Source organism: Coregonus lavaretus (assembly GCF_964263955.1).
Source record: "Coregonus lavaretus genome assembly, chromosome: 11".
Taxonomy (NCBI): domain Eukaryota; kingdom Metazoa; phylum Chordata; class Actinopteri; order Salmoniformes; family Salmonidae; genus Coregonus; species Coregonus lavaretus.
Window position 1 is genome coordinate 27,112,971 of NC_139998.1, and position 144,179 is coordinate 27,257,149.

The window sequence follows — 144,179 nt, forward strand, 5'->3', positions numbered from 1 at the left end:
CCGTTTAGTGAGCATGAATGCTGCTAGAGAGGGTGCTGCTACGGTCTGCAGACACAGTCGCACACAAACAGGGAGCAGTCCCCAGGAATTGATTAGTTGGCCTTGGAAGGGGGAAGGGGTGAGAAGTGAAGGGGGTTTGGGGACAAGCCCTTACTGGGTGAATGTAGGTTGTTTACATACATACACACACCTTGTACTGGGCTTCCAACTCCATTAAGCAAAGAAGTCTGAGCAGGGGCGTGGAGGGAGGGGGCAGCCTGCTACATGTTAACCAGAGGGAGGGGAGGGGGACTCCTTTTAGCCACACCTCCAGAGTGCAGTCAGCTACAGAAGCTAGCTGCCATGATGATAGCACACAGACACACAGGAGATACAGACGAGCCATGGACACACATGCACTTCTCTCTCACACACAAACACTTTCTCTCTTTATAAACACAAACGTCTGAAGTTATAAAAGTCTTCATGACAGACAGACTACCACATCTGTCTCCAGCAGCCATTACTCCTGTCCTCCACTCTCCTCCACCTCCATCCCTCCTCCATTCTCCATCCCCTTGTCAGCCTCCTCCTGATAATCACAGCAGAGAGAGCGCAAGAGAGATATTAATACAGTTTAGTTCAATGTTCAGAGGTGCTTTTGCTTTATAGACGGGTTGGCTGACAACAGGCATCGTTATGATTCTGAATGGTCAGATAGCTAGTAACAATGACAAGAAGCTGCCATGTGAGGAATCGGAGGAGGCTTGTTATTGATACCATGTCTTGTTTTTAGGTGTTTTGACTGATGCCATGTCTATGCTAATATGGCTAAAACAACAAAATGTATTTGAGAGACAAGTGCTCATAATGCAAATGTATTTATGTTTTCAATAAACATTTGGACTAAATATAGGTTTACATGTTGTCAATAGTCTAAGCCAACCCAGTCTGTTTTGCCCCATAGTTGCGCATAGTAAAAAAAACTGCAGTACCAATCTTGCCCTGCACGTCATGGGTATCCTCCCTTCTAGCTCAAGAAGCCCACAAGACAAATCATGAAGACATCGCAGGCACACTCCTCCGGATGAGAAGGAAAGCGTGGGTGGTAAGAGGCCGGAAACTAGCTCAAAAGATCGTTGATAACTGTGTGACATGCAGGAAACTTAAGGCCCGGAGATGCCAACAGATCATGAGTGACCTTCCATCAGAGAGAATAACACCAGCCAATCCCTTTGAGTACACCACAGTGGACTTATTTGGACCTTATCAAGTGAAGGATGAGGTGAGAAAGAAGGTGAAACTTAAGGTGTGGGGAATTGTCTTTTGCTGCATGGTGTCAAGGGCTATGCACACAGACCTTGTCAGCGACCAGTCAGCTGAAGGCTTCCTGTTAGCCTACCAAAGATTTACGGCACTGAGAGGGCATCCAAGGAAATTGTGGTCGGATCCTGGAAAAAACTTTGTCGGAGCCAGACCTGCCCTCAGAGAACGCCTTGAGAGGTCAGTACAGGCTTGCCAGAGTTATTGACGTTAACACTGACAAAAAGGGAATTGTGAGGGATGTATATCTCCGATCCTTCCCCAGCTACCCAGTCGCAACTGTGAAGCCCACTAAAAAGATGGAAAACCATTCAATCAAGATACCAGCAAAAGTTCTTCACAGGGATGTCAGACGGATAGTTGTCTTGCTTCCAGTTGAAGAGCAGCAGCAACAGGATCAAAAATAGAGTAACTGAATCCAACACATCACAGTTCTGTGTGACCTCCTTGGGTTGAAGAACCAGGAGGTCAAGTGGGAGGTGTTGTGTCAATTCCTGACTACAAGCTATACCGAGCACTCAAGCCTGAATCCATCCAGGGTGCTCAAAGCACTCCCAACCTGCAGGGGGCAACCATGCAACCGGAGCTGTTGAAACCAACCACCAGGAAGTGCTCTGGGGACCATATTATCCTGCGCACCCACAAGCAGTGCATGTGCATGGCATCGAAATGTTTGGTAAAAGCTTACTTGGCTCTCACTCATTCCTGAGAAGAGATACCAATGACCACAGCTCCTGATCATCCAAAGACGCAACTGGTAGGACAGAATGTGTTGTGAATTCATGCTTCTATATGCCCTTTTGGTTTGGTTGTAACATACAATGCAATTATTAATTAAATTAAATAGTGAAGACTTCATTATGTGAAAGTAGAACTTGACAGTAACCTTACTATAATCATGTGTATTGTTAAATGTTTAATTAGGATATTGATATTTAATTATTAACTTGCAATGATCCTATGTTAATCTAAATGATGAAATGATTGTTTGGTTAGGTTTGAGGATTCAGTAACATTAGTTTATGCTTATTTTTGAGAAATTGGAATTGAGAGTTATTTGTAACTAATCCATGGGGTTTTGTTTGTGTGTTTTGAAGGTTATCAACCTATTCTGTTCTATCTTTATGACAATAAAAAATCATAAAGTGAACAGTTTTGAGTTGTCCTTTGCGTTCATCAAGGATAAAGCCGTTTTCAAGTTTGGGCAGAGCTGTGGTCAGCCAGAAATCACGCAGAACTTGACAGTTGATAACCAGCGTGGCAGTGAAGACGAGGATCAAAGGGCTGAAGTCAAGCTGTCGACGCAAAGGAAGAATTGCCTGTAAAACTCTACACCATGGCCAAGGAAACTTTTGGGAAAACAGTCAAGCAACTGAAGCAAGAGCGGACCTTAGCCAAATCTGCTTTCACCAGACAAGCGAACTACCTGAGTAAAGCTGCAGCTGGTATGATTAAGCATGAACTACAAGAGGAGTTCAGCAAGCTCAGTTCCCTGGCTAGAAGTGTCGGTGATTCAAATGATGACTACGCGGCTGGCCTACTGGCTGAAGCGGGAACTAAGGGAGATGAAGAGGTCAAGCTCGACAAGGACCAGCAGGCTGATCTTGAAAGGACGATTGAAGAGTGCGACATGAAATTGGAGGAAATCCGAGAGGCAGTCCAATTCAACCTCTGGCCAAGATACGGTAAAGAGGAGGTAGACTTTGCAATCCAAGAAGCGGAGAAAGCCTGTGACAGAGCCAAAGAAACCCCCGTCACTGCTATTAACAGGGACGGCTATGAACTACAGCTGGAAAGAGCGAGGAAGCTAATCCATGATGCAAGTGAAAGCCTGAAAGACTGGGAAAAATGGGTCCCACACGATGAGACTGCAGATCTGAAAGGCAGAGTAAAAGATCTGAGAATATTCGGCAGTAACCTCGAGGCCAAAAGAACAGAATTCCTCATCGCACAGAGAATTGCAGAAGAGGACAGAAGACCGACAGAGCTTCAACCAAGAGCAGTCCCACAACCAGTGGTGAGAATAAAACCAACCAGTCTACCTAAATTCACTGGGCTTAGGAGGAATTTCCACAGATGGAGGAAAGACTGGGAGAGCCTGCAAAAGCAGGGAGAGCCGACTGGTTCAGTGGAGGTGAAGAAGTTTCAACTTCTTGACAGTGTGGACGAGAGAATATGTAGAGACCTGCGCCTGTCATCATATAACAGTGCTGAAGACATGTTTAGAGTACTCCAAAACCGGTATGGAAACAAGCCAACAATTGCTTTGGAGATAATTGAGGACCTGGAGAGGATCCCTCCTTTAAAGTCACACCAACCAAGGAAGGTTATTGACCTGATTCAAGCTGTGGAAAAGGCCCTGAATGACCTCACGGAGCTCGAAAGCAGTGGAGCCATAAAGAATCCCCTTGTCATCAGATCCATAGAGAGCAAGCTGCCGGATAACATGAAGAGGGACTGGCTGACATTCATGGTCAACCCAAGAAATGGAGTCACACCTGACAATCACTTCGACAGCCTTCTAAGATTTTTAAAAACACAAGAGGACATACTGGAGAAACTAGACCAGTTGGGTGTAGGTGAAAACCCTGAAAAGAAAGCTACGTACCCGGAGAAGCGGTATGCTTCCACAAGGTCCACGAGAAGGGGAGGATGCGTTGTGTGTGGAGATGAAAAGCACCGTGAGAAGATTTTCTTTTGTAAGCAGTTCAAAGAACTAAAGCCTAGTGAGAAGCTGAATGCTGTCGAAAGACTGGGAGCATGCAGAAGATGCCTCAGATGTCATGGAGAGGATGAGGAATGTACGGACACTTACCTTTGCAGAAACAGAGACTGCAAAAGAGGAAGCTCCTCAGATCACCATTTCTTTCTCTGCCTTAAAGGAGGGGCTAAGAGGAAAGAATACGTGAAAGTGGAAAAACCCAGCACCAGGAGGCAAACATTCACAGAGGAGCAAGAGAGATTAATACGTGAGCTCACCCCGGACATGGCAGAAAAATTCAGGAATGCTTTCACCAACATGGCAAAATCACACTGCACTGGAGGAAGCCTTCCTGGGGTAATGGACTCAAGCACACGTGAATTACCAGTTATTCTTATGCTTCTCGAAGTAACTACTAACGCAGGGCAGAAAATTGGAACTCTCATTGACTTAGCATCAGACACCAACTACATCACTCACACAGCCGCCAGGAGACTGAAGCTTCGAAGTGAAAGGATCACACTAGTCGTCCATGGAGTTGGAGGCATGGCCATGAAGGTGAAGACCAAAAGATACTTACTCAAGGTGAGAGTCAAGACACCAAGAGGCACGGAGAAAGCTCATGAGCTGATCTGTTATGGGTTGGATGAGATTGCAAAAGTTCACAGAGCAATCAAAGCACAACACCTCAAGAAGTTCTTCCCCGATACCAACCTGGAAGACCTTCACAGACCAGAACATGTTGAGCTTCTCATAAGCCACCGGGAAGGAAGACTTGCTCCACAGAGAGTAAAGGTAGTAGGAGATCTTGTCCTGTGGGAGAGCCCTTTAGGAAAGACCGTTGGAGGAGCACATCCAGACCTCTGTGAAGTAGTGGACATGGCCCTGCACAATTCTGAAACTCATTTTGCACGATCTATGAGAATCACAGCAGTAAAGTATCAAGAAATTGCTGAGATGCAAGAATCTAGAGCTGAAACTAAAACCACTGTTATTGGCAAAGAGTTCTTGGACTGGTGGAAGTGGGACAGCATTGGTGCGGCCTGTGAACCCATGTGTGGAGGATGTCGTTGTGGTAACTGTCAACCAGGAGGCAAAGACATGACTCTTAGTGAAGAAAGAGAGCTTGAGATAATCAGGCAAGGTCTCAGTTACGTGGAGTCAGATGTGCATAGTCAGGAGCCTCACTGGGACACAAAATACCCTTGGATTGAAGATCCAAGTTCCCTGCCCAACAACAGAAGCGCAGTGGAAGCCACGTTTCTGAGGACGGAGAAACAACTCAAGAGAGAACCAGATTGGCGTGCAGCATACACAACTCAGGTTCATGAGATGGTGGAAAGGAAGGCAGCAAAGAAACTCACTAGAAAGACCATTGCCGACTGGAAAGGTCCAGTATGGTACGTCAGTCACTTGCACCAAACCCACACTCTATAACTACACCTGTCCGACTGGTATGGAACAGCAGCCAGAGGTTTAGAGGAAGCAGCATGAATGACCTTCTTCTGAAAGGGCCTGATGTACTTAATCCTATTCGAGCGGTACTGCTAAGGTTCAGGAGAGGAATCCATGCTGCTCTCGGCGACATCAAAAAGATGTACAATTCTGTGTGGCTCGAAGACCTGGAGATGCACCTCCATAGATTCCTCTGGAGAGACGGTGATGATGGGGACATTGAGGAATATGCCATCACCAGGGTCAACATGGGCGATCGACCAGCAGGGTGTATCGCACAACTAGCCATGAGAGAAACAGCGAAGTTGCCCATGTTCACACATCTGAAAGAGGAACGGAGGGTCCTTGAAGAGGATTCCTACGTAGATGACATCCTGACATCCCATAATGACCTGGAAAAGCTAGACGGAACCACCAAAAAAGTCGAAGAAATCCTAAAGGCAGGTGGATTCTTCCTCAAGCCGTGGGTCCGATCAGGCCAAAGTGGGAGGCAAACATCTACATCAGAACATCCAACATCATCAGATGAAGTCTTCATCCTCCCCAACCAAGTGAGAGAAGGAGACAACAGAGCCCTTGGAGTTGGTTATTTAGTCGAATCAGACAAACTGTACCTCATGACCTCGATAAACTTCTCAAAGAGACAAAAGAAGATGAGGATCAGTCAAGATCTCGTTGGAGAGGAAGTGAGAATGAAAACTCCAAACCCACTGACCAGAAGGCAACTGCTTAGCCAAGTAGCTAGTTTGTATGACCCAATAGGCCTTGCAACACCTGCCAAACAGAAAGGAGCCATTTTAGTCAGAAAAGCATTCCAAGAAACTGGAGGCAAAGCTCTAACAAGAGACACATGGGACACACCTCTGTCTGAGAAACTTAGAGGAGAAGCAATCCACCTGTTTGAGGAATACACACGCCTCAACCAAATTACCTTCCATAGAAGCCTGACTCCAGTCAAAAGGATTGGGGAACCCTGGGGAATAACATTCTCAGATGGGAGCGACCAGAGTTATGGAGCAGTGGCATACTTCAGGTGGGAGACCGAGCAAGGCATCCTGGTCCGACTTGTTGAGTCCAAAGCCAAGCTTACACCACTTGACCAAAAGGGAGAACCAGTGAAGGCTGAAGTCTGTGGTGCTGTGTTCGCTGCAAGACTCAGGAAATACATTGAAAAGCACAGTCGGATGCAAGTAGGACGTTGGATCCATCTGTTAGATAGTCAAACTGTGCTGGGTGCAATCCAAAGGGACAGTTATGGGTACCAGACCTTTTTTGCAAACAGAGTGGGAGAGATCCAGAAGTCCACATCAGTTGAGGACTGGAGATGGATTCCAGGTGAGCAAAACATTGCTGACCTCGTGACAAGAGGAGCAACCCCAGAGGACCTCAAAGAGAACTCTGTGTGGCAGAACGGCCCAGAGTTTCTGAAACGACCTGTAGAGGATTGGCCGACAAAGTCAGCCAAAGAAGTCGCTGCAGATGCCAAAGAAGGCATAAACAAGCTCCAAAGGAAATGTTTTACAGCAGCACTGACCCGAGCGCAGGTGGGGAAAAAAATCCAACATGCTCCACGTATACCAATATCTCCAACCTCTGACAAAGGTAAAGACCTGCAAAGCAGCCCTAATGGAAGAGGGCACCAAATCCAAGTCCAAAGACCACCTTCTGGTTATTCAGTGGGGAATATCCTTAACATCAGCAAGTTCAGCAGTTTAACCAGGTTGACAAGAGTCATTGCCTGGGTGTGGAGAGCTGCCACAAGGTGGAAAGAAATGCTAGCCAAGACCACCACCACAAGCAAGCCAAAGAAAAAGGAAATCCCTTCAGCTCTTGAGATCAAGTCCAGAATCAAGAAAGCTACACTTACCATCATGGAGTGTGAAGATGCACTCAGGGATCTCTTCCTTGCAGCCCAAAAGGATGTAACCTGGCCAGACACCACACTCAGCAGGCGTGCTGTGGTCAAAGAGGAAAACACTGGACTCTTGCTCTGTGGAGGAAGATTCCAAATCTTTAATGAAGAAAAAACTGCAGTACCAATCTTGCCCTGCACGTCATGGGTATCCTCCCTTCTAGCTCAAGAAGCCCACAAGACAAATCATGAAGACATCGCAGGCACACTCCTCCGGATGAGAAGGAAAGCGTGGGTGGTAAGAGGCCGGAAACTAGCTCAAAAGATCGTTGATAACTGTGTGACATGCAGGAAACTTAAGGCCCGGAGATGCCAACAGATCATGAGTGACCTTCCATCAGAGAGAATAACACCAGCCAATCCCTTTGAGTACACCACAGTGGACTTATTTGGACCTTATCAAGTGAAGGATGAGGTGAGAAAGAAGGTGAAACTTAAGGTGTGGGGAATTGTCTTTTGCTGCATGGTGTCAAGGGCTATGCACACAGACCTTGTCAGCGACCAGTCAGCTGAAGGCTTCCTGTTAGCCTACCAAAGATTTACGGCACTGAGAGGGCATCCAAGGAAATTGTGGTCGGATCCTGGAAAAAACTTTGTCGGAGCCAGACCTGCCCTCAGAGAACGCCTTGAGAGGTCAGTACAAGCTTGCCAGAGTTATTGACGTTAACACTGACAAAAAGGGAATTGTGAGGGATGTATATCTCCGATCCTTCCCCAGCTACCCAGTCGCAACTGTGAAGCCCACTAAAAAGATGGAAAACCATTCAATCAAGATACCAGCAACAGTTCTTCACAGGGATGTCAGACGGATAGTTGTCTTGCTTCCAGTTGAAGAGCAGCAGCAACAGGATCAAAAATAGAGTAACTGAATCCAACACATCACAGTTCTGTGTGACCTCCTTGGGTTGAAGAACCAGGAGGTCAAGTGGGAGGTGTTGTGTCAATTCCTGACTACAAGCTATACCGAGCACTCAAGCCTGAATCCATCCAGGGTGCTCAAAGCACTCCCAACCTGCAGGGGGCAACCATGCAACCGGAGCTGTTGAAACCAACCACCAGGAAGTGCTCTGGGGACCATATTATCCTGCGCACCCACAAGCAGTGCATGTGCATGGCATCGAAATGTTTGGTAAAAGCTTACTTGGCTCTCACTCATTCCTGAGAAGAGATACCAATGACCACAGCTCCTGATCATCCAAAGACGCAACTGGTAGGACAGAATGTGTTGTGAATTCATGCTTCTATATGCCCTTTTGGTTTGGTTGTAACATACAATGCAATTATTAATTAAATTAAATAGTGAAGACTTCATTATGTGAAAGTAGAACTTGACAGTAACCTTACTATAATCATGTGTATTGTTAAATGTTTAATTAGGATATTGATATTTAATTATTAACTTGCAATGATCCTATGTTAATCTAAATGATGAAATTATTGTTTGGTTAGGTTTGAGGATTCAGTAACATTAGTTTATGCTTATTTTTGAGAAATTGGAATTGAGAGTTATTTGTAACTAATCCATGGGGTTTTGTTTGTGTGTTTTGAAGGTTATCAACCTATTCTGTTCTATCTTTATGACAATAAAAAATCATAAAGTGAACAGTTTTGAGTTGTCCTTTGCGTTCATCAAGGATAAAGCCGTTTTCAAGTTTGGGCAGAGCTGTGGTCAGCCAGAAATCACGCAGAACTTGACATTCTGGTTAGAGCCAGTTTGTGCTGTTCTGTGAAGGGAGTAGAACACAGCGTTGTACGAGATCTTCAGTTTATTGGCAATTTCTCGCATGGAATAGCCTTCATTTCTCAGAACAAGAATAGACTGACGAGTTTCAGAAGAAAGTTCTTTGTTTCTGGACATTTTGATTCTGTAATTGAACCCACAATTGCTGATGCTCCAGATACTAATCTCAAGAAGGCCAGTTTTATTGCTTCTTTAATCAGCACAACAGTTTTCAGCTGTGCTAACATAATTGCAAAAGGGTTTTTTAATGATAAATTAGCCTTTTAAAATGATCAACTTGGATTAGCAAACATAACGTGCGATTGGAACACAGGACTGATAGTTAGATATTCCAATAAAAATCAGCGATTCACAATTTTACAGAGTTACAGTTCATATAAGGAAATCAGTCAATTGAAATAAATTCATTAGGACCTAATCTATGGATTTCAAAAATATAAACACAACATGCCTGTTTAGCTTTTTACATACATTTTCCTATATCTGGCTACTCTGACTAGGTTGTAGATATACTGTACCATACAAGCTCTCAGACTGCTAACTGATGTCTATTTAAAGTTTACACTAAGGAAGCCTTATGAAGACAGTTTAGAGTTGTGAGTGCAATTATATTTTTGTGAAAATTGGTTATTCATCTATCTGGATACTCTGGCTAGGCTGTAGATATACCATACATACTCAGAAATTGTGAAAATGTATTATTCATAAAGATAACTGTTTTCCTCCAACTGTATACTCTAATGAGCTTGTATGGTATATACACTGAGTATATAAAGCATTAAGAACAGCTGCTCTTTCCATGACAGACTGACCAGGAGAGCAGAATATGCATTTCTGATTTAAGTTGGCCAAAGAAAGTTGTATTGTACAAAACGTGGATACACAAAAACAAGAGTTTGAGTCATTTCTGTTTATTAGATCCTTCAGTCGGAGAACCAACCATAATGCTCCAATCAGACAGACCCCCCCACCAACACACATTTGACACCCCAAACCCCACCCACTGACGATCTCACTCCCTAGCTGCGCCGCCCTGTTCCAACACACCTGATTCTACAAACCAACTGCTCCACAGGACTGTGATTAGCTGAATCAGGTATGATTCTAGAGCCAGATCTGCTAGATAGGGATGCTGTATGTAAGTCTGCATCTCAAATGACACCGATTATCTATATAGTGCACTACTTTATAGCAGCCTCCTTAGGTTAGACACAGGGCACTGGTCAAAAAGTAGGGCATAGTGTAATTTGGGATGCAGCCATAGACTACAGTAAGACTATATATATATATATATATATGTAATCTGACGGAGCTTTATACTGGTTGAGTTTGACCAGGAGAAGCTGCTAGTTCATATCAGCTGCTACACACACTTTCCAGTTGTGAAGTAAATCATCATCCCATTAAGAACAGTAAAGACAGAAATCATAAACCCAGGCTAACAGTGTTTGAGAAGCAGAGAGCAACCGTTTAGTGAGCATGAATGCTGCTAGAGAGGGTGCTGCTACGGTCTGCAGACACAGTCGCACACAAACAGGGAGCAGTCCCCAGGAATTGATTAGTTGGCCTTGGAAGGGGGAAGGGGTGAGAAGTGAAGGGGGTTTGGGGACAAGCCCTTACTGGGTGAATGTAGGTTGTTTACATACATACACACACCTTGTACTGGGCTTCCAACTCCATTAAGCAAAGAAGTCTGAGCAGGGGCGTGGAGGGAGGGGGCAGCCTGCTACATGTTAACCAGAGGGAGGGGAGGGGGACTCCTTTTAGCCACACCTCCAGAGTGCAGTCAGCTACAGAAGCTAGCTGCCATGATGATAGCACACAGACACACAGGAGATACAGACGAGCCATGGACACACATGCACTTCTCTCTCACACACAAACACTTTCTCTCTTTATAAACACAAACGTCTGAAGTTATAAAAGTCTTCATGACAGACAGACTACCACATCTGTCTCCAGCAGCCATTACTCCTGTCCTCCACTCTCCTCCACCTCCATCCCTCCTCCATTCTCCATCCCCTTGTCAGCCTCCTCCTGATAATCACAGCAGAGAGAGCGCAAGAGAGATATTAATACAGTTTAGTTCAATGTTCAGAGGTGCTTTTGCTTTATAGACGGGTTGGCTGACAACAGGCATCGTTATGATTCTGAATGGTCAGATAGCTAGCAACAATGACAAGAAGCTGCCATGTGAGGAATCGGAGGAGGCTTGTTATTGATACCATGTCTTGTTTTTAGGTGTTTTGACTGATGCCATGTCTATGCTAATATGGCTAAAACAACAAAATGTATTTGAGAGACAAGTGCTCATAATGCAAATGTATTTATGTTTTCAATAAACATTTGGACTAAATATAGGTTTACATGTTGTCAACAGTCTAAGCCAACCCAGTCTGTTTTGCCCCATAGTTGCGCATAGTGTTGTCACGGTACCAGAATTTTGAATTCAATACCAGGTTTAGTATCACAACACTCGATACCATCCTGACACTCAAAACCAAAACGATACCACGGCAATAAACAAGGCATATTAGCCAAAGCCACAGAATGGCACTTGATCCAGACAGATAAACTCAGCTATTCAATCATTGGGCATCTTTTGAGTTCATTATTACATGTGCATTTATTTTACATCAACATGTTTCAGAGACAGCCATGTACAGTGCATTCGGAAAGTATTCAGACCCTTTGACTTTTTCCACTTTGTTACGTTACAGCCTTAATCTAAAATGTATTAAATGTATTTTTCCCCTCAATCAACACACAATACCCCATTAAATGACAAAACAAAAACAGGGTTTTTAAATATTTTTTGGCAAATTAATAAAAAAATGAAACATTTACATAAGTATTCAGACCCTTTACTCAGTACTTTGTTGAAGTACCTTTGGCAGCGATTACAGCCTCGAATCTTCTTGGGTATGACGCTACAAAAGCTTGGCACACCTGTATTTGGAGAGTTTCTCCCATTCTTCTCTGCAGATCCTCAAGCTCTGTCAGGTTGGATGAGGCGCTTCGCTGCACAGCTATTTTCAGGTCTCTCCAGAAATGTTAGATCGGGTTCAAGTCCGGGCTCCGGCTGGGCCACTCAAGGACATTCAGAGACTTGTCCCGAAACCACTCCTGCGTTGTCTTGGCTGTGTGCTTAGGGTCATTATCCTGTTGGAAGGTGAACCTTTGCCCCAGTCTGAGGTCCTGAGCGCTCTGGAGCAGGTTTTCTTCAAGGATCTCTGTACTTCGCTCCGTTCATCTTTCCCTGGATCCTGACTAGTCTCCCAGTCCCTGCCGCCGAAAAACATCCCCACAGCATGATGCTTCTACCACCATACTTCACCGTAGGGATGGTGCCAGGTTTCCTCCAGACGTGACGCTTGGCATTCTGGTCAAAGAGTTCAATCTTAGTTTAATCAGACCAGAGAATCTTGTTTCTCATGGTCTGAGAGACCTTTAGGTGCCTTTTGGCAAACTCCAAGCGGGCTGTCATGTGCCTTTTACTGAGGAGTGGCTTCCGTCTGGCCGCTCTACCATGAAGGCCTGATTGGTGGAGTGCTGCAGAGATGGTTGTCCTTCTGGATGGTTCTCCCATCTCCACAGAGGAACTCAGTTTGGCCAGGCGGCCAGCTCTAGGAAGAGTGTTGGTGGTTTAAACTTATTCCATTTAAGAATGATGTAGGCCATTGGGGATGGAAATTCTTTGAAATTACTCATGAGAGCAAATACTACGATTTTTTGGTTCCCACAGAGGGTCAGGATCTTAAGACATGAATGATTTTATTAAAATGTTTGTTCATAAAAAATAAATGATTTCCCCTCCTCCCACATGGATTACAGACAAGAGGCTAGGTGCGTTCTGACTGTCTTAGTGTGCGGATAAACATGACCATCACTCTCATAAAACTTAAATGAAACATCACTCCTTATGTTTTTTCTCAGCCCAAAACGCTCAATCCCATTTCTACTGTCAAACAGGTTTTGAAAAGGCTTCTTCCACATCTTTTGGTCCATGTCTGTTTTTCACTCAGTGAAGTGCTACTATCCCCTTGGACTACAGGTTATTGCCGTCATAAGGTGTCCGTCTGTCTGTTGGCTGGACAGTTTCTACCGTTTAGGACCTTTGTGGGTAAAGGTAAAGGTGGGGTATAGCAGCAGCAGTTCCTCTGAAGTCCAGTATCTGCTGGAAGGACACCTGGTGGTACGAGAGGATGAGTGTGGCCAGCCAGCCTGTTGTGCCTCCCCCTCTCCCTCCCTCCCTCCATTTCTCTCTCTCCATCTGCGGGACTCTTAAGGCTCCTGTGCGGACTGTCTCGGCTCGTGCCCTCCCAAAGCTGGCTGTGGTGATTTAAGACACGGTGTGTATGTGTGTATTTGTTTGTGGCCTCTGCCCCACTTCACTGTCCATCCGTCTGCCCTTGGCTCCCCTCCTGGGCAGCGACCACCACCCCCCTCAGTATGTCTCTGAGTCTGAGTCGTTGAGTTCCTCATCCTTGTAGAAGCCTCCATCGTGGTCGCGGTGGCCGATGTTGTTGAAGCTGCAGTAGGAGCTGTGCTCGCTGCGCAGCACGGGCAGGCTGTCGAAGGTCACACTCTTGGAGGGGCTGGTGGTGTAGTGGTTAATGGCACTGAAGGACAGGCTGGGCGCCGGGTTGCAGGGGGACACGGGCATCATGGTGGCCAGGATCAGCGCCAGGCAGTCCGCCACGTCTTTGTTGGGGGCGCATGCCAAGGCAGGCGTGTAACCTGAGGGGTTCAAACAGAACAGCAGAGGGTCACTTCTGGAGCATCACCGTTTACTACAACACTTTTGGTGAAAAACATGAAATAACAGCAGGCTAGGAGATACAAAGTTAAGACAATAACCAAACAGTGGACTAGAGAGAAACATTTGTGGACACATGGAGAAGAGAAGTACAGAAGAAAACGGTGTTAGCGTTATGGATCTTACCATTCTCATCGACTGCTAACACGCTAGCACCCTTCACTAGTAGCTCCTGAACCACCACCGTCAGAACATTTCTGGCTGCAACGTGTAACGGCCTGAGGAGAAAGTACCGTCAGATTAGCCAGCAGCAAATGAGGATACCTCCCAAATGCCAGACTATTCCCTATATAGTGCACTTCTTCTAATTATAATTATAATATGTAATTATAATTAAAAATGTAATATAATATATAATAATAATATGCCATTTAGCAGACGCTTTTATCCAAAGCGACTTACAGTCATGCGTGCATACATTTTTTTGTGTATGGGTGGTCCCGGGGATCGAACCCACTACCTTGGCGTTACAAGCGCCGTGCTCTACCAGCTGAGCTACAGAGGACCAATTCTTCTGGCCCAATTAATACAGCTGAACCATACGTACGTCTGTAAGGCTGCGTTAGTCGAGTTGATGAGGTTCCTGTCTGTAATCTTCTCCAATATCAACAAAGCACTGGTTTCATGCCCCTTTAAAAACCAGAGTCAAACATGTCAGACCAAAATGTAAACCAGAGAGAGCCAACTGTTCAGATGAACGTCATCTTCATGTGGGGATGCTCACCTTACTGCAGGCCAGATGAAGAGCAGTGTTCTTGACTGCATCCTGCAGGGTGAGCTCTGCTTTGGCACTGCTCACCAACAGCTCTGACACAGACAGAGAAACATAAAGAAACTCAATTAGGAAATTAAGCGACTTATTAAAATGTAAAACAGACATGTTGAACTTAAGCCGGCTGGGCGAGGCAAAGCGGAGGAGAGGGGGCTGCGTACCGACAGCGTTGGATTGTCCGTTCTCAGCAGCCATCATGAGGGAGGTCTTCCCGGAGGCATCGGGGGAGTTGACCTGGGCGTTGTGGCCTAGCAGCAGCTGAAGACACTCCACGTGGTCCGTGAAAGCCGCCGCATGCAGGGGGGTCCTGGAGAGAGAGGAAACTTATTTCACCGATATCATGTAGGACTGTTATAAACAAGTTTGTTCAATTAACCCTGTTTATACCATAGAAATATAAAATCACTAATAGATGTATTAAAAGTAATCTACAATCCCTCATCCAACCCCAGAGGTCATTTTATTCCCCAGACAACATTATTCTCCAGAAGAAAAGGACTTTGTCATGTGCTGTAGTTACCGGTTCTTGGTGTCAGTGGCGTGGACAATGGCCGGCCCCAGAGTGTCAATCAGCATCTCTACAGCCCCCTCGTTGTCATTGATCACAGCACAGTGGAGGGGGCTGAACGAGTTGCCCTCGGTCTTGTGGAAAACCTCCTGTTCCAGCAGCACCTCTACACACGTGTCATGGCCTAGTGGAAGATTGATTCATACAGGAAAAAGATGACGTCGCTGCAGACCACAACAATACTCTCAGAGAAAGCTACACATCTGACAATGGTGAAGTCACAAAAGATGTTTTAGCTACAACATATGCTATGTCAATCCCTGACAAAGTCCTGTTTCAGTGTAAGGTCCTCCACTGAGAGTCATAACCCCTAATTCTGTTGTAGTCTTGTTCATTCCCCCACATGGCTCCGTCCACACCAATCGAATGCTTTTCAAGCCACAAGAGGGAGTGAATGAGTGTACACTTCATGGAGGAGAGAACAGAGCTACAGTCCAGTTAGTCAGTACGTACCGTTGTATGGCCTGCCTAATTCAGGGACATGTTTACGGTGCTGAAGAGAGAAAATCAGAAAATATCTAGTGTTCCGTTAGTCCAGTACGTACCGTTGTAGCAGGCCCAGTGTAGTGGCGTGTAGCCCTGGTTGTCTGTGATGACGGGGAGGGTCTCCACTGACTGGGCGGCGTGTAGGAGCCCCCCCGGCACCCCGATGTGTCCGGATGCCGCCGCCAGGTGGACAGGGGTCCGCCCCTTACAGTCCCGAACCAGGAAGCTGGCGCTGTGCTGCAGCAGGGCCTCCACACACTCCTCATGACCCGTCACCGCCTGGGAGGAAGGGCGGGGAGACAAGAATGGATTTGAAATAACTAATAATCAATGATATAATAATGAATCATCAATTATTACAAATGATGTCTGGAGGCAGGTCCCCCTACAGGGATGAATACACCACTACCCATGGACAACTACTTTTCTGAAGATAATATGTATATTTGAGCCTCCCCATCTCTTTCTGTGTGTGAGCGTATACAGCCAGCTCTCCTCCTCACCCCTCTGTGTAGCGCTGTTCTGCCCCACTTGTCTTTGGCTTCTACGCTGGCTCCCTTGTTGAGCAGTGAGTACACACAGTCTGTGTGTCCGCTCAGCACCGACAGCATCAGAGGGGTTCTGATACACAAGACAACAAGGTCATATTACAAACTGGTAATAACCAGGCTGAGTCCCAAATGGCAACCTATTCCCTATATGGTACACTACTTTTGACCCAAGCCCATAGGGTTCTGGTTTAAAGTAGTGCACCAAGTAGGGCATAGGGTGCCATTTGGGACGTAAACCTAGTGTCAAAATCTCTTTATTTCAGGAATTGTATCCAAAACCCAATTGACTTACTGTCCATTCCCGTCTTGAACGTCCACTGCACTCTGGAGGTCAGCATTTCCAATCAGCAAACGCAAACACTCAGAATCACCGTTGGTAGCTAGAGGAGGATAAACAGAGAGGATATAAGAATGTGAGATGATTGACCGTTGGTAGCTAGAGGAGGATAAACAGAGAGGATATAAGAATGTGAGATGATTGACCGTTGGTAGCTAGAGGAGGCTAAACAGAGAGGATATGAGCTGATTGCTGGACGACTATTACCTTCACATGAACAGACAGATTTCTAGAACAGTGGTATTGGTAGATGACATCCTCATGATGTTAACACAGCAGATAATAAAACATTTTGGGGCTGAGGCCCTCGAAGCCTGTCACCTGCTAGCTGTGTACCTGGCTCTGGATAGAAGTCCCCCTGTGCACTGATCTAGGATCAGCTTACCCTCCCCAGATCCTCAGCAATAATGACAAAAAATGACCTTAGATCAGTGTGTAGTGGGCATTTTCACACTATGCTATATAATATCCCTAGAGTGGACATTGGCATCCTAGCAACATGACCAAACAAATGTCCATCTTGGTAAGGAAAACTTTTGAATTACAGAATCTCTAGGTCTTACGTGATATCCTATGCGTACCTGCAGCGTGGATGGGGGTCCTCTTCAGGGTGAAGTCTTTAACCAGGATGGAGGCTCCCTGGTTGATGAGGACGTCAACACACTCCACATGGCCTTTAAAGGCAGCCAGGTCCAGAGGGGTGCGCCCCTGGCTGTTCCTCACGTCTAGATCCAGCAGAGACTGAACCAGGACCTCCATAGCATGGTGGTGGCCGTGGTACGCCTGAATGGAAACAAACACACAGTCTGAAGCAAAGTCCAGTGGTATGCCTGAACAGATATACACTCCTAATATAATAAATGTCCTATAGTAGACCAGTGGTATGCCAGAACAGATATACTACACTCCTAATATAATCAATGTCCTATAGTAGACCAGTGGTATGCCAGAACAGATATACACTCCTAATATAATCAATGTCCTATAGTAGACCAGTGGTATGCCTGAACAGATATACACTCCTAATATAATCAATGTCCTATAGTAGACCAGTGGTACGCCTGAACAGAAATACACTCTTAATATAATCAATGTGCTATAGTAGACCAGTGGTGCGCCTGAACAGAAACAGTCCTAGACCTCTAAAGTAGACCAGTGTCTCTCAAATCGGGTGCCCATTTTTTCTCCCACCCAGCATCAACATCGAAGGTCCCTGCCAAGCGTGAGATTTAGAAACAAACACACTACTACTCCTCTGTTGGAGGTTGATTAACTCAAATGGCAAAATAAGGAAATCATCCTCATCATCACCGTGTCAAAATATGCATGTATTTTACACTAATCAGGAACAGATAGGAACATGGTGTGTGAGTGTCTGGACAATCAACTTTTCGTGGAAAAACAACACCATGCCTGCATCCCAGATAGCACCCTATTTCCCATGTAGTGCAGTACTTTTGATCTGGGCCCATAAGGTTCTGGTCAAAAGTAGTGCACTAAATAGGGAATAGGGTGCCATTAGTCATGTGGCGAGACCCCTACAGGAGCAGGTAGGCTTTACTCACAGCTAAGTGTAGGGGGCTGATGGGAGCTCTGACATCAGAGTCGTTCAGGATGTCTGTCCCTGAGGTTTCCATTAGCTGGGGAAAGACAAGGACGGGCCAGTTTAGACTTGTAACATATTTACTTTGAAGGTTAGTCTAGTAGCATGTTTCATGTTGTAAATCTCAGTGACCAGCCCCTGCAGACATACTTTGGTGTTGCATTCGTATCTTAAACAAGCTAGTGTGAGGAAAAGTAACCAACTGGTACTTACCACATCTAAAGGTGTTTCACTTGCAATCTGGAAAAAGAACATCAAGAGTGACGATGCGGCCACGACAAACATGCAACCACACCTTAAAACCTACTGAATATCAACGTCTGTCCCAAATGGCACCCTATTCCCTATATAGTGCATTACTTTTGACCAGAGCCCTATGGGCCCTACATCCATTTGGGACGCAGACAAAATGGTCTGTGAATGCAGGGCGTCTAGTCCCCTGTGGTTCTGACTCACCAGCTCCAGACAGAGGCGGTGTCCGTACGCAGACGCGTAATGGACTGCGTTGTAGCCCTGATTGTCCCTGATCCCTGGGTTAGCGTAGTTTCGCAGCAAATATTCCAGACACCTAGAGGTCCGAGGTCAAGAGTTCACTAATCATTATACCAACATCAAGACAGACAGATAAGCAAGCAGAGACACTTTCCCAAAGGAGACGTGGCCAAGCTTTCACACTGCAGATTTAACACTAGTATGTATTCAAACACGGCCAACAACATACTCTAGACTACAGTGAAATGTGAAAGGTCATGGCACCACAACATACTCTCCAGACTACAGTGAAATGTGAAAGGTCATGGCACCACAACATACTATCCAGACTACAGTGAAATGTGAAAGGTCATGGCACCACAACACACACAACAGTAAGAGAGGTGTGAGACGTACTTTCCGTCTGTGTCGGAGGCAGCAGCGTAGTGGAGCGGGGTGCAACCCCTTTTATCCAGATCGTTCACACTGGCCCCAGACCCCACCAAGGCAAACAGACACTGGTAGTTACAATTGGCTGCCGCATAATGCAGAGGACTCCTAGAAGAACGCACAGAAACCATTCAACATCAACAACAGAAACAGCTTATTGGAGCTGTAAAACATTTACATTTTACATTTACGTCATTTAGCAGACACTCTTATCCAGTGCGACTTACAGGAGCAATCAGGGTTAAGTGCCTTGCTGCAGTGCACATAGACAAATTTTTCACCTAGTCAGCTAGGGGATTTGAACCAGCAACCTTTCGGTTACTGACCCAACGCTCTTAACCGCTAGGCTACCTGCCGCCCAATATTTTCCATAATAATTCCTATATGCCCCTATACTATATTCCCCATTATCATAAAGATCACATATGAAAGTTATTTGATGCCACAGACAGACCTTCCGAAGCTGTCCTTTCTGTTGAAGTCTGCCCCTGTGTTGAGCAGCAAATTCAGACAGTCCAGGTTCCTGGTAACAAGATATCAAGTTCAGAAAGGCCCTCGTACATCTGAGCTATCAGGTGGATGGTAACAAGATATCAAGTTCAGAAAGGCTCTCGTACATCTGAGCTATCAGGTGGATGGTAACAAGATATCAAGTTCAGAAAGGCCCTTTCACATCTGAGCTATCAGGTGGATGGTAACAATGAGAACCTTAAAGAAAAGAGAAACCCGTACACTGCTCTTGCTAGTATCACTGTTTTTATAATGCTAATAAAAGCAATAATAAAAAGTGATACTAGCAAGAGCAGTTTGCAGGTTTCTCTTCTCTTTCAAGAAGATATAAAGACAATTTAGACCAGAGCGCAAGTCAATACCACCATGGCATGGAACCACATTATACAGAAATGATACCGCACTAATGATCTATACGATTTTTTAATACTGCTAAACAATGTGAAATGTAAGAGTGTGAATATGTGTTTGTTCTTTCTGGTGGCTTTCCAGTTCATGAACTAAATATTCCTTGGTGTAAAGCCTGGACCAGTCCACTCACCCAACAGCTGCTGCAGCATGTAAACAGGTCCTTCCAAAGTCGTCAGGGGTGTCTATATCAAAGCCTGATGAGAGGAGCTTCCGACAGCAGTCAGAGAACCCACTGAGAGCAGACAGGTGGAGGGGGAACATCCCATGGACGCCTCGCCTGCAACACATTTTTACATTTTAGACTTTAAGCAGACACTCTTATCCAGAGCGACTTACAGTTGATTCAGCTAAGATTGGAAACAGCACCACATCACAGTCCTCATTAAACCCCACAGCAGATCAACACATCAGCATGCTGCAATGCCCTGTCTATCAACCCCCCACACACCACAATGTGTTGAGCATAGTCTCCAAGCGGGAATTCGGTCAATGACAGAATTGCAGATGCATGTTGCATTATTGCTGGAAACTGTGTGTGTTCTCACTTGGATGTGTCAGCTCCGTTCGTGATGAGTGTATTGATGAGTAACTCATGGCCGTAGCGAGCAGAGATGTGCAGAGGTGTGTTTCCATTCTTATCTTCACAGTCGATCTCAGCACCTACAGAACACACACACACACACACACACACACACACACACAGACACACACACACAGACACACACACACAGACACACACACACACACACACACATACACACACACAGACACACACACACGTCAACCACTTGACCCTAGAGGCCTCATGAAGCTTCATGTTCAACCACATTGCAAGTAACATTGCTCTGTGCCAGTGAATCATGGTTTGAAGACAAAAGACAATGCTGAAGAGCCTACTGGTTCATATATATTCAGTTGAGAGCATTCACAGCGACTCACCATTCTGGATGATGGCTTGAGATCTGGAGAAGCGTCCGTGGATGGCCGTCATGTGGAGGGGGGTCTTTCCATCTTTACTCTGCAGATAGAAAGACAAAGATGGTTCACACGGCAGTCTGTGCTGCTGACCACAGGCAAAATCAAACACGTATTGGAGGAGCGCTTGATTGCATTTAGTTTGCATTGTTAGGCCTATTCCATTGGTATTTGAATGTAGACCAGGGCCAAATACTAAGCCATGTGCTGCGTCAGTTTGTGCGTCCCAAATGGCACCCTATTCCCTTCATAGTGAACTACTTTTTGAACCAAAGTAGTGTACTTATAAAGGGAACAGGGTGCCATTTGGGACACAGGCAGTGTCATCACGGCTCCTTGCTCTATGGGCCCCTGGTCAAAAGTAGTGCACTACATAGGGAATAGGGTGTTATTTAGTTCAGACACAGTGTTGGTCATCCGGTCTCCTCACCTTGATGTTGACGAGGGCCCCGTTGCCCACCAGCAGCTCCAGGCAGAGCGCCCCATGGCGCGAGGCGGCCGTGAAGTGGAGTGGGGCGAAACCCTTCTCGTACACCTGGTTCACGTTGGCGCCACACTCGATCAGCTCATTCACCACCACATCCTGCCCGTTGTAGCATGCCACGTGGAGGGGGGTGTTACCGTACCCATTGGGCTAATTTATCTGGAGGGAGCAAGGGAGGGAAAAGAGTGGAGAGAGAGAGAGAGGGAGGGGGGGGGGGAGAAAACAATCCATTCCTGATCAGGTCACTTGGTTCTGAAAACCCCCTGGTCCAACCTCTCTCTCTTCATAACTTGGTTATGAAAACCCCCTGGTCCAACCTCTCTCTCTTCATTACTTGGTTATGAAAACCCCCTGGTCCAACCTCTCTCTCTTCATTACTTGGTTATGAAAAACCCCTGGTCCAACCTCTCTCTCTTCATTACTTGGTAAGAAAAACCCCTGGTCCAACCTCTCTCTCGTCATTACTTGGTTATGAAAACCCCCTGGTCCAACCTCTCTCTCTTCATTACTTGGTTATGAAAACCCCCTGGTCCAACCTCTCTCTCTTCATTACTTGGTTATGAAAACCCCCTGGTCCAACCTCTCTCTCTTCATTACTTGGTTATGAAAAACCCCTGGTCCAACCTCTCTCTCTTCATTACTTGGTTATGAAAACCCCCTGGTCCAACCTCTCTCTCTTCATTACTTGGTTATGAAAACCCCCTGGTCCAACCTCTCTCTCTTCATTACTTGGTTATGAAAACCCCCTGGTCCAAATCACTGGCTCTAACCTCTCTCTCTTCATTACTATTATGAAAACCCCCTACACATTTGAATGCGTGTTGACTCACATCCACACCAAGGTCCAGGAGGTACTTGACCACACTGATCATTCCACTGGAGGCTGCAGAGTGGAGAGGGGTGTAGGCCTTCTTGTCTTTACAGGACACCTCTGATCCATGAGAGGCCAGCAGTTTCACCACCTCAATGTGCCCTATGGTAGAGAGAGCGGGGGAGGGATAAATAGAGAGAGAGAGAGAGAGAGAGAGAGAGAGAGAGAGAGAGAGAGAGAGAGAGAGAGAGAGAGAGAGAGAGAGAGAGAGAGAGAGAGAGAGAGAGAGAGAGAGAGAGAGAGAGAGAGAGAGAGAGAGAGAGAGAGAGAGAGAGAGAGAGAGAGAGAGAGAGAGAGAGAGAGAGAGAGAGAGAGAGAGAGAGAGAGAGAGAGAGAGAGAGAGAGAGAGAGAGAGAGAGAGAGAGAGGGGAGGGAGATAGTAAGGGGGTTAAGAGAGAAACAGAGATACAAACACAGAGAGATAGGCAGAGAGAGGGAGAGATAGATTAGTTTACAGTGGTACACAGCACCATAAGCAACACCTACATCATGTTAGTACAACTGAAAACATCTAATCAACCTACTTGGTACATGATTCTGACATAATACCACACTAGACGTGGCTCATACAGCTGAGCTGTGAGACTAACACACAGTCCATTCATTCATTCATTCATTGGTATAAAGGACATTAGTCAGAATGTAAATGATGTGGTAAACTCATCACCCATGTAAGCAGCCCAGTGGATTGCTCTGCGATCCTTCTTGTCAAAGGCATTAATGTTGGCTCCTCTGGAGAGAAGCAGCCTCACCATCTAACAGGGAGAGGAGAGAGAAACAAAACACAGGTTGAGGAAAACTAAACAGCAAAATCCGCTAAATCTGGCTTCAAAGCCTTCCCTTTAAAATTATATATTTTGTATTCACAATGAATGAAAGATAACATGTAAAGACATGGTACATTTCTCCCCTTTTAGTCCCCCTTTGACCTCCCCCTCCCCCCAGAATGCCTCCAAACACATTTAAAAAGAAAGGGAAAGTAATTGAGTTACATGTCAGAAAACAAAACAAAAGTATACAACAACGTTACTTCAATTCAAGCAAAAATGTAATAGCCTAACAATTTCAGGTGATTAAGTGATTTTATAGGCCTATATAGCAGTAATCTCAAGGTGGGGCCAAGAGTACTAATCTGGAGGAAGTGTTTGGAGCTGTTCAAAATAGGATATCATCGGGTCCCAGGAGGAATAAAATGAGTTGGTTGACCCTCGAATGGTAACTTCATTTTTTCTCATTTTAGGAACAGCTTCAGATCTTTGAGCCAAAGAGAGGCTAAGGGAGGATTGATAGATTTCCGATCCAATAAAATCCTTCTGCGGGCTAACAGGGAGGCAAAGGCAATGGCATCTAGCTGTCTATTGGTCAGAGAAGGATTGTTGTTTGGTACTCCAAAAATAGCCATTTCTGCACTAGGCTGCAACTTTATTTCAAATGCTTCAGAAAGGGTTTTAAATAGGGGACAAATAATCTGCCAGACGGGGACAGGACCAGAACATGTGGGTCAAGTCCACCAAGGAGCTTTTACACCTGTCACATGTACCATCAATATTTGGGTAGAATTTGGACAATCTGGCCTTACTGAAATGGATACGGTAAAGTACCTTAAACTGTATAAGGCTGAGCCGGGCACAAGAGGAGCTTCCATTTACCCTCAGTAAGGCATTTCACACTCAGATCGGATTTTATTCAAAGCCTCCTCTGAACAAACTCAAGCATACAACTAGGGCTGTGATGGTCATGGAACTTCAGGTGTCGGTGATTGGCGTGTCTTATGTACGTGGTCATCGACAAAACTGACAGCTGACAGGGGGGCGGGACGGACATTAGCAAAGGAAAACATTAGCGCGTTTAGGCCCGTCTTGCTCTCAAGTTTGGGGAAGCTAATTTTCTCCATGAAAAATATCAAGCATTCCATGCATCATCACATTTGCAAACTTATGTAAAATAGCTGACTATTCCTAATGTGAATAGTACATTGGATAGTCATAATTTAGGCTAATAATATAACTCAATCACAGGCTGTTCAATGCAGCGGGTGGTGGAGTAGGTTTCTTTTCACTGGAAAAATGTGGCCTTTTATTATTTTAAAATCACGCAATTCTACTACACTTTATATGACTAGAGAGATTAGCAGAATATTTTTCAACACGACTTTCAAGTGGCACTGACCCAGTGATAAAGACAGTTGTCAAAGTTGCGTCAATTCAAATCTGGTATTAGGAACAAAAGAGGTCAACACGACTTCTAAGATATACTAGTTATTTTAATTAATGCAAAACCTTCAATGGTAAATATGATGTTTCGTATATACGGGCTCTTTGAAATACCTCGCAGGGCACTTCAGAGAACTAATCCATTGTTCTAAGTTCTTGCTCAAATACTCTGACAGAGAGAGTTTCCCACCTCTCTGCTGGCCAATCAGAGTAGAGACTTGCGCGTGGTTTAGACTTACTCAGCCTATCCGTTGGCGCACCAGCTGTTCCCCGCCTCTTCTGTTACCAGGCATACGTTTATCATAACAACCTGTCATAGTGAGAAGAGCCAGCTCCCTTAGACACCATTCCTACGTCCAAGGAAGGTTCACAGATCACAAAGAACCAGTATTGTCTAGTGTTTGGAGACACAAATCCTTATCTCATTTTACCCCCTAAAACAGCTATTCACATCAATCACAGCTTGCCAGGTGACACAACCTACATTAGCACAGTCCAGAATGCATTCTTTCTAAGTTAGTCATCCCATCAATTATGAGAATAATAAATCTCTCACAATCCCCCTTTTCACACCTACTAGGGTGTGATTCAAAAAATAAGAAAACACAGGGTGTCATTCATTATAATACAATACAAACAAAAATAATCACACTATTATTAATAGGCTATGATAATACTAAAAAATAAAAACCCTCAGTCCATCTACACCCAACTTGCAAATTGTTACCAGTCATCAAAGAACTTCAAACCATGAAACACAGGATTAATAGAACACAAAACATAAGACTATTAAAACATAAAACACAAACAGAGAAGTAAATTTTGACTCCCTTTTGACACCCTCTAGGGTGTGATTCCAAAAATGTGAAAGGGAAAATTTAGGATTCCTTCTGTTGACACCATTTATCCAAATAACAGTTTGAACAGAATATAAACAACCCTGAGTATAACAGGATATGGAAATTAAATCACATCACAAAATGTTAATAAACGAAAAATAATAATTTTAACCCTCTATTTCTCCCCTTCACCTAACATATACTGAGTTGGCTACCAGCCACCCAGGAATCCTTTACCTTCACCTCAGGAGGAATAAACAATCACAGTGGTTAGTAAAAACACAAGGTAATAAATGAGCAAGAACTGAAAATAAATGCGTGTATATATTTTACTAGGCAAACCATGGATCATCCAACTTCGTCTCAGAGTCAGTGGCAGAGTCACCCGCATCATCCTGGGCCGGCAACAACGGCATCATCCCTGACTCCTGCACCACTCCTACCACTGACTTCCTGAGACAGGGAATGATGCAAGCAGCACAACACATCAACAACAAAAACACAATTACTAGGGTCAGAAATCCAGTAACCACCATAGAAGAATACTTACCGAACCAGTCACTTAACCAGGAGAACAGCCCACCACTCCCCACTCCAGCCATGCTCTTCATTTCTGCCGACAACTTATCCAGGCCAACTAGGGCCTTTGTGATGCTCCCGTCAGGGCTAGTATTGTTAGGAATAAACGTACAGCACTGTTCCCCAAACATCTTACACACACCCCCTTGGTTAGCAAGCAACATGTCAAGTGCCCACTCCCGAGTGGCGCAGTGGTCTAAGGCACTGCATCGCAATGCTAGCTGTGCCACTAGAGATCCTGGTTCAAATCCAGGCTCTGTCGTAGCCGGCCGCGACCGGGAGACCCATGGGGCGGCGCGCAATTGGCCCAGCGTCGTCCAGGGTAGGGGAGGGAATGGCCGGCAGGGATGTAGCTCAGTTGATAGAGCATGGCGTTTGCAACGCCAGGGTTGTGGGTTCGATTCCCACAGGGGGTATAAAAAAAGAACAAAAAGAACAAAAAAAAGTATAATAATAATGTGACTAAACTGTAAGTCGCTCTGGATAAGAGCGTCTGCTAAATGACTTAAATGTATATGTAAATGTAAGTGCTAGTCTATTTTGCCTAGCCACCCTAGAGGTGGCCTCTAATTGTTCGGACATTCCAGTCAGGGCAGTGCGTGTGTAGTTAACAAATCGCTTTTGGTTATAATAGATGTAATTTATCCAAGATCGCTGTTTAGCAGCATCTATGGCAGGTCCTATGATTGGCAACAAATGCCACAATCCATCGTTCCTGTTGAGTGCCTGGAACTGTAATGGTACTCCCACAGGCACCCCCAACAGGTTAGAGTGGATCTCCTCTCCTGCTGACCATGGGGCACTACGTCTCCCCCGCCTCATTCTCTCTCTGTCTGGGGCTAGCTGGGCGATGCCCAAAAGTTGGTCTGAGGAAACATCAATAATGGTCAGAGGTACAATCAAACTGGCTAATGCACACGTGCCCTGCCAGTCCCCCTTTAGAATCGGGGTTAGTTTTCTATTTGGTCCACAGATCCGCCACACATCAGCCACCCCATTTGTCTGGGTTTTACCCTCTACTGGCCAAGTGCTGTTCATAGTTACATTTACAGCACAGTCCCTTGGTGGTAGCCTACCATAGTTAACACCCTTACCTGTTCCAGTAATGCAACTGTAATTACCTCCATAAGCCTGAACTCCCGCAGGTGCCTTTTGTGGGGGAACCTCAGGGAAAATCAAACTTAGGGCTTTGCACAGGGTGGTGTTTGGCAGTGAATGGTAGAACTCTTCCAATATGCACTGCCATCCTTCCCCTTCTCCTAAAGCGAATGGGTGGGTTGCCAACCCAGGTCTTGCATGCCCACAGATAACACAATTCGGCCTGACCAGTGTCCTAGCCGTATACCTCATGTATGCCAACCACATATTTTATTTCCCTTCATAGCCAGTTTCTGTCCCCAATTGGTCGCTGTCCGTTATATCCCTAACATTAATCACCTGAACGGGGTTTGGTACCTTAGTGGATTGAAGCTGAGCTGGTCCTGGAGTGGTGATGTGGTTCAACTGGGTCTGTCTCTCCCCAGCTGCAGGTTTGGGTGTGACCACGATGGTGAACATACCCATGGTGTCTGGTCCGGATCGTACTGCTGCTAAGGTGTACACACCTGCGTCTGTAAGTTTAATGTCTTGGATGGTTAGTAGGATTTCATCGCCTTTACATGCACCCCCTTTTGACCCCTGCACACCCCTTATCATTGAAAACCTAGCTGCTTTAGAAGCATCTCCTAATACATATGGATTGCCTCTACGCCATTCCCAGAAGGTGCCAACATTTGTAATCATAAAGTCCCAATATGGACACCATTTTCCCTCACACAGATAAGTACCTCTCTTTAACACATGGGGATACATTTTGTTACACTTTTCCTTCTGGTTCCAATTGCAACCAGTGTCCCCAATTCCACTAGCCCTATTCCTCCATGACCAGATCTTACATGGTTCTAGGGACATCACTTGAGATTCCCCTTCCTGTAAGGTAATGACTATATTATGATACTGACTGGAAGTCACTGTTCCCCATAGGGCCAGCCCCGCTACTAACCATAACATCCTCCCCTTCTGCAGCCAAGTCCTGTTGTACTTGATCTAGAGTTCTTCCTGGAACTATATCTTTGGCACAATGTGTTCTGTGGTACCACACGTCCTTCTTACTCGTGTTTACCCTCAGCGAGTGACTTGATACCTCTTTCACCTGAAAGGGCCCTTCCCACCTTGGCTCCGTCCACTTCCTGGAATGCACCTTCACTCTCACCCAATCTCCCACCAGGATGTCTCTGTTCTCGTCCGTGGTTTCAACAGCAGGAGTGCGCACTTCCACCACCTGTTTAGACAATCTTTCAACAAGAGAAATTAGTGCCTGCATGTAGTCTGTGTATCTGATTTTTGCAATATCTAGCCTAGGCATACTAAGATTGTCTGCTGGTGGCCCTGGCTTTCTGCGTCCTGTCATAAGCTCATGTGGAGTCAAGTGGGTATCAGACCCAGGTGAATTTCTCATTGACATTAGAGCAAGGGGTAGGGCATCTACCCATTTCAGTTTAGTTCCGGCCATGATTTTGGCCATTTGTTAGCTCTTTCTACGAGTCCCTGCGATTGGGGGTGGTATACTGACCCAAACTTGTGGGTGATTCCTAGGGCCTGCTCTACCTCCCTTAGGTGTTTATTCTTGAAATGGGTACCGTTGTCGGAACGGACCATTCGCGGGACCCCGAATCTTGGAATGAGGTCTCGCCTCAGCCACTTAATCACGGCCTTTGCGTCTTCTCTTGCTGTGGGGATGGCTTCCACCCATCTGGTGAATCTGTCCACCATTACTAACAGGTACCTTTTTCCTTCCACTTTGTTGTCCTGTCCCATGTCCGTGAAATCTATGCAAATGTCTTGAAATGGTGCATCAGGTATTGGGAAGCTGCCTATCACTGCTCCAAGTGACACTTTGTTGTTGTATTGTTTGCACACTTCACAGCTCTCTGATGTCTCTCTTGCCATGTCCAACATGTGTGGATGCCACCATGCTTTCTCAACTGATTTTGCGACACTTTTCCATCCTCCATGAGCCTTCTCATGCTCTTCCCTTAAGATTGATCTGAGGAGTTTTGCAGGTCCCACTGTTTTTCCTGTGTGAGATCTCCAAATCCCATGATGGTCTTGCCTTGCTCCCTGTCTGCTCCATACGTTCTGTTCGTAGGCGCCTGCTGCTTCTTGCAACTGTCTTACTGTGTCTGTCGTCAACTCCTCCTGTCCTTGAGTGGCTCGTTGCACCATCAAGCATCTTTTGCTGCTTGATCAGCCCGATCATTTCCTTCACGCACTCTGGTGCTTTCTCTGCTGTGATCTTTGCACTTCATTATTGCCACTCGTTTGGGAAGCTGGATTGCATCAATTAACGTCTGTACTTCAATCTTGTGGTTGATGGGCTCATTTGAGCTGGTCACAAATCCTCTCCTCATCCACTGTGGTCCATCAATGTGTGCAATCCCATGTGCATAGGCAGAGTCTGTGTAGATGTCCACATTCTTTCCTTCACTTAGTTGTAGAGCTCTCCTCAACGCCCTAAGTTCAGCTAGCTGTGCTGAAGCATCATTGGGACCAAGTTTCTCTGCTTCCATTACTTCATGTCCTCCTTCTGTGTCTTGTTTCACCACTGCATAGGCAGCAGTGTTTCCTTCCTTTGGGTCCTTTGACTTGTAGCAGCATCCATCAGTGAACAGGGTGATTTTGTTCCCCTCCAAGGGTGAGTTTTGCAGGTCCATTCGGACTTTGATCTGTTTGGCTGCTCTATCCTCACAGACATGTGGTTCTCCAAGACCCATACCATCGGTCATATTGGTTGCTGTTTTCACATATGTAATGTGCTTTGCAGTGATGGCCTTTGTTATGCTGGATTTTCTTTTACTGGACAGTGTGAAAAGTTTGGAGCCTATAAAAGCGGTCACCCCATGATCTGTATTGATTTCAAGTGGATGTCTCATCACAATGTGGGCTGTTTTACCTATAGCTTTTGCAATGGCAGCCATGTGTCTGGCACAGTCAGTCTGTCCTGTTTCAATGTTGTCCAGTTTCGCGCTGTAGTAGTGTAACACTCTTCTTTCCCCCTTTTGTTTCTGATACAGGATGGAATGTACATAACCATCCTGCTCAGAAACATCCAAACAGAATGGCGTGGTGTAATCGGGTAAGGACAGTGCTTCAGCCTGTGCCAGTGTCTGTTTGAGTTGGATTAAAGCTGCCTCTGCCTCCGGAGTCCACTTAAGGACTGCTGTGAGGTTTCTGTTTCCTGCTTCTCTCAAGATTGCCCGCAGTGGTTCCACCTTAAGGCAGTATTCTGGCACGTGCGTTCTGCTATATACAGTAAGGCCAAGAAATGACAAAAGGTGTTGTACAGTAGTAGGTTTGGGATGTTCCAAGATGGAGGTCCTCTGAGCCACAGACACAGCTTGTCCCTTCCCTGACAGCACTCTTCCCAGGAACTGGACACTTCTCCGACAGCACTGCACTTTCTCTTTCTTTACCTTGTATCCCTTTTTTGCCACCAACAGGAGAAGGGACTTGGTGGCCTGCAAACAAGACTCAGCAGTGGGTGCTGCCAACAGAAGATCATCAATGTATTGGAGTAGCGTCACCCCCTCAGGTAATGTTAGTTCTTCCAAGTGGCTCTTCAGGATAGCGTTGAAGATTCCCGGGGAATCACCGTAGCCTTGTGGATGTCGGGAATACGTAAATTGCTGCCCTCTATAGGTAAATGCAAAAAGTGGCTGGGACTCTGGATGTAATGGGATGCAGAAAAATGCATTGGCGAGATCCACAACTGTAAACCAATCTTGGGTGGGTGAAATGTTCTGTAGGGCCAGATATGGGTCTGGTACAGGTCGAACATCTGGTACAGTTACTTCGTTGATTGGTCTGAAGTCCTGCACCATCCTCCATTTCCCAGTGTCACCTTTCTTCACTGGAAGGATGGGTGTATTCCACGCAGAACAGGTTGGATATATAACCTGACCTTTTTGGAGTCCTGATATCGTAGGCTCAATTCCCCTCGTCTTCTCTTCACTGAGAGGGTATTGAGATTTGTGAACTGGGATAGTGAGTTCACTTTCTTCTCGAATGGAGACAACCACTGATTCTACATCAACCAGCCCCACATCTTCAGCACTTGTTGTCCACAGTTCCTCTGGTAGTTGATTGAAAATGTTAGGAGTATCCGGATGATCAGTCATCTCCCTGCCATGGTAACGTGATCTCTTCACAACCTCTGGTTTTGACACATCATCCACATTAAGTTTAATTCTCCATACTTGATTTCCCTCAAGGAATGCGCTTTCCACGTTGTAACAAGAGGTTTTGTTCCACCGTAGGCATCTTGCTGCCTTTACCGCTGGTCCCAGAGATCTTGCCTCATATCCAAATCCCACGAGAAGGGTAACATGCGGCACAGAATCACTAGGAAGAGCAAACCATTTGTCTGTGAGTACCACGTCTCCATCCATGACCATGCAGCTGGTAGCCACTCCTTCTTTGAGTATGTACATATAATTGCTGGTCACAATCGGGCGCCTATCGTCCATTTCCTCCTCCCAGGCTTCATCATATGCTTCATCCAAGTCCCTAGTATAGTTCATTATCATGTGCAGAGGGTCCTCAGGTGGATAGTATGCATTTAAGGTCTGTATCCAGGCCTTCCATAGTTGGAACTCTCTGCATACTCGGAGAGCATCAGGGTCAGTATCCATGAGCTTCAGCCAGTAAACATATGCTTCCTCCTCATCTTCCTCGTTTAGGTGTGTTCCCACATATAGCATGTGAGGGGGGTCGGAGAGTTTTTTCATGATTACTGGCATGAGATCATCTATGGGCGTGATGGATGCATGTAGACCCTCCTGCTTACAATAGATACTACATCCCAGTTTGGAAAGCAGGTCCCTCCCCATGAGCCCCATTGAGCATTCCGGGTTGTATAGAAACTGATGGGTAACCTGTTGGTCATCCCATACAACCTCCAATGGAACTGTGTATGGCTTTCTCATAATAGCCCCAGAAACCCCAGAGAAAGATTGTGTTTTGGTAGTGAGTTGATATGTTGCTTGTACAGAAGACCATGTACATCCTGTATCAATCAGCATATTATGTTGTCTTCCTCCAATCAAACATGTCACTACCGGCTCTGAACCTGGTGGGAAAGTGTAAATGTTGGTGGTGGGATCCTTATGGGTTTCTGGGCAGCTTCATTGGTAATTGTGTTCATCACCCAGCCATGACATGCTGGGCAGGAAGGCAGCGTTAGGCACTGCTGGGTCTTGTTTTCGGTTCTGCTGTTGTGGTGGTTGGTGCTGCTGGACTGGCATTCCTCCTCCTTGCCAGTTTCCCCATCCTTGCTGGTATCTCGGTGCTTGTCTTCTGGACTGTCCCATGTAACCCCTCCCTCTTTGTTGTCCCTGTCTTGGGAGATAACAGTGTCTTGCCAGGTGGCCATGCATCCCACAGTTAAAACACCCTTGGTCAGCGTATCTAGGGGTGTATCCCTGTTGTCGTGGTGGTATATAGGGTTGCTGGTATGCGGGTGCACCATATCCAGGAGGACCAGAAGGTGCCATCATTCCCGTCATTGCCTGTATTACAGCAGTAACTGCAGCAGTAGTATCATTTCCGGGTGCAGAAGTGGTAGGATTAGATGTTGGGGTACTGGTTACCACCATTTGTTTTCCCGGCTTGTCCTCTGTCAGTTGCTTCTTCAGAACCTTTTTCTGAAGTTGTTTGAGTTCATCCTCTTCCTTTCACTTACCCTCTCTCCATCGTTCCACATGGTGTTGTGCTATCTCGGTAAATTCCGGAATAGATTTTGCGGTGATTGCCACAACTTTTTCACATTCAGCTCGAGCCTGATCCGGGAGTCCCCCCAAGCAGTTTGTCAGGAAGAGGTGCTTCATGGTGTCTTTTCCTGGTTCTTCATTCCATGCTTGCCTCCAGAGGCACTTAGCCCTCTTCATGTATGCTGGTATGGTTTCATCGTCATTCAATATCAGAGTTCTCATCAGTTCGGGTCTGGCCTGGGTAGGATACTTCCTCCTTATGACATCCCATACGTCACTGCGGTGGGGGTCAAATCTTGTAGCCGACCCCACTTGCCCTCTCAGTCCCCCAGAGGTCATTATCTCTTTGCATTCCTGGTCACCCATACACCTGTTCATTACAGTAACCATATCACCTATGGTGAGTTCATCCGCTGCGGTGAGACTCTCAAAAGACTTCACCCATCTGTGTCCAGATTCTTCAGGTTGGGGGAGACTGTCCACCTGGGTCTGTATGTCTCTGTGGGACCATGGCTTGTAAACTGAGGCCCCCCCTGGGGTCTCCCTCAACGGGTACTGCCCCCCTTTGTGTCCTTCTCTGGACTGGGCCCTGGCTCGGGTATGGTATGCGGGTCCATCATTGTTGTCCCATATGTCTCCATCAAAAGCTCCACATATGAGTTTTTGTTGTTTCCCTCTTTCCTCCTCACTCTCTTCCCCGTCTCTGAGGTCAATACAGTGTCCCCTTACTGGTGAGCGTTCACTTTCACTTCTGTTTTTGTTCGCTTTGAGCACCATCTTTAACTTGTGCAATTGTGCTTCCTGGTGTCGTACTTCCTCTTTTATCATCTTCAACTCTTCCAGTCGTTCTTCATCTCTCTGTCTCTCAAGTCTCTCCCTCCTTTCCCCTTCTTCAGCATCCTTGTTTCGTTGCCACTCCCGCTGGGCTAGACCACCCCTTACGTTTCCTCCAGTTAGGCTCATTCTCTCTTCCTTCTCACTCTCACCGTCACCGTCAACACTCCCTCCTCCTTCTGTTCCGCATCTGTTCCCCGTCTCTCCCTCAATTCTACTCAGTTCAAACACTCCTTTTTCTAGCGCTCTTGCAGTTTTTAGAAGTACATCCACTTCTCCCCTTCTGTCAGTCATATCGCTCTTTCTGACCCACATTCCTTCTTCCCCCTCATCTGTCCTTTGTTGATAGTGGACTTTTCCCGCTATATCCAGAACCGGAGCCATTGTTTTTGGGTGGTCGTTATATGGTGGTGGCGCTGTTGGTAAGGGTGGATATAAACGGGTCCTTTCCTTCTGTCCTGTTTTCTCCGCACACAGTTTCTTCAATTTTCCAAGCATTGCTAGGCCAATCCGCTCCTTTAGCTTTGCTTTCTCCATTGCGTCTTTAATTTTGCCACTGCGGGGCTCTCCTTCATTTTTCCATTCGCCTTCTGCCTTCTGGGTTTTCCGTTTCAACGTCTCCAGTATTCTCCCTGGTTCGCCTTCTACAGGCACTCCATCGGGGAACAGTATACAACCATCGTCTATCCATTCCCTATAGAGTTTCTCTCCTCGCCTGCTCCATTCCTTTCCATCTTTTCCTCCGTTTGTTTCAAGTGTGGATTTTAGAGCCTTCAATATTCTTTCCGCTTCTCCGCTGGTAGTCATGTTTTTTTTCGTTTTAATTTGTAATATTCGTCCGTTATTTAGTTATTTAAAGTACATCTATCTATTATTCCCACCTAATTAGTTAAACTCGGCGCCAGGTTATTTCAGCCTTAATTATTTGAAAGCAGTATTCTTACAGTGCCACACATCAAATGGTAAATCAAAACAAATTAACCAAAGTGTTTCAATTATTTAACCAATGGTTGTTATGTCAAATCAAGCGCCACACATCAAATGGTAAATCAAACGAATAAACCCAAGTGTTTCAATTATTTAACCAATGGTTGATACGTCAAATTAAACGCCACACATCAAATGGTAAATTGAACGAATAAACCCAAGTGTTTCAATTATTTAACCAATGGTTGTTATATCAAATCAAGCGCCACACATCAAATGGTAAATCAAACGAATAAACCCAAGTGTTTCAATTATTTAACCAATGGTTGATACGTCAAATTAAACGCCACACATCAAATGGTAAATCGAACGAATAAACCCAAGTGTTTCAATTATTTAACCAATGGTTGTTATATCAAATCAAGCGCCACACCATATCACTTCAATTTACTTATTTAAAACCAGTATTATGCTATGTCAAACATCAAATGTTATATTTCAAATATATCAGTTCAAACGTTTTAGTTCAGTCACACTCATTCATCACTTTTCATTTCATGTTTTCGATTGTCACTGACGGGTTATATGGTTTGAGTAACCACAAATCCAACATTTATTCCCAAATTATACCGTTTGGACAGCCACAGACGTCTTTTGATTCCCAATTTGTTTTCTATCAAGGTATACAGGTTTATCATTCACACTCTCATGCATACGACAACACTCGCACTGTCTAACTTTTTATAGTACCTCCTATGGGTGTCTTTTGTTAACGTTTGCACAATTTAAACCTTATTTCCTAATTGTAATTCTCATTATTTACTGTTTTAAAATATTCTTTGTATTCACAGCCAAAAATGGTACACAGTTAAACGTAGTATACAGTTATCACACAGCAAAAATAGTACACAGTTATCGCACTCACTCACAATACACAGTCATAATCCTATCACACAGTCAAATATGTCACACAGTCATAAATGACACACTTATATTCCACACACAATCTATTTGGGCACACAGCCGCGTCTATTTTATTCAAAACACTGTGCTGAACCTAGCCGCAACCCTTAGTTACGGACCTTGCCAGTCACCAGTGTTATCTAAAATGTACCGAACCCAGCCATATCCTTAAAGTTATGGACCTTGCCGGTGTAATTCTTCGAACCTAGTCGTACTGTCGTAGTTACGAACCTTGCCGATAGCAATTACTTAAATCAATTATTCCCTATATCTCCGAACCTTAGCCGTATTGTCGCAATTACGGACCTTGCCGGTAGATGTCAGTATTGTCTCCTGAACCTAGCCGTATCCATAGTTACGGACCTTGCCGGTAGAACCAATACTCTCTGGTACCATGGTTTAACATCACATTTACCAAAGGTTTGCATGTCACAATATTGTGCTTATCTACTCATAATAGTTTCATAATTTAGTTCACTTACATCAGACAGTTGTTTCACAAAATTAATTTGGATAAAGCCAATGTGCAGATCTTTAGTTATTTATTTAACAATAGGTATCTGCTTACCTTTGTAGTGGTCCAGACTTTTTGTGAAACACACAGTCCAATGAAAGAGGTGACCAAATGGGCCGGACAACACGCAGCGAAGTCCCTTCTACCAGATGACGTCGGAAGTCACCAATTGTCAAAGTTGCGTCAATTCAAATCTGGTATTAGGAACAAAAGAGGTCAACACGACTTCTAAGATATACTAGTTATTTTAATTAATGCAAAAACCTTCAATGGTAAATATGATGTTTCGTATATACGGGCTCTTTGAAATACCTCGCAGAGCACTTCAGAGAACTAATCCATTGTTCTAGGTTCTTGCTCAAATACTCTGACAGAGAGAGTTTCCCACCTCTCTGCTGGCCAATCAGAGTAGAGACTTGAGCGTGGTTTAGACTTACTCAGCCTATCCGTTGGCGCACCGGCTGTTCCCCGCCTCTTCTGTTACCAGGCATACGTTTATCATAACAACCTGTCATAGTGAGAAGAGCCAGCTCCCTTAGACACCATTCCTACGTCCAAGGAAGGTTCACAGATCACAAAGAACCAGTATTGTCTAGTGTTTGGAGACACAAATCCTTATCTCATTTTACCCCCTAAAACAGCTCTTCACATCAATCACAGCTTGCCAGGTGACACAACCTACATTAGCACAGTCCAGAATGCATTCTTTCTAAGTTAGTCTTCCCATCAATTATGAGAATAATACATCTCTCACACAGTGAATATGCACACTCACCAGGGATATAGCCGATGCCAATAATACTGTTCCCTCAATTAAGTTGAGGATTTTGATCATTAAAAAGACATTAGTATTTTCATCTTCTTCTCTTTGAAGCAATAAGCCAATTGCTTTCCAAACTGTTTTCCCTCCATTGTATTTTGAAAAATTGCGATATGCCTGGTTGAGCCTCTCTTTCACTGACATTCACAACTCAACAGTCATCTATTTGGAAGCCTATTCGCCGCACCCGCTGCCTTCCGACAGGCTACGCGATTTAAAACAATCCAGAAGAAGCTAATGATCATGCTTTCTGGTATAGTATACACACGTAACATGTAGGATTCCCAGAATATGTTCTATATTCTCATTATTAACTCATTATAATCAGTGGTTTAATTAGAGTATGATTGGCTAAATAAAACAATGGGCCTATGGTAATGCAACATTAAGTGATTCAAGGAAACTAGCCTATTTTGTTTGTTTATTTGCTCGGGCATCTGAATTACAATTATTCATGAACAATAATTTTGCATAGCTTATTATTTTAACATTGAATAGCCTATAAATGGTTATTACAGCTTAGTTATTAAAACTTAATTTCTCACAAGAATGAGGTTGTGAATTGGGAGGTTCAGCTCGGTCTGGGCCTTACTAGGTCCCTCTTTTAAATCGCCAGCTCTGCTACAAAGTGCCCACCAGAGTTCTACATAGGCCTAGAACACGGCCTGTGCTCTAGCTTCACATTGATGGTGACAGCGAGATGGAGATTGTGGCCAAAGCAATTTAGCCAAGGCCAGTTCAGTTGCCTCACTTCAGCCACAATGTTGGCCCTGTTGTCTGTGGCGATACAGGACATTAGATTTTCGTCAAGGGCCCAGTCAAGGAATTCCGAACGCAGGGCTTCGGAGAGTTTGTCGGCTGTGTGGTATTCCGGAATGTAGGTTGTTTCCAAACAGTTGGATTTCAGTGTCCAGTCTTTCGTCAGATAGTGCACTGTTAGGTTCATGTAAGGAGTCATATTTACACTTGACCACATGTCCGTATTCAGTGCAAAAATAAACAAATCTACGTCCTTTAGCTCTGTCTGAACCTCCCCCTTCACCTTGTTGAACAAGGTAGGGACCGCTGTTTGAGACAAATACTTTCTCCCCGGTAACTCGTATAGTCTGTCAAATTTCCAGAGCATTTATTTGAAGGCGGGTTTCTCCACCGTTCGTAAAGGCACCATTCCTATGACTAAATAACGAGTTACAGTGTCTGGCAGTGCTCGCCACTTATCGGTGTCCCGTTTGTGGTGCTGGAATTCTTAGTAGGTAGCCTATGGGTTTTGCGCATATTCTGCAAACAGGCTGGCCAAGTCATCTGGTTCTCCATCGTCGTTAGGTGTGAAACTGAAATGTGCCCAAACAGGTTGTTATGGGGTTTTTTTTGCAATGAGAGCCATCTTTTTCACCTCACTCCTCTGATCTACTGTAACAATGAAAAAGGTCAGAGGTGAAGGTCAGAGGTCAGAGGCTACCCACCCACCCCCAGCCTGTAGGCTATAGATCTAGAGGTACTATAGTTACCCCTGGTCCCCACTTTTCACCTCACCCCCCCCCCCCCCTCTTCAATTAACCTGAATTGACCTTCAAAGATTCTCTCCTATTCGCGCATAGAGCAGATTTGGTGATTGCGGTGCATCAAAAGATAGTCCATCTATTAAACTGTCTATATCTCCTCCAACTAAGTCAGCAAAACAATACCATATAATCAATAGTTAACACTCCCGCTATGGATAAAGTATATCTACATTAAAATAAAGGTGATAAAACATTTTATGGAGAGAAAATCACCCTTCTTTTTGGTTTTGACGGTTATTTTATTTTCATGGCGTTCTTCATCCAAAACCGTCAATGTCACGGTTATCCAATTACGGTCACAGCCCTACATACAACCATTGTAAGTAATCGGATGCACAGTAAGCTCAACGTGGGGATAGGACAGGTATAAAGTGTAGACTACAGTGTGTAATCATGTCCATGCTAATTGCTAACCTCCTGGTGTCCACTGAAGGCTGCATGGTGCAGCGCCGTGCGCCCGGCCCGGTCTGACACGTTCACGTTGCTGAGGAGAGGGACCAGGGCCTCGGCACAGCGGACTGCCTTATTGGCCACAGCGATGTGGAGCGGCGTTTGCCAGTTCTTGTCCCTGGCGTAGAGTGTTTCAATAACACCTGGACAGCCTCCTACAGGAACACAGTTCGAATCATGTTCAACTTTGTTTAAAGTGCATTTAAAAATCACAACACACTTAACAGTCAAACACATATGCACAGGAGTGTGTGTGAGGGCTGACAGTATAAGTACACATACCTCACTGCAGGAAGCCACGGCCCGGTGCAGAGGAGTGAGCCACTTGTTGTCTTTGGCATTTACTCTGGCTCCTGGGACACAGACAGAAAAACAGGTGACAGACCGACAGGGGGACAGACCGACAAGGGGACAGACCGACAGGGGACAGACTGACAGGGGACAGACTGACAGGGGACAGACCGACAGGGGACAGAGACTATAGGGTTAGTTAGGCCACTGGGGTTGATGAGGCAACATCCTTTAAAATTGCTGGAGTACAGAAAGGATATGTCCAAAACAACACCCTATTACCTTTATAGCTCACTACTTCTGACCAGGGCCCAGGTCAAAAGTAGTGCACTATGTAGGGAATAGGGTGCCTGCAGTATGTAGCCTAGTTGCAGTATGTAGCCTAGTTACAGTATGTAGCCTAGTTGCAGTATGTAGCCTAGTTGCAGTATGTAGCCTAGTTGCAGTATGTAGCCTAGTTGCAGGATGTAGCCTAGTTGCAGTATGTAGCCTAGTTGCAGTATGTAGCCTAGTTGCAGGATGTAGCCTAGTTGCAGTATGTAGCCTAGTTGCAGTATGTAGCCTAGTTGCAGGATGTAGCCTAGTTGCAGTATGTAGCCTAGTTGCAGGATGTAGCCTAGTTGCAGGATGTAGCCTAGTTGCAGTATGTAGCCTAGTTGCAGTATGTAGCCTAGTTGCAGTATGTAGCCTAGTTGCAGTATGTAGCCTAGTTGCAGTATGTAGCCTAGTTGCCGTATGTAGCCTAGTTGCAGTATGTAGCCTAGTTGCAGTATGTAGCCTAGTTGCAGGATGTAGCCTAGTTGCAGGATGTAGCCTAGTTGCAGTATGTAGCCTAGTTGCAGTATGTAGCCTAGTTGCAGTATGTAGCCTAGTTGCAGTATGTAGCCTAGTTGCAGTATGTAGCCTAGTTGCAGTATGTAGCCTAGTTGCAGTATGTAGCCTAGTTGCAGTATGTAGCCTAGTTACAGTATGTAGCCTAGTTGCAGTATGTAGCCTAGTTGCAGTATGTAGCCTAGTTGCAGTATGTAGCCTAGTTGCAGTATGTAGCCTAGTTGCAGTATGTAGCCTAGTTGCCGTATGTAGCCTAGTTGCAGTATGTAGCCTAGTTGCAGTATGTAGCCTAGTTGCAGTATGTAGCCTAGTTGCAGTATGTAGCCTAGTTGCAGTATGTAGCCTAGTTGCAGTATGTAGCCTAGTTGCCGTATGTAGCCTAGTTGCAGTATGTAGCCTAGTTGCAGTATGTAGCCTAGTTGCAGGATGTAGCCTAGTTGCAGGATGTAGCCTAGTTGCAGTATGTAGCCTAGTTACAGTATGTAGCCTAGTTGCAGTATGTAGCCTAGTTGCCGTATGTAGCCTAGTTGCAGTATGTAGCCTAGTTACAGTATGTAGCCTAGTTACAGTATGTAGCCTAGTTACAGTATGTAGCCTAGTTACAGTATGTAGCCTAGTTGCAGTATGTAGCCTAGTTGCAGTATAGGCTAGTTAGAGCCATAAATATTCAGCTGCCAGCTGAATTATCCAAGCCATAAGAATGTATTGCTAAACTAGTACGATTTAAAATCAAATGTATTCCTGTATCCATACTAGCTGAATATGAAATGGCTATAACACTTCTTTGCTCTTCCCTACAGGACAATGAGAAGCGGACACCGTTGCAGGCAGCTGCCTATCTGTTGGACCTGTAGCCGAAAGGTGGCCGGTTCGAATCCCAGGCCGGGTGCTGGAAAAATAGGAGGGAATTGACCGGACGGGATCATACATGCCTATGACAAGACTCAGAATATATCTGTACCATAATGTCTTCTACCTGTTGGATTTAAGAGCAATACTACATCTGTACCATAATGTATTCTACCTGTTGGATTTAAGTCAAGTTATTTCACAGATGACAAAGAGTCAGTAATACAGACACACAGGCAGAATCTAATTTGCTTAGGTCACAGGTCACAGGTCACAGACGGACACTCCAACACACCTTTGTCATTGTTGCGTTAGCAACCATCTTCTCTTTCAACGTGGTCCACCATTCTGTATCAGCTGGATACTTCCAGCCATCTTTGTGAACGTACTCCAGGAGCTGAACGTAAAGATGAGGAGTAGAAACGAAACAAACTGAATCGAGTACAGATGTAGGATCTTAATTTGATCACCTTGTTGCAGGAGAACTTTCCTGCAATGCAGGACATTTAAAACGTGTAGTGTATTTGAGGTTTAAAAAGGCTTCTGAAGTTTGTACTCTTAGAAATGTCAGACTTCATTTTCCCTATCGACCCTTACATAAATGTCCATTAATTATAATCCATATAATAATTCACATAGCTGTACTGCAGGACAATCAATGCTTGTTTCTTTAAAAAATAATATTGTTGAGTCTGGCACCAAGGAGGACCACAACATCAGACTGGAGCAGAGCTCTGCAGTCCCCACCAAGACCATAGAACCAGGAGGATAGGAAGAGGAGGAGGAGGAGGAAGAGGAGAAGGAGGATAGAAAGAGAGGAGGAGGAGGAAGAGAGGAGGAGGAGGAGGATAGGAAGAGAGGAGGAGGAGGAGGAGGAGGAGGAGGAGGAGGAGGAGGATAGGAAGAGAGGAGGAGGAGGAGGAGGATAGGAAGAGAGGAGGATGATAGGAAGAGAGGAGGAGGAGGAGGATAGGAAGAGAGGAGGATAGGAAGAGAGGAGGAGGATAGGAAGAGAGGATGAGGAAGAGGAGGATAGGAAGAGAGGAGGAGGAGGATAGGAAGAGAGGAGGAGGAGGAGGATAGAAAGAGAGGAGGAGGAGAGCAGGGAAAATAACACAATCAGATAGAACAAAACAAAATGTAATGAAAAGAGGCTAGTTATAGGAGTAGTGTAGTTGTTTGATTGACACCAGTTTACATTGACATGACCTGGCCAGGAGAGACTAGTTATAGATAGGGATTTCAGGAATTTCCTGGTCTGTTCAAATGGTCAGGGAAATTATTGGTCCTACTTATACAGTCAATGGTCTGTACATGAATATGATGCCAGCTGAGAGAAGGAGAGGCTGACCTGGAGCGGGCAGCAGCAACACAGTTGGGGTGATCGTCAGGCAGCACCCCTTTACCCATGGGGGTGGGCAGGAAGGGCAGGTCACACCCCTCCACCAGCTCCCTCAGAGCCCCCTCTGCTCTTCCATGGGCTGCACCTGCAGAGGGACACAGACAGAGGGCACTGCCACATGGATTTCAACAGACTGGCCTTCACAACTGGGATGCATTCAGCTGAGCAAAACGTTGTGCAACGTTCAGATAGAAATATAGCATGTAGAACGAACGTGCCTCTCGGACAGGTACAATGAGAAATCATGTCAACAACATTTGTCGACTGAACGTGGCCCTGTTTTCGACTGAACCGTGGTACATTTACATTTTATTCATTTAGCAGACGCTCTTATCCAGAGCGACTTACATGAGCAATTAGGGTTAAGTGCCTTACTCAAGGGCACATCAACAGATTTTTCACCTAGTCGGCTCGGGGATTAGAACCAGCGACCATTCGGTTACTGGCACAACGCTCTTAACCACTAAGCTACCTGCCGCCCCGGCTGTGGTACAGTGCTATATGTGTTACAGTGCGTCTCAGCTGGCTATTGATCTCTCCTGGACAGACGCACGTAACATAACTGGAAGTAGCGTCTGTCAACAGAATGGGATGTGACAACTTTGTTCCGGTACGCTGATTTTTCACCACTAATCATTTGGACAAATCACGATTTCGCAGGTACTCGCATCTTTTCAATTTCAGAACGGGAGGGGACATTTGGCCCATAAATTTGCCTGAAACTTGCAGAGTTTCCGTTTAGGGGGGTGGAAACTTCGCAAGTGGCGTTAGTATCGTTCTCTTAACATCTCCCCAGACCTTAACCAAGTATCTGACGCAATTATGCAAGATTTTAGTTCTGTTTCCCCCAGATTATCTGGCTATTAAAAAAGCAATGCCTACCTTTGCCAATGATGAGTAAAGGCCGTTTGGCTCCTTTCAGGACCGCCAGTGCTTCTGTGATCGCCATATGGTCAGCCATACTCACAGGAGGAGGTGGACTACAGGGCACCTCTCTGACAAAGGAAATAATAAATAATAGGTCAAACATTAAACATGTTACCTAGCAACTTTATTGCATATGTAAATAAATCATGAAGGTCTATCGAGGCTTATTGCTATTCTCTGATGAGAATATTTTGATATAGTGCTATATTTTCTAAGTAATTTAATTTCTGGTTCACTTCAGACGTTAAAAGGTATAACAAAATAAAATAAAAATGACTACGGTGATGTGAATTCAGAGGTATACATATTCAACTGTAACACATTAGTATACATTTTAAATGGATGAAAGACAGTGATGGCCACTAACCTGGCCTGCTGTTCCATTTAGCATTGACCATGTCCCCAGATATGTCTACGTATACAGAACCTGGACGTCCATACATGCTAGTGCGTGCTGCCTTAGACAGACCAAACACCCTTCCATTCAGATCAATTAAGGCTGTGCTGTGCTTCAGTTAAGGTACCTTGCTAAGCTGGAAAATTAGAGGTCAGAAAACAGACAATTGCAGGTGATACCAAATGATATGAAGAGGACTACACAGAGGGAGTCAGAGTAGACTGTATACCTTCTCTACCACTGAGGAGATCATATCCAGACTGCTAGACCTAGCAGAGAACTTACTGTACAATATGCATGCCTCCACCTGACAGAGAAAGAGGACCACAAATAACAAATTATTTCCTCTTTCAGCAATTAAACTGCTAGGGCCAGTTTCCCAGACAGAGATTCTCTATTGAGTTTGCTTTTTAGGCCATGACTAGGCTTAATCTGTGTCCCGGGAAACCACCCCCTAATGTTCAAAAGTCAGAAATATCATGGTTGAATCGGTACCTGTGGAAACTCTTGAAACGCCCCAGTGGTCTCTTGGTTTTGATCGGAGGAGCCTCCAATAACAATCACAGGCCTACAGAGAGAGAGGTATCACACAATGACATCAACTGACAATCTGAGATAGTTTGGAGTCCTCATATCATTTTTTGCAGTGTGCGGATAGCATCCCTTCTTTTGAAAGGACCACTGAACATGAGTAGTAGGGTCTTCTGTTTGTGGAGTTCTAGCATACCAGCAGTTCATGTTAGCGTTGGCCATTCCACCAAGTGCATGGATGAGTCCCGGTCCAGACACAACCAGACACGCACCTGGATTGGAGAGGAACAGACAGACAGAGGGAAAGACAGGAAGACAGGCAGACAGATACACAAAGGGTCAGACAGACAGGCAGACATAATTAGCAATGCAAAAAAGCTATGAAACTGACCCTCACACACTACAGGCTCCTGTAGTCTATGTAAGGGTAGTTAATATCACATGATTTGGGGAGAGCTGGTTTAGTAATAAAAAGGTGGCTTATGGCTTGTTCATTGCGCATTCCCACATACTTGATTCCTGAGGCTTGAGCTGCCATAGCTACTTCAATGACTGGAACACCAACTATTCCAAACATATATTCTACATTCTGTAGAGAGATACATGTAGATACAGTATATTTACATTTTTTAAACATTTTTAGTCATTTAGCAGATGCTCTTATCCAGAGCGACTTACAGTTAGTGAGTGCATACATTTTCATACTGAATTGTATATGAATTGTTACAATGTAGTTTAGATTTTCTTTGCATTGACACACACATTGGCATGCATCAACAAGGGTGTTAACATATACTATTCCACATAAACATCTAAATGTTTTTCTACAACAATATTAATAGTTAGCTATACCAGTGCAATGACCTATGGCACACTTTCACAACTCGTTGTGCTACATTCTCACTGCCAAGGACATGATCAGCGACTAATATATTCTTAGCAACACGGTTACACAGTATAACACTGTTTTATATAAATTGCACACACTTCACCTGAGCTTTTAGTGCCTCTGCAATGAGCTGAACCCCAGTCACATCTTCCATTATTATTGTCGAGAAATCTGTTCAAAGTGCAAACGAGGTCAGCAATGATTTCTTGGACTTGTTGTTCAGTAGCTTATACATTTTTTTATTTTATTTTTTATTTCACCGTTATTTAAGCAGGTAAGCCAGTTGAGAACAAGTTCTCATTTACAACTGCGACCTGGCCAAGATAAAGCAAAGCAGTGCGATAAAAACAGCAACACAGAGTTACATATGGGGTAAAAAAACATAAAGTCAAAAAAAATACAACAGAAAATATATATACAGTGTGTGCAAATGTATATATATATAGTTATGGAGGTAAGGCAATAAATAGGCTATAGTGCAAAATAATTACAATTAGTATTAACACTGGAATACTAGATGTGCAAGAGATTATGTGCAAATAGAGATACTGGGGTGCAAAAGAGCTAAATAAATAACAATATAGGGATGAGGTAGTTGGGTGGGCTAATTTCAGATGGGCTGTGTACAGGTGCAGTGATCGGTAAGGTGCTCTGACAACTGATGCTTAAAGTTAGTGAGGGAGATAAGAGTCTCCAGCTTCAGAGATTTTTGCAATTCGTTCCAGTCATTGGCAGCAGAGAACTGGAAGGAATGGCGGCCAAAGGAGGTGTTGGCTTTAGGGATGACCAGTGAGATATACCTGCTGGAGCGCAGACTACGGGTGGGTGCGGCTATGGTGACCAATGAGCTAAGATAAGGCGGGCATTTGCCTAGCAGTGATTTATAGATGGCCTGGAGCCAGTGGGTTTGATGACGAACATGTAGTTAGGACCAGCCAACAAGAGCGTACAGGTCACAGTGGTGGGTAGTGTATGGGGCTTTGGAGACAAAACGGATGGCACTGTGATAGACTACATCCAATTTGCTGAGTAGAGTGTTGGAGGCTATTTTGTAAATTACATCGCCGAAGTCAAGGATCGGTAGGATAGTCAGTTTTACGAGGGCATGTTTGGCAGCATGAGTGAAGGAGGCTTTGTTGCATAATAGGAAACCGATTCTAGATTTAACTTTGGATTGGAGATTCTTAATGTGAGTCTGGAAGGAGAGTTTACAGTCTAACCAGACACCTAGGTATTTGTAGTTGTCCACATACTCTAGGTCAGACCCGCCGAGAGTAGTGATTCTAGTCGGGTGGGCGGGTGCCAGCAGCGTTCGATTGAAGAGCATGCATTTAGTTTTACTAGTGTTTAAGAGCAGTTGGAGGCTCCTGAAGGAGTGTTGTATGGCATTGAAGCTCGTTTGGAGGTTTGTTAACACAAACACATCTAAATCATGTTTATATCTCTTGCAAATCATTCGTTTTTGTCTGCTTTCCAGCATGCATTACATGAGTAGCTACAAGCGATAGATATTTTGATAGCCACTTACTCCACAAAGTTACAATTTGAGTGACAGGACTTCTTCTGGCACTACTGCTCCTGTCAAAAGTATTACACATTAATACCACTTCCGGGTTCACGGCCAATCACATGAGCCGTGCTTCTTCTTCGTCTTCTTTTTCTTCTTCAGTGGGGTTTATAGGCAGTTGGCATCCAACGTTATGGTTCATTACTGCCCCCTACTGTACAAAAAGTGTGGACATGAGCCGTGCAATAGCAGACATGAATATTTAATAAACTAGTAGCATTTTTCTTTTTTCCTTTGCAAGAAATACATAATAAGCCCTCATTATGTGTTTATAACTGCACTTAACTTAACACTTAACTCACTTAAGTCATTATGAGTGTATGACAGTATGAAAAAAAAAATGTATGCACTCACTAACTGTAAGTCGCTCTGGATAAGAGCTTCTGCTAAATGACTAAAATGTAAAATGTAAATGACTTGAGTGTATGCATTATAGATATAGGCTTCATAGAAAGTGTTACAAATGTTCTCCTGTCATCTTATAGGAGATCCATTCATGGATTTAGTTATGGCTTGAGAATGTGACTGGTCTACGGAGTTCTCCTTTATGTCTGTCTTTATATGTGACAACAACTTTTCTGTATTATGTGTATTTCCACAATCAATAATCATAAACGGTACTTCACTATGAATACTTTTGACTATGTGGTTTGAAGTACTTTACCGTTATCTTGCACATACATGAAGACTACTATAGACAGAAATCAATGCAGTAATGTTTTATTAAATAAAGGCTCTGATTAAAATATCATATTAATAAAATCAGGCATTTGGCTAATTCTTCTTCCCAGAAGCTCCTCTGAATGGTTTGGAGATGGCTCTGGAGAGAGCGTGTAACACCCTGACTATGAGTGGGCGTTTACGGGACTGGGACTCCTGGGGAGCAGGGGCCGGTGTGGTTGTCAGGTCCTCCTTGGGTGGGGAAGTGGATGGAGCCTCTGGAACCTCACACTCAGCATCTGTCATAAGAACATTTCATAATCAGAAAATGAATGTGTGTGTTTGTGTCTGTCCGTCTGCCTGCCTGCCTGTCCGTCTGCCTGCCTGCCTGTACGTCTGCCTGCCTGCCTGCCTGCCTGCCTGCCTGCCTGCCTGCCTGCCTGTCTGTCTGTCTGTCTGTCTGTCTGTCTGTCTGTCTGTCTGTCTGTCTGTCTGTCTGTCTGTCTGCCTGCCTGCCTGTCTGTCTGTCTGTCTGTCTGTCTGCCTGCCAGCCTGTCCGTCTGCCTGCCTGCCTGCCCGTCTGCCTGTCCGTCTGCCTTTCCGTCTGTCTGCCTGCCTGTCCGTCTGCCTGTCCATCTGCCTGTCTGTCTGCATGTCTGTCCGTCGGTCTGCCTGTATCTGTTGTCACTGTTTTAACAAGCTTGTCATAGGGTGATACATCAATATGACATTATCGATGCTTATCACTTACCCTGTGAAATATGAGTCTCTCTGAGACGTTTGGTAGGCAGCGCATCCTGTTCCGGGTGTCTCTTCGGTTCCCCTTTTGTCTTGAACAGCTGTTGACAAAACACATCAGGACAACTGAGCCTGTGTAAAATACAGAGTGTGCATCCTAAAAGGCAACCTATTCGCTACGTAAGGCACTACTTTTGACAAGGGCCCAGAGAGCTCTGGTAAAAAGTAGTGTACAATATAGGGAATAGGGTGCCATTTGGGACATAGCCATTGACTCTCTCCCATGTGTATTAGGATTGCATTACAGCGTCCTCACTCAACCTCCTAAAGACAATGACAACAGTATTGTTCTAATGCTGAGAGACAATAGGGGTGTAGTGAATCTGTAGGGTAAATTTCAGCCCTGCCTTACAGAGGTAATCTCAAAACACAGAGCACCCTACCTTAATCATGATCTTTGGAAACTTATGCATTTTCGGTAGGAAACGCCACTTCCTGTTCTTCTTAGTCTCTTCCCCTCTGGCAGAGGGAAGGCGGGCCATGCCGTCAGCCTTTACATCAGCCGGGCTAAGGCTCCTGGCAGGGAATTCCTCAGTAGCATTAAGGTCAGCTACAACACCATGAGTGATGTCACTTGTGGCATTGCTGGTGTCTGAGTGAGAAGAGCACGCTAGTGTGACCGACCTGTGTACAATAACTGGGAGAAGAGGACGCAGCCATTGAAGTCAGTCACTGCATCCCAAATGGCATTCTCTTCACTTTATAGTGCACTACTTTTGACCAGGGCCCATAGGGTCTGGTCAAAAGTAGTGCACTAAATATGGAAGAAGGTGCCATTTTGGACACAACCAGCGAATTTTACATCATAAAACGCAATGTATTGAGCATGTTACAATTAAGTCCTATGCAGATGAAAAGAGGTACTTTCACTTACCATCCTCCATTGCAGACTTGGACACATAAGTCAGGCTGTCCATCACCATGTCTGTCATCAACTTGATGACCTGATCCAAAACCATTTCAGCCGAGGGTGGCATAGGCCTTCCCATACACTGCCCCAGGAGTCTCCTAACAGAAGTCTGGGCAAAGTTGTAAATGAGCTCTGAGGCATCATCCTTTGACAGCTTCCTCAGGGCTGGTTTAGGCAGCGCTGGTTGAGAGAGGCTTCTGTGGCCAACCATGGATTGAAGCTGGCGGTTTATGGTTATCTCCTGAATGAGACCATGGACCTTTGCGATCAGGTTGCCAGACGCACCTTGAAGGGCTTCAACTGACAGGAGCCTATCCAGATTTTCTTCTGCTGAAGTCATCTCTGGGTCGTCCGTCTTCATTGTGTCCATTATAGTTTTCACTATGATATTGGTGTCAGATATGTTTATTTCTTGTTGGCTCACAAGCGTTGACCGTGAACCTGTCTCGTCCATTGCGATAGAGGTATGGGATTCTGTCCTTGTGATCTCATCGGCAGCGCTCATGTCAGGCAACTGGTCCAGGCTCTCCAGTACAGAGTCTAACATGTTAGTGGCTATCAGACACTCCTCACTTGCAATCTGCCCAACAGATGAACTCTCAGAGTTGGCCACTCTACACTTGATCACATTTAGGATCAAGCTGAGCGTCTTCTTTGCAGTTTTGCTAAAGCCTTCTTGGCTGACTGCCACTGTTACGTCTTTTAGAGCCACAAGAGGTTTGCAACTTTCACTCAATCCACTGCCGTGGAGAGGAGAGGCTCTCTTCAAACTGTTGTTACTCACAACTGACATACTCCTGGTGGGCAGAGTGACATCCTCACTGCATGTGTCAATTACATGGTGGTCTGTTGAAGAGCCACTCGAAGACACAAGGGCTTTAGACCTTTTAGCCAAACAGACTTTTGACAAAGGCTTCTCACTTCTCACAGACGGAGGGCGGCTCCTGTCCTCAACAAGAGCAGTGTCAGCGGACTTAGAGCGTCTGAGTGTCTCCACAGGGGTGGAGTCCAGCACATATTTGGCTGTGGTGACTGACACTGGTGGAAAAGAGAAAAATATGTTCAGTCTATCCTTTACTCTGTGGTACATGGTTTGAGCAGCATCCAATAAGTTGTCAAAGACAACTCTGGGTTTGAGCTGGGACTCCAGCGTTTTCTCTCCTAGTGGGAAGGAGTCTGCGTCGTCCACAGTGTACTGGGATACACTTTCAAGGTCTTGCATGATAATATTTACTATATCTTCGGCTGTAGAAACCGCATGGTGTGAGAAGGTGGTGCTAGGCATGCTCTGTAGCAAAGAATGGCTGGCTTTGCTAGCAGCTCTGAGAATGGTCTCACTCACAATGTGTTTGGCCTTAGCTCGGAACTCAGCACTGTGAAAGCTCTGGATGGAAATGTTAGAGGTTCTGCTGGCTGCACTAAGAGATCGCGTGAGTGTGGCAATCTCGGCTGACGTCACGTCACTCGAAATGGTGAGGTCCTCCAATTTCAAAATGATCGAGTCCAACTTCTGGTTGAAGTCGAAGGATGAATTTGACGTGCTCTCCCCAACGGAAGCGGAGCAGTCTTCCTTTGAAGTGTCCACCCTCAGCACCGAGATCACCTGTTTGATTACCCCTTTAGTGCAGGTGTCGAGGGTGAGCTGGTGGGCTGAGGCTGAGAACTTAGAAGGGGTCTTACTGTCGGTCTTCTGTACAGGAGATTCCTCCACAGTGGCCTCAGTTACAAGTAGTCCAGTTGCAGAGAGCTCGATTTGCACAGGAGTATTTTTTCCCTCAGTGAGATGGTGGGAGGTGAACAGCTTCCTTAGTTTGTCCAGGGTTTTGGTATAAATCATCTGGGAACCTGAACTCACTTCCACCCAGAACATTTTGCGACCTGATTTCGTACGCATGGAGACCTCAGATACCTCATGCAGGTCGGAAATAATTCCACCAAAGAGATCAGAGGATGCCTCCTCAATATTCTCTGAGGAAACATGGACAGATAGGATTTCCGACAGTTTCCCACAAGAGTCGGTTCTATCCAGCGCAGCAGTATATGTCACAGCTGCATCCTGAATGACCTGAATGATGCATTGCTCAGCTTTGACAATATACTCCTCCACTGGTTGACCATGGAGGATGTCAACTTTATCAGCAGGGAGCTCCTTCTGAATACTCACATTCTCCTCTGATGGACATGGGTTGTTGAAGACAATGCTCTCAGTGACCATCTTAGAGGAGGCGAGAGATGAGTCGAGAAGCAGAGATCTGTATATTGTCGAGGTGGACATCTCTGGGTGCTTTATCACAGCAGCCTCCTCCAAAATGTCCGACGGGCCCTGGAGGATGTCAGAGATATCCATGTCCTCAATGGTCTCTACCAGAGACGATAGTAGGTCTCTGGCTGCCAGGTTGGTAGGTCTCTGGTTCTCGAGCTCTGTTTTGATTGCTTGACAGGCAGTTGCCAGAGCAACAGCAGAGCGAGAACACAACTGCTTCAAGGTGGAGTCAGAAAAAGATGATGACAGATCTGTCATGGACATGGTGGAGAGTTGACTCTCAGAGACAAACGGGCTGAGTTTGACAGACACCTGTCTGACCAAGTCCCCAGCAAGAGCTCTCATATCTATTGCTCCACTAGCTGAGTTGTGGGAGCAGGCACTCTGTGGCCTTGACGGGTTCCTGTTATCCAAAAATCCTGTTATCCAGAAAACCTCAAGTACAAGATCCACAACATCGGATGACACTTCTGTCATTCTGTTGTCGGACAGAAATGTACTTGGATGAATGGTGCCTGCATTCACAGTCCAGTCGCAAATGGAGTTGTTGGACTGACTCTGGACTAGTGGAACTAGACAGGTTTCACTTGGACCTTGGCCAAAGAGCTCTGCCATTTTGAGCAGAACTGATCTTAAGACCTTCGACTTGGAAATGTTCAGCAGTGGGTCGTTGTTGGACAGTCTGGTGGATGGTCTGCTAGCCGATCTGTGAACCACTAGGCTTTGTATTTCTGCCGAAATGGCAGTTAGAAAATAGGTCAAGGGGCTGGTCGCTCTCCTCTCATTTCCTCCGTTGGCTTTAGCCTTGATGATGCTATCTATGATGATGACTATGACCTGTCCAGCCAGAGGACCCAAAATGGCCTCAAGCTCCCTCTCTAAATCAAGGGGAGACTTGTGGCCGAGCGCAATATGCTCTATGGCATGGGAATACATCTTAGAAGTCGCCATACTTAGCATCTCTTGGGCAAACTGTTGACTTGCTGAGATACTTCCAGTCAGCAGAACTAGAGTTCCCTGACTGACACTTCGCATTAGCTCAGCAAATCTGGAGTTGAGAAGGTTTATAACCAACTCGACAATACCCATCATAAACTTGCCGTCCGTTGACATTTTGCTAGGTCTGTATTTCTCCTGTCTACTCCGTTTGGGCGGCGGTACGATGTCACTCTGCAACTGGCCGCTCTGGACCATGTCGAAGACAGAGTCCCCAGAGATGCCAAACACAGATCTCAGTGGTGCTGAGTGTGGTCTGTGTCTCATCTCTCTATCGCCACACTCAGGTGAGGAGACATATCGCTCTTTGTCCTCACTCAGCAAAGAGGTCAAACACCTGCAGAATGCACAACAGAAATTAATAGTACATGGTAACAAAATAAAAAAATATGATCCAAGAATTTGGGACACAAACTCAACCTTGTTATTGTTATTCAAAGGAAGCATTGTGAACCATCTCAAACCACACTCAGTCCAAACATTAACATTTAGAGTAAACTTTTTAGAGTGGTTGTGTAGTATCTAAGTAGTATTTCTCACTAAGTGGATCTGGAATGGATATTTGTACCTATAACAGGAAAGACCTGCAAAAAGAGGAGGGGATAGAGCTAGGTATCTGTGAGAGGAGGGGATAGGGGTAGATACCTGTGAGAGGAGGGGATAGGGCTAGGTACCTGTGAGAGGAGGGGATAGGGCTAGGTACCTGTGAGAGGAGGGAATAGGGCTAGGCACCTGTGAGAGGAGGGGAGAGGGCTAGGTACCTGTGAGAGGAGGGGATAGGGCTAGGTACCTGTGAGAGGCATGGATAGGGCTAGGTACCTGTGAGAGGAGGGGATAGGGGTAGGTACCTGTGAGAGGCATGGATAGGGCTAGGTACCTGTGAGAGGCATGGATAGGGGTAGGTACCTGTGATAGGAGGGGATTGGGCTAGGCACCTGTGAGAGGAGGGGAGAGGGCTAGGTACCTGTGAGAGGAGGGGATAGGGCTAGGTACCTGTGAGAGGCATGGATAGGGCTAGGTACCTGTGAGAGGAGGGGATTGGGCTAGGCAACTGTGAGAGGAGGGGATAGGGCTAGGTACCTGTGAGAGGAGGGGATAGGGCTAGGTACCTGTGAGAGGAGGGGATAGGGCTAGGTACCTGTGAGAGGAGTGGATAGGGCTAGGTACCTGTGAGAGGAGGGGATAGGGGTAGGTACCTGTGAGAGGATGGGATAGGGCTAGGTACCTGTGAGAGGAGGGGATAGGGCTAGGTACCTGTGAGAGGAGGGGATAGGGGTAGGTACCTGTGAGAGGAAGGGATAGGGCTAGGTACCTGTGAGAGGAGTGGATAGGGCTAGGTACCTGTGAGAGGAGGGGATAGGGCTAGGTACCTGTGAGAGGAGGGGAAAGGCGTGGGAGTGCGTGTGCTGCAGGCGGTTCTGGCGCTGGTGCACCTGCTGGGTCCTCCACTACAGCTGAATCTGACGCTGCGGCCAAGAGAGGTCACCTCTCCTGCCTCATTACTTCCTGATCCAGAAGAGCTTGGCGAATCAGAGAGCTCTATCTGCATGGTGAGGTCAAGGGCGGGAACAACCACAGTGGATGTAGACTCCATCACCCATGCTACAATATCCATGCACTTGGCACTAAACTCATGTCTGCTCATCTGCAATGTTAAAAGACCATACAGAGTTAGTTTGTTAAAGGGGCTGCACTGATATAAAACGTAGAACCATTTACTCAAGCTAGTCAATTAAAGCAGTGGTTCAGGATTAAAGGTCCTGCAGGATTTCCACAAATGAATGTTTGGTCCATTTTACCAACATTAACTACTTTAGAGGTGACTATAACTCACCCCGGCACGCATATTCTCACTCAGCAGATTCCAATGGCTGAAAAGTAAATAAATGCAAGTACACAATGAACTACATGACAATACCTCTATTATCTTAGACTACGTTATGGATGGACATTACCTCTATTATTTTAGATTACGTTATGGATGGACATTACCTCTATTATTTTAGATTACGTTATGGATGGACATTACATCTATTATTTTAGATTACGTTATGGATGGACATTACCTCTATTATCTTAGATTACGTTATGGATGGACATTACCTCTATTATCTTAGACTACGTTATGGATGGACCTCTATGGAACTAGGCCACACCCAGACATCCCTGATTGGTTATTTGGTCCGTTGAGTCCTTTGTATTGGCCCGAGACTATGGGAGACTCTCAATCTCCTCGCCTCCTTCTCAAAACCCATTGGATGAGAAGGTCAGAAGGGCGGGACCTCTGGCTTTCTCATCCAATGGGTTTTGAGAAGAGAGGACACGAGGAGTATGCAATTGAGATAGGGAACATATCTAGGGGATGCATGGGGAAGCCAAAGAGCAACTTACTCATCCTTCATGTCCTGCACAAAGGTGTGTAGGTCTGGGTAGCTTCTCTTTCCCCTGCTGAGGGTGAGGCTGGTCTGGGAAGTTTCATCCTTGTGGGTCACGGTAGTGAAGGTCACCACTGCAGCCTGATGGCGACAACAGAAAGCTGAGTTAGGCTGGAATTCAATTTTGCGTCATTAAAACACAAAATATCTCAATGAAATGTCATACATGTAATAGAAAAATACATCATACCTCCTGTGACTGAGATGGGATGGCAACAGCCTCGTCCAACTCACTCATTCCTTCAACCTCCTGCGACTGAGATGGGATGGCCACAGCCTCGTCCAACTCACTCTCTCCTTCAACCTCCTGCGACTGAGATGGGATGGCAACAGCCTCGTCCAACTCACTCTCTCCTTCAACCTCCTGCGACTGAGATGGGATGGCAACAGCCTCGTCCAACTCACTCATTCCTTCAACCTCCTGCGACTGAGATGGGATGGCCACAGCCTCGTCCAACTCACTCTCTCCTTCAACCTCCTGCGACTGAGATGGGATGGCAACAGCCTCGTCCAACTCACTCTCTCCTTCAACCTCCTGCGACTGAGATGGGATGGCAACAGCCTCGTCCAAATCACTCTCTCCTTCAACCTCCTGCGACTGAGATGGGATGGCAACAGCCTCGTCCAACTCACTCTCTCCTTCAACCTCCTGCGACTGAGATGGGATGGCAACAGCCTCGTCCAACTCACTCTCTCCTTCAACCTCCTGCAACTGAGATGGGATGGCAACAGCCTCGTCCAACTCGCTCTCTCCTTCAACCTCCTGCGACTGAGATGGGATGGCAACAGCCTCGTCCAACTCACCCTCTCCTTCATCCTCCTGCGACTCAGATGGGATGGCAACAGCCTCGTCCAACTCACTCTCTCCTTCAACCTCCTGCGACTGAGATGGGATGGCAACAGCCTCGTCCAACTCACTCTCTTCTTCAACCTCCTGTGACTGAGTTGGGGTATCTGTGTCTAGAACAGCCTCGTACAACTTGGTCAGTCTCTCAGCCTCTCTGTGATCTTTATGGGATCTAGATAGAGAAAAAGGAATCTCTCTTAGGTCACTGCTATAATGTGAGTGTGAGGATGTGTAATTATAGAATTAGAATCATAGAATTAGAATGAATCATTCTAGAATTAGAATAGAATCACTCAAATTCTATGGCTCCAATACTCTTGAGATGACTCGGCCTATCCAGAGCCAAATATTTAGAGAATTCTGCCAACTTTTAAAAGGACTCCATGTAAGCGCCTTGGAGCCTTTCATTTATCCTTTCATTATAAGTAAATTATAATTATAGATGTTCAGTTACATAGCATTGTTTGAAATGTCAACATTGCCCATGGGGAGCCAGCTGTCATATGGATATCTACTGTGTCATGTAATGTATACATAAACTCAGCAAAAAAAGAAAACGTCCCTTTTTCAGGATCTTTCAAAGATAATTCGTAAAAATCCAAATAACTTCACAGATCTTCATTGTAAAGGGTTTAAACACTGTTTCCCATGCTAGTCCCCTGTAGCTCAGTTGGTAGAGCATGGCGCTTGCAACGCCAGGGTTGTGGGTTTGTTTCCCACGGGGGGCCAGTATGAAAATGTATGCACTCACTAACTGTAAGTCGCTCTGGATAAGAGCGTCTGCTAAATGACTAAAATGTAAAATGTTGTTCAATGAACCATAAACAATGAATGAACATGCACCTGTGGAACGGTCATTAAGACACTAACAGCTTACAGACGGTAGTTATGAAAACTTAGGACCCTAAAGAGGCCTTTCTACTGACTCTGAAAAACACCAAAAGAAAAATGCCCAGGGCCCTGCTCATCTGCGTGAACGTGCCTTAGGCATGCTGCAAGGAGGCATGAGGACTGCAGATGTGGCCAGGGCAATAAATTGCAATGTCCGTACTGTGAGACGCCTAAGACAGAGCTACAGGGAGACAGGACGGACAGCTGATCATCCTCGCAGTGGCAGACCACGTGTAACAACATCTGCACAGGATCGGAACATACGAACATCACACCTGCGGGACAGGTACAGGATGGCGACAACAACTGCCCGAGTTACACCAGGAACGCACAATCCCTCCATCAGTGCTCAGAATGTCCGTAATAGGCTGAGAGAGGCTGGACTGAGGGCTTGTAGGCCTGTTGTAAGGCAAGTCCTCACCAGACATCACCGGCAACAACGTCGCCTATGGGCACAAACACACCGTCGCTGGACCAGACAGGACTGGCAAAAAAGTGCTCTTCACTGACGAGTCGCGGTTTTGTCTCACCAGGGGTGATGGTCGGATTCGTGTTTATCGTCGAAGGAATGAGCGATACACCAAGGCCTGTACTCTGGAGCGGGATCGATTTGGAGGTGGATGGTCCGTCATGGTCTTGGGCGGTGTGTCACAGCATCATCGGACTGAGCTTGTTGTCATTGCAGGAAATCTCAACGCTGTGCGTTACAGGGAAGACATCCTCCTCCCTCATGTGGTACCCTTCCTGCAGGCTCATCCTGACATGACCCTCCAGCATGACAATGCCACCAGCCATACTGCTCGTCCTGTGCGTGATTTCCTGCAAGACAGGAATGTCAGTGTTCTGCCATGAAGAGCCTGGATCTGTTGGATCGGAGGGTGAGGGCTAGGGCCATTCCCCCCAGAAATGTCTGGGAACTTGCAGGTGCCTTGGTGGAAGAGGGGGTAACATCTCACAGCAAGAACTGGCAAATCTGGTGCAGTCCATGAGGAGGAGATGCACTGCAGTACTTTAATGCAGCTGGTGGCCACACCAGATACTGTTACTTTTGATTTTGACCCCCCCCCCCCTTTGTTCTGTTAGTCACACGTCTGTGGAACTTGTTCAGTTTATGTCTCAGTTGTTGAATCTTGTTATGTTCATACAAATATTTACACGTTAAGTTTGCTGAAAATAAACGCAGTTGACAGGGAGAGGACGTTTCTTTTTTTGCTGAGTTTATATCTCAATGTCCCAACTCTCTAAATACATGGCTCTGGGCCTACCTCTCCATAGGCGGTGACCTTTGACCTACTACTGAATCTGTATCTGTAGGCCTATGTGATCCTGTAACCAGTCACAAATGTGTCATTAGTGTAAATCACTTACCTGACTTCCTTCATAACATCAGCTTCATTGATGGGGTCATCCAGGTCTATGAGGGTGAGGTCATTCCCACTGACCTCTGACCTCTGAAAGACAGCACAAAGTCATGTTTAGATGTCACCTACTGTGTCGCCTTTTGCCGTGTTCAAAACAACTGGGAAATCTCTGACTTCCGACTTCAGTGCGTTCAAGACAACTGGGAAATAGGAAAAAAAAACAAGCTCCGACTGGGAAAAATCGTTTTGAACAGTCATCCAACTCGGAATTCCAAGTCGGAAGCAGCGCGGCTTGGCGGGTCATGTTTTGGAGGACGCCTGACTCGACCTTCACCTCTCCAGAGCCCGCTGGGGAGTTGCAGCGATGAGACAAGATCGTAACAAGATCGTAACTACCAATTGGATATCACGAAAAATTGGGGAGAAAAAGGGGGTAAAATTACCACCACAAAATGTAAAAAGGAATTCCAAGTCGGAAACTCTGGCATCTTTCTAGAGCTCCGACTTTCCGACCTGAAGTTCACGGACGTCATGATTTGACCTAGTTATTTTTTTCGAGTTCCCAGTTGCCTTGAGAGCACCATTAACCCAACTCTCATTGTCACATCATAATGCATCATATTCAGAGAAATAGAATCACCAGAACATCATATCAGGTGTACAGTTCAGTTTACCAGTCAAATTGCCAAGGTCAGAGGCTCTATCCTTTCTAGTGATTCTATTTCTATGGTCACATAATAATGCATCATTTCTATGCTTGTGTCCGAAATAGCACCCTAGTTCCAATATAGTGCACTTCTTTTGGCTGGAGCCCTATAGAGTCCCACAGTCATAATACCCATAAAACCTAGTGGTCTGGCAGCCTCTGGAACTGCCGTTCTGCAGCCAACAAGGCAGAGTTAATCTCAGCCTATGCTACCCTCCAGTCCCTCGACTTCTTGGCGCTGACGGAAACATGGATTACCACAGAAAACGCTACTCCTACTGCTCTTTCCTCGTCTAACCATGTGTTCTCGCATACCCCAAGAGCATCTGGTCGGCGCGGCGGTGGCACAGGAATCCTCATCTCTCCAAAGTGGACATTCTCTCTTTTTCCCCTGACCCATCTGTCTATCTCCTCATTTGAATTCCATGCTGTCACAGTCACTAGCCCATTCAAGCTTAACATCCTTGTCATTTATCGCTCTCCAGGTTCTCTTGGAGAGTTCATCAATTAGCTTGACGCCTTGATAAGTTCCTTTCCTGAGGATGGCTCACCCCTCACAGTTCTGGGTGACTTTAACCTCCCTACGTCTCTGCCTTTGACTAATTTCTCTCTGCCTCCTTCTTTCCACTCCTTTCCTCTTTTGACCTCACCCTCTCACCGTCCCCCCCTACTCACAAGGCAGGCAATACGCTTGACCTCAACTTTACTAGATGCTGTTCTTCTACTAATCTCACTGCAACTCCCCTCCAAGTCTCCGACCACTACTTTGTATCCTTTTCTCTCTCGCTCTCCTCCAACACTACTCACTCTGCCCCTACTCAGATGGTAATGTGCCATCACAACCTTCGCTCTCTCTCTCCCGCTACTCTCTCCTCTTCCATCCTATCATCTCTTCCCTCTGCTAAATCCTTCTCCCTCCGATCTCCTGATTCTGCCTCCTCAACCCTCCTCTCCTCCCTTTCTGCATCTTTTGACTCTCAATGTCCCCTATCCTCCCGGCCGGCTCGGTCCTCCCCTCCTGCTCCGTGGCTTGACGACTCATTGCGAGCTCACAGAAGAGGGCTCCGGGCAGCCGAGCGGAAATGGAGGAAAACTAGACTCCCTGCGGACCTGTCATCTTTTCACTCCCTCCTCTCTGCATTCTCTTCCTCTGTTTCCGCTGCTAAAGCCACTTTCTACCACTCTAAATTTCAAGCCTATGCCTCTAACCCTAGGAAGCTCTTTGCCACCTTCTCCTCCCTGCTGAATCCTCCTCCTCCCCCTCCCTTCTCCCTCTCTGTGGATGACTTCGTCAACCATTTTGAAAAGAAGGTTGACGACATCCGATCCTCATTTATTAAGTGAAATGACACCGCTCACACTGCCCTACCCTATGCTTTGACTTTTTTCTCCCCTCTCTCTCCAGATGAAATCTTGCGACTTGTGACGGCCGGCCGCCCAACAACCTGCCCGCTTGACCCTATCCCCTCCTCTCTTCTCCAGACCATTTCCGGAGACCTTCTCCCTTACCTCACCTCGCTCATCAACTCATCCTTGACCGCTGGCCATGTCCCTTCCGTCTTCAAGAGAGCGAGAGTTGCACCCCTCCTCAAAAAACCTACACTCGATCCCTCCGATGTCAACAACTACAGACAAGTAAGTATCCCTTCTTTCTTTTCTCTCCAAATCTCTTGAGCGTGCCGTCTCTAGCCAACTCTCCTGCTATCTCTCTCAGAATGACATTCTTGATCCAAACCAGTCAGGTTTCAAGACTGGTCATTCAACTGAGACTGCTCTTCTCTGTGTCATGGAGGCTCTCCGCACTGCTAAAGCTAACTCTCTCTCCTCTGCTCTTATCCTTCTAGACCTATCCGCTGCCTTTGATACTGTGAACCATCAAATCCTCCTCTCCACCCTCTTCGAGTTGGGCATCTCCGGCGCTGCTCACTCTTGGATTGCGTCCTACCTGACAGGTTGCTCCTACCAGGTAGCGTGGCGAGAATCTGTCTCCGCACCACGTGCTCTCACCACTGGTGTCCCCCAGGGCTCAGTTCTAGGCCCTCTCCTATTCTCTCTATACACCAAGTCACTTGGCTCTGTCATATCCTCACATGGTCTTTCCTATCATTGCTACGCAGACGACACACAATTAATTTTCTCCTTTCCCCCTTCTGATAACCAGGTGGCGAATCGCATCTCTGCATGTCTGGCAGACATATCAATGTGGATGTCGGATCACCACCTCAAACTGAACCTCTGCAAGACGGAGCTGCTCTTCATCCCTGGGAAGGACTGCCCGTTCCATGATCTCGCCATCACGGTTGACAACTCCATTGTGTCCTCCTCCCAGAGTGCAAAGAGCCTTGGCGTGACCCTGGACAACACCCTGTCATTCTCTGCTAACATCAAAATGGTGACCCGATCCTGCAGGTTCATGCTCTACAACATTTGCAGAGTACGACCCTACCTTACACAGAAAGCGGCACAGTTCCTAATCCAGGCACATGTCATCTCCCGTCTGGATTACTGCAACTCGCTGTTGGCTGGGCTCCCTGCCTGTGCCATTAAACCCCTACAACTTATCCAGAACGCAGCAGCCCGTCTGGTGTTCGACCTTCCCAAGTTCTCTCATGTCACCCCGCTCAGTTGAGGCTCGCATCTACTACAAGACCATGGTGCTTGCCTACGGAGCTGTGAGGGGAACGGCACCTCCTTACCTTCAGGCTCTGATCAGACCCTACACCCAAACGAGGGCACTACGTTCATTTACCTCTGGCCTGCTAGCTCCCCTACCTCTACAGAAGCACAGTTCCCGCTCAGCCCAGTCAAGGCTATTTGCTGCTCTGGCACCCCAATGGTGGAACAAGCTCCCCCACGACGCCAGGACAGCGGAGTCACTGACCGCCTTCCGGAGACACTTGAAACCCTACCTCTTTAAGGAATACCTGGAATAGTATAAAGTAATCCTTCTACCCCCCCTCCCCCCCATAAAAAAAAAAGAAGAAAAAGAAGTGGTTGTCCCACTGGCTATCATAAGTTGAATGCACCAATTTGTAAGTCGCTCTGGATAAGAGCATCTGCTAAATGATATAAATGTAAAATGTAAATATACTGATAAAAGTCAACTTGTCCGAGAGAGATTTACATGGTTACAAAAACGTCACGCCAGGGTAAGCCTACACGAAATACAGCCCTTATTTTATGTGTTTCTAAAATCGCCTATGGGAAAAATGAATGGTGGAAAAACGATTGAAACCATTTCCCTGTTTGACCGCTAGGTTTTATGGGTATTATCACACCTCCACTGTGGGACTCTATAGAGGGGTTGGTTGTTAAGCAACAAAACTGGCATGCAACTATGGGGCAAAATAGACAGGGTTTGACTTAGACTGTTGACAACATGTAAACTATATTTAGTCTCTAAATGTTTAATGCAAACATAAATACATTTGAACAATGAACTCGTCTCAAATACATTGTTACAGTTGTTGTTGGTTAGCTAGGTAGCGAATTTTAGTCATTCCATAGACATGATATCAGTCAAAACACCTCAAAACAAGACATGGTATCAATAACACCATACAACGAGCTGAAACATGCTATAGAGCTACATGGCAGCTTGTTGTTAGCTGAGGTTCAGAATCATAACAAGATACACGACTTCCGGCCATCGATGCGCGAGCATCATTTTCGTGACGTCAGCCAACCCTTCTATGGCTCCTGGTCAAAAGTAGTACACTAGCCTACATAGGGAATAGGGTGCCATTTTGGACGAATTTATGAAGGTGCTGTCATAACCTTTGACCCCCATTTGACCCTACTGTACCTTTAGCCAACTCTCATGACTCCCCGGCCATAGACTTTCTAGTTTGATATTACAGCATGAATAGCACATTATTTCATTTGTTAAACAATATTTAATCCACAGTAATTAATATAATTGAAGATTTAAAAATAAATAACATGCCTACCTTGAACTCTTTATTCTCCATCTTCTTGCTAATTCAGCACATTTCCTTGCCAAAATGAACGCGCATCCAGAGCGAAAACAAACGCAATCCTCCAGCACTAGCGAGGATCAGACTGAACTGCTCCAGCGGTTTTTGATCAATTTCAACGTTTATCAGTGATGACGTAACAATGACCTGTACAAATTTGACGCACTTTCGATCTCGTGCTGATGCAACACTCTGTGTTATTGAAAGCTCACGTATGGAAATCCTGCGAGTTGTAAACAAATTTAGGCTATTGTTGCCCTTAAAACTGTAATGTTGAGGACGCCATGAAAAATAAAATACATAACCCACACCGTTAGGCCAAGGTACATGCAATATTCATCACTTTGCCAATAGACTTCTTGTTCCTTGTTGTATGTAGCCTTTATTTTGGGATTAGCACCACTGTCACCTAGAAATTGATACTGCGGTTGTCACATAAAACAGATAACCCATAGTTCATTATTAAATAACATAACTCATTTATTTATTTTATTACTCATAAAATATACAGCAATCTTCAGATACTGAAAGAATTCATGGGAGTTTCGAATTCAGTCACTATTTCATATGTACATGCTAGTTTCATCCTTTTAAAGAAAAAAAAGGACACGAAAAAACCTGTGAACCTCCTGTTCCTGATTTGACGAACATAGCATATGTATTGTACATATTTCCAGTTAAAATGATTTTCAAAAAGAGACAAAAACGGGGGTTTGAACAAGCAATCACATAAAAGGATTGAGTGGTTTCATTTTTTTTGAAGAAGTTAAAGCAAGCAAAACCTGTCAAAATACATTGATTATAAGACCAAGACAAATAATATATATATATTTTTTTCAACAGAAGAAAATCTAAATACTGCTGTCCTACCATTGGTTTACAGTGTTTCTCCTCTCCAAGGGAGGCATGTTTTCTGCCTCATATGCCTCGGAATAGTATCAGTGCTTTTCACAAACGTTGTAGTACTTAGTGTGCATCATTGTTTTCGCTCATACAGCTGCCTCTACTCTCCTAACCTCCCCTCAGTAACTAAAGAAGGCACAAAATGATGACATAAATATCACAAGAAAGAATACATGAATTAATAATTTACTTTCTAAAATATTTTCTAGAGGGCAAAGGACAGGTAGGTTTAATAACGCAAATGTAAAAAGTCCTGTCGCTCACATACAAATGCAAAATCTAAATGGCACCCTATTCTTTATAGAGTACACTACTTTTGACCAGAACCCTATGGCCCTGGTCAAAAGTAGTGTACTATAAAGGCAATATGGTGCCATTGGGGATGGAAATTCTTTGAAATTACTCATGAGAGCAAATACTACGATTTTTTGGTTCCCACAGAGGGTCAGGAGCTTAAGACATGAATGATTTTATTAAAATGTTTGTTCATAAAAAATAAATGATTTCCCCTCCTCCCACATGGATTACAGACAAGAGGCTAGGTGCGTTCTGACTGTCTTAGTGTGCGGATAAACATGACCATCACTCTCATAAAACTTAAATGAAACATCACTCCTTCTGTTTTTTCTTAGCCCAAAACGCTCAATCCCATTTCTACTGTCAAAACAGGTTTTTGAAAAGGCTTCTTCCACATCTTTTGGTCCATGTCTGTTCTTCACTCAGTGAAGTGCTACTATCCCCTTGGATTACAGGTTATTGCCGTCATAAGGTGTCCATCTGTCTGTTGGCTGGACAGTTTCTACCGTTTAGGACCTTTGTGGGTAAAGGTAAAGGTGGGCTATAGCAGCAGCAGTTCCTCTGAAGTCCAGTATCTGCTGGAAGGACACCTGGTGGTATGAGAGGATGAGTGTGGCCAGCCAGCCTGTTGTGCCTCCCCCTCTCCCTCCCTCCATTTCTCTCTCTCCATCTGCGGGACTCTTTTGGCTCCTGTGCGGACTGTCTCGGCTCGTGCCCTCCCAAAGCTGGCTGTGGTGATTTAAGACACGGTGTGTATGTGTGTATTTGTTTGTGGCCTCTGCCCCACTTCACTGTCCATCCGTCTGCCCTTGGCTCCCCTCCAGGGCAGCGACCACCACCCCCCTCAGTATGTCTCTGAGTCTGAGTCGTTGAGTTCCTCATCCTTGTAGAAGCCTCCATCGTGGTCGCGGTGGCCGATGTTGTTGAAGCTGCAGTAGGAGCTGTGCTCGCTGCGCAGCACGGGCAGGCTGTCGAAGGTCACACTCTTGGAGGGGCTGGTGGTGTAGTGGTTAATGGCACTGAAGGACAGGCTGGGCGCCGGGTTGCAGGGGGACACGGGCATCATGGTGGCCAGGATCAGTGCCAGGCAGTCCGCCACGTCTTTGTTGGGGGCGCAGGCCAAGGCAGGCGTGTAACCTGAGGGGTTCAAACAGAACAGCAGAGGGTCACTTCAGGAGCATCACCGTTTACTACAACACTTTTGGTGAAAAACATGAAATAACAGCAGGCTAGGAGATACAAAGTTAAGACAATAACCAAACAGTGGACTAGTGAGAAACATTTGTGGACACATTGAGAAGAGAAGTACAGAAGAAAACGGTGTTAGCGTTATGGATCTTACCATTCTCATCGACTGCTAGCACGCTAGCACCCTTCACTAGTAGCTCCTGAACCACCACCGTCAGACCATTTCTGGCTGCAACGTGTAACGGCCTGAGGAGAAAGTACCGTCAGATTAGCCAGCAGCAAATGAGGATACCTCCCAAATGCCAGACTATTCCCTATATAGTGCACTTCTTCTAATTCTTCTGGCCCAATTAATACAGCTGAATTTTAACCTGAGAGAACCAACTGTTCAGATGAACGTCATCTTCATGTGGGGATGCTCACCTTACTGCAGGCCAGATGAAGAGCAGTGTTCTTGACTGCATCCTGCAGGGTGAGCTCTGCTTTGGCACTGCTCACCAACAGCTCTGACACAGACAGAGAAACATAAAGAAACTCAATTAGGAAATTAAGCGACTTATTAAAATGTAAAACAGACATGTTGAACTTAAGCCGGCTGGGCGAGGCAAAGCGGAGGAGAGGGGGCTGCGTACCGACAGCGTTGGTTTGTCCGTTCTCAGCAGCCATCATGAGGGAGGTCTTCCCGGAGGCATCGGGGGAGTTGACCTGGGCGTTGTGGCCTAGCAGCAGCTGAAGACACGCCACGTGGTCTGTGAAAGCCGCCGCATGCAGGGGGGTCCTGGAGAGAGAGGAAACTTATTTCACCGATATCATGTAGGACTGTTATAAACAAGTTTGTTCAATTACCCTGTTTATACCATAGAAATATAAAATCACTAATAGATGTATTAAAAGTAATCTATAATCCCTCATCCAACCCCAGAGGTCATTTTATTCCCCAGACAACATTATTCTCCAGAAGAAAAGGACTTTGTCATGTGCTGTAGTTACCGGTTCTTGGTGTCAGTGGCGTTGACAATGGCCGGCCCCAGAGTGTCAATCAGCATCTCTGCAGCCCCCTCGTTGTCATTGATCACAGCACAGTGGAGGGGGCTGAACGAGTTGCCCTCGGTCTTGTGGAAAACCTCCTGTTCCAGCAGCACCTCTACACACGTGTCATGGCCTAGTGGAAGATTGATTCATACAGGAAAAAGATGACGTCGCTGCAGACCACAACAATACTCTCAGAGAAAGCTACACATCTGACAATGGTGAAGTCACAAAATATGTTTTAGCTACAACATATGCTATGTCAATCCCTGACAAAGTCCTGTTTCAGTGTAAGGTCCTCCACTGAGAGTCATAACCCCTAATTCTGTTGTAGTCTTGTTCATTCCCCCACATGGCTCCGTCCACACCAATCGAATGCTTTTCAAGCCACAAGAGGGAGTGAATGAGTGTACACTTCATGGAGGAGAGAACAGAGCTACAGTCCAGTTAGTCAGTACGTACCTTTGTATGGCCTGCCTAATTCAGGGACATGTTTACAGTGCTGAAGAGAGAAAATCAGAAAATATCTAGTGTTCCGTTAGTCCAGTACGTACCGTTGTAGCAGGCCCAGTGTAGTGGCGTGTAGCCCTGGTTGTCTGTGATGACGGGGAGGGTCTCCACTGACTGGGCGGCGTGTAGGAGCCCTCCCAGCACCCCGATGTGTCCGGATGCCGCCGCCAGGTGGACAGGGGTCCGCCCCTTACAGTCCCGAACCAGGAAGCTGGCGCTGTGCTGCAGCAGGGCCTCCACACACTCCTCATGACCCGTCACCGCCTGGGAGGAAGGGCGGGGAGACAAGAATGGATTTGAATAACTAATAATCAATGATATAATAATGAATCATCAATTATTACAAATGATGTCTGGAGGCAGGTCCCCCTACATGGATGAATACACCACTACCCATGGACAACTACTTTTCTGAAGATAATATGTATATTTGAGCCTCCCCGTCTATTTCTGTGTGTGAGCGTATACAGCCAGCTCTCCTCCTCACCCCTCTGTGTAGCGCTGTTCTGCCCCACTTGTCTTTGGCTTCTACGCTGGCTCCCTTGTTTAGCAGTGAGTACACACAGTCTGTGTGTCCGCTCAGCACCGACAGCATCAGAGGGGTTCTGATACACAAGACAACAAGGTCATATTACAAACTGGTAATAACCAGGCTGAGTCCCAAATGGCAACCTATTCCCTATATGGTACACTACTTTTGACCCAAACCCATAGGGTTCTGGTTTAAAGTAGTGCACCAAGTAGGGCATAGGGTGCCATTTGGGACGTAGACCTAGTGTCAAAATCTCTTCATTTCAGGAATTGTATCCAAAACCCAATTGACTTACTGTCCATTCCCGTCTTGAACGTCCACTGCACTCTGGAGGTCAGCATTTCCAATCAGCAAACGCAAACACTCCGAATGACCGTTGGTAGCTAGAGGAGGATAAACAGAGAGGATATAAGAATGTGAGATGATTGACCGTTGGTAGCTAGAGGAGGATAAACAGAGAGGATATAAGAATGTGAGATGATTGACCGTTGGTAGCTAGAGGAGGCTAAACAGAGAGGATATGAGCTGATTGCTGGACGACTATTACCTTCACATGAACAGACAGATTTCTAGAACAGTGGTATTGGTAGATGACATCCTCATGATGTTAACACAGCAGATAATAAAACATTTTGGGGCTGAGGCCCTCGAAGCCTGTCACCTGCTAGCTGTGTACCTGGCTCTGGATAGAAGTCCCCCTGTGCACTGATCTAGGATCAGCTTACCCTCCCCAGACCCTCAGCAATAATGACAAAAAATTACCTTAGATCAGTGTGTAGTGGGCATTTTCACACTATACTATATAATATCCCTAGAGTGGACATTGGCGTCCTAGCAACATGACCAAACAAATGTCCATCTTGGTAAGGAAAACTTTTGAATTGCAGAATCTCTAGGTCTTACGTGATATCCTATGCGTACCTGCAGCGTGGATGGGGGTCCTCTTCAGGGTGAAGTCTTTAACCAGGATGGAGGCTCCCTGGTTGATGAGGACGTCAACACACTCCACATGGCCTTTAAAGGCAGCCAGGTCCAGAGGGGTGCGCCCCTGGCTGTTCCTCACGTCTAGATCCAGCAGAGACTGAACCAGGACCTCCATAGCATGGTGGTGGCCGTGGTACGCCTGAATGGAAACAAACACACAGTCTGAAGCAAAGTCCAGTGGTATGCCTGAACAGAAATACACTCTTAATATAATCAATGTCCTATAGTAGACCAGTGGTATGCCTGAACAGAAATAGTCCTAGACCCCTAAAGTAGACCAGTGTCTCTCAAATCGGGTGCCCATTTTTCTCCCGCTCAGCATCAACATCGAAGGTCCCTGTCAAGCGTGAGATTTAGAAACAAACACTCTACTATTGGTCAGAGAAGGATTGTTGTTTGGTACTCCAAAAATAGCCATTTCTGCACTAGGCTGCAACTTTATATCAAATGCTTCAAAAAGGGTTTTAAATAGTGGACAAATAATCTGCCAGATGGGGACAGGACCAGAACATGTGGGTCAAGTCCGCCAAAGAGCTTTTACACCTGTCACATGTACCATCAATATTTGGGTAGAATTTGGACAATCTAGCCTTACTGAAATGGATACGGTAAAGTACCTTAAACTGTATAGAATCTCTGGTCTGATGAAACCAAGATTGAACTCTTTGGCCTGAATGCCAAGCGTCACATCTGGAGGAAACCTGGCACCATTCCTACGGTGAAGCATGGTGGTGGCAGCATCATAGTGTGGGGATGTTTTTAAGCGGCAGGGACTGGAAGACTAGTCAGGATCGAGGGAAAGCTGAACGGAGCAAAGTACAGAGAGATCCTTGATGAAAACCTGCTCCAGAGCGCTCAGGGCCTCAGACTGGGGCAAAGGTTCACCTCCCAACAGGACAGTGACCCTATGCACACAGCCAAGACAACGCAGGAGTGGCTTCGGGACAAGTCTCTGAATGTCCTTGAGTGGCTCAGCCAGAGGCCGGACTTGAACCAAATCGAACATCTCTGGAGACCTGAAAATAGCTGTGCAGTGATGCTCTTCATCCAACCTGACAGAGCTTGAAAGCTTCTGCAGAGAAGAATGGGAGAAACTCCCCAAATAGAGGTGTGCCAAGCTTGTAGCGTCATACCCAAGAAGACTCGATGCTGTAATCGCTGCCAAAGGTGCTTCAACAAAGTACTGAGTTTATTTTTAATACATTTGAAAAAAAATCTAAAAACCTGTTTTTGCTTTGTTATTATAGGGTATTGTGTGTAGATTAATGAGGGAAAAACAATTGAATACATTTTAGAATAAGGCCGTAACGTAACAAAATGTGGAAAAAGTCAAGGGGTCTGAATACTTTACGAATGCACTGTATATATATTACACTAATTTCTCAGCTTGAGACCCCCCATTCTCCGCTTGAGGCATAATAAAAAAATCCCCATGCAAATCTTTCTTTAACTAGAGACTTGTTTCTCATGGTCTGAGAGTCCTTTAGGTGTGTTTTGGCAAACTCCAAGTGGGCTGTCATGTGCCTTTTACTGAGGAGTGGCTTCCGTCTGGCCACTCTACCATAAAGGCCCGATTGGTGGAGTGCTGCATAGATGGTTGTCCTTCTGGAAGGTTCTCCCATCTCCACAGAGGAACTCTGGAGCTCTGTCAGAGTGACCATCCTGACCAAAAACCTTATCCCCCGATTGCTCAGTTTGACCAGGCAGCCAGCTCTAGGAAGAGTCTTGGTGGTTCCAAACTTCTTCCATTTAAGAATGATGGAGGCCACTGTGTTCTTGGGGACCTTCAATGCTGCATACATTTTTTGGTAGCCTTCCCCAGATCTGTGCCTCGACACAATCCTGTCTCGGAGCTCTACGGACAATTCCTTCGACCTCATGGCTTGGTTTTTGCTCTGACATGCATTGTCAACTGTGGGACCTTATATAGACAGGTGTGTGCCTTTCCAAATCATGACCAATCAATTTAATTTACCACAGGTGGACTGTTGTAGAAACATCTCAAGGATGATCAATGGAAACAGGATGCACCTAAGCTCAATTTCGAATCTCATAGCAAACGGTCTGAATACTTATGTAAATAAGGTTTTTTTAAATATACATTTGCTAAAAATTGTAAAAACCTGTTTTCGCTTTGTCATTATGGGGTATTGTGTGAAGATTGATGAGAATTTTTATTTATTTCATCAATTTTAAAATACGGCTGTAACATAACAAAATGTGGAAAAAGTCAAGGGCCCTGAATACTTTCCGAATGCACTGTAGATCTAGATCTGGTTCAGATCGCTTGGTTATAGAAGAGGGTGGTAGGTTTGAGCCCTGCATGGGCCACTAATACATACTGATTATATGTATTAAAGAGAAAAGTCTGCCACATGACCAGATAATTACTATCTGAAGGAAGAGACATCACACACAGAGGCCAGACCCGGCCAATACATAGCATCAGGTTTATATACGTAATTGATCCTAACCCCTCCCTGTACTCCATCCCCAGTGATTGATTGACAGGTCTGAAACCCTACCAACGCTGTCTCTCACAAAGTGACTGAGTGACAGGCCAAGCTGGGATGAGATGTGATTTTAGTTGTGGCCAGAGGGGTATACTATGAAGGAAGGATGGTAGGTCTACTCAGGGTTTTCTAAAGCTAGCCAGCTTCAGTTAGCTTCACATTCCATCAGGCTTCATCCATATTATGATGGTGGATATTGCTCCCCCGCCTGTATGGAGGTAAAATAGTGACTTAATTATACAAGCATGTAAAGTATGATTTGCACATGTAAAATATGAGTTGCAGCTGTATACTGAGTTTTGTAGGTGCAGAAAATATTTTCAAACATGTAACTTCTTTTGAGAATAAATGCAACAACACTTGCAAGCGAATAACGTGATATGTGAATAAATACAACAACACTTGTAAACATGTAAGTTGATATATTAATAAATTCAATAAGATTTGCAAGCATGCAACTACATTTCAGAATGAATGCAACTAATTTACTAAACTTGCAACTGGTGAATTTTCTTCTGTGAATCAAAACTACATCTGTGCGCTCAGAGTTCTGGCACTAATTTTGCAACTAACCTGTGGCATAAGTTTTGCAGTTGTAAAAAAAAATGTTTTGCAAGCAAGCAGCACAGAAAAACACGAGCTCTGGTGTACAGGGCTTTTTATTCCGACCAATCAGGTGAGTTGTTGTCATTCCTCAAATCAAATAAAATAAAATAAAATTTTATTGGCCACATGCGCTGAATAAAACAGGTGCAGACATTACAGTAAAATGCTTACTTACAGCCCTTAACCAACAGTGCATTTATTTTGTAATAAAAAAGTAAAATAAAACAACAACAAAAAAGTGTTGAGAAAAAAGTAAAATAAAATAACAGTAGGGAGACTATATATACAGGGGCGTACCGGTGCAGAGTCAATGTGCGGGAGCACCGGCTAGTTGAGGTAGTTGAAGTAATATGTACATGTGGGTAGAGTTAAAGTGACTATGCATAAATAATTAACAGAGTAGCAGCAGCGTAAAAAGATGGGGTGGGGGTTGGGGTGGGGGTGGGGGGTTAGAAGCTGTTGAGAAGTCTTTTGGACCTAGACTTGGCACTCCGGTACCGCTTGCCGTGCGGTAGCAGAGAGAACAGTCTATGACTAGGGTGGCTGGAGTCTTTGACAATTTTGAGGGCCTTCCTCTGACACCGCCTGGTATAGAGGTCCTGGATGGCAGGAAGCTTGGCCCCAGTGATGTACTGGGCCGTACGCCCTACCCTCTGTAGTGCCTTGCGGTTGGAGGCCGAGCAGTTGCCATACCAGGCAGTGATGCAACCAGTCAGGATGCTCTCGATGGTGCAGCTGTATAATATTTTGAGGATCTGAGGATCTGAGGACCCATGCCAAATCTTTTCAGTCTCCTGAGGGGGAATAGGCTTTGTTGTGCCCTCTTCACGACTGTCTTGGTGTGTTTGGACCATGATAGTTTGTTGGTGATGTGAATACCAAGGAACTTGAAGCTCTCAACCTGTTCCACTACAGCCCCGTCGATGAGAATGGGGGCGTGCTCAGTCCTCTTTTTTTTCCTGTAGTCCACAATCATCTCCTTTGTCTTGGTCACGTTGAGGGAGAGGTTGTTATCCTGGCACCACACGGCCAGGTCTCTGACCTCCTCCCTATAGGCTGTCTCATCGTTGTCGGTGCTCAGGCCTACCACTGTTGTGTCGTCGGCAAACTTAATGATGTTGTTGGAGTCGTGCCTTAATGATGTTGTTGGAGTCGTGCCACAATATCCTCGGGTACCCCGTAGTGCCGGAACACATGGGTGAATAGCGCTTCGGCGGTCTGCAGGGCAGTAGGAAGGCCCGGCATAGGGAGCAAACGACAGGCCTTAGAAAACCGGTCCACAACGACCAGTATAGTGGTATTCCCCTGTGAAGGAAGAAGGTCAGTGATGAAATCCACCGAGAGGTGAGACCATGGTCGTTGTGGAACGGGCAGGGGTAGTAACTTACCCCTAGGCAGATGTCTAGGCGCCTTACACTGGGCGCACACCGAGCAGGAGGAAACATCTCACATCCCTCGCCAACGTGGGCCACCAGTATTTAGCACTAAGGCAGTGCACTGTCCGGCCGATACCAGGGTGTCCAGAAGAGGGTGACGTGTGAGCCCAATAGATCAATCGATCCCGAACCTCGAGCGGAACGTACCTCCGACCCTCCGGGCATTGAGGTGGACTAGGGTCGGTGCGTAACGCCCGCTCGAGTTCAGCATCGACCTCCCACACTACCGGTGCCACCAGACAAGACTCCGGCAGTATGGGAGTGGGCTCCACGGACCTCTCCTCCGTGTCATACCGCTGAGACAGTGCGTCTGCCTTACCGTTCTGTGACCCAGGGATGTACGTGATTTTAAATGTGAACCGGGTCAAAAACATATTCCACCGCGCCTGGCGAGGGTTCAGTCTCCTCGCTGCCCGGATGTACTCCAGGTTACGGTGGTCCGTCAAAATGAGGAAAGGGTGTTGAGCCCCCTCAAGCCAGTGCCTCCACACCTTTAGGGCCTGTACCACGGCTAACAGCTCCCTGTCCCCTACGTCATAGTTTCGCTCCGCCGGACTGAGCCTCTTGGAATAGAAAGCACAGGGGCGGAGCTTAGGTGGCGTGCCGGACCGTTGCGAGAGCACGGCTCCTATACCGGCCTCTGACGCGTCCACCTCTACCTGAAATGGTAAAGAGGGATCCGGATGCGCCAGCACCGGAGCCGAGGTAAACAGGTCCTTCAGCCTCCCAAACGCCCTGTCCGCCTCGGCTGACCACTGCAGACGCACCGGACCCCTCTTCAAAAGAGACGTTATGGGAGCTGCCACCTGTCCAAAACCCCGGATAAACCTCCGGTAGTAATTCGCAAACCCCAAAAACTGCTGCACCTCCTTCACAGTGGTTGGCGTTTGCCAATTACGCACGGCTGACACCCGGTCTACCTCCATCTTCACCCCTGACGCAGACAACTGATAACCCAAAAAGGAGACCGACTCCTGGAAAAACAGACACTTCTCTGCCTTGACATACAGGTCGTGCTCCAACAGCCTCCGCAACACTCGGCGCACCAGGGCCACATGCTCGACTCGGGTAGGCGAGTACACGAGAATGTCATCTATGTACACGACCACCCCCTGCCCCTGCATGTCCCTGAAGATCTCATCCACGAATGATTGGAAAACTGAAGGAGCGTTCATCAACCCGTATGGCATGACAAGATACTTGTAATGGCCCGAGGTGGTACTAAAGGCTGTCTTCCATTCATCGCCCCCCCCTAATGCGCACCAAGTTGTACGCGCTCCTGAGATCTAATTTAGTGAAGAAACGCGCCCCGTGCAATGACTCTGTCATGGTCGCAATCAGCGGGAGTGGATAACTGTACTTCACCGTGATCTGATTGAGACCACGGTAATCTATGCACGGGCGTAACCCACCATCCTTTTTCTTCACAATAAAGAAACTCGAGGACGCAGGGGAAGTGGAGGGCCGTATGTATCCTTGTCTCAGAGATTCGTCTATGTAAGTCTCCATAACTCTCTTCTCCTCCTGAGACAGAGGATACACATGGCTCCGTGGGAGCGCAGCTCCTGCCTGGAGGTCTATCGCACAATCTCCCTGCCTATGGGGAGGCAACTGCGTCGCCCTCGACTTACTGAACACAATAGCCAAATCCCCATACTCAGGGGGAACGTGCAATGCGGGCACCTGGTTTGGACTCTCCACCGAGGTAGCCCCTACGGAAACGCCTAAACATCGACCCACACACTGGGTAGACCACTCCATCAGAGCCCTCTCCTGCCACGAAATAGATGGGTTATGGGTACTCAACCAGGGCATGCCCAGCACCACCGGATACGCAGGCGAGTCGATCAGAAATAGCTGGATCATCTCCTGATGACCCCCCTGCGCACACATCCTAAGTTGCGCCGTGACCTCCCTGATCAAGCCCGCACCCAACGGACGGCTATCTAGGGCATGAACGGGGAAGGGGACGTCAACAGGGAGAAGGGGAATCCCTAAGGCTAAACAAAATTTCTTATCAACAAAATTCCCAGCCGCGCCTGAATCTACCAGCGCCTTATGCTGGGAATGAGGTGCTACCTGTGGAAAACGCACAGGTATACAGAAGTGTGCAACAGAGAGCTCTGGGTGAGTGGGGCGCCTACTCACCTGGAAGGACTCCCCAGTGCGGGACCTGTCGTCCTCTCCCCTAGGAGGCCATCCCCAGCACCTAGCCGCGGTGTGTCCTCCCCGACCACAGTTGGTGCAGGAGATGGACCCCCTCGTAATCCGACCCCTCCTCTCTCTAGCGCCAGCGCCCCCGAGCTCCATGGGGCACGGCTCGGAGGCGCTGGAGGGTGAAATGGACGGACCCCCCTCGGGACGTCCGCGGGTAGCTAGCAGGGTATCCAGCCTGATGGACATGTCGACCAACTGGTCGAACGAGAGGCTGGTGTCCCTACAGGCCAGCTCCCTACGGACGTCCTCACGTAGACTACAGCGGTAGTGATCGATGAGGGCCCGCTCATTCCACCCTGCATCCGCCGCTAGAGTACAGAATTCCAAGGCGAACTCCTGGGCACTCCTCTTCCCCTTCCGGAGGCAGAACAGACGCTCCCCCGCCGCTTTCCCCTCCGGGGGATGGTCAAACACCGCCCTGAAGCGGCGGGAGAACTCGTCGTACGTGATGGTGGTAGCGTCTATTCTCCTCCACTCTGCGTTGACCCATTCCAACGCCTTGCCGGAAAGGCAGGAGATCAGGGCGGACACGCTCTCGTGTCCCGAGGGCGCCGGGTGCACGGTGGCCAGGTAAAGCTCCACCTGGAGAAGGAATCCCTGACACCCGGCAGCGGTCCCATCGTAGGCCCTCGGGAGCGAGAGTCGAACTCCTCTGGGTTCCGGAGCGGGAATGGGCTGACTTGCCGATGGTGAGGGCAGGGAAGATGGCGGTGGAGGTGTCCCTCGGGTCTCCCAGCGTCGGATGGTGGTGATCACCTCCTGCAGGGCGGACCCCATCCGCAGGATCTGGTCATTCTGCTCGCGGACCCTGTCCTCCAACGTCTCCTGTGCTGCTGCGGCTCCTGCTGATTCCATTCGAGCTGGTGTGTGATTCTGTCAATGATGCTGTAGGTGGGTGTGGTGGTGGAATCAGGCGCAGGACGCAGAAGTACAGTCCAAAGACTTTAGTGAAATATCCACAAGAGAAACGCACAAAATAGCCCGAAGGCGAAACGCCGCACGCAGGCGAAAACAAAAAGGGCGCACTACACAGGTGCGACAAAACACTCCAAACAATGGAGAACAGCTCAACCGAGCAAACAGTAATACGTCCAGCAAAACGCACGACAGAGAAAACAATCACACACAACACCTGACAAACACAACGAGAACTTATAGGACACTAATGACACTAAACGATAACAGGTGTACAATACAGACCAGACCAAACGAACATAGAAACATACAACGGTGGCAGCTAGTATTCCGGAGACGACGAACGCCGAAGCCTGCCCGAGCAAGGAAGAGAGGCAGCCTCGGCCGAAACCGTGACAAGCTGCTTTTCCTGAAAAGGTCTATCTGATATACTGTAGCTAGCTAGTTGTTGTTCTAGTGTCAGTTAAATGTTGCAGCCACAACATCATGATCATGTAGTCATGCATCTGCAGACCAGAGAGGAGGAGAAAAGCCTGCTTTGGGTGAGCTAGCTAGAACAACATCAACTAGCTAGCTATAATATCAGATAAACATTTTCTGGAAAAGGATGGATAGAGCTAGCTATCAGTAGTCATTTTATTATTTGAAACCACCACATGCACATAATCTGTATCTGTGTTACATTTAATATGATGTTTTAATCTATTTGTACTGTATTGCTATCTGTCTCAAGTTGTACAAATCATCAGCATAAATTCTGTTTGAATTTTCAGGTTTCTCATTCAAATAATGTTGTGCCTCTCTTTCAGATCTGCCAAGCACACCTCTGCCTCTGCTAGCCACACAACCACTGCCTCAGATTGGTTGGGTAAGCTCCTTCCTGGCTGGCCCTGTCCAGGGGTGACATTGGACAGGGCCACAGTGTCTCCCAACCACCCTGTCTCAGCCCCCAGTAATTATTATGCTAGGGTCAACTTGTCTTATCTGGACATGTATTCACAAAGCTTCTTAGAGTAGGAGTGCTGATCTAGTATCAGTTTTTACTTTTAGATTGTAATGAATCAAATTATATTGACTGGTGGGACCTGACACTATATCTCCCCTCCCTGAGGATCTGAGCCCCTGGTGGTACTGCCGTTCCGACTGCAGCTGTGGACCCCCTGCTGATCAAGCCAGGTAGTCACTGTGCTTCTACCTCTGCATTGCTTGCTCTTTTGGGTTTTAGGCTGGGTATCTGTAAAGCTCTTTCTGACTGTTGATCAGGGCTGTCCTGATTAACATGAGACAATAGTCATGCATTTGTAACAAGAACAGTTAGTGTAGTTTGGGGGTTGTAGATCCTTATTTTGCAAATTAGTTGATCTGGAGTGGACTATATTTGAATTAAAATTATTTGCTAGGATGACTAAAACCCATCATAACCCATGACTACCATCCACATGCAATCCACCACCACTTTTCTAATTAATATTCCTCAATCTATTGTAAATGGAACAACAACATTTTCTATGTATTCATGATTAATATTCCCTTTTGTCAGTAACATATTCTACACCTCATAGCAACATGCTTGACTGAAAAAGTCTTTAAACATGTCTTTAGACTTTATGTATGGAGGTTATGGGGGTGACGCTGTCGCCCATCCGATGTAATATTATGCTAATTTGTCAAAGTTATCTATTAGGAAGATGGTGCTGTTCAGAATGACATGTTCATGACTGTTGATGTTCACAGGACTCTCCTAATGCTATGTTGAACGAGCACCACGGACAAATGATGGGAAAGAAAACCAACAGCTTCTCTCTACATCACCTACACAAATCAAATGAAATGTTATTTGCCACATGCGCCGAATACAACAGGTGTAGACATTACAGTGAAATGCTTACTCACAAGCCCTTAACCAACAATGCAGTTTTTAAGAAAATAAAAAAAGAAGCAAAGTCAAAAAAAGCAAAGTAAAAAAAATAAAAATTAAAGAGCAGCAGTAAAATAAAATAACAGTAGGGAGGTTATATACAGGGGGGTACCGGTGCAGAGTCAATGTACGGGGGCACCGGTTAGTCAAGGTAATTTAGGTAATATGTACAGTGAGGGGGAAAAAAATATTTGATCCCCTGCTGATTTTGTACGTTTGCCCACTGACAAAGACATGATCAGTCTATAATTTTAATGGTAGGTTTATTTGAACAGTGAGAGACAGAATAACAACAAAAAAATTCAGAAAAACGCATCTAAAAAATGTTATGAATTGATTTGCATTTTAATGAGGAAAATAAGTATTTGACCCCTCTGCAAAACATGACCTAGTACTTGGTGGCAAAACCCTTGTTGGCAATCACAGAGGTCAGATGTTTCTTGTAGTTGGCCACCAGGTTTGCACACATCTCAGGAGGGATTTTGTCCCACTCCTCTTTGCAGATCTTCTCCAAGTCATTAAGGTTTCGAGGCTGACGTTTGGCAACTCAAACCTTCAGCTCCCTCCACAGATGTTCTATGGGATTAAGGTCTGGAGACTGGCTAGGCCACTCCAGGACCTTAATGTGCTTCTTCTTGAGCCACTCCTTTGTTGCCTTGGCCGTGTGTTTTGGGTCATTGTCATGCTGGAATACCCATCCACGACCCATTTTCAATGCCCTGGCTGAGGGAAGGAGGTTCTCACCCAAGATTTGACGGTACATGGCCCCGTCCATCGTCCCTTTGATGCGGTGAAGTTGTCCTGGCCGAGGGAGATTGACAGTTATTTTGTGTTTCTTCCATTTGCGAATAATCGCACCAACTGTCAATGCAAATAGTCTGGGTAGCCATGATTAGCTGTTCAGGAGTCTTATGGCTTGGGGGTAGAACCTGTGTTTCTTAAATATATATTCAGTCGCAAATCACTTGGATTATTTTATGTTGCCTTTTTAAATGTTTGCTAAAATGATGTGTTGTTACTTTGTAGATGCTGAAACAGTCTCATTCGTTTTGGGCTAGACTATGATCTGTAAATGTCTACTACCCTTTTACAAAATGTTAGTGAAATTAGCACTCGTCAACCTCAGATGTGCATTAGGTATTCATGTAAAGTGGACTTGGGTGTTGAAAAATGAAACGTATAAAACTTAATTGACCAGAAGAGATAGCTAACAAACATAATTGAATGGTAAGAATCATCACAGATACCCTTCTAAAGTGTTGTGTGATGTTTATTGTTGAATATGTAATATAATGAAAAATGTTTTATATATGCTTCAAACTACAGATTTAAGGGCATTGAAGTGGAAAACATAATGGCATAAAAAGGCAAAAAGCAATAAAGAGGAGAAAATACATTTACAATGGTTATCTCTGTATTAGTATTACTCACATCAGCCCATTAAAACATATACATTTAGCTAGAGCAGAGAGGACTTAGAGCATGTGGCTTTGCACCTCACAGATGTTTCATCTCCACACTGGGATGATTTTAACAATGCACTGCCACACAGGCCTCATTCCACTCAGGTAGGAGGGTACCAGAAATAAATGAGTAAAAACACAAAACTAATGAAAGAGCACACAGGGCCACAGCACTTCAGGAGCACACAGACACCAAACATATCCATGGCATCAATATTTTCAACTGGCTCGGCTCGCTATTACAGCACCACCAATTTCCATTTATTAAAGGTGGATACAATTCTTATTGAGCGAGGTGGCTGGAAACAGACAAATCTGCCAAAGTATGCAAAAAGCTCTAGCACTGTGTTTGTTAAAGTGAAAATCAGGAGATATTCCATTTGTTTGAGCTCTGCAAAAACCTGTTACAGAGTCTAGCCTTGCGTAGTGTGGCACTGTCGTTGACACCCTTGTGAAGAGGAAGAATATGAGCACCATGATCATGGTGAAGTAGAGGATGGTAGTGGCCGCACTGATGAACTGCAGCTTGGAGAAGAAGTAGTGCAAGTCGTAGACAAACAGGTAGACTGCCATGAATGATGTCGCTCTTGCTGCTGGTGACTCTCAGATCCACCTCTACACAGACGACACCATTTTGTATACATCTGGCCCTTCATTGGACACTGTTAACAAACCTCCAAATGAGCTTCAATGCCATACAACACTCCTTCCGTAGCCTCCAACTGCTCTTAAATGCTAGTAAAACTAAATGCATGCTCTTCAATCGAACGCTGCTTGCACCCACCCGCCCGACTAGAATCACTACTCTCGGCGGGTCTGACTTAGAATATGTGGACAACTACAAATACTTGGGTGTCTGGTTAGACCGTAAACTTTCCTTCCAGACTCACATTAAGCATCTCCAATCCAAAGTTAAATCTAGAATCGGCTTCCTATTTCGCAACAAAGCCTCCTTCACTCATGCTGCCAAACATGCCCTCGTAAAACGGACTATCCTACCGATCCTTGACTTCGGCGATGTCATTTACAAAATAGCTTCCAACACTCTACTCAACAAATTGGATGTAGTCTATCACAGTGCCATCCGTTTTGTCACCAAAGCCCCATATACTATCCACCATTGTGACCTGTATGTTCTCGTTGGCTGGCCCTCACTACATATTCGTCGCCAGACCCACTGGCTCCAGGTCATCTATAAATCACTGCTAGGCAAATCCCCGCCTTATCTTAGCTCATTGGTCACCATAGCAACACCCACCCGTAGTATGCGCTCCCTCAGGTATATCTCACTGGTCATCCCCAAAGCCAACACCTCCTTTGGCCGCCATTCCTTCCAGTTCTCTGCTGCTAATGACTGGAACGAACTGCAAAAATCTCTGAAGCTGGAGACACTTATCTCCCTCACTAACTTTAAGCATCAGTTGTCAGAGCAGCTTACCGATCACTGCACCTGTACACAGCCCATCTGTAATTAGCCCACCCAACTACCTCATCCACATATTGTTTTTTATTTTGCTCATTTGCACCCAAGTATCTCTTTTTGCACATCATCTTCTGCACATCTATCACTCCAGTGTTAATACTAAATTGTAATTATTTTGGCCTATATATGGCCTATTTATTGCCTTACCTCCATAACTTACTACATTTGCACACACTGTATATAGATTTTCTATTGTGTTATTGACTGTATGTTTTGTTTATCCCATGTGTAACTCTGTGTTGTTGTTGTTTTTAATCGCACTGCTTTGCTTTATCTTGGCCAGGTCGCAGTTGAAAATGAGAACTTGTTCTCAACTGGCTTACCTGGTTAAATAAAAAAAATGAAGAGACTGCTCAGGAAGGAGTGCCACCACCAGTGAGTCCTATACAAAACACAACACACTCTGGGTTCGGCTCAATAAAATGTTTTGACACTGTAGTGAGGTCTAAGTGCTTGGATCGATGAGCAGAGATAAATTGAGTGATATGAGAAATAAACTTTTGCATCATTTAGAATGTTTAAAACATTTGATTTACTGTTGACACGAAGACTTCACTCTTGGTAGCTAAACATAACAGCATAGATAATCTGGCAAACTGGAAAGGTTGGAAATCCGTTTTACAAATATTACACAATTCATTTACATACAAAGAGAGAGCATAGAATGCCATTACTGTGATAACCAGATCCATGTACATACTGTATGTCTCCACCCACTTCTGCACACAAGTAGAAGTAGCACAGCAGGACGGTGGCCTTGGAGCATGTGATGAGGAAAATGATGAACACCAGGAACAGGAACTCAAACCAGATGCTGTTGAGGATGAAGAAGAGCTGAATGAAGATGCAGCCGAAGGGATGGATGCCCCCCATGACGGTTCCGGGCACGGGCTTGGTGAAGAAGGAATGTTAATGGATCTGCCGAATGATCTTGATTCGCACTGGCTGCTCAATCGCCTGGAGTACAGAGAGTAGCATAGAAACTCATCAAGACATTGTTAGACCCTTGTTAGTGTGCTATGTTTTCTTTGATTGTTATGCCAGTGTGAAAGAGATTTCAAACACAGGGGAAATGCACATAATGTAAGATGACCTGTAAGAGTTATTCATACAGACAGTGTGATTGATAGGTGAAACTCACAGGCCTCTTGAAGATGAAGTAGGCTAGGCATCAGCTTTGTAGCAGTAATGCTATGTGGAAACAGTCATTTTAATTATTCCCATCATCTTCCTCACCAACGCCTTGTTGTAGCTTTCACATTCTGTTAATATCATTTAGCTAACTAGCTAGTCATTTTAACAAATGTTATCCATATTTAGCAGTCGAAAGCGTGCTTCCAGACCGGAACCCTGTAAAACGTGAAAGCACGTTCATGAATGACAACACCTCACCTCATTGGTCGGAAGAAAAGCTTGTGTTCTGTGCTGCTTGCTTGCAGATTTTTCTTTTTTTATACAACTGCAAAGCTTTTGTCACAGGTTAATCACAACATTTGTGCCAAAACTCTGAGAGCACAGATTCGACATAGTTCTATTTAAAGTAATGTTCTCAGAACATTAAGAAAACGTTCCATAAAAACCACAACAAAACATTAGTAACATTCAAAGAATGTTCTAAGAATGTTATTTAAAAACATATACATTCCGTTCTCAGTGTCTCTCTATTCTCTATCTTGTTCTGGTGTAAATAAAGCTTTGAATGAATATAAAAATTTAAAAAACACTAGCTCCATCTCAGTGGCACGGTGGACCAGTTCAATGGATAGAGAATAGAAGATCATAGGTGTGAATCTCACTGACACGATGCCACAATAAAATGCCTAAGCAAATTAATTTAAATGTGTCCTATCTGTGCTTGGAGTTCAAAACAGTTAACCTAAGCTAGCAGTGTTCTGAAGGATTCATTGCCATAGAAACGTACCTGGCTAAAAGGTGAGCCACTTTCGTGGTACCGGTTATCCTGAGTTGAACTCAGAGTTTACCAACGTTACTTCGGTAACTCCTTAAACCTGATTTGTAGTATAGGGCTCAGGATAATGCATGGTTTGTGCTAATTGGTATGCTTGGGACGACCAAACTCTGACGAAGTTGAAGTGATTAAGGTAAGGGGTTAAGGTTAGGTAAGGTTTATGGTTAAGGTAAGGGTTATCTCAAAGATCCCAGTTAGTACCTACCGATAATGCATGTCAAGGAAATGAAATCTCAAATGGGAGATTGCTTTTGGTTTACCCAATTACAGTTTGCATTTGAATTTGTCAGTCTTATAAAATTGACTATACTGCAAAATTGATTAGCCAAAAGGTACACTGACCCTTGGTAGGTGAAGAAAAAACATTGTCAAGTTGCACAGTTTTATTTTATTTTTTGTCTCAAATCATGCCATTACAATAAGTAGAAAAGTACATTTCCTAAAGAAAATGTGGTGTGCTTACTAGATTTGTTTTAAAATATTAATGGTTTTAAAATACGTTTTAGTAGTGGTAGTGACTGCTGTTGTGACGAGGTGTGAAAGAAGGAGTCAGGCGCAGGAGGTAAAATACCGAAGTCCAGAGTTTAATCCGTTTGCATAAATCAAACGCCTCAAGCATCAAACGAAACTGTACAAGGGAAACCATCCACCTTGGCAATAAACACGGTGAACGGCAGCTCAACCGAGCTGCACGCTCTCACAACAAAACAATCACTCACAATGACAAGGGGAACAGAGGGAACACTTATACACATACTAATTAGGGGAATGAGCACCAGGTGTGTGTGATTGACAAGACATGACAAGTGGAGTGATGAGAATGGGATCGGCAGTAGCTAGTACTCCAGTGATGACGAACGCCGAAGCCTGCCCAAACCAGGAGGGGGGGCAGCCTCGGCGGAAGTCGTGACAGCTGTAGTAATGGTAGTGACTGGTTATAGTTGGAAAAGTTGGTAGATGGAAAGATTGAATGATTGGATATGATGTGATAGGATCGCCTCAACATGTGAACGTTGGTTTGGTGTCTCTAGCTTGAACAGTTCAAGAGATATTGTTTGTGGATTATTTTATGCTAGTTTATGCACATTTACATAGTTATAGTTGATCAAGAATTTAAAGAATTTGAAGTTAGGATAGCCTGAACATAGGAAAGTTAGTTTGGAATCTCTAACTTGAACAATTCAAGAGTTACTAACTAGGTTTCCATCCTATTTGCGACAGATATTCATGCAAATATTCTAAAGTCAGCATAAAACAATTTGCACATTTTCCCCACCAGAGATGTTTCCATCAAATTGACTTATTGCGGAGAAAAGGCTGTACGTGATGAAGTAGTACACATAAAAATTAATTTTGTGGTTAAATTCCCACGTACCGAATGAAAGTCAAATGGGTTTCCATCGCATTTTCAACTCTACTGATGGTTTTATCACAAAAACTGTTGCGTTACATAGCAAATGTGCCCACTCTGGTCTTGGCACGTGTGCTCTAGCCAACAGCTCGCAGATACAGCGTGGGTAGGCTACCTACAGTGGGGAGAACAAGTATTTGATACACTGCCGATTTTGCAGGTTTTCCTACTTACAAAGCATGTAGAGGTCTGTAATTTTTATCATAGGTACACTTCAACTGTGAGAGACGGAATCTAAAACAAAAATCCAGAAACTCACATTGTATGATTTTTAAGTAATTAATTTGCATTTTATTGCATGACATAAGTATTTGATACATCAGAAAAGCAGAACTTAATATTTGGTACAGAAACCTTTGTTTGCAATTACAGAGATCATACGTTTCCTGTAGGTCTTGACCAGGTTTGCACACACTGCAGCAGGGATTTTGGCCCACTCCTCCATACAGACCTTCTCCTGATCCTTCAGGTTTCGGGGCTGTCGCTGGGCAATACAGACTTTCAGCTCCCTCCAAAGATATTCTATTGGGTTCAGGTCTGGAGACTGGCTAGGCCACTCCAGGACCTTGAGATGCTTCTTACGGAGCCACTCCTTAGTTGCCCTGGCTGTGTGTTTCGGGTCGTTGTCATGCTGGAAGACCCAGCCACGACCCATCTTCAATGCTCTTACTGAGGGAAGGAGGTTGTTGGCCAAGATCTCGCGATACATGGCCCCATCCATCCTCCCCTCAATACGGTGCAGTCGTCCTGTCCCCTTTGCAGAAAAGCATCCCCAAAGAATGATGTTTCCACCTCCATGCTTCACAGTTGGGATGGTGTTCTTGGGGTTGTACTCATCCTTCTTCTTCCTCCAAACACGGCGAGTGGAGTTTAGACCAAAAAGCTATATTTTTGTCTCATCAGACCACATGACCTTCTCCCATTCCTCCTCTGGATCATCCAGATGGTCATTGGCAAACTTCAGACGGGCCTGGACATGCGCTGGCTTGAGCAGGGGGACCTTGCGTGCGCTGCAGGATTTTAATCCATGACGGCGTAGTGTGTTACTAATGATTTTCTTTGAGACTGTGGTCCCAGCTCTCTTCAGGTCATTGACCAGGTCCTGCCGTGTAGTTCTGGGCTGATCCCTCACCTTCCTCATGATCATTGATGCCCCACGAGGTGAGATCTTGCATGGAGCCCCAGACCGAGGGTGATTGACCGTCATCTTGAACTTCTTCCATTTTCTAATAATTGCGCCAACAGTTGTTGTCTTCTCACCAAGCTGCTTGCCTAGTGTCCTGTAGCCCATCCCAGCCTTGTGCAGGTCTACAATTTTATCCCTGATGTCCTTACACAGCTCTCTGGTCTTGGCCATTGTGGAGAGGTTGGAGTCTGTTTGATTGAGTGTGTGGACAGGTGTCTTTTATACAGGTAACGAGTTCAAACAGGTGCAGTTAATACAGGTAATGAGTGGAGAACAGGAGGGCTTCTTAAAGAAAAACTAACTGGTCTGTGAGAGCCGGAATTCTTACTGGTTGGTAGGTGATCAAATACTTATGTCATGCAATAAAATGCAAATTAATTACTTAAAAATGTGATTTTCTGGATTTTTGTTTTAGATTCCGTCTCTCACAGTTGAAGTGTACCTATGATAAAAATTACAGACCTCTACATCAGGGGTGTCAAACGTCCGGCCCGCGGGCCGGATCAGGCCCGCAAACGGGTTTAATCCGGCCCGCGAGATGATTAAAAAAAAAAAAAAAAAAAAACTGTCCTCAGGCTCCAGCTTTATGTTTATATGTTTTTATGTTGATGTGCTATTGTTTTTAATAGATTTTATTTTATTTGTATATTTAACCTATTCTTGACTCTGTGGTTCGTGCACTTGTTTGGGGAACAGGATTTCATTATTTTTTATCTACATTTCTGCCTGAGAAATGACACCCTGATATAGTTCTGTGATCTGTGAAACAGTTCTGTTAATCACTGAGGCATTGTGTGTTTGTGTGTTCTTTTTCTTTAGAATTTTCAAATAAACTTGACGTGTTTTATGATTAATAGGGATGTTGTGCTTGTACTATTTTGGACACACTGTCCTCAGGCTCCAGTTTTATGTTGTATGTTGATCGTATTAAAACAAAGAAAACAATCTGAAGTTGTTGTTTTTAAGTTATATATACCATGATTTTTCCGGTCCGGCCCACTTGGGAATAGATTTTCCTCCATGTGGCCCCTGAGCTAAAATGAGTTTGATACCCCTGCTCTACATGCTTTGTAAGTAGGAAAACCTGCAAAATCGACAGTGTATCAAATACTTGTTCTCCCCACTGTACATTATAAGATTATTATGGATAAGAGCTATATTATTTGTATTTGTCAAACGGCAGCCAAGCATCGATCATCATGTCACCAGAATAAGACCCTCAATATTTATTGGAAATGCGCATCAAGCTCGTCACCTTGCACATTCACCACCCTGTGAAGTTCATCATAATTTATTTAATCTGTAGCCTAATAAACTGCATGCCTTCTCAAGTACACTACATGACCAAAAGTATGTGGACATGGCTCGTTGAACATCTCATTCTAAAATCATGGGCATTAATATGGAGTTGGTCCCCCTTTTGCTGCTATAACAGCATCCACTCTTCTAGGAAGGCTTTCCACTAGATGTTGGAACATTGCTGCGGGGACCTGCTTCCATTCAGACACGAGCATTACTGAGGTCGGGCACTGATGTTGGGCTATTAGGCCTGGCTCGAAGTCTACGTTCCAATTCATCCCAAAGGTGTAAGATGGAGTTGATGTCAGGGCTCAAGTCAAGTTCTTCCACACTGATCTCAACAAACCATTTCTGTATGGACCTCGCTTTGTGCACGGGGGCATTGTCATGCTGAAACAGGAAAGGGCCTTCCCCAAACTGTTGCCACAAAGTTGGAAGCACAGAATCGTCTAGAATGTCATTGTATGCTGAAGTGTTAAGATTTCCCTTCACTGGAACTAAGGGGCCTAGCCCAAACGATGACAAACAGCCCCAGACCATTATTCCTCCTCCACCAAACTTTACAGTTGACACTATGCATTGGGGCAGGTAGCGTTCTCCTGGCATCCGCCAAACCCAGATTTGTCCGTCGGACTGCCAGATGGAGAAGCGTGATTCATCACTCCAAAGAACGCCTTCCACTGCTCCAGAGTCCAATGGCGGCAAGCTTTACATTACTCCAGCCGACACTTGGCATTGAGCATGGTGATCTTGGGCTTGTGTGCGGCTGCTCGGCCATGGAAACCCATTTCATGAATTTCAGTTCTTGTGCTAACGTTGCTTCCAGAGGCAATTTGGAACTCGCTAGTGAGTGTTGCAACTGAGGACAGAGGATTTTTAAGCATTACACGCTTCAGCACTCAGCTCCCATTCTGTGAGCTTGTGTGGCCTACCAGTTCGTGGCTGAGCTGTTGTTGCTCCTAGACGTTGCCACTTCACAATAACAGCACTTACAGTTGACGGGGGCAGCTCTAGCAGGGAAGAACTGACTTGTTGGAAAGGTGGCATCCTATGATGGTGCCACGTTGAAAGTCACTGAGCTCTTCAGCAAGGCCATTCTACTGCCAATGTTTGTCTATGGCGATTGCATAGCTGTGTGCTCGATTTTATACACCTGTCAGTAACAGGTATGGCTGAAATAACCACTAATTTGAAAGGGTTATTATATATATTGTATATATAGTGTATCGTTGCGTGACTACAAGTTTACTTCGATATGATGGTCATTACTAAATTATATATAAATCAATATTTGCGCATTACGCCATTTCTCGCATAATTAATTTTAGACACAAAAAGATCCCACCGTGTCGAACGAACAAATTGTCTGTCGGCATTTATAAAATTGTACCATCATTTCCTGTTTCCATCAGCCCGATTGTGACTTTTTTTATGTGTCAGGTACAGTGAGGGAAAAAAGTATTTGATCCCCTGCTGATTTTGTACGTTTGCCCACTGACAAAGACATGATCAGTCTATAATTTTAATGGTAGGTTTATCTGAACAGTGAGAGACAGAATAACAACAAAAAAATCCAGAAAAACGCATGTCAAAAATGTTATAAATTGATTTTTCATTTTAATGAGGGAAAAACGTATTTGACCCCTATGCAAAACATGACTTAGTACTTGGTGGAAAAACCCTTGTTGGCAATCACAGAGGTCAGACGTTTCTTGTAGTTGGCCACCAGGTTTGCACACATCTCAGGAGGGATTTTGTCCCACTCCTTGTTGCGGATCTTCTCCAAGTCATTAAGGTTTGTCGTTTGGCAACTCGACCCTTCAGTTCCCTCCCCAGATTTTCTATGGGATTAAGGTCTGGCGACTGGCTAGGCCACTCTAGGACCTTAATGTGCTTCTTCTTGAGCCACTCCTTTGTTGCCTTGGCTGTGTGTTTTGGGTCATTGTCATGCTGGAATACCCATCCACGACCCATTTTCAATGCCCTGGCTGAGGAAAGGATGTTCTCACCCAAGATTTGACGGTACATGGCCCCGTCTATTGTCCCTTTGATGCGGTGAAGTTGTCCTGTCCCTTTAACAGAAAAACACCCCCAAAGCATAATGTTTCCACCTCCATGTTTGACGGTGGGGATGGTGTTCTTGGGGTCATAGGCAGCATTCCTCCTCCTCCAAACACAGTGAGTTGAGTTGATGCCAAAGAGCTCGATTTTGGTCTCATCTGACCACAACACTTTCACCCAGTTCTCCTCTGAATCATTCAGATGTTCATTGGCAAACTTCAGACGGGCCTGTATATGTGCTTTCTTGAGCAGGGGACCTTGCGGGCGCTGCAGGATTTCAGTCCTTCACGGCGTAGTGTGTTACCAATTGTTTTCTTGGTGACTATGGTCCCAGCTGCCTTGAGATCATTGACTAGATCCTCCCATGTAGTTCTGGGCTGATTCCTCACCGTACTCATGATCATTGCAACTCCACGAAGTGAGATCTTGCATGGAGCCCCAGGCAGAGGGAGATTGACAGTTCTTTTGTGTTTCTTCCATCTGCGAATAATCGCACCAACTGTTGTCACCTTCTCACCAAGCTGCTTGGCGATGGTCTTGTAGCCCATTCCAGCCTTGTGTAGGTCTACAATCTTGTCCCTGACATCCTTGGAGAGCTCTTTGGTCTTGGCCATGGTGGAGAGTTTGGAATCTGATTGATTGATTGCTTCTGTGGACAGGTGTCTTTTATACAGGCAACAAACTGAGATTAGGAGCACTCCCTTTAAGAGTGTGCTCCTAATCTCAGCTCGTTACCTGTATAAAAGACACTTGGGAGCCAGAAATCTTTCTGATTGAGAGGGGGTCAAATACTTATTTCCCTCATTAAAATGCAAATCAATTTATAACATTTTTGACATGCGTTTTTCTGGATTTTTTTGTTGTTATTCTGTCTCTCAATGTTCAAATAAACCTACCACTAAAATTATAGACTGATAATTTCTTTGTCAGTGGGCAAACGTACAAAATCAGCAGGGGATCAAATACTTTTTTCCCTCACTGTAATTCATCCGCATTCTTGGTTGGATGTAAACCTGGTTACTGTTGGTGATTTATTTTATGCTCATTTATGCAAAAATATAGTTTCCATGAAAACATACATGAAATGAGTTTGAATATGAAATATAGCAAAATGCATAGGAAATGTAGTCATTGACAAGACTTCACCCCATGCTTCCTGAAGCACTTCCCACAAGTTGGATTGGCTTGATGGGCACTTCTAACGTACCATACGGTCAAGCTGCTCCCAAAACAGCTCAATAGGGTTGAGATCCGGTGACTGTGCTGGCCACTCCATTATAGACAGAATACCAGCTGACTGCTTCTTCCCTAGTTTGCAGTTTGGAGCTGTGCTTTGGGTCATTGTCCTGTTGTAGGAGGAAATTGGCTCCAATCAAGCGCCGTCCACAGGGTATGGCATGGCGTTGCAAAATGGAGTGATAGCCTTCCTTCTTCAAGATCCCGTTTACCCTGTACAAATCTCCCACTTTACCACCCCCCGACCATCACATTGCCTCCACCAAGCTTGACAGATGCCATCAAGCACTCCTCCAGCATATTTTCATTTGGTCTGTGTCTCACAAATGTTCTTCTTTGTGATCCTAACACCTAAAACTTTGATTTGTCTGTCCATAACACTTTTTTCCAATCTTCCTCTGTCCAGTGTCTGTGTTCTTTTGCCCATCTTAATATTTTATTTTTATTGGCCAGTCTGAGATATGGCTTTTTCTTTGCAACACTGCCGAGAAGGTCAGCATCCCGGGAGTCGCCTCTTCACTGTTGATGTTGAGACTGGTGTTTTGTGGGTACTATTTAATGAAGCTGCTAGTTGAGGACCTGTGAGGCGTCTGTTTCTCAAACTAGACACTAATGTATTTGTCCTCTTGCTCAGTTGTGCACCGGGGCCTCCCAATCCTTTATATTCTGGTTAGAGCCAGTTTGTGCTGTTCTGTGAAGGGAGTAGAACACAGCGTTGTACGAGATCTTCAGTTTATTGGCAATTTCTCGCATGGAATAGCCTTCATTTCTCAGAACAAGAATAGACTGACGAGTTTCAGAAGAAAGTTCTTTGTTTCTGGACATTTTGATTCTGTAATTGAACCCACAATTGCTGATGCTCCAGATACTAATCTCAAGAAGGCCAGTTTTATTGCTTCTTTAATCAGCACAACAGTTTTCAGCTGTGCTAACATAATTGCAAAAGGGTTTTTTAATGATAAATTAGCCTTTTAAAATGATCAACTTGGATTAGCAAACATAACGTGCGATTGGAACACAGGACTGATAGTTAGATATTCCAATAAAAATCAGCGATTCACAATTTTACAGAGTTACAGTTCATATAAGGAAATCAGTCAATTGAAATAAATTCATTAGGACCTAATCTATGGATTTCAAAAATATAAACACAACATGCCTGTTTAGCTTTTTACATACATTTTCCTATATCTGGCTACTCTGACTAGGTTGTAGATATACTGTACCATACAAGCTCTCAGACTGCTAACTGATGTCTATTTAAAGTTTACACTAAGGAAGCCTTATGAAGACAGTTTAGAGTTGTGAGTGCAATTATATTTTTGTGAAAATTGGTTATTCATCTATCTGGATACTCTGGCTAGGCTGTAGATATACCATACATACTCAGAAATTGTGAAAATGTATTATTCATAAAGATAACTGTTTTCCTCCAACTGTATACTCTAATGAGCTTGTATGGTATATACACTGAGTATATAAAGCATTAAGAACAGCTGCTCTTTCCATGACAGACTGACCAGGAGAGCAGAATATGCATTTCTGATTTAAGTTGGCCAAAGAAAGTTGTATTGTACAAAACGTGGATACACAAAAACAAGAGTTTGAGTCATTTCTGTTTATTAGATCCTTCAGTCGGAAAACCAACCATAATGCTCCAATCAGACAGACCCCCCCACCAACACGCATTTGACACCCCAAACCCCACCCACTGACCGATCTCACTCCCTAGCTGCGCCGCCCTGTTCCAACACACCTGATTCTACAAACCAACTGCTCCACAGGACTGTGATTAGCTGAATCAGGTATGATTCTAGAGCCAGGTCTGCTAGATAGGGATGCTGTATGTAAGTCTGCATCTCAAATGACACCGATTATCTATATAGTGCACTACTTTATAGCAGCCTCCTTAGGTTAGACACAGGGCACTGGTCAAAAAGTAGGGCATAGTGTAATTTGGGATGCAGCCATAGACTACAGTAAGACATATATATATATATGTAATCTGACGGAGCTTTATACTGGTTGAGTTTGACCAGGAGAAGCTGCTAGTTCATATCAGCTGCTACACACACTTTCCAGTTGTGAAGTAAATCATCATCCCATTAAGAACAGTAAAGACAGAAATCATAAACCCAGGCTAACAGTGTTTGAGAAGCAGAGAGCAACCGTTTAGTGAGCATGAATGCTGCTAGAGAGGGTGCTGCTACGGTCTGCAGACACAGTCGCACACAAACAGGGAGCAGTCCCCAGGAATTGATTAGTTGGCCTTGAAAGGGGGAAGGGGTGAGAAGTGAAGGGGGTTTGGGGACAAGCCCTTACTGGGTGAATGTAGGTTGTTTACATACATACACACACACACCTTGTACTGGGCTTCCAACTCCATTAAGCAAAGAAGTCTGAGCAGGGGCGTGGAGGGAGGGGGCAGCCTGCTACATGTTAACCAGAGGGAGGGGAGGGGGACTCCTTTTAGCCACACCTCCAGAGTGCAGTCAGCTACAGAAGCTAGCTGCCATGATGATAGCACACAGACACACAGGAGATACAGACGAGCCATGGACACACATGCACTTCTCTCTCACACACAAACACTTTCTCTCTTTATAAACACAAACGTCTGAAGTTATAAAAGTCTTCATGACAGACAGACTACCACATCTGTCTCCAGCAGCCATTACTCCTGTCCTCCACTCTCCTCCACCTCCATCCCTCCTCCATTCTCCATCCCCTTGTCAGCCTCCTCCTGATAATCACAGCAGAGAGAGCGCAAGAGAGATATTAATACAGTTTAGTTCAATGTTCAGAGGCGCTGTAGCTTTATAGACGGGTTGGCTGACAACAGGCATCGTTATGATTCTGAATGGTCAGATAGCTAGCAACAATGACAAGAAGCTGCCATGTGAGGAATCGGAGGAGGCTTGTTATTGATGCCATGTCTATGCTAATATGGCTAAAATAACAAAATGTATTTGAGAGACAAGTGCTCATAATGCAAATGTATTTATGTTTTCAATAAACATTTGGACTAAATATAGGTTTACATGTTGTCAACAGTCTAAGCCAACCCAGTCTGTTTTGCCCCATAGTTGCGCATAGTGTTGTCACGGTACCAGAATTTTGAATTCAATACCATCCTGACACTCAAAACCAAATGATACCACGGCAATAAACAAGGCATATTAGCCAAAGCCACAGAATGGCACTTGATCCAGACAGAAACTCAGCTATTCAATCATTGGGCATCTTTTGAGTTCATTATTACATGTGCATTTATTTTACATCAACATGTTTCAGAGACAGCCATGTACAGTGCATTCGGAAAGTATTCAGACCCTTTGACTTTTTCCACTTTGTTACGTTACAGCCTTAATCTAAAATGTATTAAATGTATTTTTCCCCTCAATCAACACACAATACCCCATTAAATGACAAAACAAAAACAGGGTTTTTAAAATTAATAAAAAAATGAAACATTTACATAAGTATTCAGACCCTTTACTCAGTACTTTGTTGAAGTACCTTTGGCAGCGATTACAGCCTCGAATCTTCTTGGGTATGACGCTACAAAAGCTTGGCACACCTGTATTTGGAGAGTTTCTCCCATTCTTCTCTGCAGATCCTCAAGCTCTGTCAGGTTGGATGAGGCGCTTCGCTGCACAGCTATTTTCAGGTCTCTCCAGAGATGTTAGATCGGGTTCAAGTCCGGGCTCCGGCTGGGCCACTCAAGGACATTCAGAGACTTGTCCCGAAACCACTCCTGCGTTGTCTTGGCTGTGTGCTTAGGTCGTTATCCTGTTGGAAGGTGAACCTTCGCCCCAGTCTGAGGTCCTGAGTGCTCTGGAGCAAGGCTTCATCAAGGATCTCTCTGTACTTCGCTCCGTTCATCTTTCCCTGGATCCTGACTAGTCTCCCAGTCCCTGCCGCTGAAAATCATCCCCACAGCATGATGCTTCTACCACCATACTTCACCGTAGGGATGGTGCCAGGTTTCCTCCAGACGTGACGCTTGGCATTCTGGTCAAAGAGTTCAATCTTAGTTTAATCAGACCAGAGAATCTTGTTTCTCATGGTCTGAGAGACCTTTAGGTGCCTTTTGGCAAACTCCAAGCGGGCTGTCATGTGCCTTTTACTGAGGAGTGGCTTCCGTCTGGCCGCTCTACCATGAAGGCCTGATTGGTGGAGTGCTGCAGAGATGGTTGTCCTTCTGGAAGGTTCTCCCATCTCCACAGAGGAACTCAGTTTGGCCAGGCGGCCAGCTCTAGGAAGAGTGTTGGTGGTTTAAACTTATTCCATTTAAGAATGATGGAGGCCACTGTGGCGGCAGGTAGCTTAGTGGTTAAGAGCATTGTGCCGCAGTGGTCTAAGGCACTGCATCGCAGTGCAAACTGTGCCACTAGAGATCCTGGTTCGAATCCAGGCTCTGTCGCAGCCGGCCGCGACCGGGAGACCCATGGGGCGGCGCACAATTGGCCCAGCGTCATCCAGGGTAGGGGAGGGAATGGCCGGCAGGGATGTAGCTCAGTTGATAGAGCATGGCGTTTGCAACGCCAGGGTTGTGGGTTCGTTTCCCATGGGGGGCCAGTATAAAAAAAAAAAAAATGTGTTCACTAACTAAGTCGCTCTGGATAAGAGCGTCTGCTAAATGACTAAAATGTAAAAAATGTAAATGGTTCTAATCCCCGAGCCGACTAGGTGAAAAATCTGTCGATGTGCTCTTGAGCAAGGCACTTAACCCTAATTGCTCATGTAAGTCGCTCTGGATAAGAGCGTCTGCTAAATTACTAAAATGTAAAATGTGTTCTTGGGGACCGTCAATGCTGCAGGTACCCTTCCCCAGATCTGTGCCTTGACACAATCCTGTCTCGGTGCTCTACGGACAAGTTCTTCGACTTCATGGCTTGGTTTTTGCTCTGACATGCACTGTCAACTGTGGGACCTTATATAGACAGGTGTGTGCTTTTCTAAATCATGTCCAATCAATTGAATTTACCACAGGTGGACTCCAATTAAGTTGTAGAAACATCTCAAGGATGGTCAATGGAAACAGGATGCACCTGAGCTCAATTTCAAGTCTCATAACAAAGGGTCTGTATACATATGTAAATAAGGTATATTTTTTCTTATTTTTTATACATTTGCAAAAATGTATAAAAACCTGTTTTCCCTTTGTCCTTATGGGGTGTTGTGTGTAGAATGACGATGGAAAAAATATAATTGTATCCAATTTAGAATAAGGCTGTAACATAAAATGTGGAAAAAGTCAGGGGTGTGAATACTTTCAGAATGCATTAATGAATCAATTATACAATCAATTTGACCTGGTTTTTACCAATTTAATTACACAACGGTAATAATTTATTTGAATGGTAAATCTGTTGATAAACTGGGTAAATCAAGATGTAGCCTAGGCCTATCCACAATACAGGTGAAGGCATATTCAATAGGAGTGTGTACATGCATTGAGTTATTTAGCTTGTTTTGGCTGATTTCATAGGGCTACAGATGAAACAACCTGCTTTCCTTCCATTTGGGACTTAATTTATTGAGCTGATCAACAACATTTGCATAGAAGTATCTTCATTTATAAATGAGTAAATGGAGCAGGCACGGTGCAAGCTATAATAACGGGTCAACTGCGCTGATAGACAGGCTTGATCCATGAGACATGACAGAATTACCGAAAGTAACACAAATTCTAGTACCGAACTGTTTTTCATGTTCAAGTACAACATTTTCGGTATACCATCGGTTTTGTTGATTAACAACCAACCCGTCTATAGAATGCTAAGTGTGGGTTAGTCTGCCTTATGGTGGTTAATTTAGAAAACTACAGCCTTGTTCTGCGTTCTCTTCAGTAATCCATCACCACGCACCTTTGGGCTAGGGGAACTGTGTGATGTGTAGGAGCTAGGAAAAAAGTGTGTTATGTGTAGGACCTAGGGAAAGTGTGTAGGAGCTAGGGAAAGTGTGTAGTGTGTAGGGGCTAGAGGAAGTGTGTAGGGGCTAAGGGGTGTTTGTCTCACCTTAGCGTCTCTCGCAGCAAACTTCTGGAACATGTTGGCATAGAGCCTCTTGTCCTTCTCATGCTGCTCCTTAATCTGCTTCTGGCACAGAGCCACCTGGAAGGGCAGACAGACCCAGATCAGACAGACAGCAGGGAGAGATGGGACATCCAGATGAGGAGAGGGAAGTTTAGACTGAGGCACACAAAGACCATTCTAGTACAGTACCTGGCTCTTGGCGGCCTTGTTGCTAGGATACAGTTGTATGACTCGCTGGAAGTCCGCTCTCGCCCTTTCAAACTCCTTCATGGCAAACAGTGCCTCCCCCCTCCGGAATAGAGCCTTTTCATTGGTCTCGTCCAGCTCCAGGGCCTACACACATGAACGAGAGAGAGCAGAAACCATAGGTGAATAAGTGTGGTGTGGAATATTCAGGTAGTCAGATATGTTCAGATACAGTCAGGTGTGCGTCTCCTGAATGAGTGTACCTTGTCACAGTTGTCGAAAGCAGAGCTTGGTTCCTGTAGCTTGAGGAAGCACATGGCCAGGTTGAGGTGAGCAGCCAACCGCAGGGCCTGAGCCTTCTGCTCCTCCCCCTCGGGTAAACTTGATTCATTCTCCAGCCACGACACGATCCTCTTATACTGGACAGACGCCTGGCGATACTTTCCCTCCTACACACAAACACACGTCATACAGTTTTACACAGCATCGCTGCTTGAAGCTACTTCCCTTCACACAAAGAAATGTTAATACACACCTTGAAGTACTGTGTTCCCTTCTCCTTGACAATGATGCTCTGCTCCAGTTTCTCTGCTGAGTTCATTTCCCAGGATTCCTTGGCCTGGGGAACAGGAAATACTTCAGTCAGTCAGCCAGCTAGCATATCACCTCTCAGAACACCAGACTCTAGGGCACGTTCAGTAGGCAAAATGTGTGGAAATGCCATGAATAAAATGCCTAAGGGATCTTTCTGGACAGGACCATCTAGTTGATTTGGCTAAATTAAGAAGGGTCATACCTTCTCGAAGGTGGTCAGTTTGAGTTTGTACTGCAGAGTGGCTCCACCAGGAATATTGTACTTGCTGCTGCCTGTGTTTCCATAGCCATACCTACACACACACACACTTAAATATCCATACATAGAGAGCACAGGAGGCTGCTGACGGGAGAACGGCTTATAATAGTGTCCGGAACGGCGCAAATGGAATGGCATCGAACACATGGAAACCATGCGTTTGATGTATTTAATACCATTCCACTGATTAACACGAGCCCGTTCTCCCCAAATAAGGTGCCTCCAACCTCCTGTGATACAGAGTGCAGACACAACTCGGCCAATATACCCAGAGAACACACAATTACACATTTCTCAAAACAACAACATAGTATGTACACTAGGTTTGTAGTGGGTATTACTTGGGTTTAATGATGAAGAGGGACTCCTCTCCCTGCTCCATAGCAGTCAGGGCTTTTTCCACTCCGCTTGGCAGACCCAGGCTCTCTCCATCTCCCAACTCAAACTTCAGCTCCCTTTTGTCAAACACCTTGCCCTCACAGCTGCCCTCCAAACACACTGCAGGGGAAAGAGACAGGTGTGTGAGAGCTTGTACCCTGTACATTAGGTCTTAGTTTGGTTTGGGGTGTCTGTTCCTTATTGATGATACGTTTGTGTGTGTGCGCGCGTACCTTCTACGGCAGCTCCTTCATTAGGCTTGGTGTATCCCTCTCCCTTAGTGATGATGCGACGGATGATTCCTCCATCCTCTCCCTCAGTGATGTCCTCCCCTCGAAACTCAAACAACTCCACCTAACACACACACACAACATTAAATTTGAGCACTCACAAAGTCACACACGTCAATGTTGGCACAGAATATTTACCTCAAAAACACACCCTATCAATACTTGACAGACAGAGGGTTACCTGGAAGATAAGGGTAGCGTTGGGGGGTATCTTCGGGGGGCTGCCGGCGGTGCCGTAGGCGTACTCTGGTTTACAGATCAGCTGGCTGATCTCTCCTACTTTCATAGTAGCCACTCCCAGGTCCCACGCCTTGATGACCTGGCCTACACACACACACACACAGTTATAGTAGCTACACCAAGGTCCAACACCTTGATCACCTGGCCTACACTAACTAACAGACACACACCTTTGCCCAGCTCAAAGGAGAACTTCTCTCCTCGTTCACGACTGGAGTCAAACGGGGTTCCATCCAGCAGCGTGCCAACATAGTGAACAAACACCTTGTCCCCAGTCATAGGCAGCTCTGTCCCCGTGCCTTCCTGCTTCACCAACTAGAGATGGAGGGGAGGGAGAGAGAGACTGAAGATTAGTTGTGCTGTAGCAATGTTTGGCCCAGTCAACCTATGGTAGTGTCACTGTATGCAGTCTAGTACACTGAACAAAAATATAAATGTAAAAGTGCTGGTCCCATGTTTCATGAGCTGAAATAAAAGATCCCAGAAATGTTCCATACGCACAAAAAGCTTATTTAGCTAAAATGTTGTGTACAAATTTGTTTACATTCCTGTTCGTGAGCATTTCTCCTTTGCCAAGATAATCCATCCACCTGCTAGGTGTGGCATATCAAGAAGCAGATTAAACAGCATGATCATTACACAGGTGCACCTTGTGCTGGGGACAACAAAAGGCCACTAAAATGTGCAGTTGTGTCACACAACACAATGCCACAGATGCTTCCAGTTGAGGGATCGTGCAATTGGCATGCTGACTGCGGGAATGTCCAGATAATTGACTGTTAATTTCTCTACCATAAGCCGCCTCAAATGTAATTTTAGAGAATTTGGCAGTACGTCCAACCGGCCTCACAACCACAGACCACGTGGAACCATGCCAGCCCAGGACCTCCACATCCGGCTTCTTCACCTGCGGGATCATCTGAGACCAGCCACCTGGCCAGCTGATGAAACTGTGGGTTAGGACTACCGAAGAAACTCAGCTCATCTGCGTGCTCGTCGTCCTCACCAGGGTCTTGACCTGACTGCAGTTTGTTGTCGTAACCCACTTCAGTGGGCAAATTTTCACCTTCGATGGCCACTGGCACACTGGAGACGTGTACTCTTCACGGATGAATCCTGGTTTTAACTGTACCGGGCAGATGGCATACAGCGTGTGTGCGAGCGGTTTGCTGATGTCAACGTTGTGAACAGAGTGCCCCATGCTGGAGGTGGGGTTATGGTATGGGCAGGCATAAGCTATGGACAACGAACACAATTGCAATTTGAATGCACAGAGATACTGTGACGAGATCCTGAGGCCCATTGTCGTGCCATTCATCCGCCGCCATCACCTCATGTTTCAGCATGGTAATGCACAGCCCCATGTCACAAGGATCTGTACACAATTCCTGGAACCTGAAAATCTCCCAGTTCTTCCATGGACTGCATACTCACCAGACATGTCACTCATTGAGCATGTTTGAGATGCTCTGGATGTATCCAGAGTTGTCTCCCGAGTGGCTCAGTGGTCTAGAGATCCTGGTTCGAATCCAGGCTCTGTCGTAGCCACCCATGGGGTGACACACAATTGGCCCAGGGTAGGGAATGGCCAGCAGGGATGTAGCTCAGTTGGTAGAGCATGGCATGGTTTCGATTCCCACTGGGGGCCAGTATGAAAAATAATGTATGCACTCACTAACTGTAAGTCGCTCTGGATAAGAGTGTCTGCTAAATGACTAAAATGTTTTTAAAAAATGTATGTTCCAGTTTCAGCCAATATCCAGCAACTTCGCATGGCCTTTGAAGAGGAGCAGTACAACATATCACAATCAACATCAAAATGTGTAGCGCTGCATGAGGCAAATGATGGTCACACCAGATACTGACTGGTTTTCTGATCCACGCCCCTACTTTTTATTTTATTTCAGGTATATGCATATCTGTTTTCCCAGTCATGTGAAATCCATAGATTAGGGCCTAATGAATTTATTTCAATTGACTGATTTTCTTATATTAACTGTAACTCAGTAAAGTATTTGAAACTGTTGGATGCTGCGTTTATTTTTGATAATCGTTTCCAATGGAATGCTTCACGGTTGTTTCCAGAGGTAGTTGCATGTCTCGGCCGTAGGCATATGAATTTACAGGTTATAGTCTGCTGGCTATCGTCAAGATATGAGTAGCTAGCCAGTTAGCTAGCTAACAATGATAGTCCAACAGATATTTATCGCTAGCTAACATTAGCAAACCCCAAATGTTGCAAATTCAGTCATTGGACTGCGTTGCAAAACCATCTAATTAGTCTAACCTAGCCAAATGAAGAAAATAAAATATGTTCGAAAATAGTTTAGTCAGGCTAGTTATCTGGTTATATTATTCATTGCATTGCCATTGGCTAGATAAGCGAGCAAGCCAACGTTAGCTAAGCTAGCTGGCTAACTAACGTAACTTGTTCAGTTACCTTTAAAACCCCTCCATCTTTCTTCTGCGTGATATCCTCTCCCTCCATCGGGATGTTGTTCTGTTCTTCGTTGGTTATCTCTTCTGCAGTCATAGCCCTTAAGCCCCTGAAACACTTCTGTCTGCAAACCTCTAACGTTAGCTAGCTAACAATATGGCTGGCTGGCTAGTAGAGTAGAGCGCTAGCTAGCTAACTATGGTTCGGAACGGAAGGCAAGCTGCGCCACAAATCAGCTAGATCAATATTCAGTTTGTCTTGTTTGCTATATTTTGCATTTAGCGCCAAATTATGCCGGATATAGACAGTTGTGCACCAGTCTCCAAACTGAATGTGTGCTGTTGAGCTGCTTGGCTAATAAGTCAAGGGGTCCACGTTGCTGTGTTGCTTGCTTAGTTCTAGCATCTGGAGGAAACGCCGAGAACTTTCCAGATACGCAGCAAGGAAAGGGGGGTGGGGGACTTTGCGTTGGAGGGAATTGGCACCGTCGTGTGAAGCAAGTGACTCAATCGTCATCTAACGAAATACACATAATGTACATTACCTCACACATTGTTTTATGGTGTGGTAAACACATGTATTAGGATATATTTTTTAACGGGTTTATTTGGGGGAAAGATGGTGCATTCAAGCCAAATCGGAAACTCGAACATTTGCGACTTGTAAACGCTTTGTAGAAAGATGAGACCCGACTTTCCCACTTGGAAAGTATCAGAATCAACTAATATGAAGCTCTAATCAAATAACTTGCGTTAATTTTAACTCAGAGGTTCCGAGTTTTCGACTTGTCATGAATGCACAATTTTTTTTACAACCATCTCTCAAATAATCAAATAATTTCAAATAAAAGCCCTGTAAACTCAGCGCTTTATGCTGCGTTCAAGACAACTCGAAAATATCCGACTTGGAAACTCATTGTAGAAAGATTAGGTTTGGAAACTATTAGAATCAACCAATAGGAAGCTCTATGCAAATTTTAACTCGGAGGTTCTGAATTTCAGAGTTGTCATGAACGTGCATGAGGTCCGTGCAGAGATAATAGAGAAAGAGAGACATCTATCACTGGCACAAAAAAAAATCTGGGGGGTCCACGTTGCTGTGTTGCTTGCTTAGTTCTAGCATCTGGAGGAAACGCCGAGAACTTTCCAGATACGCAGCGAGGAAAGGGGGGTGGCGGGCTTTTCGTTGGAGGGAATTGGCACCGTAGTGTGAAGCAAGTGACTCAATCGTCATCTAACGAAATACACATAATGTACATTACCTCACACATTGTTTTATGGTGTGGTAAACACATGTATTAGGATATATTTTTTAACGGGTTTATTTGGGGGAAAGATGGTACATTCACGCCAACTCGGAAACTCGATCATTTGCGACTTGTAAACACTTTGTTGAAAGATGAGGCCTGAGTTTCCCACTTGGAAGGTATCAGAATCAACTAATATGAAGCTCTAATCAAATAACTTGTGTTCATTTTAACTCAGAGGTTCCGGGTTTTCGACTTGTCATGAATGCACCATTTTTTTTACAACCATCTCTCAAATAATCAAATTATTTCAAATAAAAGCCCTGTAAGCGCAGCGCTGTATGCTGCGTTCAAGACAACTCGAAAATGTCAGACTTGGAAACACATTGTAGAAAGATTAGGTTTGGAAATGACTTGGAAACTATCAGAATCAACCAATAGGAAGCTCTATGCAAATGTTTACTCGGAGGTTCTGAATTTCAGAGTTGCCATGAACGCGCATGAGGTCCGTGCAGAGATGAAAGAGAGACATCTATCACTGGCAAAAAAAAATCTGGTCAGGGTGGAGTGAGCAGGGAGGGGACATTGAGCACATTCGAGTGGATCACTTTTGTCAAGAACTGGGGATTACGACTGCCCCCTCTCATTGAAGACACGGAAGTTCAAGGCCGACCGCGGTACTGCAGGCATGTTTCTAAGACAATACTTGTACCAATAATTGCTTCTAATACATCACATGTACATTTATGTCCTTGAACTGATTATTTTTAAAATGCACACAGAATAAGTTATAAGGATCATTTCGCTGCTAATGGCAGCCTGCAGTACCCCGGTCGGCCTTCAACTTGAGTTACTCAATAAGAGGAGGCAGCACTGAGCGAACATGCAACGTAAATTCCTGGAGGAGTTCAAACTGCGCATGTTATTCGTGCTTTCAAGACAAATGGGAACTCGGGAAAAAAACGAGGTAAAATCATGACGTCGGTGATCTTCTGGTTGGAAAGTCTAGAAAGATGCCTGAGTTTCCGATTTGGAATTCGGAGTTGGATAACAGTTTAAAACGATTTTTCCCATTCAGAGCTTGTTTTTTTCAGAGTTTGCAGTTGTCTTGAACACTCTGAAGTGGGAAGTCTTCTATTTCCGAACACTCCAGCCGACATTTGGCATTGCGCATGGTGAACTTGGGCTTGTGTGCGGCTGCTCGGCCATGGAAACCCATTTCATGAAGCTCCCAACGAACAGTTCTTGTTCTGATGTTGTTTCCAGAGGCAGTTTGGAACCCGGTAGTGACAGTTGCAACCGAGGACAGACGATTTTTACGCACTACCTGCTTCCGCACTCGGCGGTCCCCATCTGTTCCTAGATGTTTCCACTTCACAATAACAGCACTTACAGTTGACCGGGGAAGCTCTAGCAGGGCAGACATTTGACAAACTGACTTGTTGGAAAGGTGGCATCCTATGACGGTGCCACGTTGAAAGTTACTGAGCTCTTCAGTAAGGGCATTCTACTGCCAATGTTTGTCTATGGAGATTGCATGGCTGTGTGCTCGATTTTGTACATCTGTCAACAACGGGTGTGGCTGCAATAGCCAAATCCACTAATTTGAAGAGGTATCCACATACTTTTGTGTATATATAGTGTATCTTAAATAATCCCGCAGCACCCCCCCTCGCACCACCTCCCAAGATAAAAAATAATTTTGTGAACTAACACGCACACTTCACTTTCCCCTCCCCCCCCCCCTACTAGCTCTGACCTTGCCGATAGCTACTTTATTGAGGAAATGTGTCTGATGTGTGTGTAACAGGAGTAGACTGAAGGCCAAGAACCTGATGTACATCAAACTGATAATTTTGTGGTGGAGGAGCTGGTGCATGTGCTGGGAGGTAAGTATGTTTGTGTGCCAAGTCTCTAAATTAAAAGGTTTCATTGTTAGCACTGGTGCTCCCAACTTAGAAAAGTTAGGAGCACAACATCAAATTTAGGAGCATCAGAAAAGGGGATTAAAAAAAATCTTTGATTGAGATATAGCCTATATGAATTCGAGCAATTTCTTGTTTTGCCCTAGAAACTAATAGGTAACCCTGTAAATACATGTATTTATTATAAAAAGCAAAAATGTTGATACAAGTAGCTGTCATTGAAATTACTAAATCACTTGTGGATTCTACATAGTTGAGGCTTAATTCCGTTTTGTTTTGTCCCAAATGTTTTGTTTTTCCAGGTTTCGGATTTCCCCCGGTTTTTCAGGTTTTCGCTCTCAAAATCACACTTTGTTTAATAGAACATCCACTTTTTTGTCCACAACAATGCTTTAACTACATCAGGAGACAATTTTTTAGGTCTGGCAAAAATGCAATAACTTTTATTCAAGTGTGCACAATGCACCTATAGCAATAGCGGTGTTTGTGTAGCCCACATGTGTGCAGAGTTTGCTAAAGAAATGCCTAGTAGATTCTGTAGCCCACATGTGCAGAGTTTACAAAACAAATGCCCAATGGATTGAAGCAAATTATCATGATATCATTCTGCCAGGTAGGTTGGCATGGGCTTCTTTGTAGTTAACATTTAATTGCGAAGGTTTTGAGAAATTCTTTCCATCTACCAGAAGGCGGTTGTCATTACCATCGCTAACGGCTACACAAGGTGGTAGACATGTGCGAACCGCACAGCGCACACACAGACGGGCATTCCCGTGCGTTGCCTCTTCAGAAAGTTGCAGGAAATACGAATCTGATGTATTCTGTTCGTGTCTTATAATATACTTGGGAAAATGTATTAATCTTTTGAACTGTTTGGGCAAGAAACAATCTAACTAATCTGTGCCTCCTTTTTTCTCAAAGGCACTCTGAAACAACGGTACAGCGAAGCCTAATCATTATAACAATTATCCTGGTGAACGTTTTTTTTAGGGGCACTGGTGCTCCCAAATAAAAATTCCAGGTCGCACAGCAAAATATTAAGGAGCATATGCGACTAAAATGGTCACACTTTAGAGCCCTGGTGTGTACGCAAGGAGGCCATGAAAAAGAGCCACACATGTAGAGAAGACAGGATAGGTATAATATGGTAATAGCTGCATCTTGCCTTCTGGTCAGCTGGGTGTCTTCAGGTTAGGTGGGGCAGAATCCACACAGCCAGACTACTCAGCCAGGTAAGAACACACACACAGTCTGAAGTGACCTTTGTCTCCCAGCAACTGAACTGCGACCACACACACACATTAGTGATGACCTGACAAATTAAAGTCAATACGACTAGTCTGTGTCTGTGTGTCTAGGTGTCTGACTTTAAGCAGGAGCTGTTGGGGTTGGAGCGAAGCGCATCACAGAGTACCCTGAGATACTGCACCTTGGGATAGATCTGGGAGGGCCGGCGGAAGTTAGCTAGAATAAGAGAGCAGGTTAAAGGTCTGTGTTACAGTAATAGTGATAGTAAATCATAAAGTAAAAGTAATTTCCCATGATTGAAGTGCCTAGCTGAGAAGCCCCTGCTTTGGACCAAATGACTGTGTCTGTGTGTTTGGCAGGTCATGTGGTTCCTCCAGAGAATATCCTACCTATAGTGCTGTGCAGCGGCCCGTCTGGTCAGGAGCTGAAATTCACCTTCCAGAACAGACACACCACGCATAGTAACACACACCCACACACACCTTTTAATGTCACAATCTGCCATTCGGAGAAGCCAATGTTAGTGTCTGTGTGTGTCTGTGTCCATGTGTGTGTAGATGGAGGAGACTGGCCATGTGCTGTCTAACCTGTGTAACATGGTGCAGGGAGGTGTGGTGTGTTTCTTCCCTTCATATGACTACTCCATGAGGATTCTGGGACACTGGGAGGCCAGCAGAGTCCTGGCATGACTCTCTTGCAAGAAGAAGATATACCATCTAGCTCTCAAATATAGCAGTTTCTGCCTCTCAGCAAGGTTTTGGTCTTGAAAAGTCCATATATTCCGTGTGCGTTTCTCTCAGATCTTCCAGGAGCCAAAGAAAGCCAACCAGGTGGAACACGTGCTCAATGAGTTCTCGCACACAATCCAGGTGAGACACAAACAAACTACCATCGCTTGAAATTATGAGTACTAAAGAACTTCTCATCTCACCTTTTTGAGGTTTAAACATCAGATAAAGATATTGCTTATTGGAATGCTTGTTGAAAGACTCTCCCCTCTCTCTCTGAGGTGTGCTGTGGATGGGGATACACTCAGGAGCATTTTTAAATTTGATTTATTAGGATCCCCATTAGCCGACGCCAATGGCGACAGCTAGTCTTACTGGGGTCCTACACATAACGAAAAATACATAAAGAGAAAATACTTTACATATATTTAAAAACATTAACATGTAGTGTGCGTTGCTGTTCTCTGTGGTCGGGGAAAAGATGAGCGAGGGTATCAACTTCTCAGATGACCTGGGCAGGTGTGTGGTACAGATAGCACATCTCTCATTTGTAGGCTTTCATCAGTGAAGACGGTAGTTATTTGTTTCTTGCATAAAGCGGGTGCAGTTATGTAGTATGGTAATAAAGTGTGTGTCTGTAGGTATATTGTGATGGTAGGGTTGCCATATCCAAACATCAAGTCTCCAGAGCTTCAGGAGAAGATTGCTTACCTGGACAAGAACCTGGTGAGAGGGAACACACTCACTCATACATTTCCTGGTATTCATTCGCCATTCTCCATTTCTCATAGGGTTGAATGGAAAGCTCAGTCCATCCTGCATCCATTAATTGAGTGTGACTATTGCTTAGTCACACTCACACTCTGTTCTGTTTCAGCCTCACTCTGGTGGGAGGAGTCCAGGCCAGGCTGTGATAGAGAACCTCTATATGAAGGCTGTCAATCAATCCATAGGTACTCTCTCTATCAAATTACATTTTATTTGTCACATTTGCCGAATACGTGCTTACTTACGAGCCCTTAACCAACAATGCAGTTCAAGAAATAGAGTTAAGAAATATTTAATAAATAAACTAAAGTAAAAATAAAAAGTAACACAATAAAATAACAATCCCGAGGCTATATACAGGGGGTACTGGTACCGCTTGCCATGCGGTAGCAGAGAGAACAGACTGACTTGGGTGACTGGAGTCTTTGACAGTTTTTTGGGCCTTCCCCTGACACTGCCTAGTATATAGGTCCTGGATGGCAGGAAGCTTGGCCCCAGTGATGGACTGGGCCATACGCACTACCCTCTGTAGCGCCTTATGGCCGGATGCCGAGCAGTTGCCATACCAGGCAGTGATGCAAACGGTCAGGATGCTCTCGATGGTGCAGCTGTAGAACTTTTTGAGGATCTGGGGACCCATGCCAAATCTTTTCAGTCTCCTGAGGGGGAAAAGGTGTTGTCGTGCCCTCTTCACAACTGTCTTGGTGTGTTTGGACCATGATAGTTTGTTGGTGATGTGCACACCAAGGAACTTGAAACTCTTGACCAGCTCCACTACAGCCCCGTCGATGTGAATGGGGGCGTGTTCAGCCCTCCTTTTCCTGTAGTTCATCTCCTTTGTCTTGCTCACTTTGAGGGAGAGGTTGTTGTCCTGGCACCACACTGCCAGGTCTCTGACCTCCTCCCTATAGGCTGTCTCATCGTTGTCGGTGATCAGGCCTACCACTGTTGTGTCGTCAGCAAACTTAATGATGGTGTTGGAGTCGTGCTTGGCAACGCAGTCGTGGGTGAACAAGGAGTACAGGAGGGGACTAAGCACGCACCCCTGACGGGCCCCCCGTATTGAGGATCAGCGTGGCAGATGTGTTGTTGCCTGGCCTTACCACATGGGGGCGGCCCGTCAAGAAGTCCAGGATCCAGTTGCAGAGGGAGGTGTTTAGTCCCAGGGTCCTAAGCTTAGTGATGAGCTTTGTGGGCACTATGGTGTTGAACGCTGAGCTGTAGTCAATGAACAGTATTCTCACATAGGTGTTTATTTTGTCCAGGTGGGGAAGGCCAGTGTGGAGTGCAATTGAGATTGCATCATCTGTGGATCTGTTGGGTCTAGGGTTTCCGGGATGATGGTGTTGATGTGAGCCATGACCAGCCTTTCAAAGCACTTCATGGCTACAGACTTGAGTGCTACGGGGCGGTAGTAATTTAGGCAGGTTACCTTTGCTCTCTTACCTATAAACCTTTTCAGTTAATCTATAGTTAACATATCTATCTACAGTATACTGAACAAAAATATAAACACAACATGTAAAGTGTTGGTCCCATGTTTCATGAGCTGAAATAAAAGATCCCAGAAATTTTCCGTTAAGCACAAAAAGCTGATTTCTCTCAAATGTTGTGCACAAATTTGTTTACATCCCTGTTAGTGAGCATTTCTCCTTTGCCAAGATAATCGATCCACCTGACAGGTGTGGAATATCAATAAGCTAATTTAAACAGCATGATCATTACAGGTGCACCTTGTGCTGTGGACAACAAAAGGCCACTCAAAAAAGTTGAGGGAGCATGCAATTGTCATGCTGTCTGCAGGAATGTCCACCAGAGCTGTTGCCAGAGAATTGAATGTTAATTTCTCTACTATAAGCCTCCAACGTCGTTTTAAAGGCAGTACGTCCAACCGGCCTCACGACCTTAGACAACCTGTAACCACGCCAACCCAGGACCTCCACATCCGGCTTCTTCACCTGCGCAATGGTCTGAGATGAGCCACCCGGACAGCTGATGAAACTGAGGATTTGCACAACCGAAGAACTTCAGCGAAACTATCTCAGGGAAGCTCATCGTCTTGACCTGACTGCAGTTCGGCGTCGTAACCGACTTCAGTGGGAAAATGCTCACCTTCGTTGGTCACTGGCACGCTGGAGAAGTGTGCTCTTCAAGGATGAATCCCGGTTTCAACTGTACTGGGCAGATGGCAGAGTATGGCGAGTATGGCATCGAGTGGGCGAGCGGTTTGCCCCATGATGGCGGTGGGGTTATGGTATGGGCAGGCATAAGCTACGGACAACTAACACAATTGCATTTTTATGGCAATTTGAATGCACAGAGATACCGTGAAGAGATCCTGAGGCCCATTGTTGTGCCATTAATCCGCCGCCATCACATTGTGTTTCAGCATGATAATGCACAGCCTCATGTCGCAAGGATCTGTACACAATTCCTGGAAGCTGAAAATGTCCTAGTTCTTCCAAGACCTGCATACGCACCAGACCCATATCACCCATTGAGCATGTTTGGGATGCTCTGGATATGTGTACAACAGCGTGTTCCAGTTCCCGCCAATATCCAGCATCTTTGCACAGCCATTGAAGAGTGAGACGACATTCCACAGGCCACAATCAACAGCCTGATCAACTCTATGGGAAGGAGATGTGTCGCGCTGCATTTGGCAAATGATGGTCACACCAGATACTGACTGGTTTTCTGATCCACGCCTAACTTTTTTTTTTTAGGTATCTGTGACCAACAGATGCATATCTGTATTCCCAGTCATGTGAAATCCATAAATTAGGGCCTAATTAATTTATTTCAATTGACTGATTTCCTTATATGAACTGTAACTCAGTAAAATCTTTGAAATTGTTGCATGTTGCATTTTATATTTTTGTTCAGTATATATCTCAAGGTATGTATACCCCTGGCCTAATCAATCAATCTGTATCCCTAATCAATCAATCTTCTGGGGATTACCTAATTTCCTCTCCCCACAGGAAGAGCGATCCGTCATCGCGGAGACTATGCATGTATTGTTCTGTGACCGACGCTACTCCCAACCTGCAACGCTGGCCAAACTCCCCGACTGGATCAGAGCACACACACCAGCTTCGGCCTTGCCTTCGCTGGCCTGCGACGGGTAATCACACACACAGTCGCACACGCACTCCTGTAGAGCACAACCCTGGAGCGCAGGAGCTCTCTGACCCAACTCAGTTCTTCATGGAGAAGAAAAAGCAACAGCAGCAGCTATGAGAGGAAGTTGAAGGGGAAAGAGAGGAAGTTGAAGGGGAAAGAGAGGAAGTTGAAGGGGAAAGAGTGCGGCCAGGTCAAAAAAGTTAAGCTGCTTCACCTCTCTCAGCCTGGAGCCAGGACTTCTGATTGGACAAGAGTCTCTCTCTTTTCGATTGGAGGGATGTTCTTATCAAAAGCACATATACACACACACACACTCGTTTAAGCATATACAGTACAGTGTCTTCAGAATGTATTCACACCCCTTGACTTTTTCCTCATTTTGTTGTTATAGCCTGAATTAAAAATTGATTAAATTGAGATTGTCTTGAGTCAAGTATTCAACCCCTTTATGGCAAGCCTAAATAGGTTCAGGAGTAAAAAGTTGCTTAACAAGTCACATAAGTTGCATGGACTCAATAATAGTGCTTAACATTATTTTTTAATGACTACCTCGTCTCTGTACCGCACACATACAATTATCTGTAAGGTCCCTCAGTCGAGCAGTGAATTTCAAACACAGATTCAACCACAAAGACCAGGGAGGTTTTCCAATGCCTTGCAAAGGGCACGTATTGGTAGATGGATAAACATTTTAAAAAGCACATTGAATATCCCTTTGAGCATGGTGAAGTTATTAATGACACTTTGGATTGTGTATCAATATACCCAGTCACTACAAAGATACAGGCATCCTTCTAATTGCCGGAGAGGAAGGAAACAGCTCAGGGATTTCACCATGAGGCCAAAACGGAGTTTAATGGCTGTGATGGGAGATAACGGAGGATGGATCAACAACATTGTAGTTACTTCACAATACTAACCTAAATGACAGAGTGAAAAGAAGGAAGCCTGTACAGAATAAAAATATTCCAAAACATGCTTCCTGCAGTAAAACTGCAAAAAATGTGGCCAAAAAATTAACTTTATGTCCAGAATACAACGCGTTACATTTGGGGCAAATCAAACACAAGTAAAGAACAAGAAGGCCCGCACACTGTTGAAGCTCCCAATTCACCGCTTTACTAGTGTTCTTTGTTAGCCCAGCACCTATGTTTTTAAGGATGTGCGTATGACCACAAACCTTTCTATAAATTAAACACAACACATCACTGAGTACCACTCTTCATATTTTCAAGCATGGTGGTTAGCTGCATCATGTTATGGGTATGCTTGTCATCAGCAAGAACTAGGGAGTTTTTTAGTATAAAAAGAAACGGGATAGCGCTAAGCAGAGGCAAAATCCTAGAGGAAAACCTTGTTCAGTCTGCTTTCCACCAGACACTGGGAGAAAAATTCATCTTTCAGCAGGACCATGACCTAAAACTCAAGGCCAAATATACACCAGAGTTGCTTAGCAAGATGACATTGAATGTTCCTGAGTTTTGATTTAAATTGATTTGAAAAAACTTAAATGGCTGTCTAGCAATGATCAACAACCAACTTGACAGAGCTTGAATAATTTTTTTAAGTTAAGAATGTGCAAATATTGTACAATCCAGATATGCAAAGCGCTTAGACTTACCCAGAAAGACACAGCTGTAATCGCTGCCAAAAGTGATTCTAACATGTATTGACTTGGGGTTGAATACTTATCTATTTAAGATATGTTTTATTTTTTGTATTTTTTTGTAAATAAATGTTTTCTTCCACTTTGAAATTAGAGTATTTTGTGTAGATCGTTGACAACAAATGACAATTAAATCCATTTTAATACCACTTTGTAACAACAACAGGTGGGCAAAGTCAAGGGTGTAATACTTTCTGAAGGCACTGTAGGTTTAGGCTCTTTGTCTCACACACACACCTCTCCAACAGTACAGATCAGTCAACTCTCCACTGCCAGTTTTTTTTAAATGCAAAAAGCCATTTATTGAATGAAATACATTCTGATTTAAAAGTTCTGCTACTTTAGTGTGGTGTTACACATGATGTAATATTTACGTGTTACTTTTATTACTTTATAATAAACATTTTTACAATACTAAGATGAGGTCTGACTTTTCTACTATAGTTTGTCCTTTTATTTTCTCAGTAAAGATCAGTACCTGATGGTTCCAGTGTGCTGATCAGTACTACAGAAAGCCAGCAGAGGGAGTCACTGAACTATAGAACACACCTGGGTCAAATACATGGCAGACACTGGAGGTGCAGCTGATTGCAAAACGTAGGGACCACGTCACTATGGTCAAACAATCATATAATCTGAAAAGAAACCAGTGGCGTTCCCGGTCTTCACTGAAGTCACGCTACAACCTGGAATGCCACCATTGTCTATCATCTGGAAGAAACTCAACCCACTGACAGCACAGCATTACCTCTTCAACAAGCGTTAGCTTCATCCCTCAGAATCGCCTCAGTATTCTGTTCTCTGATTGGCTTGGAGCTAGATGTGCTCAGAGTTCCATTGGTTCTGATTGGCAAGTCTCAGTTGTTAGGCCTCCCAGTCGTCCTCGTCTTCAGCGGTTGGCTGATGGGGGGCAGGAAGAGGCGGGATTACGTCAGACATCCTAGCGAATGCGCTGCCAGAACCAGCTGGGCCCTCCCCCGAGTCCCCGCCTCCAGGACCCTTACCAGAGATACCTAGGAAACACACACACCACTATCACCAAGACAGAAATACTACTACGCCACTATCAGAGCCTTTGCGACAATAACCCAGGGGAGATGAGCGAAGTAGGGAAGACAGGCGGGGAGAGAGATGTTCTCACCTTTCCTTCGCATGGCCAACTTATTGAAGAGATCTGACATGAAGTCTCCTCCACTGGCTGCTGCTACCACTGAGAGAGAGGAGAGAGGGAGGGAGAACACAGTTAGAAAGCAGTGAAGCAGAGATGATGGATTCCATTTCTATGTCCTTTTTAGTACAGTGGAGAGAGACCAGAGCAGAGACCAGAGCAGTTACATCTACTGTAGCTACACACTACATAAATAGTATAGCTAGTGAACAACTGTAGAAGTTTTCATGACTTGCTCAGATGAACCCAGCTGTTAAATGTTAGAGTGGCCCGGCAGCAACTGAACCAGCAATGATGACGGGACTCACTCACACAAATTCTTGCTCCCTCACATGCGCAAACAGCAAATGTCTTACAGATAAAAACATTGTGTAGTTAAATCAGTGCTTAATGAAGGTGATGTTTATACATCTAAAGGTCATGCAGCCCTGAGCTGTTCTCTATGACTAGTTAGGTAACCCTGTGGTTTGGAGTCTGCGCACACACTAACACTATGTCCCAAATATGCTCTGTAAATTAAAGAACTGAAGGCCTGTAGCATTGCTCGGTTGGTGCTACATGTTCTTAAAGAGTCACCAGGTTCAAGACTGATCGCTCGCTTGTTATTCAAGTGGAGAACCAAGACACTCAACCAACGACAATCTGTTTATTTTCTCTCCCTCTATTCTTCTTCCTCTCTCCCCCCACCACCTCTCTCCTCTCACTCCCCCTCTTTTTATCTTACCTTGTTCCTGTTCCTTCTGTTTCTTCTTTTCCATCTTGCGTTCTTTGATGTTGCGTAGTTTGGCCTTGCCGATGCCTCCAGCGTTGCGGATGGACTCTAGTAGACTGGCACGGCTGTTTGATTCAACCACCTCGCTGGGAGCCCCCGCTACAGGAGCTGGACATAAACACACAGTTAGAGAGAAGGAGAGAGTGTGTGTGTGTGTGTGAGTGAGTATACTTACATACAGTGCATTCGGTAAGTATTCAGACCCCTTCCCTTTTTCCACATTTTGTTACGTTACAGCCTTATTCTAAAATTGATTTAAAAAATAAAAATCCTCATCAATCTACACACTATACCCCATAATGACAAAGCTAAATAAAGCTTTATAAATAAATACAATAATATATATATATATATATATATATACATATATATACACACACACACACACACACACACACCTTATTTTACATAAGTATTCAGACCCTTTGCTATGAGACTCGAAATTGAGCTCAGGTGCATCCTGTTCCCATTGATCATCCTTGAGGCGTTTCGACAACTTGAATGGAGTCCACCTGTGGTAAATTCAATTGATTGGACATGATTTGGAAAGGCACACACCTGTCTATATAAGGTCCCACAGTTGACAGTGCATGTCAGAGCAAAATCCAAGCCATGAAGTCGAAGGAATTGTCCGTAGAGCTTCGAGACAGGATTGTGTCGAGGCACAGATCTGGGGAAGGGTACCAAAAACTTTCTGCAGCATTGAAGGTCCCCAAGAACACAGTGGCCTCCATCATTCTTAAATGGAAGAAGTTTGGAACCACCCAGACTCTTCCTAGAGCTGGCTACCTGGCCAAACTGAGCAATCGGGGGAGAAGGGCCTTAGTCAGGGAGGTGACCAAGAACCCGATGGTCACTCTAACAGACCTCCAGAGTTCCTCTGTGGAGATGGGAAAACCTTCCAGAAGGACAACCATCTATGCAGCACTCCACCAATGTGCGGCAGGTAGCTTAGTGGTTAAGAGCGTTGTGCCAGTAACCGAAAGGTCGCTGGTTCTAATCCCCGAGCCGACTAGGTGAAAAATCTGTCGATGTGCCCTTGAGCAAGGCACTTAACCCTAATTGCTCCTGTAAGTCGCTCTGGATAAGAGCGTCTGCTAAATGACTTATTATTATTATTATTACCAATCAGGCCTTTATGGTAGAGTGACCAGACGGAAGCCATTCCTCAGTAAAAGGCACATGACAGCCCGCTTGGAGTTTGCCAAAAGGCACCTAAAGAACTCTCAGACCATTTACATTTTTACATTTTTACATTTTTAGTCATTTAGCAGACGCTCTTATCCAGAGCGACTTACATGAGCAATTAGGGTTAAGTGCCTTGCTCAAGGGCACATCGACAGATTTTTCACCTAGTCGGCTCGGGGATTAGAACCAGCGACCTTTCGGTTACTGGCACAACGCTCTTAACCACTAATGAGAAACAAGATTCTCTGGTCTGATGAAACCAAGATTGAACTCTTTGGCCTGAATGCCAAGCGTCACGTCTGGAGGAAACCTTGCACCATCCCTACGATGAAGCATGGTGGTGGCAGCATCATGCTGTGGAGATGTTTTTCAGCGGCAGGGACTGGGAGACTAGTCAGGATCGAGGGAAAGCTGAACGGAGCAAAGTACAGAGAGATCCTTGATGAAAACCTGCTCCAGAGCGCTCAGGGCCTCAGACTGGGGCAAAGGTTCACCTCCCAACAGGACAGTGACCCTATGCACACAGCCAAGACAACGCAGGAGTGGCTTCGGGACAAGTCTCAATGTCCTTGAGTGGCCCAGCCAGAGCCCGGACTTGAACCCGATCGAACATCTCTGGAGAGACCTGAAAATAGCTGTGCAGCGACGCTCCCCATCCAACCTGAAAGAGCTTGAGAGGATCTGCAGAGAAGAATGGGAGAAACTCCCCAAATACAGGTGTGCCAAGCTTGTAGCGTCATACCCAAGAAGATTTGAGGATGTAATGGCTGCCAAAGGTGCTTCAACAAAGTACTGAGTAAAGGGACTGAATACAAAAATGTCTAAAAACCTGTTTTTGCTTTGTCATTATGGGGTATTGTCTTCAGATTGATTAGGAATATTTGTTTGAATGCCTTTTAGAATAAGGCTGTAACGTAACAAAATGTGGAAAAAGTGAAGGGGTCTGAATACTTTCCGAATGCACTGTATGTAGTGTGTGTGTGGTACCTGTGCTCCGAGTGCGGCTGGGGTCGGCAGGGCTGTCTGCAGGTGGAGGAGGGGGAGGAGGTGGAGGAGGGGGAAGAACAGGGGGAGGGGTGGGGGTGTGTGTGGGCTCTGGTGGGGGTGGAGGGGGAGGAGGCGGGACTGCAACTTGGAACTGAGAATCTGTAACACAAACAAACAACAAAACATAAACCAATAGAAACATTTCCCTCAGTTGACATGACCGATTTCCATGGAAACTTCTGTATAATCCACACAACAGAAACAGAGTGTGTGTACCAGGCATGTCCTCCCCAGTGAAGGTCGGTAGTTCAGGGAAGATGTGTATTGGTCCAGAGGGTGCGATGCCTGGCCCCAGGTCTTGGCTGTAGGACAAGTCGTCAGCGATGCCTGGCAGGTCTGGTAGGTAGGAGGGGACGTCTATCTCTGGGACCTGACCCAGGTCTGGAACATAGAAGTAACTCTCTGCTGTCTACATGGGGACAGAGGGAGAGGGAATGAGAGAAGAAGGGAGAGTGTCATAATTCACAGTCACACTTTAACCTGTTAGCAAGGCCCTTTGAAATAATATTTCAGACCTCCAGTTCTTTATTGAACACAAATGTGGGAGTGTATATGTACGATGTGTGTGTACCTGTCTCTCCAGCTGTTCTCTCTTGGTTATGGATAGCGGAGCGTCAAATGGTTTCTCTTCCTTCTCTGTCTCCAGGGTGGTGTGTGTTTTAGTCACCGCCCCCGCCAGGGGGTCCAGGAACACATACTTCTTATACCTAAACACATACACAACCAGTTAGAGGAGTGTGTGTGTGTGTGTGTGTGTGTGTGTGTGTGTGTGTGTGTGTGTGTGTGTGTACTAACAGGTTCTCTGTAGTATTAAACAGCAGCAGGGAGCTGACAGAGGAGATGTTTCGAGGCAGACCGCCCAGCCCCTCCTCAGTCTCATCCTCCGAACGCGTCTTACTGCTCACACACACCGGGTAATAACACAACTTCTCCTAGATATAGAGACAGGGGGTGTAAAACAAGAAAATACAGATATTAGATGAGTCTGGTAAGAACCTACTTTTCTTTAGAAAACACAAATGGCCACCAGACATAAACATGCATTAGCTTTGCTTTACATTTACATTTTTGTCATTTAGCAGACGCTCTTATCGAGAGCGACTTACAGTTAGTGAGTGCATAAATTTTTCATACTGGCCCCCCGTGGGAAACGAACCCACAACCCTGGCGTTGCAAGCGCCATGCTCTACCAACTGAGCTACAGGGGACTACACCGCTGTTTTGAACAAATAAAGAGCTACAGTAGTAGCATTCGATAGAGACAGCCTTGCAGGCAAAAGAGAGGGATACAGATTCAAAGACGGATTCAAATACCCTATGGTTTGGAGTCTGCACACAACCAGACTCCAAACCACATGAATAACACCCACTCTTTCTCTTTTTGTCATCAGCCTCTGTCTAGTTCCCTCTCCCTCACTCGCACTCTCTCATCTACCTCTCTCTCTCTGCAGCACATGAGGTTTCAGAAATAATACATCTCTGAGACAGGGAAGCACACAGAAAATACTGTTTTCCACATCTTTCTCTTCCTCTCTCTCACACAGCACAAAATACTACTGTTCCTGTAAGTTTTCGGTTCCGGCAGCGAGGGAGAACTCAGGGGTGTTCACTATCAATAATGCACAACTTTACTGCTGAGCTAAGGTGCCCACACACACACACACACACAGTGGTGTAAAGTAACTAAGTAAAAATACCCTGACACCCAAAAGTATTCATTACATTTCAAATGCTAAATTAAAAAAACAATAACATTGTGCCGTCTGGTTTTCTTAATGTAAGGAATTTCATGTATAGCATTTACTTTTACTTAAGTACGACAATTTAGTACTTTTTCCACCACTCTACTTAAGTACATTTAAAACCAGATACTTTAAGACTTTTACTCAAGTAGTATTTTACTGGGTGACTTTCACTTGAGTCATTTTCTGTTAAGGTATCTTTACTTTTACTCAAGTATGACAATTGAGTACTTTTTCCACCACTACACACATGCGCACACACACAGTAGTTTCCTGAGGGTAGCTTCTCATGTCATGTCCACAGATCAGAAAAGGTCTGTCCTCAGGCAGGTCAAGTCAGGTCAGAGCCTAACTAGTGGTAGGTGTCTCCCAGCCAGGTCAAAGCCCATCACCTCAGACCCCAGGTTTGTCTATGCAGCTGTTAAATACCTGTGCACAGCTGTATGGCTGAGTGGAGCAGAATGTATATTGTGTATGAAAGCCAAAAAGGCATGGTAATATTTAATTTATCTAAACAGCTATGCCTATACTGCTATAAAGCTGTGCATTTAAACTATACAAATATCAGCTGTATGGGCAGCTTTAGCTGCGGAGGAGACAGTGCTTTCTGTGTCCAAAGTACAGCAATCTGTATGACCTCTGAAATATGTAGGTCCTTTGTACTGCAATGTTTAACAGAAGATCAAATAAAGTATTGTATATTTATGTGTGTGTGTTACCTGCAGGGCCTTGTCGTCAAGGGATCGTAGTTTGGCCTGTATGCGGTATCGGGGGCGTGTCTGGGAGGCGGGGTCTGTGGCTCCACTGAAGATGGAGGAGTAATCCTGGAGACGATCTGGAGCTGGATACTTAGCACTGGAGAACACCTACACATACACACACACACACACACAAACCAACATCTCGTAGAACTTGAAAGTATTGTGAGTAATCTGTTTTGCAGAGATCTGAAACTCTGTGTGTGAAGCGTGTTACCTTGGTGGCCTTCTTGCTGCCTTTGATCTTGTCGACGCGGGCCTGGGCAAGCTTGATCCGATCTGTCACACTCTGCAGCTGCAAGCGATTCCGCTCTACACTCTCAGACACCCTACACACACACACACACGAGGGGAAACTCAAAGTGTAAATGTGTGGGTGTGTGCGTGTGTTCTGATGATAAAATATATATATATTTTGTGATCAAATGTTTATTCAGCAAATATGAATATACACATACAAAATGAAGTTACACCCCCCCTCCCCAATCCCACCCCACCCGAGGACCTAAGGGATCAAATTAAATGAACATACAAATAACAAATCAAAGCAACACATCACAAGTGTTTCAGTGGCAAGAAGCCATTGGTTCAAAGTGTCTTCTTTAGCTCAATGAATGAGAGCGGTAAAATGCTCCATATCAATTACATCCAAAAAAGTGAGGATCCATTGACGGATAGAAAGTGAGTGTGGAGGCTTCCAACGTACTGCAATATATTTTTTTGCAGCAGTTAGGCCAGCAAGAAGAATGCGCTTCTGACATATAAATGAAGTACAGAGAAATCAAAAGGAGATGCAGGAATATTTTCTGACAGAGTGGATAAGTTAGAAGCTACTTCATCCCAGAATACAGATACCAGAGGGCATTCCCAAACCATGTGTATAAAGGTACCAGGTTCATTAAGAGGGCTCAATGTACAGAAAAAATTGCTGATAAAGTATTTAAATGTGTCATTCTAATCAAAATCAACTCAAATGTATTTGTCACATGCGCCGAACACAACAGGTTACTTACAAGCCCTTAACCAACCATGCAGTTAAGAAAATATTTACTAAATAAACTAAAAGTAAAAAAAGTAATACAATAAAATAACAATAACGAGGCTATATACAGGGGGTACCGGTACCGAGTCAATGTGCGGGAGTGCAGGTTAGTCGAGGTAACTGAGGTAATATGTACATGTAGGTAGGAGTAAAGTGACTATGTGTAGATGATGAACAGTGAGTAACAGCAGTGTAAAATAAAAAAGATCGAATTTTTTGGATTAATTGTTCAGCAGTTTTATGGCTTGGGGATAGAAGCTGTTAAGGAGCCTTTTGGACCTAGACTTGGCGCTCTGGTATCGCTTGCCGTGCGGTAGCAGAGAGAACAGTCTATGACTAGGGTGGCTGGAGTCTTTGACAATTTTTTGGGCCTTCCTCTGACACCGCCTTGTACAGAGGTCCTGGATGGCAGGAAGATTGGCCCCAGTGATGTACTGGGCCATACGCACTACCCTTTGTAGCGCCTTACTGTCGGATGCCGAGCAGTTGCCATACCAGGCGGTGATGCAACCGGTCAGGATGCTCTCGATGGTGCAGCTGTAGAACATTTTGAGGATCTGGGGACCCATGCCAAATCTTTTCAGTCTCCTAAGGGGGAATAGGCGTTGTCGTGCCCTCTTTACGACTGTCTTCGTGTGTTTGGACCATGATAGTTTGTTGGTGATGTGGACACCAAGGAACTTGAAGCTCTCGACCAGCTCCACTACAGCCCCATCGATGTGAATGGGGGTGTGTTCGGCCATCCTTTTCCTGTAGTCCACAATCAGCTTCTTTGTCTTGCTCCCGTTGAGGGAGAGGTTGTTGTCCTGGCACCACACTGCCATATCTCTGTCCTCCTCCCGATAGTCTGTCTCATCGTTGTCAGTGATCAGGCCTACCACTGTTGTGTCGTCAGCAACCTTAATGATGGTGTTGGAGTCGTGCTTGGCCATGCAGTCGTGGGTGAACAAGGAGTACAGGAGGGGACTAAGCACACACCCCTGAGGGGTCCCCCGTTTTGAGGATCAGCGTGGCGGATGTGTTGTTACCTACCCTTACCACTAGGGGGTGGCCAGTCAGGAAATCCAGGATCCAGTTGCAGAGGGAGGTGTTCAGTCCCAGGGTTCTTAGCTTAGTGATGAGCTTTGTGGGCACTATGGTGTTGAACGCTGAGCTGTAGTCAATGAACAGCATTCTCACATACAGTGGGGGAAAAAAGTATTTAGTCAGCCACCAATTTTGCAAGTTCTCCCACTTAAAAAGATGAGAGAGGGCTGTAATTTTCATCATAAGTACACGTCAACTATGACAGACAAAATGAGAAAAGAAATTCCAGAAAATAACATTGTAGGATTTTTAATGATTTTATTTGCAAATTATGGTGGAAAATAAGTATTTGGTCAATAACAAAAGTTTCTCAATACTTTGTTATATACCCTTTGTTGGCAATGACACAGGTCAAACGTTTTCTGTAAGTCTTCACAAGGTTTTCACACACTGTTGCTGGTATTTTGGCCCATTCCTCCATGCAGATCTCCTCTTGAGCAGTGATGTTTTGGGGCTGTCGCTGGGCAACACGGACTTTCAACTCCTTCCAAAGATTTTCTATGGGGTTGAGATCTGGAGACTGGCTAGGCCACTCCAGGACCTTGAAATGCTTCTTACGAAGCCACTCCTTCGTTGCCCGGGCGGTGTGTTTGGGATCTTTGTCATGCTGAAAGACCCAGCCACGTTTCATCTTCAATGCCCTTGCTGATGGAAGGAGGTTTTCACTCAAAATCTCATGATACATGGCCCCATTCATTCTTTCCTTTACAGGGATCAGTCGTCCTGGTCCTTTTGCAGAAAAACAGCCCCAAAGCATGATGTTTCCACCCCCATGCTTCACAGTAGGTATGGTGTTCTTTGGATGCAACTCAGCATTCTTTGTCCTCCAAACACGACGAGTTGAGTTTTTACCAAAAAGTTATATTTTGGTTTCATCTGACCATATGACATTCTCCCAATCCTCTTCTGGATCATCCAAATGCACTCTAGCAAACTTCAGACGGGCCTGGACATGTACTGGCTTAAGCAGGGGGACACGTCTTGCACTGCAGGATTTGAGTCCTTGGCGGCGTAGTGTGTTACTGATGGTAGGCTTTGTTACTTTGGTCCCAGTTCTCTGCAGGTCATTCACTAGGTCCCCCCGTGTGGTTCTGGGATTTTTGCTCATCGTTCTTGTGATCATTTTGACCCCACGGGGTGAGATCTTGCGTGGAGCCCCAGATCGAGGGAGATTATCAGTGGTCTTGTATGTCTTCCATTTCCTAATAATTGCTCCCACAGTTGATTTCTTCAAACCAAGCTGCTTACCTATTGCAGATTCAGTCTTCCCAGCCTGGTGCAGGTCTGCAATTTTGTTTCTGGTGTCCTTTGACAGCTCTTTGGTCTTGGCCATAGTGGAGTTTGGAGTGTGACTGTTTGAGGTTGTGGACAGGTGTCTTTTATACTGATAACAAGTTCAAACAGGTGCCATTAATACAGGTAACAAGTGGAGGACGGAGGAGCCTCTTAAAGAAGAAGTTACAGGTCTGTGAGAGCCAGAAATCTTGCTTGTTTGTAGGTGACCAAATACTTATTTTCCACCATAATTTGCAAATAAATTCATTAAAAATCCTACAATGTGATTTTCTGGAATTTATTTTCTCAATTTGTCTGTCATAGTTGACGTGTACCTATGATGAAAATTACAGGCCTCTCTCATCTTTTTAAGTGGGAGAACTTGCACAATTGGTGGCTGACTAAATACTTTTTTTCCCCCACTGTAGGTGTTCCTTTTATCCAGGTGGGAAAGGGCAGTGTGGAGTGCAATTGAGATTGCGTCATCTGTGGATCTGTTAGGGTGGTATGCAAATTGAAGTGGGTGTTGATGTGAGCCATGACCAGCCTTTCAAAGCACTTCATGGCTACAGATGTGAGTGTTACGGGGCGGTAGTCATTTAGGCAGGTTACCTTGGCGTACTTGGGCACAGGGACTATGGTGGTCTGCTTGAAACATGTAGGTATTACAGACTCGGTCAGGGAGAGCTTGAAAAGGGCCTAAAATGGCCACTTTCATCATGATTTTCTCAAAAATGGTTTGTGATACAAAAAATGTAAAAAGCATGTTAAACATCCTTCCTGCCAATGAAGTTTCTGTGTGAGAATTCCCAGAACAAAAATATTTTCCAGTCCCGCTGGCGTGGAATCGCCCAATATGTAAGGAATAAATCAGGAGGATCTTAGCTACCAAACAACACATGTAGCACATGCTCTTATTGGACAACTTATACTCCTCTATCTCTGTGTGTGTGTACCTGGTAAAGATGTCAGTAGAGATGGTCTCTAGGTAGTGCAGGGCGTCTGCTATCTGGTGAACAGCCTCCTCCCTCCTCAGATCTGACTGGATCAGCGGCACAGAGTACACCTGACCCTCCAGACACTGCTTCCCACTCATCCTACACACACACACACACACACACACACACACACACACACAGAGAGAAAGAGACAGTGAGTGAGTGATGAATGAGAGAGAGAGAACCTTGGGAAAATCCTCTGCATTATCATTAACAGCAGACGCCTACATTTCCTCAAATGTCAAATTGGCTTTTTACCAAATTACCGTACGACAGACCACGTATTCACCCTGAACACCCTTATTGACAAACAAACAAACAAAATCAAAGTATTTTCATGCTTTGTTGATTTCAAAACAGCTTTTGACTCAATTTGACATGAGGGTCTGCTATCGAAATTTATGGAAAGCGGTGTTGGGGGGTAAACATACACCATTATAAATGAACACAAACAACAAATGTGTGGTTAAAATTGGCAAAAAAACACACAGATCTCTTTCCTCAGGGCATGGGGGTGAGACAGGGATGCAGCTTGAGCCCCACCATCTTCAACATACACTACTGGTCAAAAGTTTTAGAACACCTACTCATTCAAGGGTTTTTCTTTATTTTTACAATTGTTTTTACATTGTAGAATAACAATGAAGACATCAAAACTATGTAATAACACATATGGAATCATGTCGTAACCAATAAAGTGTTAAACAAATCAAACTATATTTTATATTTGAGATTCTTCAAATAGCCACCCTTTGCCTTGATGACAGCTTTGCACACTCTTGCCATTCTCTCAACCAGCTTCATGAGGTAGTCACCTGGAATGCATTTCAATTAACAGGTGTGCCTTTTTAAAAGTTAATTTGTGGAATTTATTTCCTTCTTAATGCGTTTGAGCCAATCAGTTGTGTTATGACAAGGCAGGGGGGTATACAGAAGATAGCCCTATTTGGTAAAAGACCAAGTCCATATTATGGCAAGAACAGCTCAAATAAGCAAAGAGAAACGACAGTCCATCATTACTTTAAGACATGAATGTCAGTCAACATGGAATGACCCAACACACCTCCAGGCTATGTAAGGGCTATTTTACCAAGAAGGAGAGTGATGGAGTGATGCATCAGATGACCTGGCCTCCACAATCCCCCGACCTCAACCCAATTGAGATGGTTTAAGATGAGTCGAATGGCAGAGTGAAGGAAAAGCAGCCAACAAGTGCTCAGCATATGTGGGAACTCCGTCAAGACTGTTGGAAACGCATTCCAGGTGAAGCTGGTTGAGAGAATGCCAAGAGTATGCAAAGCTGTCATCAAGGGAAAGGGTGGCTATTTGAAGAATCTCAAATATGAAATATATTTTGATTTGTTTAACACTTTTTTGGTTACTACATGATTCCATAGGTGTTATTTAATAGTTTTGATGTCTTCACTACTTTTCTAAAATGTAGAAAATAGTAAAAATAAAGAAAAACCCTTGAATGAGTAGGTGTGTCCAAACATTTGACTGGTAGTGTATGTTTTATTACCCTACCAACTAACCCTACACCCATTAAAACCCACCACATTATTCCACTACTTTAACCCTATCTGATCCTACCCCAGGCCAACGACCTGAGAGGATGGGACACTACCACTCAACACACCCTGTAACTCTTCTGAAGTCAAATCTCGTACCCCCAAGTACTTCTCTGCAGCTGCCACCACAACATCTATTTTCTGTAACTTACATTCCATCTCTGCAGTACAGTTGATAACCATTGCTATGAACGCTAAGAAGCCAACCTTACTGAAACATATCACTCATTGGCCTATCCCTCTCTTCTGGACCAGATCTAATATTCACTGGGATCCTCTCAGAATCCCTCACCCTTGATCCACCCTCCTCTACTTTCTTCACTGCCTCAGCATACGACATCTTCTGCACTACTCTGACCCAGGCCACCTCAACCTGCCTCTTTCACACCGGACACCTTCGATCCCCTGCAACATGGGCACCCCCTACACAACTTTTTCCACTGAAACTACACATTCATCTGTCCCGTGTCCTCCTGCACATTTCCCACATCTTGGAATCTCCCTCCTACACACTTCTGCGACACCTATAACACTGCAGTGTATTCGGCACAAAAGCTTTAACAGCATAACTTGTAAATCCTAACATTACTTTAGTTTAAAATTGTTCACAAAAGTAGTGCACTGGGCCTTTACTAGTCCTGTATTAGCGGACCGATATAGATGTCTTCAGCGCAGGCAATAATTTTTTTCCTGCATCCCCCCTCCCAGCACCCTCACCGCACAAACACCAGGAATCTTCAACTTAAATTGCTCCACCTTCAAACACAGCCGCAGGAAATAGTTTGGGGGTGGGGGTGCAGCGATTATTTTGCTGATGGGGAGGGGGGATGCAGAAAAAAATTATAGCCCGCGCTGAAGACATCTATATCAGTCCGCTAATACAGGACAAGTAAAGGCCCAGTGCACTACTTTTGTGAACAATTTTTAACTAAATGTATTTAATTGCTTAACAGCATTTGTAACTTGAGTCCGATTATTATCTGTACAAAACAGTTAATTTGATAATACTTGTGCAGTATAAAAATATTTGCTTGATATACAGTACCAGTCAAAAGTTTGGACACCTACTCATTCAAGGGTTTTTCTTTATTTTTACTATTTCTACATTGTAGAATAATAGTGAAGACATCAAAATGCCAAGAGTGTGCAAAGCTGTCATCATGGCAAAGGGTGACTACTTTGAAGAATCTCAAATATGAAATATATTTTGATTTGTTTAACACTTTTTTGGTTACTACATGATTCCACATGTGTTATTTCATAGTTTTGATGTCTTCACTATTATTCTACAATGTAGAAAATAGTAAATATAAAGAAAAACCTTAGAATGAGTAAGTGTGTCCAAACCTTTTACTGGTACTGTATGTTTTCCAGTTTCTTGAAATACTTTGCAAATGCAACTTATTTCTGTGAAAACGGAAATGGTCTATTTCATTCCTTTTCCATTTTAGTAGACGCTCTTATCCAGAGCAACTTACAGTAGTAAGTGCATACATTTTCGTACTGGTCCCCATGGAAAACGAACCCACAACCCTAGCATTGCAAGTGCCATGCTCTACCAACTGAGCCACATCATCATATTTCATCATCACAAACCACTTGATGTCTCAATGTACTCAATTACTGTATTGTGCATTGTTTTTCTTCATAGTGATGGAAAGTCTACAGGTACAAACCTAGATGACCAGGCTATGTACAACAGAGTAATGTACATTTATATTAAGTGGTTTGGAAGGATGCTAAATTAATACTGCACAAAAAGTGGTTGTTTTTCATGTTATTTAATTAATTTCATTTGTTTTTTTGTCTTTGCCCATAACTTTGCACCTTTTGATGTAAATGTTTGAGGACAGGTTGTTTTTTTCTTGATTCCATTAGAATGACAATCGCAGAGAAAGGGACAGGGCAACAATTCCAACTACGGAATCCTGAAATATACTGTTCTTAATTATACAAATACCTTTTTTGCCAAAGCGGAGATGCTGGAAAAAATTGTTTGCCCGCGCTACAGATGCCTATATCAGTCCACTAATACTAGTAAATGCCCAGTGCACTTCTTCTGTGAAAAAATATGTCTCTCCCTCTCTCTCAATATTCTGATTTTTCAGGGGTGCTGAAGCCCCCTCAGCACCCCTACTTCCTGCGGCTATGCCTCCACACTTAACACTACCCCAAAAATCACTCCCTTCAAATGGTGCCCTGTACCTAAGCACAAAGCAAGATACAAGTCTTTCCCCAAGTAGCGTCGCACAGAGCACCCGCTCCCTCTGATCTGAAGAAACACAAACATCACATGTCCACTTCGGGTTACCTTCACCGACTCAACAGCACCGACCATCTTTTCCACCCAACCTGAACCCACCCATGGATCAGCCAAAAGGCCTGGTTCCACCCTCTTCAAAAATCTCACTTTCAATGGACCAAACTTATCTTTACCAAAACCATGTCCATCAATGCAGGGCTCGAGCTTCGAGCTTCGAGCTTCGAGCTCCTCACTTTGTTTGAACTTGACACCAATCATCCTCGACATGTTATTGCTACCTTCAACAGATTCAAACCTATCCTCTGCCTCCCTCGGCCTTTTCAACCTCTCTCTTTCCCTCCAAACCTCCTTCCTTCCTTAACCGATTACACGACTCTTTCTGCAAATATTCAACTTTTCCAAACCGAAATAGCTCTCTCTCCTTGTCTCTTTCCGCGTTCACGTGCTAGTCGTAAATAGGAAACTCGGAAATGTCCGACATGCGTGAATATCGCAACCAGTTAGCAAGTCTGACATTTCCGAGTTCCGACTAGTACGTGAACACGGCATCTGTGTCGGTCTCGGCTGACTGTCATGTGACGGGTTTACCACTTCCACCCCCCCCACACCCCCTCTCAGATCCAGGAAGGACTGTTTGTCAGCTGTTCTCCACAGATAATCAGTGACTGTATATTTGCAGATAACTAACTTGGAGAGTGAAGCAACAGCCTTGGCAGCTCATCTTTATGATGAGGTCCCATTTCGACAACGTTAGCATTGTGCACTGTCCAGTTAGCTAATTAGTAAGATAGTTTGCCAACGTGCAGCGAGACCATGTAAATCCAGTCTACATGAATTTCTCCATCCACTACGAAAATATTTACACCAGAGAGCTTCTCATATAATCCCCGCTCTCGGTAGAGACGCTACCCGGCTACAGTCCCAGGGCCGTGGACCCATATCTCGGCAGACTGACACACTCACAAGTTAGTCAAATATTCACTGAGCTTTCTTATGATCGATAATATAAGTAAGTTAATTTATGTTTCATTGGTCTTACCTGACCATTGACAGCATGTAGTGTGTACACGGCCGCTGATAGTTGTTTGTTTATTATTCTCCGCTAAAACACAACAACCACTCTGTGTCTCTCAGTGTGAAACTATAGCCACAATAAGGATGAGCCACAACAGTGGAATTTGCAGGTCGCCTTCAAAATATATGTCCCCCATTGAAACTGATCAAACGGATACAAAGTGGAAAAATGCCATATTTAGACTAGATAAAGCTAAACAAGGTTGGAATGTTCTATAAGTAAGGCTGTACAGTCCAATATTAATGTTCAATACCCACAATAGATTGACTGGGGAGGTGATTTCCCACAGTCAAAGTCCTGAAATAAGAGCTATGACGCTAATATTAGTGTAAATCCTTGGAATTGTAATCTGTGAGTAGTCTGATACCATAGGTACGGCTGTACAGCGCATATACACTGTGTACAAAACATTAAGAACACCTGGTCTTTCCATGACATAGACAATTAAAGTGAAAGCTATGATCCCTTATAGAAATCACTTGTTAAATCCACTTCAATCAGTGTAGATGAAGGGGAGGAGTCAGGTTAAAGAAGGATTTTTAAGCCTTAAGACAATTGAGACAAAATATATTAAGTGCCTTTGAATGGGGTATGGTAGTAGATGCCAGGCACACCGGTTTGTGTCAAGAACTGCAACACTTTCTTGGGGGTGCAACTCAATATTAGGAAGGTGTTCTTAACGTTTTGTACACTCAGTGTATGTACGCCGCCAATGCAATTATACAGTCTAATAAATCCACACTGGGAATTGAACCTTCTAATTAATGAGTTATTGTATTTATTTTGAAGTTATATAACAAGATTCCAAACTTGTTTAGCAATATCTAGTCCAAATATGGCATAATTCCACTATTTGTATCCCTTTGTATCAGTTTCAATGGGGGACTTTTATTTTGAAGGCAAACCGCAAATTCCTCTACTGTGGCTAATCCTTATTCTGGCTAGTTTTCACAGGTGTCCGTCAACTTCCGCATGGTCCTACCGCGTGATATGATCTGGTCCTTAAAGGGACAGTTCACCCACAGCACAGATATTATTGTATGCCAGAGAAATATCTATTGACGCCTCTGCCATGCCATCTTATGGGCACTGTTACATGCATGCCACATACATTATTTAAGATGTAATATATCATAGATGTCATATTGTTCTTGTGTTCTACATTCACTGATGCCCAACGAGGAATGCAACAACAACCGTGGCTTTGTGCATTATGAAGGAGGGAAGGAGCTCTGATTTAAATTATTTGAATTAACACAACTACTCCATAGAAAGCCATGGCTCTAATCCCTGTGCCAGGCAAATTCCCAGATGTTTGACTTTAGAGTCATTCCACCTCAAAAAGCACAAGAAAGAGGATTTTGACACCCACCATCTCAGATTGTTCTGAAATCGTTTCTGTAGTTCCAAAGAGATAAGATTAGCATTCCGGAAATATTATTTTGTTGAAATATAATTTGATCTCTGAGAAATTAAGCTAATTGATTGCACCCAAATTGGCCATTTTAATTTATAGGATTCATATAATCTTCAATAAATATAGTACCTAAAATCCAATTTGGACCATCATTCTTCTTAACAATGAGTAAGACATGGGGAATCCAATAAAATGACCAAAAGCTACCAATGGACCCCCACACCCCACGCCAATCCCACCCGAATAACCAATATACAGTATCAGCTCTCTATGTCTGATAAGTATGGAGCTGCTGCTTGGGATATTGCTTCTTCATCCTTTTTAATGTATTCCCTGTGAATCTGGTGATGTTTTTCCCCCCTTGTTTAGAGAAATTAAGTTAATCAAATCAAACAATTACCAAATAAAACCACTTACAAAGCAAAATATGTTAATTGCAATTGCTAACAGTGATTATGTAATTATACATTACAGCACACCAATTAATATTTTGTGTTTTACAGTGCATTAGGAAAGTATTCAGACCTTCCCATTTTCCACATTTTGTTACGTTACAGCCTTATTCTAAAATTGATTAACGTAATTTTTCCACTCATCAATCTACGCACAATACCCCATAATGACAAAGCGAAAACAGGTTTTTAGACATTTTAGCAAATGTATAAAAAATGTAATACAGAAATACCTTATTTACATAAGTATTCAGACCCTTTGATATGAGACTCGAAATTGAGCTAAGGTGCATCCTGTTTCCATTGATCAACCTTGAGATGTTTCTACAACTTGATTGGAGTCCACCTGTGGTAAATTCAATTGATTGGACATTATTTGGAAAGGCACACACCTGTCTATATAAGGTCCCACAGTTGACAGTGCATGTCAGAGCAAAAACCAAGCCATGAGATCGAAGGAATTGTCCGTAGAGCTCCGAGACAGGATTGTGTCGAGGCACAGATCTGGGGAATGGTACCAAAATATTTCTGCAGCATTAAAGGTCCACAAGAACACAGTGGCCTCCATCATTCTTAAACGGAAGAAGTTTGGAACCACCAAGACTCTTCCTAGAGCTGGCCGCCCGGCCAAACTGAGCAATCGGGGGAGAACGGCCTTGGTCAGGGAGGCGACCAAAAACCTGATGGTCACTCTAACAGAGCTCCAGAGTTCCTCTGTGGAGATGGGAGAACCTTCCAGAAGGACAACCATCTCTGCAGCACTCCACCAATCAGGCATTTATGGTAGAGTGGCCAGACGGAAGCCACTCCTCAGTAAAAGGTGTTGTGTATTGATATTCTAGTTTTGTCCCTTTAGGGCACCTGTAACCCCCCCTTGCTTAACTACGTTGAAATGCTTGGAATGTTCTTCCTGTGAAACGCATTAAAACAATGCCCACGTTAATTTCTACTCCCGTCTCATGTCCTGTCCTTATATTAGTTGTATAAGTTATACAGTGTGCTATACAACAAAACTGGCGACGAGGAAGAAACGTTCTCAAGTTTGTGCTCATCGTCTTCGACAGAAAGTCTGAGTTAAATTCGTTATTTATTCATTTTTCTCGCTGTAGAAAGACGCAAACATAACGTGGAGCTAGCCAGTCGAGTGATGCTAGCTAGCCTTTGATGTCACGGCAACGAGAGCCTCGAGGGATAGGAAGAGTTTCGCTGCGGGAGAAAGTGAAGTCATCGTGAGTTAAAAGAAAGAAAAACAAACCGAAAATGTCTGCATTGATTGGAAATATAGGAACATTTGATGAGTCTGTGGAACAATGGAGTTCTTACACAGAACATTTTGAGTACTTTGTGTTGGCAAATGGAATTAAAGCTGAAGTCGTTGTGCCAACATTTTTGACTGTTATGGGAGGAAAAACATTCAATCTACTGCGCAGCCTAGTAACGCCTGAAAAACCTGGTGATAAATCATATGATGAAATTGTGGCTACCTTAAAAGGACATTATTCTCCAAAACCACTGATAATCGCAGAGAGATTCCGGTTTCATGAGAGAAATCAAGAGGAGGGGGAATCAATCTCACATTTTGTGGCTGTATTGAAACAGTTATCTGAACACTGTGAATTTGGGCGATCAATGAGTGACACTATACGTGATAGGTTAGTGTGTGGCATGCACAGCGAGGCAATTCAGAAGCGCCTTTTGACTGAGAGTAACTTAACATTGCAGAGAGCAATAGAAGTGAGTACGTCAATGGAAATGGCAAATAAAAACAGCTAAGTGCATCGACCAAAGTGCATAAGGTGTCTATGGAGTTAAAAAACAAGGCAGGAGGTGAGAAGCCATGCTATCGCTGTGGGAAACCAGGTCACCAAGCAGAGGAGTGTTGGTGCAAAGACTTAGACTGCAGAAGTTGTGGTAAAAAGGGTCACATCGAACGTGCATGTAAAAACAAAAAGACACAATCAAACAAAAGTACTGAACAAAGGAAAAGCGACTTCAGGAAGTACAAAAAGAAAGTGCATAAAATGGAGCACACAGAGGATGAACAAAGTGATACCCTGTCTGAAGGGGAAGAATCTTTGCATGTTATGTCAATTTCAGACAATGGATACGGGTACTGGGTGACACCGCTACTGGATGGAAAGTGGACACTGGAGCAGCCATATCTTTGCTGTCTGAGGCTGTATACAAGGAGAAACTACATCACCTCACACTACAGCCCACAAAGATGACGCTGAAAACATACACCGGTGAGATTGTTCCAGTGAGAGGAAGCGTGATTGTTACAGTGGAGCTCAACAAACATAAGGTAAAGCTACCACTTTACATTGTGAAAGGCAACCATCCAGCATTGCTAGGACGCACATGGCTGGAAAAGATCAAACTAAACTGGCAGGAAATTCACATGGTTGCAAAAGAGGACACAAACCTACAAGGGATATTGAGGAAACACACGGATGTGTTCAAAGGAGAACTTGGCAGTATGAAGGGCATAACAGTTAAACTGACCGTGAAACCAGACAGCAAGCCAAAATGCTTCAAAGCTAGACCTGTCCCATACACAATAAAACCAAAAGTTGAAATTGAGCTAAACAGACTAGTCAAGAGTATTGGATCCAGTGAATGTTAGTGAATGGGCTACACCCGTTGTTCCAGTCATAAAAAAAGATGGATCACTCAGACTCTGTGGTGATTTCAAAGTCACCATTAACCCAGTCTTGACTGCTGAAAAATATCCACTACCCCTCATTGACGACCTCTTTTCTGGTTTAGCTGGAGGACAAAAATTCAGTAAGATAGACTTATGTCAGGCCTATATACAGATGCATGTGGACCAAGAGTCACAAGAACTGTTGACCATAGTGACTCACAAAGGACTGTACAGGTACCGGAGGCTTCCTTTTGGAATCACCTCAGCTCCGGCCTTGTTTCAGAGAGCTATGGACCAGATACTGAGCGGGCTCACTGGGGTCCAATGTTACCTCGATGATCTACTCATCACCGGCAAAGACGAGCAGGAGCACCTGAGAAACCTGAACGCTACACTACAGAGATTGGTGGAGTACGGTCTGAGGGTCCGGAAGGACAAATGCAAGTTTTTCCGGCCCTCTGTTGAGTACCTAGGCCACGTCATCGACAGATTGGGGCTCCACAAGGCGCCATCGAAGGTTAAGGACATTGCAGAAGCTCCATCCCCACAGAACGTGAGTCAGCTGAGATCATTCTTAGGACTACTGACATACTACGCAAAGTTTGTGCCAAACCTAGCTAACATGTTAAAGCCACTGCATGAGCTTTTGAACAAAACCAAACAGTGGAAGTGGACAGACAGATGTGAGGAGGCCTTCAAGAAAGTGAAAACAGCCTTAGCTCATTCAGAGGCCCTAACCCACTTCAACCCCAACTTGCCATTACAGTTGGCATGTGATGCATCGCTCATGCCATCAGGTGAAGAAAGGCCAATTGCTTTCGCATCACAGACCTTAAGTAAAGCCAAGAGCAATTATGCACAGATAGAGCGTGAAGCACTCACCATTGTGTTTGGAGTTAAGAAATTTCATCCGTTTCTGTTTGGCCGACGATTCACACTGCTGACGGACCATAGACCCCTCACCTCCATCTTTGGTCCCCACACCGGCATTTCGTCGCTTGCAGCCAGCCGCATGCAGCGATGGGCGTTATTGTTATCTGCTCACCCGTACGATATCAAGTACAGAAGGTCTGCGCAGCACTGCAATGCAGATGGCCTCTCAAGGCTTCCCTTACCTGTCGCACACACTGAGAACTCCCAGGCTGAAATCTTCTACTTCAAGGAAGTGACAAATGCCCCAGTTACATCTGTCCAAGTGAAAAAGTTCACCCACACTGATCCAGTGATGTCTGAGGTCGTGGACATTGTCACTCGTGGAAAAGAAGGAGAGATGTCGGACAGCCTACAACATTACCTAGTGAGGAGAAACGAGCTCACAGTTCAGTTTGGATGCTTGCTATGGGGTTTTCAAGTCATTATACCGCCGCCACTGAGAAGGCAGGTGCTTGAAGAACTCCATTCAGGGCACTGTGGCATGGTGCGAATGAAGGAGATTGCACGCAGCTACTTTTGGTGGCCAGGTCTGGATGCAGCTATCGAAGACAAGGTCAAGTCATGTTCTGCATGTCAAAAGATGAGGAACATGCCTCAGCTAGCGCCACTACACCCATGGGACTTCCCAGAGGAGCCTTGGCAGTGAGTCCACATAGACTATGCAGGCCTACTGGAGGATCGTATGTTCTTAGTCGTAGTTGACGCACACAGCAAATGGCCTGAGGTCACAGTGATGAAGAGCACCTCAGCGGAGAGAACCATCGAAGAGCTACGGTCAATTTTCAGTCGCTTCGGCTTGCCAACGCAACTCGTTAGTGATAATGGCCCCCAACTGGTGTCTGAAGAGTTCCGGTCATTCATGGAAGCAAATGGAATACAGCACATCAAGTCAGCGCCGTATCACCCTGCAACGAACGGCCTCGCTGAAAGGTTTGTCCAAACGATGAAGCAAGCTTTAAAATCATCACAAGGGAACGGCTCCCTCAATAGGCGTCTAAACACCTTCCTGTTAACCTACAGAAACACTCCCCACGCTACAACCAAAGTGGCACCCGCGTCAGCCATGATGAAAAGACCTCCTGAGACCTCCAAAGACGAGACAGGTTGTACAGACACAACAGATAGCACAGGTGGAGAGACAGAGCAAAGCAAAATACAGAAGTTTATTGCTGGAGAGAGAGTTCTTGCTCGAAACTACTGCAAAGGTCCAACGTGGATACCAGCCACAGTGGTTGCACAAACAGAGCCTGTGTCCTACACAGTTCACACACCGGAAAACATCATCTGGAGGAGACACGTGGATCAACTGTTGCCAGGAACCAACCTCAGAGATGACTCCTGTCAAGTGACAAACCAAGATCAGCTACTGGAGACCTACCATGACTACGAGCTATCACCTGAACATCCACTGCAGCAACCTACCAATGTGGAAAGTGCTCCAGACTCACCTGAACCAGCCAGAGTGCCTACACAGGGTACTGTTGCACCCCAGTCTGAGCATACACCATCACCACTCAGACTCAGAGATAATGTGACTGTAGACTCACCTGTACGTCGTCATTACCCTGCAAGAGAAAGACAACCCCCTGACAGATTGACCAGTTAGTTCAGACTAACCTCCGACATTGGGGCAGAATACACCCCAGGGTTAAGTCTGGGGACTGAAGCAGTCTACCCTCTATCACTAGTTTAGAAAAGGTTATTCTGAAAAGTTCATTTATTTACATTAAGAAAACAATAGGCAAAACAGTGAATATTTACTTTTTCCTTATGAGTCATCAAAAGGAAAGGGGGAGGAATATGTTGTGAATTGATATTCTAGTTTTGTCCCTTTAGGGCACCTGTAACCCCCCCTTGCTTACCTACGTTGAAATGCTTGAAATGTTCTTCCTGTGAAACGCATTAAAACAATGCCCACGTTAATTTCTACTCCCGTCTCATGTCCTGTCCTTATATTAGTTGTATAAGTAATACAGTGTGCTATACAACAAAAGGCACATGACAGCCCACTTGGAGTTTGCCAAAAGGCACCTAAAGGACTCTCAGACCATGAGAAACATGATTCTCTGGTCTGATAAAACCAAGATTGAACTCTTTGGCCTGAATGCCAAGTGTCACGTCTGGAGGAAACCTGGCACCATCCCTACGGTGAAGCATGGTGGTGGCAGCATCATGCTATGGGGATGTTTTTCAGCGGCAGGGACTGGGAGACTAGTCAGGATCGAGGGAAAGATGAACGGAGCAAAGTGCAGAGAGATCCTTGATGAAAACCTGCTCCAGAGCACTCAGCACCTCAGACTGGGGCAAAGGTTCACCTTCCAACAGGACAACGACCCTAAGCACACAGCCAAGACAACGTAGGAGTGGCTTCAGGACAAGTCTCTGAATGTCCTTGAGTGGCCCAGCCAGAGCCCAGACTTGAAACCGATCAAACATCTCTGGAGAGACCTGAAAATTGCTGTGCAGTGAAGCTCCCCATCCAACCTGAAAGAGCTTGAGAGGATCTGCGGAGAAGAATGGGAGAAACTCCCCAAATACAAGTGTGCCAAGCTTGTAGCATCATAACCAAGAAGACTCAAGGCTGTAATCGCTGCCAAAGGTGCTTAGACAAAGTACTGAGTAAAGGGTCTGAATACTTATGTAAATGTGATATTCCCTGTTTTTATTTTATTTATACATTTGCAAACGTTTCTAAAAACCGTTTTTGCTTTGTCATTATGGGGTATTGTGTGTAGATTGATGAGGGGAGAAAACAATTTAATCCATTTCAGAGTAAGGCTGTAACGTAACAAAATGTGGAAAAAAATAAAGGGGTCTGAATACTTTCCGAATGCACTGTATATCACTTGCATTTGGGTCTAAACTGGCAGTGACTACAGGGCAAAACAAATCAAGAGGACATGGCTAAACAACCATTAAAGGTTAGAGACTTGCTGCCACTCTTATCTGTCCCCTATATACACTGGGGAGAACAAGTATTTGATACACTGCCGATTTTGCAGGTTTTCCTACTAACAAAGTATGTAGAGGTCTGTAATTTTTATCATAGGTACACTTCAACTGTGAGAGACGGAATCTAAAACAAAAATCCAGAAAATCACATTGTATGATTTTTAAGTAATTAATTTCCATTTTATTGCATGACATAAGTATTTGATACATCAGAAAAGCAGAACTTAATATTTGGTACAGAAACCTTTGTTTGCAATTACAGAGATCATATGTTTCCTGTAGGTCTTGACCAGGTTTGCACACACTGCAGCAGGGATTTTGGCCCACTCCTCCATACGGACCTTCTCCAGATCCTTCAGGTTTCGGGGCTGTCGCTGGGCAATACGGACTTTCAGCTCCCTCCAAAGATTTTCTATTGGGTTCAGGTCTGGAGACTGGCTAGGCCACTCCAGGACCTTGAGATGCTTCTTACGGAGCCACTCCTTAGTTGCCCTGGCTGTGTGTTTCGGGTCGTTGTCATGCTGGAAGACCCAGCCACGACCCATCATCAATGCTCTTACTGAGGGAAGGAGGTTGTTGGCCAAGATCTCGCGATATATGGCCCCATCCATCCTCCCCTCAATACGGTGCAGTCGTCCTGTCCCCTTTGCAGAAAAGCATCCCCAAAGAATGATGTTTCCACCTCCATGCTTCACGGTTGGGATGGTGTTCGTGGGGTTGTACTCATCCTTCTTCTTCCTCCAAACACGGCGAGTGGAGTTTAGACCAAAAAGCTATATTTTTGTCTCATCAGACCACATGACCTTCTCCCATTCCTCCTCTGGATCATCCAGATGGTCATTGGCAAACTTCAGATGGGCCTGGAGATGCACTGGCTTGAGCAGGGGGACCTTGCATTCACTGCAGGATTTTAATCCATGACGGCGTAGTGTGTTACTAATGGTTTTCTTTGAGACTGTGGTCCCAGCTCTCTTCAGGTCATTGACCAGGTCCTGCTGTGTAGTTCTGGGCTGATCCCTCACCTTCCTCATGATCATTGATGCCCCACGAGGTGAGATCTTGCATGGAGCCCCAGACCGAGGGTGATTGACCGTCATCTTGAACTTCTTCCATTTTCTAATAATTGCGCCAACAGTTGTTGCCTTCTCACCAAGCTGCTTGCCTATTGTCCTGTAGCCCATCCCAGCCTTGTGCAGGTCTACAATTTTATCCCTGATGTCCTTACACAGCTCTCTGGTCTTGGCCATTGTGGAGAGGTTGGAGTCTGTTTGATTGAGTGTGTGGACAGGTGTCTTTTATACAGGTAACGAGTTCAAACAGGTGCAGTTAATACAGGTAATGAGTGGAGAACAGGAGGGCTTCTTAAAGAAAAACTAACAGGTCTGTGAGAGCCGGAATTCTTACTGGTTGGTAGGTGATCAAATACTTATGTCATGCAATAAAATGCAAATGAATTACTTAAAAATCATACAATGTGATTTTCTGGATTTTTGTTTTAGATTCCGTCTCTCACAGTTGAAGTGTACCTATGATAAAAATTACAGACCTCTACATGCTTTGTAAGTAGGAAAACCTGCAAAATCGACAGTGTATCAAATACTTGTTCTCCCCACTGTACATTAGGGAACTACTACCACATACAGTTGAAGTCGGAAGTTTACATACACTTAGGTTGGAGTCATTAAAACTCGTTTTTCAACCACTACACACATTTCTTGTTAACAAACTATAGTTTTGGCAAGTCGGTTAGGACATCTACTTTGTGCATGACACAAGTAATCTTTCCAACAATTGTTTACAGACAGATTATTTAACTTATAATTCACTGTATCACAATTCCAGTGGGTCAGAAGTTTACATACACTAAGTTGACTGTGCCTTTAAACAGCTTGGAAAATTCCAGAAAATGATGTCATGGCTTTAGAAGCTTCTGATAGGCTAATTGACATAATTTGAGTCAATTGGAGGTGTACCTGTGGATGCATTTCAAGGCCTACCTTCAAACTCAGTTCCTTGTTGCTTGACATCATGGGAAAATGAAAAGAAATCAGCCAAGACCTCAGAAAAAATGTGTAGACCTCCACAAGTCTGGTTCATCCTTGGGAGCAATTTCCAAATGCCTGAAGGTACCACGTTCATCTGTACAAACAATAGTACGCAAGTATAAACACCATTAGACTGATGCCTGTAGCCATTAAATGCTTTGATAGGCTGCTCATGGCTCACATCAACACCATTATCCCAGAAACCTTAGACCCACTCCAATTTGCATACCGCCCCAACAGATCCACAGATGATGCAATCTCTATTGCACTCCACACTGCCCTTTCCCACCTGGACAAGAGGAACATCTACGTGAGAATGCTATTCATTGACTACAGCTCAGCATTCAACACCATAGTGCCCTCAAAGCTCATCACTAAGCTAAGGATCCTGGGACTAAACACCTCCCTCTGCAACTGGATCCTGGACTTCCTGACGGGCCGCCCCCAGGTGGTAAGGGTAGGTAACAACACATCTGCCACATTGATCCTCAACACGGGGGCCCCTCAGGGGTGCGTGCTCATTCCCCTCCTGTACTCCCTGTTCACCCATGACTGCAGGGCCAGGCACGATTCCAACACCATCATTAAGTTTGCCGACGACACAACAGTGGTAGGCCTGATCACCGACAACGATGAGACAGCCTATAGGGAGGAGGTCAGAGACCTGGCCGTGTGGTGCCAGGATAACAACCTCTCCCTCAACGTGACCAAGACAAAGGAGATGATTATGGACTACAGGGAAAAAAAGAGGACTGAGCACGCCCCCATTCTCATCGACGGGGCTGTAGTGGAACAGGTTGAGAGCTTCAAGTTCCTTGGTGTCCACATCACCAACGAACTATCATGGTCCAAACACACCAAGAGAAGAGGGAACGACAAAGCCTATTCCCCCTCAGGAGTGAAAAGATTTGGCATGGGTACTCAGATCCTCAAAAAATTCTACAGCTGCACCATCGAGAGCATCCTGACTGGTTGCATCACCACCTGGTATGGCAACTGCTCGGCCTCCGACCGCATGGCACTACAGAGGGTAGTGCGTATGGCCCAGTACATCACTGGGGCCAAGCTTCCTGCCATCCAGGACCTCTATACCAGGCGATGTCAGAGGAAGGCCCTCAAAATTGTCAAAGACTCCAGCCACCCTAGTCATAGACTGTTCTCTCTGCTACCGCACGGCAAGCGGTACCAGAGCGCCAAGTCTAGGTCCAAAAGACTTCTCAACAGCTTCTACCGCCAAGACATAAGACTCTTGAACAGCTAATCATGGCTACCCCAACTATTTGCACTGCCCCCCCACCCCCACCCCATCTTTTTACGCTGCTGCTACTCTGTTAATTATTTATGCATAGTCACTTTAACTCTACCCACATGTACATATTACCTCAACTACCTCAACTAGCCAGTGCCCCCGCACATTGACTCTGCACCGGTACCCCCCTGTATATATAGCCTCCCTACTGTTATTTTATTTTACTTCTGCTCTTTTTTTCTCAACACTTTTTTGTTGTTTTATTGTACTTTTTTATAAAAAAATAAATGCATTGTTGGTTAAGGGCTGTAAGTAAGCATTTCACTGTAATGTCTACACCTGTTGTATTCGGCGCATGTGGCCAATAACATTTGATTTGATTTCATTTGATTTGGACCACGCAGCCATCATACCGCTCAGGAAGGAGACGCTTTCTGTCTCCTAGAGATGAACGTACTTTGGTGCGAAAAGTGCAAATCAATCCCAGAACAACAGCAAAGGACCTTGTGAAGATGCTGGAGGTAACAGGTGCACAATTATCTATATCCACAGAAAAAAACGAATCCTATATCGACATAACCTAAAAGGCCGCTCAGCAAGGAAGAAGCCACTGCTCCTAAACCGCCATAAAAAAGCCAGACTGCGGTTTGCAACTGCACATGGGGACAAAGATCGTACTTTTTGGAGAAATGTCCTCTGGTCTGATGAAACAAAAATAGAACTGTTTTGCCATAATGACCATCGTTATGTTTGGAGGAAAAAGGGGGATGCTTGCAAGCCGAACAACACCATACCAACCGTGAAGCATGGGAGTGGCAGCATCATGCTGTGGGGGTGCTTTGCTGCAGGAGGGACTGGTGCACTTCACAAAATAGATGGCATCATGAGGAAGGGAAATTATGTGGATATATTGAAGCAACATCTCAAGACATCAGTCAGGAAGTTAAAGCTTGGTCGCAAATGGGTCTTCCAAATGGACAATGACCCCAAGCATTCTTCCAAAGTTGTGGCAAAATGGCTTAAGGACAACAAAGTCAATGTATTGGAGTGGTCATCACAAAGCCCTGACCTCAATCCTATAGAAAATGTGTGGGCAGGACTGAAAACGCATGTGCGAGCAAGGAGGCCTACAAACCTGACTCAGTTACACCAGCTCTGTCAGGAGTAATGGGCCAAAATTCACCCAACTTATTTTGGGAAGCTTGTGGAAGGCTACCCGACACGTTTGACCAAAGTTAAACAATTTAAAGGCAATGCTACCAAATACTAATTGAGTGTATGTGTCACAACGGCTGATGTAGATGTGGTGAAGGAGTCAAACGCAGACACAGAAGCTAAGTCCAATACTTTACTGAACACGACCAAAAATATACAAAACACTGGCCTCAAAACAAACAAGAGGCGGACGATGCGCAACAATGCGCAAAAGGCTAGTATTCCAAGGCGCACGAAAACAGTACAGTGCGACGACAGGGAAAACAACAAACAAACAATGAGCCGACCTGATGACAGGCGAATAATAACACACAACACAAGACTAACCAAATGAGAAACTTATAGGAGACATAATCAACCAAACAGGAAACAGGTGTACACAATCAGACAAAACCAAACAGACATCGAAAACATCAAACGGTGATAGCTAGTACTCCAGTGACGATGACCGCCGAAGCCTGCCCGAACAAAGAGGAGGAGCAGCCTCGGCCGAAACCGTGACAGTACCCCCCCCTTGACGCGCGGCTCCAGCCGTGCGCCGACCCCGGCCTCGGGGACGACCAGGAGGACGCGGAGCAGGGCGCGTAGGGTGTCCACGGTGGAACTCCGTCAGGAGAGACGGGTCTAGGATGTCTCTCCTCGGCACCCAGCACCGTTCCTCCGGACCGTACCCCTCCCACTCCACGAGATATTGGAGACCCCCCATCCGACGTCTCGAATCCAAGATGGACCGAACTGTGTACGCCGGAGCCCCCTCGATGTCCAGTGGGGGCGGAGGAGTCTCTCTTATCTCATCGTCCTGGAGTGGACCAGCTACCACCGGCCTGAGAAGAGACACATGGAACGAGGGGTTAATATTCTTATAATCAATAGGCAGTTGTAACCTGTAACACACCTCGTTCAATCTTCTCAGGACTTTAAAGGGCCCCACAAACCGCCGACCCAGTTTCCGGCAGGGCAGGCGGAGGGGTAGGTTTCTGGTAGAGAGCCAGACTCGATCACCAGGTGCGTACACCGGCCCCTCACTGCGGTGGAGATCGGCGCTCGCTTTCTGACGACGGATGGCCCGCTGCAAGTGGACGTGTGCAGCGTTCCACGTCTCCTCCGAGCACCGCACCCACTCATCCACCGCAGGAGCCTCGATCTGGCTCTGCTGCCACGGTGCCAGAACCGGCTGGTAACCTAACACACATTGGAAAGGGGTTAGATTGGTTGAGGAGTGGCGGAGAGAGTTCTGGGCCATCTCTGCCCAGGGGACATACCTCGCCCACTCCTCCGGCCGGCCCTGGCAATACGATCTAAGAAACCTACCCACATCCTGGTTCACATGTTCCACCTGCCCATTACTCTCCGGGTGGTAACCCGAGGTCAGGCTCACCGAGACCCCCAAACGCTCCATAAACGCCCTCCAGACTCTGGAGGTAAACTGGGGACCTCGATCAGACACTATATCCTCGGGTACCCCGTAGTGCCGGAACACGTGGGTGAATAGTGCTTCGGCGGTCTGTAGGGCAGTAGGAAGACCCGGCATTGGGAGCAGACGACAGGCCTTAGAGAACCGATCCACAACGACCAGTATAGTACTATTCCCCTGTGAGGGGGGAAGGTCTGTGACGAAATCCACCGAGAGGTGAGACCATGGTCGTTGTGGAACGGGCCGGGGTTGTAACTTTCCCCTGGGCAGGTGTCTAGGCGCCTTACACTGGGCGCACACCGAGCAGGAGGAGACATAAACCCTCACATCCCTGGCTAACGTTGGCCACCAGTACTTAGCGCTAAGGCAGTGCACAGTCCGGCCAATACCAGGATGTCCAGAGGAGGGTGACGTGTGAGCCCAATATATCAGTCGATCCCGAACCTCGAGCGGAACGTACGTCCGACCCACCGGGCACTGTGGAGGACTAGGGTTGGTACGCAATGCCCGCTCGATTTCAGCATCGACCTCCCACACTACCGGTGCCACCAGACAAGACTCCGGCAGTATGGGAGTGGGCTCAACGGACCTCTCCTCCGTGTCATACCGCCGAGACAGTGCGTCTGCCTTACCGTTCTGGGACCCAGGGATGTACGTGATCTTAAATACGAACCGGGCTAAAAACATGTTCCACCGCGCCTGGCGAGGGTTCAATCTCCTAGCTGCCCGGATGTACTCCAGGTTACGGTGGTCAGTCAAAATGAGAAAAGGGTGTTGAGCCCCCTCAAGCCAATGCCTCCACACCTTTAGGGCCTGTACCACGGCTAACAGCTCCCTGTCCCCTACGTCATAATTTCGCTCCGCCGGAGTTTAGGTGGCGTGCCGGACCGTTGCGAAAGTACGGCCCCAATACCGGCCTCTGACGCGTCAACCTCTACCTGAAATGGTAAAGCGGGATCCGGATGCGCCAGCACCGGAGCCGAAGTAAACAGGTCCTTCAGTCTCCCAAAAGCCCTGTCCGCCTCGGCTGACCACTGCAAACGCACCGGACCCCCCTTCAACAGAGACGTTATGGGAGCTGCCACCTGTCCAAAACCCCGGATAAACCTCCGGTAGTAATTTGCAAACCCCAAAAACCGCTGCACCTCTTTAACAGTGGTTGGAGTTTGCCAATTACGCACGGCGGACACTCGGTCAACCTCCATCTTCACCCCTGTCGCAGACAACTGATAACCCAAAAAGGAGATAGACTCCTGGAAAAACAGACATTTCTCTGCCTTGACATACAGGTCGTGCTCCAACAGCCTCCTCAACACTCGGCGCACCAGGGCTACATGCTCGGCTCGGGTAGAAGAGTACACAAGAATGTCATCAATGTACACGACCACACCCTGCCCCTGCATGTCCCTGAAGATCTCATCTACGAAGGATTGGAAGACTGAAGGAGCGTTCATCAACCCGTATGGCATGACGAGATACTCGTAATGACCTGAGGTGGTACTAAATGCTGTCTTCCATTCATCGCCCCCTCTAATGCGCACCAAGTTGTATGCGCTCCTGAGATCTAGTTTTGTGAAGAAACGCGCCCCGTGCAATGACTCCGTCATAGTCGCAATCAGCGGGAGTGGATAACTGTATTTCACCGTGATCTGATTGAGACTACGGTAATCAATGCACGGGCGCAAATCTCCATCCTTCTTCTTCACAAAAAAGAAGCTCGAGGACGCAGGGGAAGTGGATGGCCATAGGTATCCTTGTCTCAGAGATTCGGCTATGTAAGTCTCCATAGCTCTCTTCTCCTCTTGAGACAGAGGATACACATGGCTCTGTGGAAGCGCTGCTCCTGCCTGGAGGTCTATCGCACAATCTCCCTGCCTATGAGGAGGCAACTGCGTCGCCCTCGATTTACTGAACACGATTGTCAAATCCTCATACTCAGGGGGAATGTGCAGTGCAGGCACCTGGTTTGGACTCTCCACCGAGGTCGCCCCCACGGAAACACCTAGACATCGCCCCACACACTGGGCAGACCACTCCTTAAGAGCCCTCTGTTGCCACGAAATAGAAGGATTATGGGTAATCAACCAGGGAAGCCCCAACACCACCGGATACGCAGGAGAGTCAATCAGATATAGCTGAATAGTTTCCTCATGACCCCCCTGCGTCCTCATCCTAAGTGGCGCTGTGACCTCCCTAATTAACCCCGATCCCAAGGGACGGCTGTCTAAAGCATGGACAGGAAATGGGGCGTCGACTGGAAGAAGGGGAATTCCTAGTTTTAAACAAAAATGTCGATCAGCAAAATTCCCAGCTGCGCCTGAATCTACTAGCGCCTTATGCTGGGAATGAGGTGCAACCTGTGGAAAATGTACAGGTAAACAGACATGCACAACAGAGAGCTCTGGGTAAGTGGGACGCCTACTCACCTGGAATGACTCCCCAGTGCGTGGCCTGTCGTCCTCTCCCCTAGGAGACCCTCCCCAGCACCGAGCCGCAGTGTGCCCTCCACGGCCACGGTGCAGGGAACAGCCCCCCTCGGGCTCCTCCTCCTCCTCTCTCTAGCGCCAGCACCTCCGAGCTCCATAGGGCTCGGCTCGGAGGTGCTGGAGGGTGGAATGGACGACCCCCACTCGGTGCGTCCGCGGGTAGCCAGCAGGGTGTCAAGCCGGATGGACATGTCCACCAGCTGGTCGAAGGTAAGATGGGAATCCCTGCAGGCCAACTCTCGACGGACGTCCTCCCGTAGACTACATCGGTAGTGGTCGATGAGGGCCCGCTCATTCCACCCTGCATCCGTTGCTAGAGTCCGGAACTCCAGGGCGAACTCCTGTGCGCTCCTCCTCCCCTGTCGAAGGTGGAACAGACGCTCCCCCGCCGCCTTCCCCTCTGGTGGATGGTCGAACACGGCCCTGAAGCGGCGGGAGAACTCCGCGTAGGTGATGGTGGCGGCGTCTATTCCCCTCCATTCGGCGTTAGCCCACTCTAACGCCTTGCCGGTGAGACAGGAGATGAGGGCGGAGACGCTCTCGTATCCCGAGGGCGCCGGGTGTATGGTGGCCAGGTAGAGTTCCACCTGCAGGAGGAACCCCTGACATCCGGCTGCGGTACCATCATATGCCCTCGGGAGC

At 45.3% G+C, this 144,179-nt stretch overlaps 5 protein-coding genes, 2 long non-coding RNA genes and 1 pseudogene across 8 annotated transcripts; 1 reads left to right on the plus strand and 7 right to left on the minus strand.

The window, feature by feature from the left end:
* Positions 1–9,123: 9,123 nt before the first annotated feature.
* Positions 9,124–41,201, minus strand: LOC311137494 (serine/threonine-protein phosphatase 6 regulatory ankyrin repeat subunit A-like; annotated as a pseudogene). The gene is made up of 24 exons (XR_014615452.1): positions 41,177–41,201; positions 39,209–39,372; positions 38,891–39,081; positions 23,087–23,174; positions 22,370–22,521; positions 21,495–21,698; positions 21,029–21,107; positions 20,635–20,749; positions 20,220–20,366; positions 19,623–19,691; positions 19,136–19,276; positions 18,704–18,815; positions 18,461–18,487; positions 18,210–18,284; positions 17,226–17,427; positions 16,600–16,687; positions 16,260–16,377; positions 15,816–16,035; positions 15,223–15,394; positions 14,864–15,009; positions 14,655–14,737; positions 14,478–14,560; positions 14,057–14,148; positions 9,124–13,851 (listed from the first exon to the last, which is right to left on the minus strand). The product of XR_014615452.1 is annotated as a serine/threonine-protein phosphatase 6 regulatory ankyrin repeat subunit A-like (transcript).
* Positions 41,202–41,205: 4 nt separating this feature from the next.
* On the minus strand, positions 41,206–43,704 carry LOC311137296 (2-hydroxyacyl-CoA lyase 1-like). The gene is made up of 4 exons (XM_084171725.1): positions 43,594–43,704; positions 43,182–43,294; positions 42,249–42,384; positions 41,206–41,294 (listed from the first exon to the last, which is right to left on the minus strand). Exons 1-4 carry the CDS (start codon positions 43,608–43,610, stop codon positions 41,228–41,230), a joined length of 333 nt encoding a protein of 110 aa, XP_084027851.1. The 5' UTR covers positions 43,611–43,704; the 3' UTR covers positions 41,206–41,227.
* Positions 43,705–43,829: 125 nt separating this feature from the next.
* Positions 43,830–44,714, minus strand: LOC311137303. The gene is made up of 3 exons (XR_014613938.1): positions 44,351–44,714; positions 44,119–44,191; positions 43,830–43,930 (listed from the first exon to the last, which is right to left on the minus strand). It is a non-coding gene; the product is annotated as an uncharacterized lncRNA (long non-coding RNA).
* A 2,610-nt stretch (positions 44,715–47,324) lies between these two features.
* LOC311137297 (uncharacterized protein) lies at positions 47,325–48,509 on the minus strand. Its single transcript, XM_084171726.1, has 3 exons — positions 48,452–48,509; positions 48,022–48,109; positions 47,325–47,569 (listed from the first exon to the last, which is right to left on the minus strand). The coding sequence occupies exons 1-3, from the start codon at positions 48,479–48,481 to the stop codon at positions 47,385–47,387; spliced, it is 303 nt and encodes a 100-aa protein (XP_084027852.1). The 5' UTR covers positions 48,482–48,509; the 3' UTR covers positions 47,325–47,384.
* Positions 48,510–53,776: 5,267 nt separating this feature from the next.
* Positions 53,777–62,516, minus strand: LOC311137495 (uncharacterized protein; the record flags this gene model as incomplete). The annotated part of the gene is made up of 7 exons (XM_084172028.1): positions 62,428–62,516; positions 57,779–57,861; positions 54,863–55,691; positions 54,629–54,753; positions 54,072–54,108; positions 53,827–53,882; positions 53,777–53,780 (listed from the first exon to the last, which is right to left on the minus strand). The coding sequence occupies exons 1-7, from the start codon at positions 62,446–62,448 to the stop codon at positions 53,777–53,779; spliced, it is 1,155 nt and encodes a 384-aa protein (XP_084028154.1). The 5' UTR covers positions 62,449–62,516.
* A 14,093-nt stretch (positions 62,517–76,609) lies between these two features.
* On the plus strand, positions 76,610–81,350 carry LOC311137302. The gene is made up of 3 exons (XR_014613937.1): positions 76,610–76,760; positions 80,732–80,823; positions 81,182–81,350. It is a non-coding gene; the product is annotated as an uncharacterized lncRNA (long non-coding RNA).
* A 9,864-nt stretch (positions 81,351–91,214) lies between these two features.
* Positions 91,215–100,479, minus strand: LOC311137291 (peptidyl-prolyl cis-trans isomerase FKBP4-like). Its single transcript, XM_084171719.1, has 11 exons — positions 100,039–100,479; positions 97,769–97,913; positions 97,540–97,682; positions 97,302–97,422; positions 97,032–97,188; positions 96,634–96,724; positions 96,373–96,456; positions 96,101–96,286; positions 95,841–95,984; positions 95,634–95,729; positions 91,215–92,353 (listed from the first exon to the last, which is right to left on the minus strand). Exons 1-11 carry the CDS (start codon positions 100,129–100,131, stop codon positions 92,285–92,287), a joined length of 1,329 nt encoding a protein of 442 aa, XP_084027845.1. The 5' UTR covers positions 100,132–100,479; the 3' UTR covers positions 91,215–92,284.
* Positions 100,480–110,865: 10,386 nt separating this feature from the next.
* On the minus strand, positions 110,866–126,797 carry LOC311137290 (WASH complex subunit 1-like). Its single transcript, XM_084171718.1, has 11 exons — positions 126,692–126,797; positions 121,777–121,917; positions 117,635–117,746; positions 117,379–117,525; positions 115,713–115,849; positions 115,489–115,624; positions 115,134–115,326; positions 114,858–115,016; positions 112,635–112,790; positions 111,884–111,952; positions 110,866–111,755 (listed from the first exon to the last, which is right to left on the minus strand). The coding sequence occupies exons 1-11, from the start codon at positions 126,706–126,708 to the stop codon at positions 111,607–111,609; spliced, it is 1,416 nt and encodes a 471-aa protein (XP_084027844.1). The 5' UTR covers positions 126,709–126,797; the 3' UTR covers positions 110,866–111,606.
* Between the last annotated feature and the right edge of the window lie 17,382 nt (positions 126,798–144,179).

Excerpts from the sequence above, each read along its gene's own strand:
- LOC311137296 (XM_084171725.1), bottom strand. Across the intron at positions 42,385-43,181 it reads TTTACTCATCATTGGCAAAG|GTGCAGCCCATGGAAGAGCA; the intron begins GTAGGCATTGCT and ends GTCCCTCTGCAG. Across the intron at positions 41,295-42,248 it reads GTTGCTGCTGCCCGCTCCAG|CTCCTGGAGTACGTTCACAA; the intron begins GTCAGCCTCTCC and ends CTTTACGTTCAG.
- LOC311137297 (XM_084171726.1), bottom strand. The coding sequence starts at position 48,481 with ATGCATAAGTTTCCAAAGATCATGATTAAG. Across the intron at positions 48,110-48,451 it reads TTCCAAAGATCATGATTAAG|CTGTTCAAGACAAAAGGGGA; the intron begins GTAGGGTGCTCT and ends TTTTGTCAACAG. Across the intron at positions 47,570-48,021 it reads AGAGACTCATATTTCACAGG|ATGCTGAGTGTGAGGTTCCA; the intron begins GTAAGTGATAAG and ends TTCTTATGACAG.
- LOC311137291 (XM_084171719.1), bottom strand. The coding sequence starts at position 100,131 with ATGACTGCAGAAGAGATAACCAACGAAGAACAGAACAACATCCCGATG. Across the intron at positions 97,914-100,038 it reads AAGATGGAGGGGTTTTAAAG|TTGGTGAAGCAGGAAGGCAC; the intron begins GTAACTGAACAA and ends CTCCATCTCTAG. Across the intron at positions 97,683-97,768 it reads CTCCTTTGAGCTGGGCAAAG|GCCAGGTCATCAAGGCGTGG; the intron begins GTGTGTGTCTGT and ends GTGTGTGTGTAG.
- LOC311137290 (XM_084171718.1), bottom strand. Across the intron at positions 117,747-121,776 it reads TCTACTGACATCTTTACCAG|GGTGTCTGAGAGTGTAGAGC; the intron begins GTACACACACAC and ends GTGTGTGTGTAG. Across the intron at positions 115,017-115,133 it reads CACTGGGGAGGACATGCCTG|ATTCTCAGTTCCAAGTTGCA; the intron begins GTACACACACTC and ends TTTGTGTTACAG.